At 42.0% G+C, this 144179-nt stretch overlaps 1 protein-coding gene across 1 annotated transcript; it reads left to right on the forward strand.

Annotated features, from left to right (window-relative positions):
• The first annotated feature begins 20853 nt into the window (after positions 1 to 20853).
• On the forward strand, positions 20854 to 89030 carry LOC131225897 (squamosa promoter-binding-like protein 7). The gene is made up of 10 exons (XM_058221501.1): positions 20854 to 21622; positions 41554 to 41726; positions 45000 to 45235; positions 45410 to 45484; positions 45591 to 45698; positions 46524 to 46641; positions 54429 to 54561; positions 72667 to 72847; positions 84132 to 84713; positions 88448 to 89030. The coding sequence occupies exons 1-10, from the start codon at positions 21093 to 21095 to the stop codon at positions 88769 to 88771; spliced, it is 2460 nt and encodes an 819-aa protein (XP_058077484.1). The 5' UTR covers positions 20854 to 21092; the 3' UTR covers positions 88772 to 89030.
• Positions 89031 to 144179: the final 55149 nt, after the last annotated feature.

Raw genomic sequence — 144179 nt, forward strand, 5'->3', positions numbered from 1 at the left:
ATAATATTGATTTACTAGTCTGCAGGATGCCAGTTGATAACAACTGGTGCATGATTCTTTAATCAGATATAACAACTGGTGCATGATTCTTTAATCAGATATAACAACTGGTGCATGATTCTCTAATCAGATATTCTGTGTTATGTAACATATCTTAAAAGTGTGTTTTGTCACTAATTTGACAAAGGGGGAGATTGTAAGTGCCATAGTTTATAGCCCTTTGTGTTGTCAAATTTGTGGTGCTAAAGACACTACTATGAAGCTTGCATATATGAAGAACAAAGCTCTACTCAAGATCAACTTAGTTTGACAAGCACTGTTCACAAGTCAAGACTCGAGAAAGTGAGATTGTTTGACTAGATTCAAGAAGCTTTCAAGTTCAACCTCAAGATCTCAAGAAGCTTTCAAGTTCAACCTCAAGATCTCAAGAAGCTTTCAAGTTCAATCTCAAGATCTCAAAAAGCTCTCAAGTTTAAACGACATCAAGACTTTAAGCTCCATTACTTTCAAAGGTCACTCGTCTCTAAAGTTTCAATGTCCTTACTTCACTATTGAGGTATGACTGACCTTAGGTTGACCTTTAGAGTAGGCCATTTTGGATACATAATTCATATGTTTTATATAAGTGAGTTTGGTCTGTTCTAAGACTAGTCCTGGACTTTGTTCGACTAGTCCTAACACTGCTTCGACCTGTCTAAACATTTCCTTGATCAGTCGTAAGTTTATTACAAAAATTGAAAAAAATTTGTTAGGCTTCGACTAGTCCTAGGGATTGTTCGACCAGTCGTAGGAATAGTGTTAATTGCATCTTCGACCAGTCGGAGACCTACGACTCAAAGAACAACGTTGAAATTCGGCCACCTACAACCAGTCGAAGGGATCCTACGACCAGTCGAAGGAGACTTACGACCAGTTGTGAAACTACCAAATCTTATCGCGCCTGAATTTTCAAATATCTATTGGTTTTATGACCAGTCGAAGACGTGATTTGGTCACCTATAAATAGAGCACAAATCTCAGAATAAATCAAGGAATTCAAGTTAATTTAATTCGGTCTTCTGAGAAATAAGTTGGTGCTCCATATAAGCTAAGTGTGCATATTTAATATTCTCTTTCTTTAGCTTTGTTAATTGATTTTGTTTCTTGCATTCCAATCTAATATGAAAAGAGGAATTGTTGTTTTCCTTTTTCTAGAATCAAAATTAATTAGAGCTAGCCCTTTTGTTTTAATTTAAAATCTATTAGAACCTAGAACCATTATAAAGTGAGTATTGGACATTGAACTTTGACATTCAAATCTCTACTTTGACTTGGTTCTTCTTGGCTGCTACAACGAAGGAGAAAATCAGGTATTTTACAATTTGTGTAATTTACATTGTTTGGTTTTATTTGAGGTTAAGCCAGAAAAATCTCAAAGTTGTTGGTTATCTGAGGAGAGACAGAAAACTCAGAAGTGAGGGTTTTTGAATTGTGTAAGCCCTTTGAAAAAGACACAATTGTAAAGGTTTTGGGTGAACCTGTGAAAACCTATTTGATAGTGAACACTAATATCCCCTGTTTGAAGATATTAGGAGTGGAGTACTGTGTGGCTGTTGTTTAACAGTTGGTGAACACACAGGCGAACCACTATAATTCTTTGTGTTGTAGATGTGTGATTTATATTTCCTATCTTTTATCATTTACAATTGTGGAATGTATGTGTGGATGTGAATGTTGTAAATTTTACATTTCAAGCACAGTGGGGAATGTTGTAATAATTTAGATTTACATTTTAGCATTATATTATTGTTATCTCTTTATTACGTTGAGCTTCAGTTTCACTATTTATTCTAGAAATAAGGTTGTCCTACCATAAACTTTGGTTTTTGGTGTAAGGCTGTCCTTAGAACAATTTTTGTTTCTATTTCTCTATTTTAGGTTGCTTTCCATTCCTATACTGTGATTGGTGTATAGTGCTATCTATTCTTTGTTTTCATATTCTGCAGTATTTAAATTTAATTTGGCATAGTCTTATTCACCCCCCCTCTAGGACATATAGCTTAGCCATTTCAGAATAGTATCGGCTTGCTCTACACCTGCATCAACTATTACGGTTTGATAGCGTCAATGGCTATCGCAGTGAAAAATACCCTCTAAAATTGTACACTCATCATTCATAATCATATATAGATCGCAAGTCATGAAAATGGATATATTAAACAGGGCACTTCATAATCATGAACATATACTTATAACTTAGCAAATCAACAGAATCTTATCATAAGCAGAATATACTAGCAATCGCAATATAAAGGAATACATCCAGAAAGTCAAACACTCAATCCTACGACCTTCTATTGCACCCGAAATCACATTGTACGTGAACTCTGCAAGACGGCTAGAAAATCGATAAGCGAGCTTTTGCTCCACCCGAAAATCATGGTACAAGTGAAAAAGGTGAATAGAAAACCAACCTCTACTTCACCCGAGAAGCCTATCGTACTTGAACTTCGCAAGATGGCTAGAAAATCGACAAGTGAACTTCAGCTCCACCCGAAAATCATGGTACAACTGAACTCCACAAGATGAAGAGACAATCAACATACAAACTCTAGACCACCCGGAAATCATATCGTACGTGAACACCGTAAGATGGCTAGGAAATCGCTAAGCGAATACCTGCTCCACCCAAAAATCATGGTACGACTGAATACCGCACAATGGCTATGTATTTCTAACATTAACAATAGCCGCACTGAGATTGGAGGTGGCTGTTCTCCCTCCTACTGCACCAACTTGAGTCAGGGATGGCTTTGGTCCAGACATCGCTAGACATTCCAGTAGAGAAGAAAGAAAAGAGAAGGAAAGGAGGAGGGGAATAGAGAAGAAGAAGAGATGGTGTGGGACGTCCCCTTTTGGTGTAGCTGCCGAGTTGACTCGGTCCACCTGAGCTGAGTCGAGGCGCTGGCTAAACTGGATGGCATGGCAAGGTGAGTCCACCCTTTCTCTCCATACCGAAATCCTCTTGATTTCAATTAACATCGTTAGTGCTTCTATCATGGTTATGATTGTTAATGTTAGAAATACATAGCCATCGTGCGGTATTCAGTTGTACCATAATTTTCGGGTGGAGCGGATGTTCGCTTAGCGATTTCCTAGCCATCTTGCGGTGTTCACATACGATATGATTTCTGGGTGGTCTAGAGTTTGTATGTTGCTTGTCTCTTCATCTTGTGGTGTTCAGTTGTACCATGATTTTCGGGTGAAGCGAGTGTTCGCTTAGCGATTTCCTAGCCATCTTGCAGTGTTCACGTACGATATGATTTCTGGGTGAAGTAGACGTCAGTATGTTGTTCTCTCTTCATCTTGCGGTGTTCAGTCATACTATGATTTTCGGGTGGAGCGGGTGTTCGCTTAGCGATTTCTTAGCCATCTTGCGGTGTTCACGTACGATTTGATTTCCGGGTGAAGTAGAGGTTTAAAGGGTGATTTTCTATTCACCTTGTGAATTCCACTTGTACCATGATTTTCGAGTGGAGCTAAAGTTCGCTTATCGATTTTCTAGCCATCTTGCAGAGTTCATGTACAATGTGATTTGGGCGAAATAGAAAATCGTATGTTTGATTGTTTGGTTATCTCGACATGTTTCCTTGTATTGCGACTGCCAACATATTTTACTTATGATGAAATTCTGCTGATTGGTTTGACTTTTTTAACATGAGTATAACTATGAAATGCCCTATTTAATGTATCTAATTACATGACTTGTAATCTATATTGGATTATGAATGATGAGTGCATAATCTCAGAGGGTGCTCCTCACTGCGACAGCCATTGACGCTATCAAACTGCAACAGTTGATGCAGGTGTAGAGCAAGCTGATACTGTTCGCAGGGTTGCTACTGGATTTCACATCCCAAGATTGTTGTAATTTACTTTATTTCACATGTAATATTATTTCATTTGTAATTGTAAGAATGGGAGCATTGGTTTGTATAAGTCATTATGGGCAGCTTCTTGTATATTCTAAATGTAAATGAAATTTTCCTTTTTGCTGATTTGTCCACTCTACGCTCATCTGCTTACTCTGAATGAATAAAAAAATGTGTACTCGAATTTGACCATCCTTTAAGGTTAACACTCTAGTTTTCGGGAAACGGGTCATAAACTCAGATCCTAAAAAGTCAGGGCGTTACAGATCTACTCGAAGTTTCAGATCCCAGACTCCATTCAAATAAGGGCCCTAGAGCCTCTTGACACCGCTGGTGCACCTGCTGAGGGAGAAGTCGCCATTTTTCTCTGTGCGCTGCAATGTGGGCTCCGACTCCCTTTGCATCCCTTCGTCCGAGCCATAACAGCCTACCTCAGATTAGCTCCCGGGCAATTCACCCCCAACGCTTGGAGGGTGTAAATTTCTTCCTTCATCATATGGCGTCAAGTCAGAAATTCGGAGCTGACCCTAAAGGAGTTGATAAGCTTGTACGTGGTCAAGCACAATAGCCAAGAACCATGGTACTACTTTGCGACCTGAGGCAACAACGGGTCAGGGTTGGTGATGAATCTTCCGTCTTCCAATAAGGACTGGAAGAATAAGTGGTTCTGGGCTGTGGGCAAATGTGAGGTGCCAGCGGCAGCGCCCCTGATTTTCAAAATCAGATCGAACTTTAAGCATTTTCTTTTCCCTTTCACCCTTTTTTTCAGTCGGACTGAAGCTCTTTTTATCCTTGTAGATTTCCTAAGGGGCTTGCCTCTCCTCGACTCGGACCAGAAGAACTGTATTACCAAGGCTAAGGCGCGATCGGGGGAGCTTCGCTCTTGGTTAGACCTGATCACCGCCACCAACCTTCACTGGTCTGGGCTTTGCAAGTCCCAACCTCTCCCAACATCTTTCAGTAAGCTCCTCTCTTCTGTTCCCCTTTAGAGAGGTCAAACTTATTCATTCGGTTGCTGATTTGTTACTCTCTGTGCAAGCATGGTCGAGGCATCTGGTTCTCGGAGGAGGAAAGCTGCTCTAACGGCAGAGGAGATGCTGAGGGCTGAGACCCGGAAGAAGACCACCATTCGGAGGAGGCCGACCGCCCCTCGCAGGGAGGGCCCCTTTGGTCCAGTTTGTCTTTGCAGCTCCGGTTGCCGCTCCCATTACCGCAGCTCCAGCTGTGGCGCCTGCTGAGGCTGGGGTCCCAGCAATCATTGTTCCGACTCCGGCAATCATTGTTCTAACTCCTTCCCTCCCGCCTACCGTCGTTCCCCCTACTGTGGAGGCTCCTCCTGCAGCCCTCAAGCCTTGCATTGTCGTGCCCTCTTCCTCCGAACTGGAGGAGGCCGTTCGGATGGCCGATGACATGCTTTCTCCTCCTGACACTGGGAATGATCTTGGGGCCGAGGTTCATACCTCAGCTGGCAGTAGAACTGGGGGCCGTAGATGTTGAAGGCTCGGCCCATGTAGGGTGAGCGGAGGGAGGTTTGAGCCAGGCTACCACATGTCCTGCCTGGCTCACTGGGCATCCAAACACGCCCCGAAGGAGGAGATTGCCAGCCTTCTCACCAACTCAGATGATTCTTTTCTGAACAACTTGGCCGCTATCTTCTACAAGGTATTTCCTACTTCCTTTTGTATTTCTCAACTTCTATTTTTTTACATTTATTCTCATTCTCCTGTTTTCATTCAGTCCATTCTAAGACTCCTTTTAGCTTGGGAAAGAGTGCGAGAGTGTCGAAAGATCGACGCCGAGGTGGAAACCCTCAAGACTGAAGCAGGGATCTTGCGGGATGAAGCCACTTTTCTCCGACTTGAGTAGGGTGAGCTGCACTAACAGTATGAGGATGGGAAGGCTAGAGAGCTCCAGCTGTAGGGGTTGTGAATGATCTCGAGGCCTAATGCAGTGCTGCCACATTCGAACTGATCCGGGCTAGGGCCCATGCAGACTCATTGGCCAAGGAGAACGCCTGATTGGGTGAAGTCTTAGAGCGGACTGGCTGCAGAAGAACGGGACCAAGCAGTCTCGCAAGCTGTGGAAGCTCAACAGGCCAAAGATGAGGCCACCATGGCTGTGGCGGTGGCCGCTGCGGTAGAGGCCTTCAAGACTTCAAAGGAGAGGGAGGTCGAAGCCACCAAATTTTACAACTGTGGCTTCGATGCTTGTATTGAGTCGGTCCGGAATTTGTACCCGGACCTTAACCTTGAACCTTTGTTGTCTGACGATGTCAGAGAGAAGCTCGCTGAAGATGTCCCCCCGGACTAAGCCCTCGACTCGTAAGCTCCTCCTCTGACTGCATAGTTTTTAATATTTCTTCCATGGTTGAATTATTTAGTGAATGGTGTGATGGATAATATTTTTTGACCCTTTAGAAAGGGTGCTCAGATGATGATTTTCCCTTTATATATGTTAATCCATAATTAATTTTTGGATGTTGACAGCTAATTGTTGATTGCCGATCTGATTCGTTGACAGGTCGGTTTATTTCAGGGCATGGTCGAGCCGACCCTTTGATGGGTCAGCCCCTTCCAATGCCGTCTCGTAGACCTTTTAAGCTTTTATGGCCTGATCATTACCCTGATCATTGTTGAGTCCATACCACTAGGGGGTCGGCTCGTCCCACGATTGGCGAGAAACCTCCGCTTCATCTGTTAGTCGGGCGATGAGCCGACTCCTTTGTCGGGGAGTCGGGTCACCTTTTGGCTTTTCCCCTGTCTTAGAGGGGATGCCTTGTCGAGTTTTCATGGGATTATGCTCTAACCCCTTCTTTAAGGGATCGGCTCATTCAGTCCGCCTCTGCATATGAGAGGCAACTTTTCCTTAGTAGGTAATCTGATTATGTAGAGAGGAAGCAGTGAATTCCATTGGGAGCCTTAAAGGCTAACCGCTCGGAGGCATACACTTATTGAGAGCCTTAAAAGTTATTTCATCATGGGTAGTAGACCTTTAAGTGCTCGGTATTCCATGGATGGGGGAGTTGGCGGCCCTCGAGGTCTTCTAAGTGATAGGAGCCTGATTTAGTCGATCGGACCACACGGTACGGCCCTTCCCGGTTAGGCCCGAGTGCCCCAGCCCCCGACTCAACGGTGTTCTGGAAGACCCGGTGAAGGACTAAGTCCCCTGGGCGGAACCGCCTGACCTTGACTTTAGAATTGTAGAATCGCGTTACTTGCTGATGTCGAGCCGTGACTCAGAGCTCTGAGATGTCTTTGACTTCTTCAAGCAGATCCATGTTAGCTGCGATCTGCTCAGAGTTTTGGTTCTCTTGGTAATTCTTTACCCAAGCAGTAGGAAGGTCAATTTCAACTGGTACCATTGCTTTCGAGTCGTAGGAGAGCAAGAATGGGGTTTCCCCAGTTGAGGACTGAGCTGTGGTCCTGTAGGACCAGAGGACGAATGGGAGCTCCTCGACCCAACTGCCTTTCGCTTTCTCCAACTTTGTTTTAAGATGGTGTTTGATAACTTTATTGACTGCCTCCACCTGTCCATTGATTGGGGGTGCTGAGGAGAGGAATACGCATTTGTAATGCCGAGCTCTTGACAGATGCCTCGAAACTTATCATTATCAAACTGTCGGCCATTGTCTAACATGATGATGCACGGAATCCCAAACCGACATATGATATTTTTTTAGACGAAGTCAATCACTTTCTGTTCGGTGATCTTCGTAACTGGCTCGGCCTCAGCCCATTTGGTGAAGTAGTCGACTGCGATGATGACAAACTTGACCTGCCCCTTCCCTGTGGGTAAGGGGCCAACGATATCGATCCCCCACTCAGCGAACGGCACTAACCGCTCATGGGAGTCATTTCCTCTGCTGGCTACCTCGGCACGGCTGCATCACGTTGGCATTTATCACATTTTTGAACATAGTCTTTCGAATCCTGCTTGAGGGTCAGCCAAAAGTATCCTTGCTGAAATATCTTCAGGGCCAAGGCTCGGCTACCAGAATGGTTTCCATAGATTCCTTCATGAATCTCCCGAATAACATAGTCCGCTTCGTCGGGTCGGAGGCATCTGAGGTAGGGTTGAGAATGCCCTTTCTTATATAGGATACCGTCGATGACGACATACCGCATAGCTCGGACTCTCAGGCGCCTGGCTTCCAGTTTATCCGAGAGGATCTCGCCAGATGTGAGGTAGTTGAAAACTGGGTCCATCCAGCTCGGAGTAGCTTGTACCGGATTAACCACTTTCTTCTCTGTCTGGTCGATGCTCGGATGTTCTATGAATTCGATAAGAACGATCTGCAAGATCATCCCTTCCATGGCTGAGGCCAGCTTCGCCAAGATGTCGGCCCACGAATTTTCTGCTCTGGAGATTTGGTGGATTGTACAGTTCCAGAATCTTTCAATTAATTTTCTCACCTCATCTAGATAAGCAATCATCCTCGTCTCCTTAGCTTCTTACTTGTGGAATGTGCTTTACTACCAGCTGAGAGTCACATCAGACCTGGAGAGTCTGGACACCCAGACTCGCTGCCAATCTGAGTCCAGCCAGTAAAGCCTCGTACTCCGCCTCATTGTTTAAAGCTTTAAAGCTGAGTCTGATTACGTAGTGGATGGACGTGGAATCAGGTGCGATCAGGATGATCCCGGCTCTGGCTAGCTTATCATTGGATGATCCGTCTACATAGAGGATCCATCCGGTTTCCAATACAATTCTTGGGTTGGACGGAGGCTTGGGTGGAATAGTCTCACCTTCGGCACTGACCTCTCCTACACTCGAAGTGGTGAATTCGGCAATGAAGTCGGCCACAGCTTGGCCCTTAATTGCTATCTTCAGATAATATTGAATGTCGAACTCTCCGAGTTCGATGACCCACCTGGTTAGTTGACCTGAAACTTTGGGCCTTTGGAGAACTTGTTTGAGAGGGGAGCCGGTCAACACAACGACCAAATGGGCTGAAACGACGAGGCTGAGGGCTAGCTTCTCTGAGGGTGGATATCTTGTCTCTACAGGTACCATAGCCTTGCTCACGTAGTATACGGGGTGTTGCTTACCTCCGACCTCTCTGATCAGGGCCGAACTAACGGCCGAGGCTGAGACTGCAAGGTACAGGAACATGAACTCGCCTTCTTCGGGCTTGAACAGCAGGGGGTGAGCCCAGATATTGCTTCAATTGCTGAAAGGCTTGTTCGCATTCTGACATCCATTCTGCCTTCTTATGACCCTTCAATTGTTGGAAGCAGGGGAGGCATTTATCTGTTGCTCTGGATATGAAACGTCCGAGTGTCGCGACTCGCCCCGTGAGACATTATATTTCTTTTACAGTCCGAGGTGAACTCATGTCAAGGAGTACTTTGATTTTGTCAGGATTCACTTCAATGCCTCTTTGGTTGACCTGAAACCCGAGGAATTTTCTTGAGCCGACTCCGAAAGTGCACTTTGTGGGATTCAGCTTCATCTGGTATTCTCGGAGGATAGTGAACGTTTCTCCGAGATCCGTCAGGTGATCGGACGCCTTGACACTTTTCACCAGCATGTCATTGACGTACACTTCCATAGTGTGTCTGATCTGTTTGGAGAATATCTAATTTATCAGTGTTTGATACGTGGCCATAACGTTTTTCAGGCCAAATGGAATGACCCGGTAACAGTAGAGTCCTTTATCCGTGACAAAGGTAATCTTCTGCCAGTCTGGGGGATGCATCGCGATCTGGTTATATCCGGAGTAGGTATCCAGGAAGGAGAGTAATTCATGGCCTGTCGTACTGTCTACCAGCTGGTCAATCCGAGGTAATGGGAAGCTATCTTTTGGGCAGGCCTTGTTCAGATCCGAGTAGTCCACACAGACCCTCCATTTTCCGTTAGCTTTTTTAACGAGTACCACGTTTGCTATCCAGTCAGGATAATATACTTCCTCTATGAAACTAACGTCGAGTAAGATGGAGACCTTGTCGGCAATGGCCTCGTACCACTCGACATCGAATGGTCTTCTCTTTTTTTTTACCGGTTTGTAGTCTGAGTCCACGTTCAGTCTGTGACCTAAGACGTCAGGAGAGATTCCTGGCATGTCCGCATGTGACTATGCAAAGACGCCCCTATATTGCCGTAGGAAGGTTAGAAATTTGGACCGCTACTCGGAACTTAATGATGTTCCGAGCTGGATGGTCTTGCTCGAGTCCGTTTCATTAAGGGGCACCTTCTCTAGGTCTTCCATAGATAAGTTCCCTGCGGGTCCTCGGGGATCCAAGATGTTGATGGCAAGTGTTTGCTTCACGGATCCCTTTTTGACTGCTATTGCGTAACAGCTCCGAGCCTCACGCTGGTCACCTCAGAGATAGCTTATTCCACCCTCAGCTGGGAACTTCATCATTAGGTGATAGGTGGAGACGACCACCCTCATTGCGTTGAGAGAGGGTCTGCCTAGGATGACATTATATACGGATGGTACATTGACAACAAGGAAGTCTACCATAAGGATGACTTGATGTTGCCTTTTTTCCGTAGTTACAGGGAGGGAGACGGCTCCCTCGGAGATCACTCTTTTTCCGGCAAAGCCGTGCAGAGGGGTCTTCACAGGTCGGAGGCGTGACCGTGGAATCCCTATTCTCTCGAAAGCCTTAAAGTAGACCACGTCGGCTGAGCTGCCGGTGGTACACATTGTGGTTAGCTATGGTCATGGTAACCACCAGGGCATCGTCGTGCGAATGCTAGATTCCGCGGGCATCGTCCTCAGTGAAGGTCAGGCTGCATGGGCTGACTCGAAGTTCCTTACTAAGCCGCTCAATCAAGTGGGTGTAATGTTCCAGATCAGGCTTCCGAGAGTGGACTTTCCGAGCCCCGTTCGAATCTCCCCCACCGGATGAGCCCCCAAAAATGGTGCGGATTTCAGCCGGTTCTTCCGTGGGGTTATTTGGTCATTCTTGCCCTCGCTCTTCATTCCGAGTGGTCCTTTCTCTCTTGGTGTATCGGCGCAGGTGTCCCTTACGAATAAGGGACTCGATCTCATCCTTGAGCACCACACAATCATCCATATTATGGCCGTGGTCCAGAGGAAAGAGGCAGAACTTGCGTTTATCTCGATGTTCCGGATCGACCTTCATGTAGACAGGCCAATTCAGAAGTTTCTCTCCTTGGATATCCAGCAGGATCTACTTGGCGGACGTGTTGAGGGGGGTGTAGGAACGGAATTTTCCTTCTGGCTTCCTGTTCGGACAACGATCGCGGGGGGCACGATCGTCCGGTCCTTTACTTTGCGTCTGAAGTTCCTCGTTCCTTAGCCTCTTCCCTTTCCCGGTTGGGTCGGCTACTTGGACATTTTTACGGGCATTGGAGAATTTTTTGGCGTTAGTATACTTCTGAGCTTTAGCAACGAGTTCTGCTAACGTCTTTGGTGGGTTCTTTCTAATGGAGAAGGTGAATTTTCCTTCTTTTAGGCCACTGAACACGACAGCGAGTGCCATCTTCTCGTCGTAATCTTCTATTAATAATGCTTCCCCATTGAAACGAGTAATGTAATCTTTCAATGACTCCTTTGGCTCTTGCTTGATAGCAAACAGGTGAGTATTGGGCTTCCGACCTCTCTTACCACTTATGAATTGGGTAAGGAATAGTCGACTTAACTCTGCGAAGGAACTGATGGAATTAGGTTTGAGTTACTGGTACCAACTCCGAGTAGATCCTGTAAGGGTGATCGAAAATCCTCTACACATCATTGCGTCTATTACCGTCTGGATTTACATCCACGAACGATAAGCCTCCACATGCTTGGATGGGTCACCAGAGCCAGAATATTAAATGACGGGAGGTATCCGAAACCTCTGCGGCGTCACCTCATCCATGATTGCAGAGGTGAAAGGAGGCTCGGTCGCTTCCATCATTGCTTGAACAGCTACAGGAACTGACATCGGCTGTTGTTTCTTTTCCAGTGCCAGGAATTTGTCGTTGAGCTCCACGAACCATTTTTCGCAAGACCTCTTGGGTATTTTCTATTTCTAGAGTCCTCCTTTCCCTCCTCCATTCCAACTGATGACGGAGATCCATAGGTGTTAGGGCTGAGGTAACCGAGGCATTCGTCGGAGCTCGAGTAGCTGTGTCCCGAGTTGGGGCTCGGGTTTGGGTCAGGGGAGGATTTTGAGCTGATGCCCGAGGGGGTTGACGCGGGGGCCCCTCAGGTCTTGTACTCCTCAGCTCGGAATGAGCCTCCATAACCGGACCAACCGGCTCAGGAATAAGGTTTTCCTGAACGAGATGTAGTTGCGGCTCGTGTCGTTGTTGCTTCATCTGATTGATTTCATCACGCGAGGTTGTATTTCACTTTGCATTGCGCGATACTTGCTTGCCTGATTACGCAAACGCTGGGAAGGCCTTGGAGCTGATTCGGCGTGAAGCAAAGAAGAAGAACGAGTCGGCTCTAGTTCCACCGCTACCACCTTCTTCTTCCCTCTCGCCATATTGCTTAAGGATAGGAACCTGACCTTTCGTATCAGTTTTCCATAGACGGCGCCAAAAAATGTTGATGACAAAATCTGGGCGGCTCTCCACTTCGTCTTTTGAACTCCGAACCACTTCAACGTCTTGAACCTGCATACCTGAAACAAGCAATGGAGACCCTGGCTAAGCCGGGGGACCCTCCGATGCCTAAGTCAGGTCAAGGGAATCTGGGTCAAAGTTGAAGAGTAGTGAGAGCTCAAGATGTTGCGTACCTGTAGCAATGAGGTCTCATCATATTTATACCTGACTTTGGATGGTTTGGGTCCGTTAATCTCGGCACGATTCGTTTAATCAGGAGGATTTTCAGATTGTGGAGATATTGTGTGCAATCCAAGGATCGTGTGGTGTGTCATGCATATTTGCAGGCGAAGTATCCGGTCACGTCCGCTTATGGTAGTTCCTAAGTTAAGCAATTGATGTACCCACATTTCGCCACGGCCTCGACTCGGGACACCTCTTCTCTGAAGGAAGATGAGGATGAGGACGAGGACGAGCACTCGGCTCGGGGGTCCTTCTTCAAACGAAGCTGGAGACGAGGACTGGGCCTTGGCTCGGGCTGTCATTCATTGGTGGGACCTCTCCTTACCCAACTTAGGGTTCGGCTCGTGTGGCCTTCTTTAGTGGAAGCTCACCTTACTCAACTTAGGGTTGTTGTCTAAGGGTCCGCTCGAGCCCGACATGAAGTTCTCTTTCTTAGACGCGTCTTCTGTCATGAATCCGAACCGAGTTCCAGACCGAGCGGAGCGTGACTAGGCTTCACTTATCTGTTAAACATTCTGGAGGTCTTCCTCTTCAGTAGTGTTCGCCGTTTTGAATATTCTTGCGGATCCGACCGGACTAGAACGATGTTGGTCCTTGGGAACGTAAGGGGCTCAGATCTTCCCATAACAATGATAATGGGGATGAACAACGTGTAGACAATTGTTATCATTTCTTTCACTTAAGTGTGTGTTGTGCACCATCAAAAGCAGCCAACTTAGCATTGTTGTATTATGTCACTTTGTAGCTCCTTTCTATCAAATGGATTTGGTTGAAACTATCATCGGCCATGGTCACTACTTTCTATCAGCTATGAGGCTAGCCATGTGACTGGTGGACTATGTCACGCGAGCAAAATATATGATAAACATCCCATGACAATATATAACTAACTATACTTAACCTCTTAAAGTGTAACACCCCGTATTTTTCAGTATTCAGGTGTCAACGTGTAACGTAATTTAGTATAACTACAAACCTAGATTTTGTGAAAATTTACCTTCCTTCCAGCCTAAATCTGACCATCAAAGTAATCCCCATCCATAAATCAAAATGTCCATCCTCGTGGTCAAAGTGACCCACACCATATGTGAGATAACCTGAGCGATTATTGCACAAATCTAATCATCTATTCGAAGAATTAGTCATTATGCATTTTTCAATAGTCACAAGGCCCCAAATCAATGGGTTTAGCCATCGGATGGCCATTAGACACGTGAGATTGGGTTGTTAAATGGAAAATTCAAAACATTTGATACTTAAAACCAACCATCAAAATTGTCCAATGTGAACTAGAAATGGTCATGATCTTAGATCCTCTCAACAACCCATAACCTAAAATCACCAGCTCCCCTGTTCTTTTTGCCTGCATTATTTGAAATATGGGAATCAATCATTCACTCATATGGTCAGGTCATTAAATTAAGAGATCAATGGATAAATTCTACCCATGTTAATCTGAGGGCACTCAAAAACATCGATGATTAGTTTTGAGGAAGATTTAACTGCTGGATTGTAGGAAACTATCAAAAAATGCACTAGAACTATTAATTGCGGGGCATCCGAGTTTAGGATCTGCTCCATCCTTAATTAGAGGGTCTTTTTGGAACCTCCAAAGCAAACAGATGGAGTGGATTTACCACAAGCATTACAGTGGACCCCACCCTAGTTGCGTGTACATCGGTGTACGCATGCACTTGTAGCACACCATACCATCTAGCTGGTCAATCGAGTGTTTGACCCAATAATTTGCAATAAAAGGAGAATTCCTCCTCTGCTTCCTGCCAACGGTGGATTTGAAATAGGGCCCATCGATTGAGTCCCGATCAATGATCGGAACCGTCCGTCATGATCAGATCAGTGGGCCGAACAAAACCCAACTCACATTGCACGTTGAAATGCATGTGTACTCGAACGAATCCTGACCCAAAGAGGAGTCGGCGTGCGGTATTTCGTTAAAGCAGAAATCTCGTTTCTACCCCGCCAGGCTGGAGATTCATTCCTCTCTCATCATCTCAGCCTTCCATTTAGATAGATCCCAACCGTCCACTCCAAACCACCTTAGGGTTCTCCCATTCGCGGTAAAGAGAAACCGATGGTCGGTTTTGGGTTTTGTCAGTAGCGTTTGAACGGTGGATGTATAGCTTGTCAATCCCAACCATCCATTCATAGGCTTTTATGCTTAGGAAAACCCTAGCTTCCAGGAGAAAAGCAACAGCCGCAACAGTTCTTCCTGTTTTGTTTCGAAATCAAGCCGGAAGCTTCCACCTTCGAACTCACCACAAAAATGCCAATGGAGCTTCGTTTTCTTGCTCCTACAAGCATCACAAGGAAGGCCTAGACCTTCCAGTAGCCTCGTTTCGAAGAAAGGTGGGTTGTAGTCAAATCTGTCATTAGACCCGACCCTCTCCTCCATCGTTCTTCCACATTGAGTGGGACTGAGTCTGTCTGAACTCGACATCCATTGCTGGACGTTTCCAGCTGGAAGAGAAGAGGAAAAAGAGAGAAAGAAACTGGAAGAAGGAAGAAAAGAGAGAAGAAAGAGGAGAAAGAAGATGAAGAAGGAAGATAGAGAAGGAAGAAAGGGTGCACAGCTGACTGCACTAGCTCGACTCGATCGAGCCGAAGAACTAAGTCCTGATCCAGTCAGGTTCGAGTTGTGGTCTGGGTGTTGTTGGAATTCCAGTATAGAGAGAAGAAAGAGTGCAGCTCGTTGTTGCACTGCTCCAGCTCGACTTGAGTCGAGTCTCTGACTCACTCAGACTCGGTCGAGTTGAGTCTAGAGTTTGTTGGGTTGCTGGTCCCTTCAACAGACACAAAGAGAAGAAAGAAAGGAGAGGGATAAGGAGGAGATGGAATGCTTGGGTCGCTGGTTTAAATCCAGGTGGAGAACGAGTTGTGTAACTCGTCTCTGGATTGACTCAGCAAGTCATGTATCGAGTTTAGCATAACCCTGACTTAAGTTCGGTTATCCTCATCCGTAGTTAGAGATGAGATCAACTTCAGTGATGTTGGCGAAGAGTTGCTACAATCACTGCTCAAACTCAAGTCCATAGTCGTGTTTAAGGGATATTTGGGTAAGATGCCAAGTTGACTCAGTGGGTCCTTCATGGTTTGTATTGATTGAGATCTATTGAAAGCTGGGATCGGATTTAACATCTTTTGGGGAGAATGTTTGGCGAGGCGTCCATTCCACAGGACCAAATGGAATCTGGATCTTCATAAGCAAGAACTAAGTGAGCTGCGTTATGAACTCGAGTTGCTCTCTTACGATTTACATTTACACATCCTGAACCACAAAAGCAGAACCTCTAATCCAAGGTGAGGATCACCCTTCAAGCTTTTCTACATCTAATCTTCAAGCTTTTCTACATCTTGATGAATAGCTCTGTTATTTTTCCTTGTTCATGTATCTCATTAATTGCTTAATGTAGTGGATTGTTCTTACTGATTTTGATTTCTCAAGATAATTGATGAATTGGATTTGATGTGAATTAAATGCCTTTAATATGATTTGAAATGTACACTTTAAATATGCATGTGCTATCTCAATGTTATTATACATGATTTAATTTATCATCCATAATTACTTGATGGAATGCTTGGAGGTCCTCGAACTAGTGGTCATCTGTGTTATGGATTAAATAAATTTATGTTGTGGAATTACCATATTGTGGATCCTTAGTGCCTTTATGGCTTTATGGGGATAATCCCATTTTTAATACATCCTTGGGATGAACCATTTGCCCTGGTGGTTTTGATAGATTATTTGCCTACATGGCTTTGACGGACCACTTTCTTATGACTTTGCAATGGTAAGTTCCACTTGTAGAATTATAATTGGCTACTAGTTACGTAGGTTACCTTTAAACACCCTATTTGTTAGCCTCATGAGCCAAGGATGGTGGAATGAGACACTATGCTTGAGCTGTCTGCCTATGTTGGGTGACAAACCCCCCATAGTAACCTTTGAGCTTTCTTAAAGTGATTGTTTGAAATTGGAATAATAATGATTGGGCTAATCATGCATTTTCATGGCATATATTACGGTATTTTCTGGGTGGTTAGTTCTCCTTAGGCGCACCTTTGTGTATTTTTCCGGGTGAGTAATCCTCATTGGACGATTTATGTATTATTACGGTCTTTTCCATGTGGTTAGTTTTCTTTGGGCGTACCTTTGCGTATTTTTTTCAGGTGACTAATCCTCCTTGGGCGATCTATGTATTATTACGGTCTTTTCTGGGTGGCTAGTTCTCCTTGGGCGTACCTTTGCGTATTTTTCCGGGTGACTAGTCCTCCTTGGGCGATCTATATATCATAGTCTTTTCTGGGTGACTAGTTCTCCTTGGGTGACTTTTTGCCAGCTGGATGTGCATCCCCAGGTCTATGAGCATGTGCATGCATCCATGCATTTAAACAAGATTATCTTGTGTGATTTATTTAATGAATGCGTATCTGATGAACCTTGTCTGATTCCCTTGATAATCATTGTGTAATATTTGTTATATACTGTCTCTGATAAGTATGCTTAATTATCTTGATGTTGTGATAAATCTTGGGGGTTATACCTCACTGGATAGCCATTAACGCTATCAAACAATACTCAGTGTGCAGGAGACGTACATGACGCGCATGCTGGTGTTCATATGGGATGAGAGAAGGTAGATGATCTTACAACTCCTTATTCCTAATTTCATTTGTATTTAATTTGTATTGTCACGTTTGTAAAAGTTAATACATTGATTTGTAAAAGTTTTTGGGTAACCACTTGAAACATTGGTTATGTATATTTGGACTCTCTCTAATATCTGATTTATTTCCATCCCGCTATATTATTAATTCTGATAAAAGAAAAAAAAATGTACGTGGAATTTGGGTGTTTTCAGAGGTTAACGCTCGGATTTTTGGAAAACGAGTAGTATACTCGAGTTCTGAGAACCGAGGTGTTACATAAAGTTACTTATGATTTTTTGAATTTTGATGAATTCAATGGTTGGAACAGGTAAAATGATATCTCCTTTATCCCTTATTGAAATATTGTTGTCACATGGCTTCATTTGTGGCAATATAACTGATGCTATCAAATTAGGCGTAAACATATAGTTGTCCTTAACAATTTGGCTAGGCCACTGCCCCTCCCATCATGGTTAGAAGACTTGGTCCGTCGGTCGACTTGTGATTCACTTGAGTTGGGTCTGATCGGGCCTGCACGCCCGGGTGAGCGTCCCAAGGATCACTCACCATATCCAACCGGCCTGGTTCATACCGAGTCTGAGTCGACTCAGACGAGTCGCTCCAGATCGTCCGAGTCATCAAACGTATGTCTCGTCAAGTTCGGGTCTCAGCCCAAAGCTGATCGGGCTGCACCCATAAATAGTCGGATCGGGCCCCGCGGTGTCCTCGGGTCGATTACATTTTACTCCCATTCAAAAAATGGGTGGCAAGACTGTAATTAATCTAAAAACAAAGGGCTTCAAGTAGGTAGATTCTGTAATCACCTGTTTCATCGGAAGTTTGAAAAAAAAAATGTTAAGACCGGATGCGTAGCGATTTCTGCCGAGGATAGATATGAAGAAGCGAATGGCAGTAAACGTGCAAACTGAACTGGATCCAGTCCGTTCATCAGGTGGAGGTGCATCATTATATCAGGTCCCAAAAGTATAGAAGTTTCGATACTTTATTGGGCCATTTTTATATGCTGAATGTAGATTTTGGTCATTAAATTTTTTTCATATATTCGTGGTCCAGTAGATGAGTGGATCATTGATCTAATATTTCTGATCAACGAAATTTATCGAAGTGCTCCATCTTATGAACGGCTGGGATCTTTCTTATGTTTTCCATGGTTCCATGTATCTCATGAATATCGCCTCTTACAAACTCTCTTCGCGCGAATCGTCCGACATAAGCATTTGTTGTCACGAATGTCCATACTAACTGGGCGAAAGAGTATAATAACCCGCGGGACGTAAAATGACTTGTAGCCCTATATGATTAGCGATCCCAACCGCTCTTAGGCTTGCGTAGGGCCCACTTGTAGCTGATCAACGCATTACTTGTCATCTTCCATAACTGAACGTTGGAAACACACCCGTAATCCACGTTAAGTTGTGGATTTCATTATTTATAGGCAGCCCCTAAATCGAACTGATCAGCCAATCCTGACCATCAGATTAATGGCCATCAATTAGAGGGTTAAGGAGAAAATGATTGATTGCTCGAATTCAGTTAGTGACGTTTGATTGTTAAGAATCTAAAGATGGGGCGATTGGGGAAATAAATGCACGCCATTCTGAATGGGTTGAGAAGAACAAGCATTTTATGGGCCCCACATTTCAGCTATCCAAAACCTTTCATACGGTGGGTTTGTCGTGTAAGTACTCCAAAATCGATCCTAACTGCCTGATCGAGCCCTCACAAAAATGTGGACCATCTGATGTGATTATCTATGTGCAGGCCACCAATTAGATTGATAGAATTCTCACTGTGAAAGCGCATAAGCATGTGGACCATCTGTCCTCGAGAGCTTTGCTAAGCGCAGATGCATGTGCAATGAACCTACTGTGCGTGCCACAATGTGGGAGCATGGTACACACGTCCAAGGTCTAACCTACATATGTGGTTGATCCGACTTTGTATATGTTTCTTCAAAAATAAAATCTAATCTAATCAGCGTGAGGGGCCATTATCAGAAACTAGCGGGTAGGTTAGAAAACTTTGACTAGGCCTTCTTAGAATTGTGCATTTATTTTGTAACCAGTCCACTAGGGCATATGAGATAGTAGTACTGTTATGATGGATGGCCTAGCTCTTGTAACCGGTCCACCATGTTAGAAAACTTTGTAACAAATGAAGTTAGAAATTTTATTGGTAAGTGAGCATCATGGGAAACAATGTTTCCTTGCCATTAAAATCCAAATAGGCCCTAAGGGGTCATTTGGCACCGTGAATTGGAGGGGATTGGAGGGGGGTTTCAACCCGCATAAATTAACTACGGGTTGCAAATCTAAGGGGTTTTCAATACCCTCTTTGAAGGGGTTTGCAATCCATGGTGAGAGCTTGGATTACACCTAAAATCATTTCAATAGTTGCAGGTGTGACATGTGTGTCACTGTAAACTATCATTCTATTGGGCATATGGCCCACTAATGATGATTAGCACCGTCCAAACACTGTCCATGTAAACCAGCATCATCCAAACATTGTCCTTATTAATCAACAATTAAAAATCGTTGGTTAGTCACTCATACGTGATCTTATGCTTGCGGTCCATCTGAGACTTTGTATTTCATCATTTTCAGGCAAAGCATATATTTCAGAGGGCTTATTACAACTATAGTATCAAAAATTATATATCTCCCTAATTAGAGATATTAAAGTTGATTTAATAATTAAATTAAAATCCATGTGAATATACCATGCATAGGTATTTTTGGATTAGAGTCGATTCACACTACAGGGTGCCAAACACACTCTAAGGATTACAAATCCATAGGGTTTCCAATCTCGGGGGTTCCGAATCCAGAGGTTTGAAATACACGCTCCCAGAAAGGCCCTAATCTTTGGAAATCATTGGTGAATGTCATAAGATGTAGAAAAGCAACATTTAATCATTAGCTCAGTTTTATCAACTAATATTCATTATTATCCTAATCAATTCTTTTACCTAGGATTCCTTTCCTTGTATCCAAAGTAGCTCGAGATGTATAGAACCTTGTCATGCACCTCACTCCATTTTGACTTGTAGGCACTCACATCAGCGGTAGGTAGTTCACTTGGTAATGCATGTTCTACTTGAGCCACTGTTGCTTAAAAGTCACAGCAGTCGGGTGATCTTAAATCTATCTTATTCTTAAGCTCATGCCCTAAAATATGAGGAGGATACATAGATGCAACACAGAGATTATGATAGGTCCCATCAGGATCAACACCACTAAGTCACCACCCAAACTGCTTCCAAGTGCAACTATGTGCACAGGAAGGTTCCACGTAGCCCCCACACCTCTCGATGTATGGGTAAAGGGCAAAAGAAAAAAAAAAAACATAGAAGAAAAGAGGCAGATCAGGACCATCCCGGCGTGTTGACACAACTTATCACCGTCAACATAAACCGTCCAAATCTAGGCCCCGCGTGAGTCTGGGGCCGGCGTACGTCCATCAAAATTACTCTTCCAAGGCCGTCTCAAAACGGGGGGTGTGGCAAGGTACAGTTTGAGAAGGTACCGCGAACTACCACACCAACCCCTAAAAGCATTTTTCTACACAAATGTCATCATAATAGCTCCATCGTTCAAACTGTTCTCGGTTACACGATTCCGTTTACCAACCTCCACCCGCTGTCAACGACCGGCAGCGATTGCTTCTGGATTCCGCTCACCTCTCTCTCTCTCTCTCTCTCTCTCTCTCTCTCTCTCCTCTATACCGTTAGGTCTTCTGAAAATGGAGACTACCGAAGCAGAACGCCTCTCCTCCCTCTCCATCAACCCCAGCGCGGGACCGCCCGAAATGGAGAACCCGCAGAGAGCACCCCATGAAGATGAAGCTACCGCCGCGGCGGCAGCCTGGGAATGGGGAACCCTCCTAGATTTCACCATCGACGATGATCCTTCGATCCTGCAGTGGGACCCACCGGCCCCGCTCCCGCCACCTGAACCGTCCAATCTGGTCTCCGACCGTGTGCGGAAGCGCGATCCGAGGCTGATCTGCGAGAACTTCCTGGCGGGGCTGGTCCCGTGCTCGTGCCCAGAACTCGATGAGAAGGAGGAAGAGGAAGGTGGGGTTGGGAAGAAAAGGGCGCGGACAGTGTCCACATCATCAGGGACAGTGAGGTGTCAGGTGCCCGGTTGTGAGGCGGACATTCGGGAGCTGAAAGGGTATCACCGGCGTCACAGGGTCTGCCTTCGGTGTGCGAATGCGACCACTGTGACGATTGACGGGCTGGCGAAGCGGTATTGCCAGCAGTGTGGCAAGTAAGCTGGGTTTTTTTTTTTTAAATTTTTTGTTACTTTTTAGAATTAAGCCATGTTTGGACGTACAATTGTTTTGGATTGTGATATCTATGATGTGAAAGAGTGGACATCACACAGAGTGATCATAATATTTTCCTTTTGCAATTAGATATGTTGAGGTTTTCTAATTCCATCATTTGTGTAGCCCAGCTGATGTAGAGCGGGTCGTGGACACTTTCATGTCCAAGATGGATCAGAGAAGGCCTGATCAGAGGCAGAAGTCATCAAGATTGTCAGAACCTTAAAACAGGCATATCTCGCAAACCGGAATGAGTTACTCGACGTACCATATATGATTTTGGGGTAGGACGAGCTACTTTAGCCAACCAACCCGGCTATGCCAGGTTGCCCGCCAAATTTGCGAGATTCCATCATATTGACGGCCGAATTCCATGTTTATTTCCGTTTTTACTATAAATAGTAAGTTTTAGTTTGATTATTACTCTTCATCCATTGGGCTTTAGGAGTTGCGCCCAACATGAAAAGTGTTTAGAAAAATTAGGAGAATAACGTGGTTAAGCCACATAGGACACTTGCTATAAATAGAAAATTTACTATTTATAGTAAGTTACGAATTTTAGGGAGTTTTAGTTATAGTTTAATTCTTAAACTTTTTCCTAGTCTTAGCATCCCTATTTAAAGGGTTGTAGACTCGTTTATTTGAGCTATCAATCAATCAACAAGTTTCTTTCATTTGTTTTAAAATTATTTATATTTATTTTCCTCGTGGATTTGAGAAGTCTTTGTGAAGAGTCCAGAGAAGCTCCATGGATTCGGAGTAGATATCCTTGAGGAAGACGGTGATCGACCTCATCATGTTCATCCTTGCGTCACCAGCCCATCTATAGGCTAGCACAAGCTCCAACATGGCTTCTGGTGAACATCCACTGCTGTTCGTCAAGTGGGGGGCTTTGTGTAGATTACTTGGCCTAAAAATCAAGTGGGGCACACGTGTGAAACCAAACAAGATTTCTAAGCTATCCATTTGTTTTGCAAATGCACCAACTGGATGAGTGGGCTTACTTGATTTTTGGGCTGGGGAATCCATAGATGGGACTGTTATGATCATAATTAGTTACTTGCATTTAGGTATTTGAATATAGATTTGTTTCCAAAAGAAGCATTCTTTGTCTAGGGATGATGCATGTAGTATGAGATTACTAATATCTTTAGGGAAATCATTTAATACTAATATCTTTAGGGAAATCATTTAGAAATTAAGCATCGATTTTTGTCCCAATCAATGTATAGTTAAAGGTGGCAAGCACACCCAGATGCACCTGCCTCTGTGGCGCCTAAAAGCCTAGCCGTGTCTAGGTACATGCTCGGAGATTCTGATTGCAATTTTTAATTTGATCTAATACACACACACACACACACTTAATTATGTATAATAGAAGTTTATTGTCTAAATAATCAAGATTAATACCTTTTAATTCCTCTTAGCCCAAAACCCCATATCCCCAGTTTTTCCCAAATTCCCTAATTTTAAATCCTAATTTCATAATTTACCCAAATCCTAACTCTAAATTTCCTAATTTTCCTAAATCCACCAAATTCACCAATCCAAAACCACAATTTTGCCAAGGGTTTATTTGGATTTTTGAAAAGCATGGGAAAAGAAATTGTATTTCTCGAGTAACCTTTTTTCCACAAAAGTGTGGAAAAGTAAACATTGTTTATTACGTTTGTTTATTAACAACATTTTCTCGAGAAACTTGAGGTTTGTTTTCAAATCATATGTTTGGCAAAATAAAATTCTTTTTAGGGGCGAGGTTCATCTAATGAGGGGTGAGGGGTGAGGGGCATGCTTATACGTCCATTTATAGTATAGATGTATTCATCTGAGGGGCGAGGGGCATCTAATGAATGGTTTAGATGGAACATACTAGACATAAACTAATGTTCATCTTGCCCCCATAGTTTCTTGCGGTGTGGCCCACCTAAATTGTGGATCGGGCTGATTTTTTATTATTATTATTATTATTTAATCCCAGTGCCTAACATTGGGGGACAATCCTGATGGATGGAGTAGACTTGACAAAGAAAACATGGTGGCTCCATGTGAAACTTAGCCAAAGAAAGTTATCCTGCCTGCCCCCCCCCCCCTCCTTTTTTATTTTTATTTTTATTTTTAATTTTTTAAAGGGATCAATGACTTGTAACATGAGTTATTTCATACTCTCATAGGCTTGATACACAGGAACTTAGGAATTGTGTGCGTTGAATTCATTAACCTAAATAAGCCTAATAGATTGTGGAAGCCATTGTCTCCAAGTTATAGTGCAAAAGTCAGATTTGCTGAAGTCAGATTCACTGAATAATCCTAACCTTTGATTCGTGTACACTTGTCTGTTGAAATAGGACCATTGAATATTTATTATTTTTAGCCGTCCGATAGATTTTCACCAACCATTAGGAAGATGGTTTAATAAGGGTAATACTAGGTTCATGACATGTGTAAACTAGAACCAATAATTTACACAATTTATTTTAAATTATTATATTTCTTGCATGCAAATTCTAAATGCATATGTGTCATCTATATACTCTGCTGGAGTATCAAAGCTTTTTATCAACCAAGTTGGATGTAGATTGCCCATTGACATTGCCTGTAACAACATCTCTACTAGTCGGTGTTGTGGGCCCCATCATACTATGTGTTTTATCCACACAATTCATCCATTTTTCCAGATCATTTCATGGCACGAGTCCAAAAATGATGCATATCCAAATCTCAAATGGACCATACCACACGAAACAATGGTGATTGAACGCTCACCATTAAAAGCTTCTTGGGAGCCATAAAAGTTTTGGGTCAAGCTCATATTTGTGTTTTCCCTTCATCCAGGTTTGTGTGACCTTATCAATAGGTTGGATGGCAAATAAACATTATAGTGGGCCCTAGGAAGTTTTTAATGGTGTGTGTTCAATCACCACTGTTTTCCTATGATGGGGTCCACCTAAGATTTGGATCAACCTAAATTTTTTGTTTTTGGCTCATGCCCTAAAATGATTTGAAAAAAAATAAATGGATGGTTGGCGTGGATAAAATATATAAATAATGGCTAGGCCCACAGAGCACCCACAATAGTTAAAGTGGTTTAATAGGCAATCTGCATCTGGCAAATTTTTCGCAATGAAAAAACGTAGGAAAGGAAACGTCCTTTCTGAAGGGGCTGGGTGAGTAAATAAAACATTGATTTTTAAGAAAAATTAATTGTGTAGGAAATTGATTTTCCTTCCATTTCCTATGGTTCTAGTGTTTACAAACAACTGAAAGAAGATTTCTCGAAAAACCATATTTCCTTTCCCACCATTTCATTGAATCCAAACAGTGCCTGTAAGTTGGATAAGTTGTAAGTCACTTACAGGTGGTGTTTGGGAGGAAAATTTCACCTGTAACTGATTTACAACCTGTAAAACACTTACAAGCAAAACTTCTAGGCAAGTTACATGGGGGAGAGGTGGGATTCTACTTAACTATAAGTTATGGCAAACGGTAAAAGAAATTCGAATTTATTGAGGGGGAGACACACAACAACCAACAAACGACTCTCTCTCTCTCTCTATCTCTCTCTCTCTCTAGTTACTTGATTTGGCCAATGCACCACCCCTTTGCCAGAATCGTCCATATCTACAACCTACTTCTCCTTTCTCCATCTTTCCCCGCTTGTCACATTGTAAGGTACGCTTCTCCTTTCTCCTCTTTTGTTTTGCATTGAGAAAATGGGGAGTGAATGTATTGCTGCTTGAGAAAAGGGAGATGGGATTCGCAGCCTTAAGCTTTGTGGGGCCCACCAGGATGTATGCCTCATATCCACACTTCGTTCATCTGTCTTGCCAACTCATTTTAGCGTATGAGCTCAAACATGAGGCAGATCCAAATCTCAAGTGGACCACACCACATGAAATAGTGGGGAACGCTCGCCATTAAAAACTTTTTGGGTCCACATAAGTTTTGGATCAAGCTGATATTTGTTTTTACCTTCGTCTAGGTTAGTGTAATCGTAGGAATGGGTTGGATGGAAAATAAGCATCATGATGGGCCTTGGGAAAGTTTCAACAGTGGGCAACATTTTCCCCACTGTTTCCTGTGGTGCGGTCCACTTGAGATTTGGATATGCCTCATGTTTGGGTTCATGCCTTAAAGTGGTCTGGTAAAATAGATGGACGACGTAGATATAACCCGTGTTCGAAATATCGGTATTGTGTTACGTATCACTCTTGGGATGTGGATACATATCAGTTGTATCGCATAACGTATTGCTGTTGTTGGAAACATGGGGAAACATTGGGAAATTAGGGAAAATTTTCAATGAAACTTTAGTGAGGCTTGGGTTTTTAATATATCAAATATAATATAATATAATATAATATATTATATATATTTAGTCAAAAGTCAAAACAATGTATTTATTGACTCGGTTTGGCTTGTGTATAGCTCTATACTCAATAAATACATCAAGGTGGGCCCCACCATAAATGTGGCACCGTCTTGGGTTAGGTTAGGGCCGCACTTAATTTGCTCTTCTTATGGCCATGGAACGACGATGTGGTTAGGAGTTTGTAGCCCCACCTCAATGTATGCATTGCAGATCCATGCCGTCCATCTATTTTTACGGCTTATTTTGAGGGCATTGTCCCAAAAAATGGAGCAGATACAATTTATAGGTAGATCACACCACATGAAACAATGGTCATTGAACGCCCACCATTACAGATTAGCTAGGTTCCATAATGTTTATTAGCCATCGAACCTGTAGATAAGTTCATGTAGACTTGGATGGAAGGAAAAAGAAAAAGAAAATAAAAAATCACCTTGATCCAAAATCAAAATTTTTGTGGCCCACAAAAGATTTTTAATGGTCAATAACCACTATTTCGTGTGGTGTGGTCTAGGTCCACTTGAAATTTGTATCTACTTCATTTTGGGACCATCGCCTAAAATAAGTTGGAAAAACATATGGACGGCTTGGATATACCATGCATACATCGAGGTGGGCCCTACGGTCAGGGTCCCACCCACATCTTTGGTTCGCAACAATGAAATTTGTATCTACTTCATTTCGTGTCGCATCAAAGTTGCGCTAATTATGAAAAGGATCTGCATACATCCTATCAGTGGGGCCCACCATGATGTTTGTTACAAATCCATTCCATCCATCAATTTTTTTCAGACCATGTTAGGGCATGAGCCCAAAAATCAGGCAGATCCAAAGCTCTAATGGGCCGCATGACTTGAAACAACGAAGATTAAACATCCACTGTTGAAACATTCGTGGGACCACAGAAGCTTTGGATCGGGTTAATGTTTTTTGTTCTTTTGGCTCATCCCAGTGGTATGACCTTATGAATGGTTGGGACACTTTATGAATGGTTTGGATTGCATATGTACATTACGGTGGAGCCCAAAAAGTTTTGAAGGTGAGCAGCCCATTTCCATCGTTTCCAGTCATGTGGCCTGTTTTAGTTTCAAATCCACCTGATTTTTTGTCTTATATTTTAACATGAGTTGCTAAAGCAGATGGACGTAGATTTCTCGCAAACTTCATAGTGGACCCCACATGGGCAAGTCATGATCATTTAAACGTCACGCCAGCCCCCTTTAATATTGGCCGGCAGTGACAAATAGAGAGGGGAATGGATTAGGTTTAGCATTGCCTCGCCCAACAGGGTGCCACACTCATAGTGGGGCCCACCTTGATGTACATATTTTATATCCACACTGTTCATATGTTGTTTTCAAATAAACTAATGTAGATCTGAATCTCAAGTGGACCAAAACATAGGAAACAATGTCGATTGATCATTAAAAAATTCTTATGGGCCACAAGAATTTGGGATCAAGATGATATTTGTTTTTTCCCTTCATCCAAGTTTGTGTGACCTTATCAACAAGATGGATTGCAAGTAAACATTAAAGTGGCCCATATGGAGTTTTTGATGGTGGATGTTCAATCACCATTATTTACTATGATGTGGTCCACTTGAGATTTGGATCTACATATTTATTTTTGGGTCATGCTCCACAATGAGATGGAAAAAAGGATGGGCTCCAAAAATGTCTGCTTTCTGAGTTCATTTACTTTTACATGTCTTAAATATTTTATGTGAGTTGCATTTGTATTATATAAACTTATTTAGGCTATTATTAAAGTGATTTCTTACGGCAGCGTATGCTTTCAGGCTCCCATTACATGAAAACTTATTATGTATGCATTCTTTTTGCAATTTTTTTATTCTTGAATATGTAAAGATGTGTATTTAGGCATGTCTTGAAGTTTCGCTGAAAAAATCCACCATTTTTCTCATTTTCCCCACATTTCCGGTTATTGGTGATAACGATATTATATCTTTATCTCTGGCCAACGAAACTTGTAGCGATATCGACAACTCGAACACTGGGTGTACTTAAGTGCTGGGCGGTAGGCGCACACTTGAGGTAAACACCTTCCCTGGGGTCTAGGGGAGGTGCAATATGCCTAAAACACCTAGTTATGCACGTGGGTCACCTTTGACTGCAATGGTCTCAATTCTACTTGCATAGATTTCTCAAGATACTTATGAAGTTTTGCTGGCTGTGGCATCTAGAACACCTTTGGCTTAGGTGGTTAGCTTGCCAAATAGACATACACAAGCTTATTGATGGTTAAATCTTTCTACCTGATGATTTGGGAATCAACAAATCCTAGGAGTGAGTTTTTCCACACCTTCTAGTTCTATGGTTCTTGCACTAAGGTTGCAACCTTCTCTTGGTTGGTAGGAAGGAAGCATATTATGACAATAGACGAGATCCAAAAAAGACCTATGATTCTTCCCAATATTTGTCTTCTATGCATGAGTGATGCAGAGTCAATCAATCATTTATTCATCCATTGTTCCCGTGTCATGTGTGGATGGTTTTCCTGAAGATGTTTGAGCCTTCGAGGTCGAATGGGGATGCCTTGTTCAATAGTAGAATTATTTTGGTTGTGGCAGGGTGTTCTGATGGCTAAGGGGAGGCTGGTGGTTGATCTTGCTTGTAGTCTTTTGGGGCATCCGTGGTTAATCACATCAATGTCCTTGATGTTCCATCTATGCTTGGGATGTAATTTTTGTGTGTTTCTCTCTTTTGTGTATTTTTGCTGCTCTGATTTTTTCCAACCAACTTCTTAATGAAATTAACTCATTCTATGTTAACCAAGCTATGCCTTGGTTGGAGGATCTGTTGTTTGGTCTCCACCTTATCGGAGGAATTTGACGGACGATGAATTCAAAGATTTTCTTTGCCTCCTAGATCACTCGAAGCTTGTGTTGCCTCAACTCTTTGAAAAAGATTTCATGGTCTGGAAGGCTCATAGGTCATGCACTTTTTCGGTGCGGTCTTTCTATAGTTTGATCTCTAAACCATCATGTTTGTCATCCCTTCTGTTCCGCTATTGGTCGTACGGGGCTCCTCTGAGGATCTCTGCTTTTGTTTGGCTTGTGGGAGAGAGAGTGCTCACCATAGAGAACCTCCAAAGAAGGTCCCTTATCCTCCGAAACATATGTTTGATGTGCATGGGAGACGTGGAGTCGGTCAATCACCTTTTCATCCATTGTCCCTTTGCTAGGAAAGTTTGGGATCATTTCCTTCTTTTATTCTATATAGCTTGGGTGATGCCGAGGTCGGTTGATCATCTCTTATGCCTTGGCATGGAGGGGTGGAGGGTGGTGCTCGGAAAGTTATTTGGAGGCTCCTTGTGGAAAGCCCGGAACGACCGTTGTTTTCAAAACAAGGAATCTTCAATCGAAGAAGTTATTTACTTGGTGAAAAATGCTGTTTTGGAGTGGATCACCTATGTAAAAGCAACAAAGTCTACTAATTTTTTCTTGGCTTTTGTCCTCATCTCGAGTCGTATTCTTTTCCCTCCTTTGGCGGGCTTTTCTAATAAATTTCTAGTTATATCTCTCTCTCAAAAAAAAAAAAAAAACAAAAAAAAACTCATTACTCTTAAAAAAATAAAAAAGAACTAGTCTATTGACTCTTCAAAGAAGAGTACTATAAGAATCATTATTGAGCATCCCTCTTGTAATAGTAGAAGCACCATAACTATGACAAATTTTGGTTTAGGCATTTTCTTGTATAATCTGACTAAACAAGGGTTATTTTCATTGTTACCGAGGGCAAGGTATCCCGTATCGGTATCGGTTGGCGTAACGGTGCCCTCCGATATTGATACGGATATGGGGGTGTAATGGTGATGCGGGGGCGTAACGGCCGGTAACGGTGTAATTTTTTTCTTTTTGCCAAAAAAATATGAAAAAATATGGATTAAATCCGGAATATTCTAAGCATTCCAAATATGCACTCATTTATAAATTGGAACATGTTTATGGTGGTGTAACGGTCCACTCTTTGGTGAGAAGTATCGGATTGTCTGATGAATTTATGAACCAGACAACTTGGATTTGACTGCAAAACTCATATATTTAATTTTCTAACTATCTACTATCAATGATAGATATATTAGAATGAATGTAATATGAAAATATTTTACATGTGTAATGTATTCGAATTTAAAAAAACAGAGTAAAAAATAGTACGTAAATAGAAAAAATTATAAAAATTATAAAATGACAACAACAATCTGTAAAATGGACATTAACATGTTCTACTATGATTAACACATCATATTCTGCCATTAAAACAACAAAACATTCAATAAAAAATTATTTTTTGAATTTTAAAAAAAGGGCCGAAAATAGTGCGTAAATAGAAAAAATTATTAAAAAATATAAAATGACAACTACAATCTGTAAAATGGACATTAATATCTTCTATTATGATTAACACATCATATTCTACCATTCAAACAACAAAACATTGAATCAAAAATATAAATACCTATTTTTGAGGAATTTTTGAAAAATGGCCCACGGAGCTTCGAATCAAGAAAATCCTTAATACAAGTTGTTTTTATTTGTAATATCAAGCTAAAGAGTGATCGAAAATAGCAATAGAATGATTTAGAAAGAGTTTGGAAAAAAAAAGTTTTAAAAAAAGTAAAAAAATAGACCTTAAAAAGTAAAAAAAAAAAGGCCTTTTTTTACCGTTACGCTCTGACCGTTACGGGGCCATTACGACTACAGAATCGGGGGGTGCCCCGTTACGGCTCCGTATCGCGTAACGACCACTGCTGTTACCGATACGGCTGTATCGTAATGGATACGGGACACCCTGACCGAGGGAGATTGACGCAGGACAACCCTAATTATGATGCATGCTCATGGAGATAATTAAACAGCGGAAATAAAAGGAATAAATGATCTAAAATTCTAACAATAATCATCATAACTGAGAAAATCATAAAGGAAACATGCAATGGAGCGGGCCATCACTACAACCATGGAGTATGGAATTCAATTACTACTTAGGTTGGATCCGGCGAGGGATGAGACCTCCCGATCTTGCATGGTCACACCCAATCGATCAATGAAGATCACTAGTCCGAAGAACCAAGAAGTTTCTCGGATTAGGGATTTGAGAATTTGGGGATTTAGGGTTTAGATCGGTTCTCAAGATTTTGATCGAAGAGGGATTAGCCAAAACAAAAAAAATAGAAGAAAGAAAGTTATTACCTTGAGGAAGTTGGAGGGGCACAAGAAGAAATTAGAAGAAGAAGATCAAGGGGAGAGAAGAAGCACCATTAGAGAGAAGAGAGGAAGGAGGCAACCAAAAGGGTTTGCTTTTCATTCATCAATAGTTGAAATTCGTGTTTAGGGCTTTACCCCACTTAAATAAGCACATAAAGACATAAAATTACTAAAATACCCCTAGGATAAGCAAATAAAGATATAAGATTACTAAAAGACCGCTAACTAAGTCAAAAAAACGTGCAAATAACATAAGTATGGGAAAGTTTGGGCGCTCGGTCCTCTTTCTCCAATCTTCCTTCACATGTGTCTTCCCTAAGTGGGGTCTTCTATATGTCCAATCACATGTGAAAGGTCTTCAGCTCCTCAATATTCGCCTATCCACAAGGACGACACTTGTGGTTGGCGCTTTCTTCGTTGGTACACCTTGAATGCACCCGTGTCCGCATCAATTCCCTCGGGTGAGAAAAACTCGACCCCGACGAGTTGAAACTTTTGTAATGCTCAAGTAGATCTGGATCAATACCCTGCAATGCGTCGCCCGACAGCCACGTAGATTCAGACGATGGTTTGTTCTTCCACTTGACAAGATACCTTTGGAAACCCCCATCTCTCGTGGATACTATCTCGTCATCCAAGATTTCCTCAATTGCTTCTTTATGGGTAATGGGTGGAGGAAGGGGTGGAAGGGGTTGGGTAGCAAACTCAGAAAAAGGCCATGAAAGGGATGATGTATCAACAATGGGAGTATGGGCACGGACTAGATCTTCCACATTAAAAGTTGGATTAATGCTCATTTCAGATGGAAGGTCAACCCGATACGCGTTGGACCCAACCTTTTGTAATATCTTGAATGGTCCAGCACTACGCGCTTGTAATTTCTTTGCAGATCCTTGAGAGAATCGCTCTGGCCTTATTCGCACCATTACATAGTCTCCTTCTTGAAATTCTTGCACTCTACGATGAGAATCAGCTAAAACTTTATAATCATCATTGCTCTTATTTAACCGCTGTCTAATATGTGTATGCAAATTATGAATATGGCGTGCGAATGCATCGGCTGACTCAGAAGACCTTTGGGTAACAGACATAGGTAAGAGATCTATGGGCATTCTAGGTTTATAACCACTTACAATTTCAAAAGGACTCAACCCTGTAGATCTATTAACTGACCCATTATAAGCAAGTTCAATTGGTAAAATTAGGTCCCAAGTCTTAACATGTTCACCCACTAGACAACGTAGAAGATTTCCAAGGCTACGGTTTACCACTTCAGTTTGACCATCTGTTTGTGGGTGGTAAGCAGTAGAAAATTGCAAATGAGTTCCCATAATGTGCCACAGTGTCTTCCAAAAATAGCTAGTAAATCGAACATCACGATCAGACACTATGGTTTTAGGTAACCCATGGAGACGCACCACACCATAAAAAAAGAGACGAGCAACATGAGACGCATCTGACGTCTTCGAACATGGGAGGAAATGCGCCATTTTAGAAAAAGGGTCCACAACGACAAAAACGGAATCGTGCCTTTTTATAGTCTTGGGAAGCCCGAGCACGAAGTCCATACTAATGTCCTGCCACGGAGCATGTGGCACTGGCAATGGCGTGTACAACCCAGTATTTTGCTTTCTTTGCTTTGCCGGTTGATAAGTGACACTGCCCTCAAACTTTGGCTACGTCTCGCTTAAGGCTTGGCCAGAAACGATCTTCCACGAGGGCAATGGTCTTATCACGACCAAAATGGCCCTATCCCTCCCGAATGAAGCTCCCAGATGAGGAATTCACGAAGGGACATACGGTGAATACAAAGTCTGTCTCCCTTGAAAAGAAAGCCATCTTTAAGAACATATCCACCCATAATATGCTGGTCACTAGAGAGCGACGTGTAAGTACCCCCAAAATCAGGACATATGGGGTATTCATCTTTTAATTGCTCAAATCCGACTACCTCTACACTCAAAGAGTTGAGCAACGCCACTCTCCTACTAAGGGCATCCACTGGTTTGTTTTCAACCCCGGCCTTGTGTTTCAAAACAAACGAATATTCCTGAAGAAACGCTACCCACTTGGCATGCCTTGGGTTGAGTTTCTTCTGAGAATGCAAATATCTGAAAGCCTCATGGTCAGAAAACAAAACGAATTCTTATGGTAGGAGGTAGTATCACCAATGTCTCGGGGATTGCACTACCGCATAAAATTCTTTGTCGTAAGTGGAGTATTTTTGTTTTGCCTCATTCAGTTTTTCACCGAAATAGGCCACTGGGTGTCCTTCTTGACTCAACACTCCACCTATACCGACACTAGACGCATCGCACGCTACTACAAAGACTGTAGAAAGTCAGGTAGACGCATGACAGAGCTTCCACCATCTTGCCCTTAATTTCTTTAAAAGCCTTGACGGCGGCTTTAGACCACACGAACTCTCCCTTTTTCATGCACTCGGAATGAGAGCCATGATCGTGCTAAAACCCCTAATGAACCGACGATAAAAAGTTGCTAGGCCGTGAAAACTTCGCACCTCATGAATGTTCCTTGGTTCTGGCCACTCAACTATGGCCCTGACTTTTTCAGGGTCTGCGCGCATCCCTTCAGATGACACTATAAATCCTAAGAACACAACTTGGTTAGACATGAATGCACATTTCTTAAGATTAGCGTACAACTTTTCCTTCCTAAGGACACTACAGACCTTCTTTAAATGTTCAAGGTGTGATTCCTTAGTGGTACTATAAATAAGAATATCGTCAAAGTACACCACTAGGAATTTTTCCATGAACGGCCTCAAAGCTTGGGTCATCACCCGCATGAAAGTATTGGGTGCGTTAGTCAAGCCGAAGGGCATGACCAACCACTCATACAACCCATCTTTCGTCTTAAACGCCGTCTTCCACTCATCTCCGGGGCGTATACGAATTTGGTGATATCCACTCTTGAGGTCTATCTTAGAGAATATAGTGGACCTGGCCATCATGTCAAGCATATCATCAAGTCTAGGTATAGGGAACCTATACTTGACAGTAATTTTGTTTATGGCACGGCTATCCACACACATGCGCCACGTGCCGTCTTTCTTTGGCGTCAACAATGCAGGCACGGCACACGGGCTCATACGCTCTTGGATGAAACCCTTTTGCAGAAGCTCATCAACTTGCTTCTTCAACTCTGCATGCGCTGCAGGGTTCATCCTGTGGTGAGGAAGGTTCGGTAGAGTAGACCCTGGGACAAGATCAATGGCATGCTGTATGTCCCTCATAGGTGGCAACTCATTCGGTAAGTCTTCAGGAAATACATCACTGTATTCCTTCAGGACCGAGGTCACCTCACAGGGCAACTCTGATGGAACCTCAGGTGTAATTTCTCTAGCCACAAGGGCATACACCATAGAATCCTCCTTAGCCTCTTTTTCAAACTCTCTTGCGCTGATTATATGTAAAGACTTAGGTTTGGATTTCCCCATTTCTCTAGGCTCACTTGCCTTCTCATCCTTCTTCTTTCCTAGTGTATTCTCAGGTGGCATGGGATTAAGTTTGATCTTTTTACCATTATACATAAAAGTACACGCATTCGAACGGCCAAAGATCGTGACATCATTATCGAATAGCCACGGTCTACCTAGGATAACATGCCCCACATCCATAGGTAAAACATCACACCACAGGGACTCTTTATATGACCCAAACTCGATGGGGACTAGACATTGCTGGGTGACAGGTAGGGATGTCTTGTCAACCCAAGAAACTTTATACGGGTCTCGATGAGGTGTGGATTTCAGTTTTAAGCGATCTAAGGTGCTAGTGGAAATCACATTCTGACAACTTCCACTGTCCACTATCACCTTACAATTCTTTTCACCACACCTGGCAATAGTGTAGAAGATAGTGCTTCGACGCCAGTCAGCACTACTTCTAGACTGAGCTAACACACGCCTGACTACTGCAAGCGTTGCTTCTCCATCCACTTCTTCATCAGTAAGTCCTCCTTCAGGGTGATACTCTTCAACTTCATAATCACCCTGGTCATCTCCACCCTCGTGGGATTCGCCTATAACTAAGGCTCTCCCACGGCTCTTCGTAGGACACTGATTAGACATGTGGCCAAGGTTGCCACACTCATAGCACCTCACTTGGCTCATGTTACTAGGACCGGCACCAAGAACCCCTTTCCCCTTGTCCTCCCTAGGCCTAGGCGGAATGGTCGCCTGTGCCCTAGGTTGATTACCAATATTAGGTCTAGTTCCTTGGGAACTAGATCTAGCAATGGAGTCTCGAGATTCAAAACGACAAACGACAGGAGCCTTTAGATATTACTCTAACTCCTGCACAACTTGATATGCTTCATCTAAGTTCGTTAAGGGCCGAGTAATAAGCTTGTGCTGAAGATCTGCACAAAGGCCCGTCTTGAAACGAGAGAGCGTTACTAGAGGGTTTTCTCGGATATCACATCGCATCACATACTCTTCAAATTTAGCGATGCAGTCAGCGGCATGCATTGACCCTTGGCGTAAGGATTGTCATTGGTCAAGGAGCTTCTGACGGTATGAGAGAGGAAGGTACTTCTCCTTCAACTTCTCTTTCATCTCATACCAATGTGTGATAGGGGCTCTACCAACTCTCTCTATCCTACGCTCGGTGTTGGTCCAGAAGAGCTTGGCTTGACCCACAAGCTTCATCTTAGCAAACCGCATTTGACGGTTTTTCGACATGCCATACTACTCAAAGTAGTGGTTCATGTCAGCAACCCAGTCAAGGAACGCCTTGGGATCCAAGCGCCGATCAAAACTCGGGGCCTCAACTCTCACACTCTTCATCGCACGCTCATCTGGATCATAACGGTCTTGATGACCACATGTGGTTCGTGCCTCTCGCACCACACCACGACCGTTACCACGATCTCTATCCTCACTACCACTACGTGTGGCAACGTTCTTCAATGATTCCTTCCACTTGGGAGTGCGCATCTTCCCCTACAGCGGGGTTTTCCTTTTGGGACGCCTCTAGTTGCTCCACCTTAGTCATGGTGGTGGTAATTTGGTTCTCAAGGCGGGCAAACTCACGCCTTTGACTCGCTTCTAGGGCGGTTATCTTTTGTATCAATTGAGCAAGTTGCTCAGATAACTGCCCATTATTCATGGTAGGTTGAAGTCCGAAACCTCTACCTCTTCTCGTGGGCATACAATGAAGACTTGAACCAAACTCTACCTAACTAGACTACTAGGTGTTATGACTTTCAAGATGAATGCGATGAATGCAAAACTATTATGAACTGACACAATTAAGTTGAAACAGGAAACAACTCAAATCTGAAAATTTTCCAGAGTTAGAAACTTTCTAAAATTGGAAAGTTTCGAAAATTGAAAACTTTCTAAACTTGAAACTTTCCCAAGTTAAACCTAACAATCAAACCCCTAATTTGATAACTCGATCTAGACAAAAACCATGCAAGCCTAGGCTTTGATACCAAATTTGACGCAGGACAGCCCTAATTATGATGCATGCTCATGGAGATAATTAAACAGTGGAAATAAAAGGAATAAATGATCTAAAATTCTAACAATAATCATCATAACTGAGAAAATCATAAAGGAAACATGCAATGGAGCGGGCCATCACTACAACCATGGAGTATGGAATTCAATTACTACTTAGGTTGGATCCGGCGAGGGATGAGACCTCCCGATCTTGCATGGTCACACCCAATCGATCAATGAAGATCACTAGTCCGAAGAACCAAGAAGTTTCTCGGATTAGGGATTTGAGAATTTGGGGATTTAGGGTTTAGATCGGTTCTCAAGATTTTGATCGAAGAGGGATTAGCCAAAACAAAAAAAATAGAAGAAAGAAAGTTATTACCTTGAGGAAGTTGGAGGGGCACAAGAAGAAATTAGAAGAAGAAGATCAAGGGGAGAGAAGAAGCACCATTAGAGAGAAGAGAGGAAGGAGGCAACCAAAAGGGTTTGCTTTTCATTCATCAATAGTTGAAATTCGTGTTTAGGGCTTTACCCCACTTAAATAAGCACATAAAGACATAAAATTACTAAAATACCCCTAGGATAAGCAAATAAAGATATAAGATTACTAAAAGACCGCTAACTAAGTCAAAAAAACGTGCAAATAACATAAGTATGGGAAAGTTTGGGCGCTCGGTCCTCTTTCTCCAATCTTCCTTCACATGTGTCTTCCCTAAGTGGGGTCTTCTATATGTCCAATCACATGTGAAAGGTCTTCAGCTCCTCAATATTCGCCTATCCACAAGGACGGCACTTGTGGTTGGCGCTTTCTTCGTTGGTACACCTTGAATGCACCCGTGTTCGCATCAGAGATACTATGATTTGGGTTGACCTATCTAAAGCTAGTGTGGATCATTAGGAATTAGAGAAGATTCTATATAAGAGATTTTAAATAAGAGGATTGTCAAGCAGTATGCATCAATCAATCAATGAAATGAAATAACCACCACCCTTGCCCTCCTCTTTCTATGGAAGAACTTCCTATCTTGTTTTTGGATTCTTGCCCCCTCGAAGCTCCAATTTATAAAGTATTACTTTTTTTTTTTGGTTTTGTTTTGGGTCCATATCATCTAGTATCAGTGCTATGACCAAGTCTCGTTATCAACAAAATGTATCCAAAATGAAGCGACAGAAGAATTCCACCAAGGCTGTGAAGGATATTTGAGCAATGATTGCAGCAATGGGAATGCTGCTCAAACAAATTTCGACATCAATTGAAAGGAACAAAGAGTAGAGCTGGTATTCATGGATCAATTGTATAATGATATTGGTTCGTCCATTCAACATACAGATTGAGGAGGCAACTGAACTTGAGCTACACTATTAGATTTATATATATATATATATATATATATATATATATATATATATATATATATATATATTGTGATTTGACGATGTAGATCCACCCAGTTGGATATATTGTGCCAAAAAATTCTTCGAGTGCCACCAAAAGATGGAGGATCAAAGGTTAACTAAAAAAATTCTTTGATTGCCACCAAAAGTTGGAGGATCAAAGGTTAACCAAAAAGATTCTTTGAGTGCCATTAAAAGTTGGAGGATTAAAGGTTAACATTGGCAGTGTTTCGTCTTGAGAAAGGAAGCAATCTAGTGGTACTAAGTGATGTTGTCATAATCGTCATCGTAATTGGGGATAAGTTGTATTGTATCGTGAATCGTGTGAGATTGTTTTCAATTTTCTTTAAAAATACCATAAAAGATTTTTTAAAAATTGTAAATAAATAAGAAAAAAAACACATCAATCATCCGTTTTCTCATGAATATGCACAAAAAACCAAAAAACAGAAAATACTAATCATGGTATTATCATGTGATCAATTCTATATAGTGTCTTTGTAAGTGTATAAACATCAACCCTTTGCTCATGTACATGTATTCATCTCTGTATAATTCAAAAAGAAATATCCTCTGCCCATTTACATGAATTCACTATTCATTTCTAAAATTCAAAAAGAGAACAAAATGTAAGAAAAAGTCCAATAAATCTATTCTGTGCTCTCCCTCTGGCCATCCAAGTCGTTGCCATCATCATCCTCATCATCACTGAGAATAAGGTCAATGTTAGCATCCACTTCTTACAGAATTTGATGTTGAAACAAATTCATCTTCCTCTTCTTGCACTTTTGATTCTCATTTTGATTCTCATACGAGGACTTGCAAGGGGTGAGAAACACCTTAGACCCAATCCTACAGAAGGAATGATCACAAGGGTCCTCTGGACTCTAATAACTTACAGATAAGTAGATGAGTTCCTTTTAACGCATTGTTGAAGATCTCCTCCTTTGATGAAGAACTTCAGCTTTCTTGATCCGCAACTCAGAAGATGTACCAATACATGGCGACAGGTTGGGCCAAGGTTATAATGGAATCCTACTCTATTGAATATTTTCCTATAAGGGAGATAGAGTGATTCCAATCATCTATGCATTCAAGGCATCCCAGCTTAATGATTTGTCATTAAGGTGGTAGCGGGAGGATCCTTGAATGCGGAAGTTCATTCCCCAATCCACTCTATTGAATGTCAATAATGAGGGTGGATTGGAGGATGAACTCCCATGAGAGAAAAAGGCTAAGGGTATATGATCTAGGGTTAAGCACACAAAAGCACTCTATCTTTTTCTCTATCCAACAACCAAGGGCAAGCTCTCATTAAATAGGCAGAAGGTTCCAACGGATATAAAATGGTCACATTTTTGACAGAGTTCGATATCATCGAGCGTATTCTCTCGATAACATCGACTGACCGCTCGATGACACGAACTCAAATGTCAAACGCTTTTGAAACCTTTTGCCAGTTGGTCGAGGAAATCGAATTAGCGTCGATGTCATCGGATTTCGAACTCCGATTTCATCGACACGAGGTTTGATTCCCCAACACTTGAAAAATGAGAGAGACTTGCCTTTGAAAATTTTTCAGGTTAAAAGAATGATCGAGGCACACTCGATATCATCGGATTTTGAATGTCGATGATATCGATGGTCGTGTCGATGCATCGACAAATCCAAAGGATTTTCCATTTAAGCTTGCTGGACAGTTTATGTCCATTCTCGATGCCATCAACCTGGCCTCGATATCATCGATATTTGAATATCGATTCTATCGAGTTACCCTCGATCTAAGAGAGAACAACCTGAAAATATTGCTGAAAAACAGTGTCCAAAACCGATGTCATCGAAGGACTTCCGATATCATCGAAATACGAATTCCGAGGATATCGAGGAGTACTTAGATATATCGAGGATTTGTGATTTGCCTTAGCAGAACTTGGACACATTATATATGATGTCGATTTTATCGAGTCAACTTCGATAGACTCGAGATTCAATTATCGATGATATCGATACATCTATCGATACATCGATAATTCCGTCCAGAAGTATATGCAGTTGCTGGACATCTTTTGTCTTCATTTCGATATTATCGAGTGAGTTTCGAGGACATCGACAGCACGGTTCGATTTCATCGAACCGCCTATCGATAAATCGACAAGGGTAGAAAACTTAGAGATTTTTCTGCATTTAAAAAAAAAAAAGTTTTCTAACCCAAAAACCCTATGATATTCTAATCAATTTTAAGGGTTTTAATTACCTGGTGTTTTGGGACATGGGATGTGAGGCTAAGATTTACCTGTGGCGAGTTCGGGCCCACATCCAGTTGAGGCAGACGGTTGATTGATCTTCCTATGGAGCTTTCTCTGTCTAGCTAACTCAACACTCACGCTAATTGACAAACCAGTGCACTTTCAGTTTGTCGGTGGGTAGACTGGATGGGCATAAATGTGTGGGATCAGCAAACTTCTAGACTTATTATTATTATTATTTTTTTCGGAAAATTAATGAGAAAAGAGATCAAGCTACATCGACAAAGGGTAAAAGAACTCCCATAAAAAGAGAAGATCTACGGGGCCCTTCTTTAGCTAAAACATCCATCATATCAGTGGCATATCTTTTTACATGGTTAAATGAAATGTTTATCCTCAAGGCATTGTCACATATCTCATAAAAAAAATGAAAGGAAGGTCCCATTGCTGGGGGAAACGCTTTGTTGCACATGAAATACCATAACTAAAAGCCCTGCCTATACTCAATGGACTGGAAAACTTACCAGAAAAGCTAACCTCTACAAATTTTAGCTGACCCTAAGGCTGCTTTTGGATGCACTGTTGAATTGAATTGCCAGTATTCAATTTAATCAAGGGGATTCGTAAAGATAATGATGTTTACTTGTATTTGCAATGAGGAAGCAACCCTCAAATTGCAGTTATGTTTCTTTCAAGTCTAACGTAAATGCAACATAATGGCAATTTGGAGCCAGTCCCCCAATGTGAGTGCTAATGACTACAATTTGGACTTTCCATCTTATTAGAGTAATTCATGCATTTAACTTAAATAATGCATCCAAACATGCCCATGCCATTGTGATGTGGTTATTTTGAGTCCAGACAAAGCAAAAGCAATCACAATCTTGGGACTGGTTATTTGCTCCAGATAAAGTGAGTGATGCCCAAAATTTGATTTTACACTTTGTTTTGGACTTAGTTACTGCAATAACTGTATATTGTACATCCAAACACAGTTTGTGTTTTTGGTTCATGCAGCCAGATTGGCTATTCATCTAGTTAGAATCTCAACTGATAGTTTGACAGGTACAATGGATGGTCAAAGTTCTACATGTAGGCAATACATCAGTGTCAATTTTTTGTTCTAAATAAGGTGGGGACTGATTTTGTTGTCCCGATGCCAGGTTTCATATATTGACAGATTTTGATGAAGGTAAACGTAGTTGTAGAAGGAAATTAGAGCGACATAACAACAGGAGGCGAAGAAAATCCACTGATTGCAAAAGCATGGTAGAAAATGAACCTCAGGCGAATCGCCTGGCTGATGAGGCTGTATGTGATGGTGAAGTGGGCAAAGGTATTGTTGACTTGAGTTGTTGAAGCCTCTTTTGTTTATTTGTTCAGTGGGTTTTTTTTTTTTTTATAAAATTAATGCTCCTGAGTTGTATAGGTTGCATTTGAATGGACATGTAAACTGCCTGCAAATATTTTGTTCAATCAAGAACAGTTGGCAAAAATGAATGGTGTTTTCAAGTATTCATAGTAGGGGAGGTGCCACTCAAATTGCCATAGCATTTTGTTCAAGCCCAACTTGAAAGTAGTGTGACTGCAATTCGGAACTAGAACCTTAACATGAACCTTAACATGAATCTTAATGTGGATGCTGCAGAAGGTAACTACAATTTGGTTATTTTCACATTAATAGACTAGAAATTGCAATTCAATTTGGTAGTACTAGTGCATCTGGACACGCCCACAATAAAGACTTGAAACTAGAATGTAGGGATAGTGATTAATAACATGTTATTGGATCTTGTGTCTATATAGCATAGAGTCTATGCTCTCGAAATAAATTTTTGGCGTACATTAGCTGTTCTAGTTTATGTAAAGGAGAATTAGGTGTCACAAAAAGTGAAGTGGGTCCGTTTCATCTCTGTTAGCATTAATGCTGTAAGCTTTTATCTCTGTCTGAAGTTCTTATCCTGTCTTTATAATTTCCAGAAGCTCATACGTCACAAGTATCATTGCCGTCTTATGTTGGAATTTGTTAATTTTAGATTTTATCAGGTGTATAGAAGCATAGGGGGGTGTGGCACGTGCAATGCACATGGAGAGAGGAAAGGAGAGAGCGACACTAGGGGAGAGAGAAGTAGGGAGAGATGGAGAGGAAGGGCGAAGCTACATGCAGGTGCATATACTTACAGAGAGAGAAAGAAGGGTTGAATGGTGGACGAGCAATCCAACTGTTTCCCACTTTGTGGGCCACTAGAGTATTCGAACCTCCTATGTTTTGGGCCGATGTCCTAAATTGAGCTGGCTCAACAATTGTACAGAGTGGATGTAACACAATCATCATGGTAGGCCCCATGGAAGCTCTTTCACATAGGCTCCCTGATACTCACTTCCTTGTGGGCTACAACAAAAGGGAGGAGAGTAGTCTGGGCCACTCGTGGGAAGAAAAGGACAAAAACGCCCTCTAAAAACCATCTCTTCCCAAACTAATTGCATGGGCAAAATCGTCCAAACACTTCTTAGGCTAGAATCTATGCCGTTGTTGGCTTTTTATGGGTGATATCTACACCTTACAACCGACAACAACGGCCACAATATTCAGTTCTCATAATATCCCTACCTTTATTTGAAATGTCTTCCCAAGCCCTTTGAATATCAAAAGTTCTTCACCCTTGGGAAACTAACTGTGGGGGCAAAAATGTCCAAAAGCTACTTGCGTATATATAATAGAGATGATTTAAAATATCAGTATTGGAGCATGTGTTCCCAGCTTCAAAACTGATATGTATCAAAACGTACTGGCTCATGTGAACTACACACTGGCCATAGTCTATGAGCATGTTAGCTGATCTGGCCTAAGTGAGTGAGTGTTAGCATTATTCTTGAAGGCACTAAGGGATGTGTTGAGTTCCATTTTCTTGATGCTTGAATTTCGTTAAGTGTTACATGATTAACCTTCACATGCCTGGGAAAGGCATGAACTACCTGGCCAAGATCAAGATCAGCCAAAAATGAAATGTTAAAGATTCCTAAACCTGTAGAAACAGATTATTTCTCTTAATAAATTTTGAGGTTGTGATTGTGCTGCCAACCAACCCCCCAAAAAAAAATAAAAAAATAAAAAATATATAAAAATACAGCCCAGCTTTTCATATTAAAAGAAAATGATACAAATAAATGCAGCAAACAACGGACAATGCCGACATGGATCAAGCTAATGGAATTCCTTTGAAATAAGCATAAACGCCGATGCCCTTAATTTTGAGATGGATCGTCTATCTAGTTTTTGCGAGCTTATCAACCATCTTACTTGCTTGGCTGTCATTATTTAAGCTGAACCAATTGAAACATCTCCCTTATTTTTTCTACAAATCTCTGTCGGGAGGGGGTCGGGGGTGCAGCATATCTCAAATAGCTCGTCAAGTGGTTTGTTGGTCCTTCCATATTCCATAAAAAATTGTGTTTGAGAGGCAAGGTTGGAAAATCAATGAGAACCGTGTGGGTGGTAGGCATGGGATAATTCAAATTCTATGAAATAATTCAAATTCCCACAATAATTGAGGGGGACTCATCCACCATGATGACCTGAGTTTCATCGTTGAAAGGTTACCCTTGGAGATGAGGGAGGTGGTTGGAGGAAATCGAGGAAATGAGGGAAGCTCTCCCTGTTTCTTCTATACATCTGTATGGGTGGAAATGATGTCGCTGATGGATTGGTAAGGTGAGGAGTCCTTTTTCAACCATTGAAGATTGACAATTCCCTCCCTCCTCCCATTTCAATTTAATAATATTCCCTTTTAATCTTCACACAAAAAAAAAAAAAAAAGAAAGAAAAAAAAAAAAGAAAAAAAAGAAAAAGAAAAGAAAAGTAGGGAACAAGTAAAATTAATTTATGGAGTCATGGTTTGTGGTTTTTAATATATATATATATATATATATATATATATATATATATATGTATGTTTATGTTTATGTGTTTGTCTCTATCATATATTGTACATACTCATTGTTGTATATAGTTTGGTAAGCACAAGTTTAAGATATGCTAATGCATAATGTTGTGCAGCAGATGGCTTCACCTCATTACATTTCTTAAATGTTTGTTTGGCAATCTTGTGCATCTTATTGAATGGAAGTCATACTCTATTTAATAGTTAAATTAGATTGATAGCAGTAAAAACACCCAGAAATTCAATGAAACTTGTGTGCTCTGCCCTTGATCAGACCTTTTCTTCTACAAGTCCATGTTAAAGTTGAACACCTTTCACACTTAATTTGACTTTGATAGTCTCATATAGTCATTGCCAATGTAGCCACGTGGTTATTGCAAATGATACTGTACTTGTCCAATTCTAAAGTTGAACATCTTTCGCACTTTATTTGAATTTGACAAGTCTCATATAGTCCATTGCTTATTAAGTATAAGCAGTCATGTGGTTATTGTAAACGGTGCTGCTTGGAAGTGTTTCATTTAGTTATCTGAGTTTCTACCTAGCATGGTCTTCTTCCAGTCACAAGTTGCTTTACTTTTTGTTCTTCATTTTCTCTGAGTATATCTGTGGACAAAAAATAAAAGCTCCGTAATTGTTTCTGATTACACTTCCAATTGGAATCACAGAGATGTTAAACGGGGTTGCTTCTGTGACCGATAGTTTATGTTTGAGCGACCAGCTAATAGATACTGAAACAATATTGGAGTCTGAGGACGGACATGGCTCGATTCCCAGTTTTCAGAATATCCAGTTCAACAGTGTTACGTCCTCTGGTGAAACCCAGATGGAAGGAGGAAAAGATTATTCTAAACCTTCTCTTTCTTCATCGTTTTGTGACCAGAAGAATGGCTATTCATCTGTGGTAGGTCTATGTTGAAGTTCTTCTTAGCTGCTTTGCTTTTTTCTGCATCTCCCATGTGTTTATCTCATACTATGTTTTGTGTTAAGGAGGCCAATGTGCTCCACTGCTCTTCTTATGCGCTCTTATTATTTTCTTATATCGCCTGAAAGATAATGATTCATTATTTGATTGTAGTGTCCGACAGGTCGCATGTCGTTCAAGCTTTATGATTGGAACCCTGCAGAGTTTCCGAGACGACTTCGGCTCCAAGTATTTCTAAGGGATTTTAATTGCAGTTTAGTATTTGCAGGAGAAGTAATGTTTTTTTCACTGGAAATGTTGAAAGTTGATTAATAGGTGCGATCTCAAATTGCAGATATTTCAGTGGTTGGCCAGCATGCCGGTTGAGTTGGAGGGATACATTCGGCCTGGATGTACCATCTTGACTTTATTCATAGCAATGCCACAATATATGTGGGAGAAGGTAACATATTTGCTTAGCTAGTTATAATATCATTAAAAAAAATGACAGCAGAGGAATACGATTTAAGTCAAATTCTTTTACAATTTGCAGAACATTCTATGTAAACAATGTACTTTAAAAAAAAAAAAAAAAAGGTGGCTGTGTTGGGGAATGGTCAACATGTCTGCGTTGGGTTGAGATTAGTTTCTTATTGTCTCCTTATATAAAGTTTCTGACTTCTTTCAACCACAAATCCAATTTCAAGTTGTGCTTATTGACCCTGTGCACCTAAAAGTTTATAGTTACATTCTGAATTGGATGCTAAATTGGAATTGTTGACCACTGCTGAGTCCAAAACATCATACATCCATTTTGTGCTTGAAACTTGATGCACTTTAGAACCCCTAAAATATCATTCCTGTCCACCCCTTGGTTTTGTACCAACACTGGGAAGAAATCGGGGTAGACCGGTATCTTTCATTTCAACAAGAAAATGAGGATCAAAGTTCTGACTTTTGCTCCTATAGTTGGTCTGTCGAAGTGTTAGTTTTTCTTTTTTGTGTCGCTGTTACATGTATTATGTTTCCATTGTAATTGCAAAGGTCCTTTCGTATTTGTAAGACCTCCTGATTAACAGTTGTTATGATAGAAAGTTCGATGCATTCTAAAACTTTTAATCTTTGGGAGGTTTTTCTTTATTGAAGAATGATTCTGTGAGGAATTCATTAACTTCATATTAATAGAAAAATATATAGGACTGCTTGCTTTTACCATTTGCATGACCATGAATGTGCTCCTCTACTCACAACATTTCAATATCTAAATCTATGTTGTTGTGTCATGCAGTTATTCAAAGATGCACCTTCCTATGTAACTGGCCTTGTTAATGCACCTGAAAGTTTGTTATCAGGAAGAGGCGCGATGCATATTTATTTAAATAATTCCATTTTCAAGGTCCTAAAAGGTAAGCCGGCGTTCTATGACCTGATACATCTCTCTTTTTCTCTCAAATAAAAGAAAAGGTCTGCTGATAGATAATTTGATGATGATGCAGATAATGTTTTATTTGCTTTGTTGAATGTGGCTGGTCCAACTTTCATGATTTTGGGGTTATGGTTTTACTTGTTTTCAGAATGATGGTCTATCATTTACTGTAGAATCCTACTTTAGAAGCGTCAAGCATTAAAATCACGTCTTAATTGATGGGTACACGTGAATATTCTTGTTAGAGTTCACACATTTTTTTTTTTTTTGACGTGGGACATTTATATGCCTCCATTTGTTTGGATCCTTTGAATGGATTATTCTATCACAAACTTAAAGAAATCAATTATTTAACTATGCTCAAATACAAAGCTAAATCGCAATCCGACATTTAGATCTTATAAAATATGATTAGATAGGACTTATGGAAGGTAGGACTTCCACATAGCATAGGTATTGATATAATTTGAAAGGGAATCTCTTGGTTTTGTTAAAGGGTTCAAGAACTAGGGTTATGGGCTTTGGGGATTTTGGAGAAATTATAGTAAGGGTTTTAAAGGGTTTAGATGTGGTGTTTTAGGGTTAGGGTTGGAAGAAGGGGAGTTGGATGGGAGGAAAGGAGGGATGTCCATACGGACAGTCGTATGTATGGCTTTGTCTGTACAATCGTATGGACAGACAGGTGAGTCTGTACAGGGTGTGGTCATAGCTAGGTTGGGTTAAGGCTTAATGATGATGGTTATGATGAATGAGGGGTTGTAGAAAGAAGAAGAATGAAGGTTTAAAAGAAGAAGAAAGAAGAAATAAGAAAAAGAAAGAAGAGTGGGTTGTAGAGATGGAGAAGAAGAACTACCTTGAAGAGGATAAGAAGGAAGATAAGTGGAATCACTCCATGTCATCATATCAAATCACTCCAATCACAGGAGATTTCGCTTCTTCACCTTGAGTTTAGGGAGTTGGGAACAAATTTTATTTTATTGAGCGCCTTTATATGAAACTTTTTATTTGAGAGCGTCTTTTTGTAAAAAGTTTTTCTTGATACTATATAAGGCTTGGACATCTACACCCTAGATGTGGGGTTTTAGGGTTAGGGTTGGAAGAAGGGGAATTGGATGAGAGAAAAAAAAACAAAAGAATGAAAGAGGGAAGGAGGGTTGTCCGTACATAACAATCGTATGGATAAAAAGTGTCTGTACAGTTGTATGGACAGCCAGGTGCGTCCGTATAGGGGTGTGGTCAGGGCTGGGTTAAGGCTTGATGATGATGGTTATGATGGATGAGGGGTTGTAGAAAGAATAAGAATTAAATTTTTAAAGAAGAAGAAAGAAGAGAAAGAAAGAAGAGTGGGTTGTAAAGATGGAGAAGAAGAAACATCTTGATCATGGGCCACGAAATAATTTAGTTTATTTAGTTGTTTATATGTTTGTTATTTTTGGTTTAGCTTATATTTTTGTTGAGTTTAGGGAGTTGGGAACAAATTTTATTTTATTGAGCGTCTTTATGTGAAGCTTTTTATCTAAGAGCGTCTTTTTGTAAAAAGTCTTTCCTAAGACTATATAAGGCTTGGATGTCCACACCTAGCCCATTATTGAGCATAAGTTAAATCCTCTTCCGCTCAAGAGCACCCCGGATAAGAAAGAGGGCGTGGAGAAGGGTGATCCTAAAGATGTGAGGAAGTCCTAGCCTAAGTCTCTCCACATAATAAATGCCAAAGAGTTTGAAAGGGAGACTAAAGCTGATTTGATGGCATATGCCTTCGTGGCAAGAGAGGTCACACTCGAGGTTAGTGTAGAGTTGTCACCTAAAGTGATTCTGGTGTTGAAAGAGTTTAGTGATGTTTTCCCCGAGGACATACCGGGTGAGCTTTCACCCATGCAGGACATTCCCATGTCAGTCCCCCCTAGACCTTCAGAGTCCACAGATGCATTCGCATGCCATATCCATGATTTGCATAATGAGGTTAGAAAATGGATTAATATGAGTAACGAAAAGTACAAGATATTTGTTGGCTCTCATTGTAGGTTTAAAGAATTTCAAGTAGGTGGCTATGTGATGGTTCGTATAAGGCCAGAACTGTTTTCTTAAGAGGGCGTTAGATAATTACAAGCTTGTAGTGCCGGTCCTTATAAGATATCGAGAAAATTGGGCTCTAACACGTATGTTATAGAACTTCCACGTAATATGGGTATTAGTTCTACATTCAATGTGGAAGATCTTGTGTTCTTTAAGGGCCCAACAACTTCTGCCTCTAACCCTTATTCTGACCCTCAAATTGACCCAGATAGCTTTCCCGACTTGTCCCATGAGCCATGGCCTTTGCTAGATCCTTCTTTTGCCTTCTCTATCATCCATGCCCAATAAAAGAGAAAAGATTAAAGATATTTTAAATGAGCAAGTGGTTTCCACTAGACATGGAGGTTTTCTTTAAGTTTGTGATAGAGTAGTATTATTTTGTGCTTTAAATTATTATAGCTAATCCATTTATAATCTCCTTCCATCATTCTAGGTTAGGCCATCCATCTTGCATCACTGAATTTGGATTCCAAAGGGAAAACCCTCTTCACCTCTTGTATAGCTATTACCTTGAAGATAAAGAAAACAAGGTCAAAAGCAATGCCTTCTAGAAAATTGACTCCAACCTAAAACCATGCCGATGGGCCATACATCCAACAGGACCCACTTGTGATATGCACTTACCTTGATTCACTAATGGACTTGCTGACTGTTAGCACATTGCTTGTAGAATGTGATTTTGCAATCTCTTAGCCCATATAGTAACCTGGTATAACTCAGACCTACCAATGACTCGTGATTAGGATCCTTCTATGGGGTCAATAGATAATTGAATTACTGCTTTTAACATATTATTTTGCTTTCCTCATGTCAAGATCATCCTCAACCTTCAGGCATTCCATTATATTTCATGCTCATTCTAGAATTCCAAGCTTGGCGGTTGAGAGGCTAGAAAGATTCCAATTCATGGTGAGTTCCTATTCTATAGTGGAATTGGTTGTGAGTTGTGACTAGACCCAACTAGTTGATATTACTTTGATGTATGACCCTTGTCACAAATTCAAAGGAGTGGGCGGATGGAGATTCCTAGTTATGATTGTGTTTTTACAACCCAACAAAAGCGAGTTTCACATGTTTGCCACTGACTTTGGATCCATATCTCATCTCCATGTGCCATTGTCCAATGGGGTGTCCAGAATGACAACGCTTTCTCATGTAACTGGTAGTATTAATTCATCATCCTTCATCTTTCACGATACCTGCTCTGATACCGCTTTGATGCAGGACAATTAACCACTTGTTCTAAAAGCTCGAATTGATAGAGCGTGGCGAATCAATCCCTTTATCTCATAGCCCAGGTCCCACATTCCATGGGTTAGGTCCTCGGCCGAACCCCTCTCGTGGGCCCACATCACATGGGTGTTGCCTCACATGAGCTACCCGCCTCACACGGGCCGCCCACCTCGAGTGTGTCCCTGCATCTCATAGGCAACCCCACTTGAGCCCGGTGTGAAAATGCCCTTGCATTAATAATACTTGTCATATGTTTGATAAATGATTGTGTATGTTATCCTGCAAAACATGAAATTCTCAGCCTTCTCGTGTATGCCATTCACTTGCGAGGGATAGGCCCTTGTAATATTTGTTGAAAGAAAACTCTGCTCTCTACTTGGGTTGCCCTCCTTTCATCTTAGTTGTGTGCTTCTATTTGATGAGATATAGAAAGGCAATACCTTGAATATCTGGGATGGATTATTCATCTAGCTCCCTGTTTAATTGGTATATTTGGTGCCATAAAACCACGTGGAAGAAACGAGTGTGGAACAAGATACCTTGGAACTTCATGCTACTCTTTTCCGTCAGAGAACCACTCTTCCTCTTATCTAGTTATTCAGTTTTGGACCCATTGCCAGAGGGAATATTTTGATAATGTTGCATTTGAAGACTATCAAAGCAAAAATTTATGTCATGCAAATCTTCCATATTTTTTGGGTGCTTGACGCATTAAGGACCGGCACCTTTAAAAAGATGATTATAAAAAGCATTGTGTAGTAAAAAATGCGAATTCTCTCTTGACTTTATTATTGTTGGTATGTATGAACTATGAAGTAATTCTTATTTAGAGCATCCCAAAACATTTGTGAACAGGAATTCTTTAGCCACGCCAAGGTATGCCAAATCGGGTACACCACGGTAACGACATGACCCATTACGCAATATGGGGGTGAAATGGGCCACCCTGAAAAATGCACTGTAGTGGGCCGTTATGAATGGTTACTATCCATCGTAACGGCGTAACCCAAAACACATTTTTGGAAAAAAAAAAAAAACCATAAAAAAATTAGAGAGACAAATAAAAAAGATCTCTCACTCATTAGATGAGTTGGTAGAGATAGTGTAGTGTGTGTGAGTGTTCTAGGGTTCAATCCCTTGTAATGTTAGATTTAAATAAAAAAGAAGAAAAGAAAAGAAAAATATGTGTCTTTTTGTTGTTGTTGTTCTTCTTCTTCTTCTCCCCTGCACCTCTCTCTCTCTCTCTCTCTCTCTCCGGCTATTTTTCTTCTCAAACTTCTTTGCATACCCAAATCGGGTACACCACAGTAACGGCATGACCCATTACGCGATATGGGGGTGAAATGGGCCACCCTGAAAAATGCACTGGAGTGGGCCATTATGAATCGTTACTATCCATCGTAACGGTGTAACCCAAAACACATTTTTGGAAAAAAAAATCATAAAAAAAATTAGAGAGACAAATAAAAAAGATCTCCTGCTCGTTAGATGAGTTGGTAGAGATAGTGTAGTGTGTGTGTTCTAGGGTTCAATCCCTTGTAATGTTAGATTTAAATATTTAAATAAAAAAGAAGAAAAGAAAAGAAAAATATGTATCTTTTTGTTGTTGTTGTTGTTGTTCTTCTCCTCTACACTTCTCTCTCTCTCTCTCTCTCTCTCTCTCTCTCTCTCTCTCTCTCTCTCCGGCTATTTTTCTTCTCAAACTTCTCTGCATAACCAACCCCCCCCCCCCCCCACACACACACATTTTGAAAAGCAGTGGGTATACATGCCTTTTTTATAACCAAGTTTTTGCAAAGAAACTCAGTCCAACTGGCTGGACTATAAGTTCCGATCTATCAACAAATAACTTCCAACCTTGGTGTGTGAGACATCCGATCCATTCAGTAGGTTGGCCCCATCACAAGGATCACTATTTGCAAAAATCAGATATATCCACCCATCGAGTGGATCACACTTGTATTTTTCATTTTATTAATGGTTAAATTTTATTCTCTATGGTGTGGCCGCATGATGAATTGATATGGATCATTTTTGCCCAAGTTGACCCTCATTTTGGGGCCAATCTATTGGAAGGATTGGATTTCCCATGGACTCAACCATATGGAAATTATGTGCTGGGGCCTAGGTGGACTGCGCCTTGTAGTCCAACTGGTTTGACTTGAAACCATCTCTCTCTCTTTTTTTTTTCCTAGGCAAAAAGGGCGTCAGATCGGGGCCATGACCATGGGGCCCACCTTGATGTATGTATGTGTTGTATATCCATGCTGTCCATCCATTCAGCTCATTTTAGGATGCAGGCCCAAAACTGAAGCAGATCCAAATCTCAGGTCGACCACAACACAGGAAAGAATGGTCCTTGACCATTAGAAACTTCTTGTGGGCCACAAAAGTTTTGGATCAAGCTGATAATTTTGTTTTCCCTTCATCCAGGTATGCGTGACCTTATCGACAAGTTGGATGGCAAATGAACATTATTGTGGACCCTAGGAAGTTTTTAATGGTGGGCGTTCAATGAACACTATTCCCTGTGTTGTGGTCCACCTGAGATTTGGATATGCTTCAGTTTTCGGGCCCTGTCCTAAATTGAGCTGGAAAAAACGGATGGACGGCATGGGTATACAACACATACATCAAGGTGGGCCCCACGGTTGACCTGACTGGATCTGCGCTCAGTCATATAATGCTTGATACACTTGTAGTCAGAAAATTGTACATGTAGCATATTAGCAAGCTATTGTAGCAGGCCCTCCCTAACAAGAAATTAATTTAATAGTATATGAGCCAATAGAATGGCCCACGCATCTAATTGTTGTTTTGTGGGCGCTTGTTTTTTGAAATAGGACCATTGGGTATTTTTTATTCTTCACCGTCCAATAAATGTCTACTAATCTAATAGCCGGATGATGAAATAAGCATACTTTTTGACCAATTTCATTGGTGGGATGAATGCCAATAATTTCATAAATTTGAGGCTGAATTGGGGCATCAAGTGGTCCCCCAAATATTGGAAATGAAATATAGGAGTTTGGCAGCAAATCCAAGTCTGTCAGGTTCATAAAATCAGCAGACCGTCCAAGGCAGCATTCTTACTAAAGAGTGGACCATTACGCCATTGTAAACATGTTCAAAACCAAAAGAGAATACATGTTTGCAATTCTCTAATTAAATAGGATTTTCCCCTTTTTTTTTTTCTTTTTTTTTTTTTTTGAATTTTCCGGACGAAAAAAAAAAATCAACCATTATGGGGGGTGTAATGGCTGTTGTGCCCCTGTAACGATTGTTACCCATAACGAAAATGGTGGTAGCTGTTACGCCCATCATTACTGTTACGGAATATCAAATTCTTAAAAATGCTGTAATTTTTACAGGAAAATCCTAGGCTAAAGCTTATTAAATGCCAAATTACCAAACATGCTTAATATTGTTTGAAATTTATCTTTAGAAACTTGCTATTAGTTCTTAGGGAAATGTCCAAAACAAAGTATCTAGGTTTTAGAATTCTACATTTGGTGCATTAATGGTGATTTGGCCAATGGCTGATAATATGCCCTTCTGTTCTCATTTGAAATGTGCAGTTGACAACTGATTTTCTGTAATATTATGCATAAGATCAGATCTTTGTAGGGTTTATTTATTTATTTATTTAATTGCACAGTAGAAACTCACAAATCTGCATCAGTGCCAATCACTTATTAAAGTATGACAAGATTTTTGTGGCAGTGAATAAAAAAGAAAGAAAGAAAGAAAGAAAGAAAAAAGATTAGTGTGGCGGTTTAATACACTCTTGAGTTAAAATTCTCCTGGAATGGAGGGTGGCACTCTTTTTGTTATGAATATCTTACCTCAATAAAAGCAGGGGAAAAAAAATCTGTGGTAGGAAGTCGTGAATGAAATCAGTGAAAGAAAAACAAAAAAGAACTTTTAATTGGCTTCTTTGGATTGATCTTGGCATGCCTCATGGTAGGCAGGTGGACGGAAATGGCTTACCTGTCGGTTTACTTGGTGTTTAATGTTCAAACGAAAAAAAGAGGTGTCGCTATGGTTCAATGAACACCATTCTTACAGTGTACCTGTCATTTTTCTTTAAAGATTAATGGTATTATGCATCTTCGTTTTGATGCCTGTGACAATATGCATAGAAGTGCATTCATTATGTCTTGTTCTGAGAATGATAGGATTATTATTATTTTTTCCTTTAAAAAAGCCACCTCATGATTGTAACTTGAGAAAACAGATGATTTAACTTGAGAAAACAGTTGAAGCTCAATACCATTTTATTTCCTAAAGTGATAACATGAGAATATGAGAAGATGGCTTGAGAAAACAGTTGACTTGCTTGAGTAAAAAGGCTCTTACAATTTAACATGAGAAGATGGCTGATGCTCACTGTTGTTTTGTTAGAAACTGTGTAAATGTTTTTTTTTTTTTTCGAATTAATCTAACTTGAGATGCATTTAGATGGATCGCTGATGAGTATCAAGATAGGGGTGCGGATGCCAAAGCTTCATTATGTTCACCCAACATGTTTTGAGGCTGGGAAGCCCATGGAGTTTGTCGCCTGTGGAAATAATCTATTCCAGCCTAAATTTAAGTATGATACTGCTGCTCCTTCGCAATGCCCAAATATATTGCAACAGATTCTTTACCTTTTGATATCTGGAATGAATCTTGACCTTACTCTTGTTTCTGAGTATCGATTTTAGTTTATGCAGAGTGTTGTCATTAAAATTCCCTCCTGTAATTCTCTTGGGGTCTTGATTTTCTTAAATATATATTACACACAATTTCATAGTTTCCTACTGCAAGCCTCTTCCATGGCCAGCTCCAAGAGCCCCTGCTAAAGTGGAAGGGTTGATTTCTGTTAGGTTGTCTTACCTTCCATATTTGTTGTCAGTCAATGCTTCACTTTGTCCCACAAGGCCACAACACATTGAAGCATATGCTTTCAGATATTATTGAGGTGCCATTACACCTTGTTTATCATTTTGCATACTTTGTTATTAGGATTTGTGTCAGGCCTTCGATCATAGGAATTACTTGAAGGAGAAGAGATCCAATGCCTCTGGAGAACAGAAATTTGTGCCTCCATATCGTCAACTGTTGTGGGTCATGTGTACAATGAATTGATGATCCAAACCATGCATGCAGGTTCTGGCATTGGTTGGCCAGTAACCAAATTTGCCTTCATGGAACTCTCGTAACTATCTACCCCTGAATTTCTCTAGCTGAAAGTGAGTGGTTGTGATTTTTTTTTTTCTTCGCAATGCTCATTTCTGCACCACTGATTAAAGCGTTAGGATCATCCAAATATTATGTGCCTTCTTTTATGGCCGATTACTATTGGACCTATTGAATGAATGGTCCAGATCTCATCACGAATGCCATGTATGCAGTAGTGACATGGGGGCATGGTATCTTCCATGCCTGCAGAGGCACTGGATCTGTTCTTGCTTAAAGTGTTGATAAGTTAAGCTCCATCACTTGTTATGCATGCAAGTGGTGTGCACATTTGGAGTAGTTTTTGTTGGTATCCAATTCTTTTTGGACAGTTTTGAACCTTTCTGTGCTTTGTTAGCCAAGAAAATGTCACCAAGCAATCAATGTATTAGTCAGTTTGCAATGAATTCTCGAGGAGCAGAATGTCCTCATGCGCACTGGTGCAGTTCATCTCTGCTACCACGTTTTTGCTTCTGTAAAGCAGGTAGGTGGCAATACTTTGGAGTCAATTGAGATGGATTTGGCGGAAGCACCAATTTTGGTGCCCATCAAGAGGAGAACAATGTTTTGTGTATGATACCTTGCCTAGTTTAAGCATCAACTTGACACCCTTCTCGTCATGACATGATGCTTGGACTTCTGACGACTGCTGAAGAATATCTACATGGTTTATTAACTTGCATGTGTTGGGGTCAAGGCAAGTGGAGTCATTGCTCCTGGACCACCACCTCTCAATGCTGGTGGTTCAGCAGAGGGATCTGGTGAGAATGTCAGGGTGGAGATGATTGATGACAGAAGCATGATGATGATCTCTCCCATCTAGTAGATGGCAGTGCAGAAGGCTCTGAAAACAGTCTTGTGGTCACGATTTAAAGAATTGATATCTCCATGCAGTGCTATCAGTGGCTGAAGGTGAGATGGGGTTGAGGAGGGAGAATTCTTGATCAAATGGCTCATTCCATTTGACCTCTGGATCTAAACAGCCAACCCCATAGATCTGCAAATGCTATTATTAGTGGGTGAGTCCTTTGATGGATCAGTCAAGTATCTTTGAAGGTGGCATGATTGGTCTGGTGAGTTCTGAAGATGTATGGCTTTACATCAGGGAATCCTGCTAGAGGTATGGTTGGAGGAAACATAATGATGATTAGTTCTTGCATTGGGGAGGCGGTGTAATTGGCTACAAGATAGTGCAGGTTGGAAATCCACCATGCAAAACTGAATGTGTGGGGAAAGAAGTGGGTTCTCTTAAGTGGAAAAATCGACGCGCTAACTAATGAGTACACCTTACGCTTTGAGATACCGTTGCGTCTTGAGATATTTTGGGAGAAGGGAGGTTGGTGAGGCCATGATGTTGACCTTGTTAGATATAGAAGGGAGGCGGAGGGGGTTGGGGAGCGGCACTCTGCAGTTGATGTCACGCCCCAAACTCGGAAACCGGGCTCACAAAAATCCCGATCGCCAAATCCGGCACTGACAGCCTCCGTAGTACCCCATTCTCGGCTCCTGGCACCCATACACGAGGTTCCAATCCTGGGTTCCTACGATGAGGATTTGTATAACATAAATCTGTTCATAATGAACATAACCAAGATTATAACCCACAGACAATAACCACATGAGCATCATCATAAAATCCACGGCCATGGGAGTGGGCTCCGCCATTATGAGCCCCTGTAAATAATCTAAACCATACATCAATGGGTTCCATGCATGCATGGGCCCTACAATAAAAACTCTGAGGTGGGGATACCATCCCCACCATGGATCTAGGGTCTAGATGACCCACAAACTATAGGGTCCATGGAGAATGGCCCTATCATGGCAATATGCATGCACAAAGTGGGCCATTGGCCACACTCATGGAATCAAGTAGGATCTCCACCATTGATTGGTGGGTCCTATACACTCCCAAGCAAAGGAAAGAAGGATCCATGCAAGAAAAATGAAAGAACTAAACCTAGAAGAGCACCCACCTCTAAGATCTTCCTCCTCCTTCTAGCCTTAGGTTCTTTAGCTCCAATGGAATTGTTTTAATGGTGGAGATGGGTTTTAGAGGGCTAGATTGAGGGGGATTAAGGGAAGAAGGGGTTGAAAATTTTTGAGAAGGGTGAGACGTCCCAAGTTCTCTTGCAGATGGGGGAGAATGAATGAGGGAGAAAGAGAGATGAGGAGTTGTAGCAAAGTAGTCATGGGTTTGTAAGATACTCATGGGTCTTGGGAAGAAAAGCCATCATAACACATGGGATAGGGAGAGAAATGATTATTTTTGAAAAGAAAAATTCATGATTGCTAGGCTAGGTAGGTTGGGCTATAGGCTAGGCTAGGTAGGGTAGGCTATAGGTAATGATGGACTAGGGTGATGTCATCACCTAGGGAAACTTGTACATGCAATAGGTGGGTCCTACAATCACGATCAATGGTCCAAATATTGCGCAGGCTATAACTTTTGATTTACACCTCAGATTGACGCATGAGACGCGGCGTTGGAACTGCGGCGACGATGCGGTCGCAAAGGTATAGGTATCGGGTCGAATCGGTTTGGGTTTATAGGGCGGAACTTAGGGATGATCGCAAATGCTACCTATAGGTTGCGGGTTGCCGGAATTCGCCCGAAAAGACTGCGGGACCTAACGGAGTAGAATGAATACTAGGTTATGGGTCTGACAGCTCTCTCCTCCTAACAAAAAATTTCGTCCTCAAAATTTACCAGGACAAAACAAAGAAAGAAGACAACATCATCACATATATAGTAATCAATACAAAGCAATACATGACATAATATAATCAATCAATCAAACAAATGGGGATAGCGTTCTCTAATCTCAACTTCACGCTCCCAAGACGCCTCTGCCTCAGAATGATGACCCCACTAAACCTTCACTAGAGGAATGACCTTGGTCCGGAGAACCCGCTCCTTCCAATCAAGGATGTGAATCGGCTGCTCAATATAAGAAGCATCCTCACAGACCTCAAGAGGCTGCCAATCAATCATAGGAATAATGTCTAATCCATACTTCCACAACATTGAAACATGGAAAACGTTATGGATACCCTACAACTCAAAAGGTAAGGCAAGCCTGTAGGCTACGACGCTCACGCGCCTAGTGATCTCGAAAGGTCGTATGAATCTCGACGTAAGCTTGTCCTTCGCTTCAAATCGAATCACGCCCTCATGGGTGAGACCTTGAGATACACCCTCTCCCCAACTGTAAACTCCAGGGGATGACGCTGACGATCAGCAAAACTCTTCTTTCGACTCTGAGCTATGCGCATCTTCTGCCTGATGATGTCGATGACATTTGATGACTGCTGCACAAGCTCGAGACCTAGGAGACGTCGCTTTCTAACCTTGGTCCAACAACTAGGAGATCTACATGGTCTACCATATAATGCCTTAAAAGGAGCCATGCCAATGGTTGCCTGATAGCTGGTGTTGTACGCGAACTCGGCCAGGTGCAGATGCTCTTCCCAGCCAGTGTTCAAAATATCGATACTATTGGCCGATATTATCATTATCGCACCACTGCGAGACGATACACTCGCGATAACACCCAGAAGATACCAAAAAATCCAAATTCCAGATATCGGCCGATATATCGTCGATATCGCACCAAAAAACCCAAATATCGGTCGATATATCGTCGATATCGCACTAAAAATCCCAAAAAATTGAATTAAAAAAAAAGAAATCGGAGAGTACCTGGCTGTAGCGGTGATCGGAGGTGGGCCATTCGACATGTAAGTACGATTTTCTTGCCATTTTCTTCTCTTTCTTGGAGATTCCGGCGAGGAATCAGGCTGGATCGACGAACCATTCCTTCCGAAACGAGATTTGAGGGGTTGCGTGCATGAAAGATGGATCGGACTGCGTGGATGGGGGTAAAAATGGATAAGGAAAGTGACAGATGGGCGTGGATGGGGAAATCAGAGAAACAATTAGAGGAATGGACGAGTCCGTACGATGCCTTTTTGATTTTCGCTAGCCGGAAACTTAGTTTTCAAAAAGCGACTTATTAGGGTTCGGAAGCTGCTATTTTGACCAAATTACCCCTTGACTGTTAGGGTAAGCAGCTGTAGGAGGAGGGGTATTTTGGTCTCAGTAAACTCACTTGGGCCCACCTTTAATGTATGTGGTCCATCCACGCCGTCCATCTGTTTTTCCATCTTATTTTAACGGTTGAGCCCAAAATTTAATCATACCCAAAGATCGAGTGGACCATACCATAGGAAATAGTTGGAATAATGATTTCCACCGCTGAAACCTTTTTAGGGCCCATAGTCATGTTTACATGCCATCCATACCGTTAATAACGTCATTCTTACTGGGATGAACTGAAAACACAAATATTAACATGATTTAAAACTTCTGTTGGCCCATGAATATTTCAACTGTGGACATTCAATTATCCCGTTTTCGGCCCACTTGAGTATTGGATACGGTTCATTTTTGGCCTCATATCCTAAAATGCACTCACAAAACGGATGGACGGAGAGGATTTCTCACAAACATCACAGTGGACCCCACCTAGGTTCCCAGCGCAGGAACTTCTTGCGAAAGGCTTTCGCAGGAAATCCGCGTCCGAAACGGATTGGCTACTCCCACGGGCACCAGCCAATGGCTGGTGGTTGGTGTTCTGTGGGCCCCACCATGATGTATGTGTTTCATCCTTTCTGTCCACTTATTTTTATAGATCATTTTATGTTATGAGAGAAAAAATGAGGTATATCGAAATATAATCTGGACCACATTACAGAAACAGTGTTGAATGAACGTTGACCATTAAAAATGTTTTGGGATGGGTTAAGCTGATATTTATTTTTTCCCTTCATCTGGGTCTTTATGATCCAATCAACAGATTGGATGTCAAATAAACAGTGCAGTGGGCTTTAGGAGGATTTAAATGGTGGATATCAAATCATTATTGTTTTCCTGTGGTGTGGTCCACCTGAGATTTATATCCCTATAATTATTTTTATTAAATCTTAAAATGATCCATAAAAATGGATGAACGGAATGGATGAAACAAATACATTATGTTGGGGCTCACATAGCACCGACCGTGGCTGTGTCGGGGGAGTTCTCCCGTGTAGGATGCGGATTAGATACTGACATGTTGCATAGCCAGACTGGCTACTGAATTGATGTCACCAAGTTCTATGGGGCCCACCATGATGTATGTGTTGTATCTACACCGTCCATCCATTTGGCTAGATAATTTTAAGGCATGAGACAAATAATGAGTCCATCCATATCTGGAGTGGACCCCACCACAGAAAATAGTGGGGAGAGGGATGCCCACCGTCCATCTATTTCTCAAATTTTACTTCTTCAGTTCTTCTTTTGCTTTTCAATGAATTGGTTGTGTTTTCAACAGTGTATCAAATAGCGTTCGTAGCGGTAGCGTAGCGTAGCGATTTCGCTACGTAGCGTCAGAAATAGCGTTTTTCCCCTGTAGCGTGCGCTACAGGGGTCGTAGCGTACGCTACGGGTATGTAGCGTGTAGCGCAAGTAGCGTAAGCTACTTGTTTTGTATATATATATTTTTTTGTTTTTCCAGTGCAGGAAACAGTGGTGAACTCACACCACAAGCAAACTTAAGTTAAAAAACCTAATTCTAAAGGGCTTCCACCCCCAAACCGCAGCAGCCGACGCAGCTGCTCTCCCCACCCTTGCATTTGGAGACCCAAAATCTTCTCATAGAGTTGATCCGACGCTGATTCTCTCCCCACCCTTCAATGTTGTGGTCGAAAGTCAGCTGCTAGGCGCAAACCGACGCTGCTGACGTTGCTCCTCCCCACTTTTCAATCGTGAGTTGGAAAAACTACTTCCAGAGGCAAACTGATCGCTGTGGAGCTTCAATATTTACAGTTTTCAGCGATTTAATCTCATCTTGAGACAAAAATAGGTACACTCCTTCCTTTTTTTCTTCTTCTCCTCTTCCTTCTTCTCCTTCTTCCTCTTCTTCTTCTTCCCCTTCTTCTTCTTCTTCTCAAACTGCTGCGGTTGCGGTCACAGCGGTGGATTCTTCTTCTTCTTCTTCTTCTTCTTCTTCTTCTTCTTCTCTCTCTCTCTCTCTCTCTCTCTCTTCTTTCGGTTTCCCCCTCCTATTTCATTTCCGGCATCAAAAATGGAATAGACTGACAGCCACACACTTATTATTATTATTATTATTATTTTTGTCTTCTGCGGTGCACGTTGAACAGTGCACTTGCACTATTTTGTTACATGGTTCCCTATAATGTTTATTTTCCATCTAACCTGTTAATTAGGTCACACTGACATGGATGAAGGGAAAACACACATGTCAGCTTGATCTAATACTTTTGTAGCCCCTAATAAATTTTTAATGGTGGATGTTTAATTATTGTTGTTTCTTATGGCGCGGTCCACCCGAGCTTTGGATTTGCCTCATTTTCGGGCTCATGCCCTAAAATTATTTGGCAAAATGGATGGACGGTGTGGATATAACACATTTATCATGGTGGGGCCCAAAAAACTTTGACACTTGTGTGCTACACTTCACAATCCGAGTCCCGCTTAATTCGGGCCCTTAAAAAATTGTACACGAGACATGTATTAACTTAAAAATAATAAGACCTTATCCATCAACTTCTTACTATTTAATATTTATCATATATATATATAAATTAAAAAATAGAAGTATTGTGTAGCTTGCGCTACACGCTACGCTATTTCGGTACACGCTACGGAGGGTTGAACGCTACGCAACACGCTACCGCTATTTAAAACACTGGTTTTCATACATGACTATGATATATTTATAAATATCATGCATCCAATTTAAATATAGTTGTATTAGTTCAGTTAAGCATTGCATAACTTAGGACCCTATACAAAGGAAACTTATTATGTGCATATATTTTTTTTTGAGATGTTATAATTTAAAAGTGTGTATTAAGGGCTTTTTTAACAATCCCCAAAGATTCATTAAAAAATTCAACCATTTTCTCAATGTTTCCCCATGTTTCCCAAAAAGTGCGATAAACTATGTGATACAAACGATCTATCCCATGCGATAACCGATACGTATCTGTATTCCAAGGGTGCGATACATAGTGCGATACCGATATTTCGAACACTGATCTCAGCTACCCGCGAAGTCAATCACGCAAGCTCTGAGCAGATCCTCAAGAATCCGGTTGACCCTCTTGTTTTGTCCATCGGTTTGTGGATGATATACTGAGCTGCAAAATGGACCCCATAGCTGACTGGAAGCTCCTCCAAAACTGAGACGTGAATCTCGGGCCTCGGTCATAAACGATCGAAACGGGAATGCCGTGCAGTCTCACAATCTCTTTGATGAATATCCTCGCAAGCCGATCTAATGTCCAGGTCGCAGAAGAGCTCGAACCTAACCCCGTAAAGATAGTGCCTCCACACCTTCAGTGTGAAGACAACTGCTGCCAATTCCAGATCATGCGTAGGGTAGTTTAGCTCATGGACCTTGAGCTGGCGTGACACAAGCCATTGGTTTCTCCTGCTGCATCAGGATAGCACCCAATGCAACACGGGTCCTTGAATAGATCAGAATGTCATTGAAGTCGGCACATTTTATTTCGATTCTTGCGACCTGGACATTGGATCGGCTTGCGAGGATATTTATCAAGGAGATTGTAAGACTGCACGGCATTCCTGTTTCGATCGTTTCTGACCGAGACCCGAGATTCACGTCTCAGTTTTAGAGGAGCTTCCAGTCAGTTATGGGGTCCATTTTGCAGCTTAGTACTGTGTAGCAGACCGATGGGCAGACCGAGAGGGTCAATCAGATTCTTGAGGATATGCTCAGAGCTTGCGTGATTGACTTCGCGGGTAGCTGGGATGAGCATCTGCACTTGGTCGAGTTCGCGTACAACAACAGCTATCAGGCGACCATTGGCATGACTCCTTTTGAGGCATTATATGGCAGACCGTGCAGATCTCCTAGTTGTTGGACCGAGGTTGGAGAGCGACGTCTCCTAGGTTCGGAGCTTGTGTAGCAGTCATCAGATGTCATTGACATCATCAAGCAGAGGATGTGCACAACTCAGAGCCGACAGAAGAGTTTTGTTGATCGTCGGCGTCGTCCCCTGGAGTTTGCAGTTGGGGAGAAGGTATATCTCAAGGTCTCGCCTATGAAGGGCGTAGTTCGATTTAGAGTGAAGGGTAAGCTTGCGCCAAAATTCATAGGACCTTTCGAGATCAGTGGGTGCGTGGGCACCTCGGCCTACAGGCTTGCCTTACCTTCTGAGTTGTAGGGTATCCACAACGTTTTCCATGTTTCGATGTTGCGGAAGTGTGGATCAGACATTATTCCTGTGATTGATTGACAGTCTCTTGAGGTCCGTGAGAATGCTTCTTATATTGAGTAGCCGATTCGCATCATTAATTGGAAGGAGCAGGTTCTCCGGACCAAGGTCATTCCTCTAGTGAAGGTTCAGTGGGGTCATCATTCTGTGGCAGGGGTGTCTTGGGAGCGCGAAGCTGAGATTAGAGAGCGTTATCCCCATTTGTTTGATTGATTGATTATATTATGCCATGTATTGCTTTGTATTGATTACTATATATGTGATGATGTTTTGTCTTCTTTCTTTGTTTTGTCCTCGTAAATTTCGAGGATGAAATTTTTTGTTAGGAGGAGAGAGCTGTCAGACCCATAACCTAGTATTCATTCCATTCCGTTAGGTCCCCCAGTCTTTTCGGTCGAATTCCGGCAACCCGCAACCTATAGGTAGCATTTGCGATCATCCCTAAGTTCCGCCCTATAAACCCAAACCGATTCGACCCGATACCTATACCTTTGCGACCGCATCGTCGCCGCAGTTCCAACGCCGCGTCTCATGCGTCAATTTGAGGTGTAAATCAAAAGTTATAGCCTGCGCATTATTTGGACCGTTGATCGTGATTGTAGGACCCACCTATTGCACGTACACATTTCCCTAGGTGAAGACATCACCCTAGTCCATCATTGCCTATAGCCTACCCTACCTAGCCTAGCCTAGCCTATAGCCTAACCTACCTAGCCTAGCAATCATGAATTTTTCTTCTCAAAAATAATCATTTCTCTCCCTATCCCATGTGCCATGATGGCTTTTCTTCCCAAGACCCATGAGTATCTTACAAGCCCATGACTACTTTGCTACAATTCCCGATCTCTCTCTTTATCCCTCATTCATTCTCCCCCATTTGCAAGAGAACTTGGGACGTCTCACCCTTCTCAAAACTTTCTAGCCCCTTCTTCCTTTAATCTCCCTCAATCTAGCCCTCTAAAACTCATCTCCACCATTAAAACAATTCCATTGGAGCTAAAGAACCAAAGGCTAGAAGAAGAAGGAAGATCTTAGAGGTGGGTGCTCTTCTAGGTTTAGTTTTTTCATTTTTCTTGCATGGATCCTTCTTTCCTTTGCTTGGGAGTGTGTAGGACCCACCAATTAATGGTGGAGATCCTACATGACTCCATGAGTGTGGCCAATGGCCCACTTTGTGAATGCATGTTGCCATGATGAGGGCATTCTCCATGGACCCCATCATGAGGTTTTTCTTTTGATCTATAGTTTGTTGGGCCATCTAGACCCTAGATCCATGGTGGGGATGGTATCTCTATCTCATATTTTTGCCCATGCATGCATGAAACCCATTGATGTATGGTTTAGATTGTTTGGAGGGGCTCATAGTGGCGGAGCCTACTCCCATGGCCGTGGATCTCTCTCTCTTCCCTTCTCCCTCTACTCCCCTCTCTTTTTCCCTGGTGGCGTGGCCCATCTGGTGTGGCCAGGATGCCCAGACCGTCCAACAAGGTGGGACGGTCTTGCTGTCCAATTTCTGGACGTCGGACGGCCCACGTTGCTGTCCATTTTGACATGCAAGGTGAAATGCTATTAGCAGCCTGGTCTGGGATCCTCATGGCCCACTCAGGTAGGCCATCTTATGATGAATGTGATGAATATTAACTATCCAGCAAGCTCCATGGGTTGTAATGTGTAGCAACATGCTGCTGCCCAGATTTTTCCAGGCCCATTTGCTGTTTGTTTGTATGGAGTTTAACCCTGTTTATTTGTTGGATTTTTCCCTTGTAGTGGGGTGGTTCCCTGATGTGTGGACCCCACCTTGATGTATGTTGAACCTCCCATCAGCCAGCCCTTGGTGGACACCCTGGGATGGGCCTAAGGTGGGCTGGACAGTCCAAATTTCTGGACCGTCTAGCAGCATTGTTGAAGGGAAAACATAAATGTCAGCCTAATTTTTGGGATGGTGGATTGGTGGGCCACTCATGTGGACCCCACCTTGTAGTACAATTAAGGGTGCAAGCCATACGCCCATTTTCCCTTGATTTAGCCAACCCTGTGCCCACTCCAGGGGAAGAATCCAGCAGGACCAGTAGCATTCTTTTTCAGCACCTTGCTGTCCGGAATTTGTAATTGTTGTTGCAGGTGTTTATGGATCCCCAACTCACCTCCATTGTGGTCCATCTTGCTGGGACCCACCTCAGGTGTGCGTGGACCATCCGGATCGTCCATTTTTGGGGCTACCAAAGCTGGGCCAGCAGCCCACCTATTGGACGTCCCAGCTAGGCTAACGTCCAGCAGGGGCTAGCCGTCCCTAGCTCTACTGGCCCACCTTGATGATGTATTTTATCCACGCCGTCCCCCTTTTGTGTGGCCCACTTGGACGTGGTCCACCTCCCCTGGTGGACTTCCACAAGTGGGGCCCACCTTGGGTGTTTGAAGGGCCAGCCGTCTAGCCCATTGGGACCGTCTAGACCGTCTAGGCCATTTGGGAATACTGCTGGACTTGCAATCTAGCAGCAGGCCCACTTGATTTATGTGTCGTATACACACCTTCCATCTGGTGGGGCCCATTGTGATTACTGCTGGCCATCATATCACTGTTCACTCAGTTTTACCATCTGCTGGACCTCAGCAGGCCCAGGAAGTTGGGTGGGCTGAATATCCAGCAAGGCCTTAAGAAAATTCTGCATGTAGCTGAATATTGTGAAGACGTGAGGCCCATCAGATTGAGAGAATTGTGTACACAAATCATGCTTATATTTTCTGAGATTTTTGGGCTTAATTAGTGCCTTGGGAGGTTCGCTTTTGGGCTAATGGTTGAGGACCATGACAGTCCAGATTTTTGGACGTCCAGCAGGCCCAAATAGCATTGGATGTCTAGTCTTGAGCTCAATTTTGTGAATGGGCTGTTTTCACATTGTGCTGGACTTTTTAGGCTGAAATGTTATATGTAATTGGACCTTTGTTGCCCATTTATCTTGCCTAGTCTTGGGCTGAATTGTAGGGCCCATTTTACCAAATCTTAGATATGCCTTATGCATTTGGGCATATGGGCTGCCCATGAGGCCCATCATAATGCATGAATTCGGTGGCCATTCTACTTGGGCCATGGTGTGTCCCATTGGGCCCATGTTGATGTATATAGGCTTTGGGCCATTTCTTGAGGCCCATCATGTGGTATGAGGTGTTATGGGTTGCTGCCCATTTTCTTTTCATAGTTGTATCCGGGCCTTGGGCCTTGTTTTAGCTAGGTTCCTTGTTGGGCTGCCTTCCAGGGAACAATGGTGGTTAAATGTCCACATTGTGAACCCCCCCTAGGCCCTTTGTTAGGCCCATTCTCATCTATTGGGCCCGTAGTATTGCTTACCTAGACTTTGTGGGCTACTCCAAACCGTTGGGCCCCCACTATTGGTTATACTCCTTCCATACGACGTAGAATTGTCTAAGTACCTAGACCCGACCTTGCTAAGAGGAGAGTACAACATCATCGCATGTCATACTTAGTTTATCTTCATGATCCATGTGCATCATATATATGCTTGGTTGAGGAGTGATTGATTACAGTATGTGCCATTGGGCAGGTTGTTTTTGGGACTCCCTGAGTGATGGAGTTGCCCCACATGAGCGCTCTGCATGTGCAGGATTGATGCATGGTTGATTGGTATGATTTATGCATCTCGCATTTGTATAACACAGTTATTATTCGCCCTAGCATCATCAGGGTCGTTGCCTCCACAGGCATATTGTGGATGGCCAGATTTGAACACCGGAAATGCTTGGTTCTAACAATGTGGGCACATAGGATGTCCTTGAGTGAACGTCACAGAACCTTTTCGGTACCAGGAGATGCTCCAACGTCGAGACCGAGTGGAAACATGAGCGTCGGTGCCGAATACCATTAGGCCGCGTCTCCCACTGTGTCGTGGTCGGTTGGAAGGGCGTGTGGTCTTATCCGCCAGAGTGAGGGGGCTGTAAGTTAGGCTGAGTTTGACTAGCTCGCAAATCGGTCCGCTATCGACGAGCCGAGTAGGTATTGACAAACTACAGGCGGATAGTGAGGTCTTTTCCGCTCGATGGGCTGCCCGGCTAGGGAGGCGGCAATCAGTGTCGATTTTGTGATGATGCTCCTGTGGTTATTATTTTTGGTTATGATCTTGGTTATGCTGATTATGAACAGATTTATGTTATAGAAATCCTCCTCGTAGGATCTCAAGATCGGAACCTGGTGTATGGGTGCCAAGAGTCGAGAATGGGGTACTACGAAGGCTGTCGGCGCCGGATTTGACAATCGAGAATTTTGTGAGCTCGGTTTCCGAGTTTGGAGCGTGACAGGAGTTCTGAGGATGGGGACACTCGTGCCTACGATGTCTCGTCCTACCACAACCAAAGCAAACACCTGTGAATGATCCCGAAGATGAAGCTGGATGCATTGTTGGTGCTCGAAATCTTGGGCGAGCTATACGCCAATGGTGCTGCTACTGACGGGAGCTGCCGGAGGGCGCCTTCCTCTTCCGGTCTCCTCCCTGGTCACAGGTCCTCTGCCAGGTGGCCCAATCATCCTCGTAGATCAGGGCTCTCTGAACAACCTGATCGAATGTCGTAACCAGGTGTCCGACCACATGACTCCTGAGAGCGGGACGCAAGCCGTTCACGAAACGGCGGGCCTTCCGCCTCTCATCATCCACAAGATAGGTCGCAAATCTGGACAATGCGACGAAACGTGCCTCATACTGTGACACGGTCATGTTCCTCTGAACAAGCGTCTCAAACTCCAATGCACTCTGCTACTGAACATGCTCGAGGAAAAACTTCTGGTCGAATCGATCCACGAAGTCCTCCCAAGTCCACACAAAACCTGGCCCGGCCACTCGGGAAACGGATGCCCACCAATGTTGAGCCTCTCCCTGAAGAAGGAATACCGCCAACGGGACTCTTTGCTGAGTCGTGCATCGCATGATGTTGAAAATCTTCTACACCTTGGAGAGCCATAACTCAGCTGCTGCAGGGTCTAGCTCACCCCGGAAACGCGGAGGAGCATACTGACAGAAGTCTCGTAGAAGAGCGCTCGCGCGTATCTGCTGTCTGCTCTGGAGTCTCCACTGAATGTCTGCCTTGTCCCTGGAGGGCAGTTGTGACAGCCTGCAACATCTGCTGCAACTGCTCTGCTCCAACGGGTATGGTAGGGAATGTAGGGGCTGTACTAGCCTCAGGCGGAGGCACAGGATCTGTGGGGGCCTTTGGCATAGGTACAACAGGCTCAGGCAGGGGAACGGGAGCAACTGGGGGTGGAATGAGAACCTCGGGAATAGGATCCTCACGAGGTGGAGCGGGATGTGCTCAGGTCGCTTGGGTACCATGGGTGCCTCTACCTCTCGTGTCTCGTTTAGGCGGCATGGTCTATAAAAAGAACAAAGGCGTTTATCAGCCTTGAGAACAGAACCCCCGAAGGCTCAGACATTAGAGAACCAAATCAAAAGAATACGCACTTGGGACATGTAGTGTCCTAAGCTCAAAGCGGATATGTGATGTTGTTCTAAGTTATTCCCGGGTTATGCTCTGATTTCTCTCTCTCTTCCCTTCTCCCTCTACTCCCCTCTCTTTTTCCTTGGTGGTGTGGCCCGTCTGGTGTGGCCATGATGCCCAGATCGTCCAGCAAGGTGGGACGGTCTTGCTGTCCAATTTCTGGACGTTGGATGGCCCACCTTGCTGTCCATTTTGACATGCAAGGTGAAAGGCTATTAGTAGCCTGGTCTGGGATCCTTATGGCCCACTCAGGTCGGCCATCTTATGATGAATGTGATGAATATTAACTATCCAGCAAGCTCCATGGGCTGTAATGTGCAGCAACATGCTGCTGCCCAGATTTTTCCAGACCCATTTGCTGTTTGTTTGTATGGAGTTTAACCTTGTTTATTTGTTGGATTTTTCCCTTGTAGTGGGGTGGTTCCTGATGTGTGGACCCCACCTTAATGTATGTTGAACCTCCCATTAGCTAGCCCTTGGTGGACGCCCTGGGATGGGCCTAAGGTGGGCTAGACAGTCCAAATTTCTGGACCGTCCAGCAACATTGTTGAAGGGAAAACATAAATGTCAGCCTGATTTTTGGGATGGCTGATGGCACTCATAGCCTTGGTATGATTGTTGGCATTCCTGCCTTGTATTGCATAGCCTTGGTATGGCTGATGGTATTCCTGCCTTGTGTTGCATAGCCTTGTTGCAGCTGGTGGCATTCGTGGTCTTGCCAACATATTCCGCATATTCTGATATTGCATACTCGACACCTGTCCTGCACATACTTATACCACCCTCTAAGCTTTCTATAAGCTTATGCACGATTGATGCGTGTAGGTGACGCTAGGCAGTAGTTGAGCAGGAGCAGGGGCGTGCCGCAGAGCTTTCTTTTGGAATTTTGTTATAGCCAGTGTATCTTTCCCTTTATGCGTTTTGTATTGTAAAGTTTTATTCTTAGCGGATTTTGTGATGATACTCCTGTGGTTATTATTAGTGGGCTATGATCTTGGTTATGCTAATTATGAACAGATTTATGTTATGGAAATCATCCTCGTAGGATCCCAGGATCGGAACCTGGTGTATAGGTGCCAGGAGCCGAGAATGGGGTACTACAGAGGCTGTCGGCGTCGGATTCGGCGATCGGGAATTTGGTGAACCCGGTTTCCGAGTTTGGGGTGTGACAGTTGATGCTCAGGTTGAAGATGATAGTTTGCCATTTTTGGTGAGCCATAGTAATGCAGGGCCATTTTCACACTGTGCTCGAGTGGGGGTGGCCTGTGGGTTGCAGGGGCACACTCGAGGTAGGGTGGCCCGTGTGAGGCAGACCCCACCTGTGTGAGGCGGGTGGCTTGTGTGAAGTAGAACCCATGTGAAGTGGGGCCTACGAGGGGGGTTCAGCCGAGGTCCTAACCCATGGGATGTGGGGCCTGAGCTATATGAGATAAATGGATTGATTCGCCATGCTCTATTAGTTCGAGCTTTTAGAGCTAGTGGTTAATTATCCTGCATCAAAGTGGTATCAGAGTGGGAGGTCTCGTGTTCGAGACTCCTCATTGGGGGTGATTAATGCAGAGACATTTTCACACCCTCGAGTGGGGTGGCCTGTGAGATGCAAGGAGGGCACACTCAGGGTGGGCTGCCCGTGTGAGGCGGGTGGCTCATGTGAAGTGGAACCCATGTGAAGTGGGGCCCACGAGGGGGGTTTGGCCGGGGTCCTAACCCATGGGATGTGGGGCCTAGGCTATATGAGATAAAGGGATTGATTTGGTTCGCCATGCTCTATCATTCGAGCTTTTATTGCAAGTGGTGCACTGGATCTTCAACAGGACGCTTATCATGCATCTCATGGTGGTGGGCCTACATCGGAAAGCTTGATGGATGGAAAGTCCTTCCTATGAGTTGTGCTTAGTTCGAAGCTGTATCCTGACACTTTGGTAAGGGGCACATGTTGAAGGTCATGTGTAAGATGAGTAATGGTCTCTTATCTCAGTGTTTCAGAGGGAGGACATGGGGAGGGTTTGATCGTAGATATTGTTCCTTCTGAATGCTCTTTTGAAATAGTTTGAACCACTGTGTTGTGGACTAAGAGGCCAGCCTTCAGGATGCCAGTTCATCTCCCTCTTGTGCATCTTAGATCCTCCAGCTTTGCTCAAATGGGGCATCATGGAAGGGGCGGACCAGAGTGGCAACCTAATCATCGTTCCTCTTTTTTTTTTTCCAAGGCCCAGCTCTGGAAATAGATTGAGGTATTGTTGGTTGTGCAGGATGGGGTCCTAGACTTCCAATTGACTACTCAGGCCAAGGTTTCAGCTGCTTCAAATCTAAAATTGTAAGTGCGATCTCCGTGACATTCTATGAATTGGCAAATGTATTCAGTGAGCGGGTAGAGCAGTTGGGGTCTTCGTGGATGGTAATAATCAGGATGTTATTGCAATCTTCAAGCAGATGAGAACAGAGGGAGAAGATAAGAAAAATGCATAATGCATTCTAACTGACAACCGACTGTAAATTCGATAGCTATGATTATAGTGCAAGTTGGTTGCTTTGACAAGATATATCTCAATGCCACCTTTCTAACATGGCATCAAAACTTTTTTCTCAAAGTTATTTACACATGTATAGAGCTTTTCTAATTGATTTAGTGACAGTTGATCGTCCATCATTGCTATCAATAGTGTCTGGGGTTTTCTTTTATGCTGCTGCCTCCAGTTTCTGCATAAATTGATAAAGATCCTGCACATGATATTTTGGTCAGATCTTATTCTGGGCTCCATGTTATTTGAACCTGTAGAAAATTACCTATGAACTCAAAGTGTTCACTATCAACATTCGCTCATAAAATACTTGTCAGAGGTGCACCTTGGCATGGCATCTGTGACCGACATTAAGCTGCAGTCCTGCTTGAGCGACAATGGCAAGGAGGCTGGTGCCTCTGGGAAAACATGGATCCCCTTCTTAGAAAGAAAGAACGTTGAACTTAGATTTTGAAAAGTAATACTGGTATTTGGTACAAAAGGAGCTTCAGAGTAGCATAGATTTGACTGGTATTAGCTACCTTGTCAGCGGACTTTTTGACAATTCTGCTGCTGCACATGCTGGACTTAGGTGCAAGGGCTAGGCCTCACAAAATCTGCCTGGGCATTGATGAGCCCTATGCCAGTTGCAGATAGCAGTATCAGATGACTGATATTGGACTTTTTCAGTTGGGCTAGAGTCGGAGTGTTGCAATTTTTTGGAATCCTATCTGTTGTTCAAAAAGTAAAATTCTGGATCTCAAATTCAAAAACTAAGAAGCAAAATACCGAAAACTTCATATTGTATAGCTGTGGATTTGCTTTTGCCAGTGTGCTTGTCATACTCATAGTAATCTTTTCTATAGACTTTATAATCTATGTGATTGCCTTTCAGTATTTGTGCTTTGTACCATTTCTTCATTGATTAGTGTTATTTTAAAGAGGATGCATGTCTTGAAAATCCTGCATGCTTTTTCTGTTGATGTTGTCATTAGCAATATCAAACTACTAAACCGATCCTTTTCTTTTCAGGCCAGATACTTTCTCTTCTCTGTTACCTCTCATCACCATTATCATAGCCTTGCCCAATGATAATCATCATCTTTCAGTTACTAATAGTGAATTTTATACCTAAATGAGTTTTTAATATATGCTTCACATGATAGGTTTCTTGTGTCTTTTGCTGGGAGGTATCTAGCATATGATTCTTGCATTTCCATTCCTCAAGGGAAGACTAGATCATGCCATGATGGCAAAGAGGATTCAACTCACAGTTCTGACCATGAGTTATTCAAAATATATATTCCTAGTACCGAGTCAAACCTTTTTGGTCCCGTATTTATTGAGGTAGGCGTTCTTTACATCATGTTTGCTTATCTTGGTGTAGATTGATTGAAGTATGCATTCATGATCACCTTGCAATATCTGATTAAATGTGACAGAGCTGAATACCACTTGTACTTGACATTTGAATGGTTTTTCTGATATATTTACAATCATCATCATCATCATCTAAACCTTCTTCCAATTAATTGGGGTCAGCAGCCACATAAATCCTGCTCCGCCTTTCTGGTATATTTACAGTAAGTTTTTATTTTTTAACAAATACCTGCATAAATAATAGGGTATTTATAAACACTTACATAAAAGAAAAGTTTGGAAATAACGACATTGTTTTGTCGCTTTTATTGGAAGTACCTACATTCTGTCAGTTTTCGCCAATGGTGTAAACTTTGGGGCATCTTTTCTAAAAATGACGTAGTTAACCTGACTGTAAAACCCCTCTTCCCTCCCATAACAAAAAGAGAACGCATATACACCGTCCTCGAACTTGTCACACTCATTTCGAAGAACTTCTGATAACTTGGTCTGCCTTTTTGTCTGGCATACATGAGTTCTCAATCCTACAAGTTGACCCACTGTAGGTAACCATTGTCTATTGAGTATTACTGTGGATGCAAAATATCCCAAATATCTACCAGAATGGAATTTCCAGCAACTAATATAATGGCCTTTTTCAGTTGAGTGTACACCAGTGTCATATGATTCATATCTCTTCTTAACCTTTTTCAGTTGAATATCCCATGATCATAACTGTCCATGTAAACTTATCCCGAACAGATGATTCTGAGAATCACTATCTGTAGATTGATTTACAAAAAAAGATTTTCAATGGTCACATTGGGCAAGAAAGTGAAGATCAGGATCATCATGTTTCTGATGGGGCCATGGCTTCTTTATATTTTTAATGAGAGAGCAGACAGTTTAAATCATCAGGCCATCTCAACATGTGGACCCAATGTGGGCAATGCATGCTGCGAATCTTGAGCCTCTGTCAAAACTGTCTTAAGAGAACATATGTAGGATGCTGATCATTTCGTCTCAACAAATTTTGCATGCATGCCAACCTTCTGCTGATCTAAACCGCTCACAAAGTGGGCCTTGTTGTGGATATAAGATGCCTCTCCTCCACATGATCCCAATGCAAAGACATCTTCCTATATGTAGTGCTAGCGCTGTACACGAGTCGAGTCGAGTCGAGTCGAGCCGAGTATTGCCCTGCTTGTGCTCGGCTCTCCCTGGCCAAGAGCTGCTCGTACTCGGCTCTACTCGGGCGTCGAGCATGGATGCCCTGCTCGTACTCTACTCGTCCGAGTACGAGTAGAAATCGAGTCAAGTCGAGTCCGAGTTTTCGAGTCAAGTTCGAGTCCGAGTCCAAATTTGAGCCCATTTCGAGCAGGGTTTTCGAGCAACGAGTTCGAGCTTTAAGCCGAGTTCGAGTTATAACTTATAAATTGAGATTCATTTGAATTTCAATTCGATTGTCAAATGGAATTCGAAGTTGAACAAAGCAATAAAATATATAAACTTCGACACTATCAAAAGATGGCAAAATAGATGGATGGTGTGGATAAATCACATGCATAAACGTGATGCCTACAAAGCTTTTCCAGCACCGACTTCATAACCATCTGTTTGCGCCAACATTGGTACAGGGACAATACCTGGGATTTGGGATTATTATTATCATTATTATTATTATTATTATTATTTATTTTTATTTTTTTCTGGTTAGCCCATTAGTACACCCATTGTCAGTTCACACTTCACTGTTAGCCACACTTCACTGTTAGCCACCCCCTCTAGGGAATCCATAGCAAAACGAATATTTAGGGAAAACACAAATATCAGGTTAATCCCAAAACTATATTAAACAATTTCTATATTAACATATATTAAACAATTTCTATATTAACATATATTAAACAATTTCTAAAAATAAAAAATAAAAAATCAAACCCACACATTACCGGGCGAGCTGGGTAGGAACGACCGGCAGCTGCGTGCAGGGCAGGGCGATGACGGAAGAGTGGCAGCCTGGCAGGGACGAGCTGTGGCACCGGACGAGTGGCAGGGACGAGCTCCGTCATTGGACAGGGGCACCGAACAGGCCGCAGGGACGAGCGGCAGGGTCTAGCACCACCGGATGAGTGAGAGAGAGAGAGGGAAGAAGAGGGACGGCCGGACGGGCGCTGGGAAAGGGAGAGAGAGAGAGTTTTTTTTTTTTTCAAACGGCCGTTGGGAGGGAAGAAGGGTTTTGAACGAGCGCTGCTTGAAAATGACGGGTGACTGGGTGAGTAGGGTTTTTTTTTTTTTTTTGGGCGGGCTTATATATACGAGTATGAGTCGAGTACCGAGTCGAGCGCACGAGTCGAGTACCTCTAGACTCATACTCTACTCGTAATCTAAACGAGTCTTAGAAACCCGCTCGTACTCGACTCTAACTCAGACTAGTCGAGTATTCCAAGTTGAGTCGATCGAGTACCCCTGCTTAGCCTGCTCGTGTACAGCTCTATGTAGGGCTAGACTGCCATGCACGTTTTCTCCAAAATGTGGTGATTTGCTCACAATGCAGATGGCTCAATCTAGATCAATTTGGAATGTCCAAAAACTAGGTTTGCAGATCATTTCCAAAAAATCACATCATAGGTTCATCAATCTCCAAATTTGGACAATCCAATTAGCGTAACCAATGCTGTCAAACTGCATATGCGATCGCTTTTTTTTTTTTTTTTTTGAAAAAAATTTTGAAAAAAAGAAAAAGAAAAATAAGGGGATTTTTTTTTTTTTTTTAAATGTAGAAAAATATAAGAACTTGGGGGAAACTTCTTCCCTAAGTTAATAGATAACTAATAGAGTAATTTTACATATATAAAATTAGTTTGTGAGAAATAAAATCAATTAAAAAATGAATGAAGTACATGAAATTCAACATTTAACAATATAGTTAAGTAACAAAACCATCAATAAGCTATTTATTGTACAAATACAATTTTGTAGTCATATCTTAATGTTGATTATTTATATGCTATAACACTAACACTACTTACAAGTTACAACTTACAAGTTTCAAAATAAATAAATAATACTGATAATCTAAAATCTAAATAAATGAATGTTGCTTGAAGCTTGAATCTTGATCTTCCAAGGGAGGGAAACTTCTCTTCTTGAATGATTTCCTTGCTTTAATCTTGTAGAGAAGTAGGAACTAGGAACTTGAATGTTGGAACTTGGTTGGAAGTAGGAAAGTATGTATGAGAGAGATTATAATTGCACTTGAAGTAAGAATGTAAGAGTAAAAGAGAGTTTTGGAGTGATAATGTTGCAAATAGAGGAGGTTTGGATGCATTTTTATAGGCAAAGTTTGATTTTTATTTTTATTTTTTTGCAAAAAAAAAAGAAAGAAGAAAAAAAGAAAAAAGAAAAAGTGCCAACTAGCAGATATGCGATCGCATATCCTCACACCTTTAGCATATGCACTGCGATCGCATATGCCATCATGGCATATGCGATATGCATATGGGAATTCGCATATGTGAATATTCGGTCGCATTTAACAACACTGAGTGTAACTTGCAGTATGTCTTCCATTCAAGGGAGTCGAGTATTTGTATGGTCTGATTGGAAATAGCTCTAGTCATGTGTAACCTATGCTACATGTTGCATAGCCTACGCTACACGCTATGTAGCTTATATTAGAAGGTTTTTTTTTTTTTCTTTTTTTGCACTAAAACATTAAAATCAATTAATGTTTTCAATGGTTGGTTACATTTCTATTTTCAGGAAAAAATTAGATCTTTTCAATGATTTTAATCAAATAATATGAGTAACAGTATTAAATCAGTTTACTTGCTCTTTCTTCGTTTTATAATTACTCTTTGCCCTATTCTTCCTATTATTTTGTGTGTTTGTTGCACCAAATATCATGAAATTTTATCATTAACCAGTCTAATTTGATGCAAAAATATCATGAAATTTTATGATATTTAGTGCAACTAACTGCAACCTTAATTAAAAATCTAGAACTAGCATGTTCCTTATGCTACACACTATGTAGCTTATGCCTCACGCTTTTGAGGGGTGAATGCTATGCTGCACACTATTCGTTATTTAAAACATTCGAGTACAAGCAAGGGTACTCCTGTAATTCACTCTATCCCAAGAGGCTTTTCAATCAGGCCCATTCAATAGAGATATATTTTTAAGCTTCTTGTATGATCATTATTCAGTCCCAACTCCCAAATCCTGGACTTTGATGAAGAAAAAGAGACACCGAGAGAGATCATTGGAGGGAGGGAGCAGGAGGGAGAATGGAGATATGAGATTGAAAGAGATGGAGAAGGGATATTGAGAGAGATGCAATCATGCAGAAAGCAAATAGAGCTAGGGTTTTTAAGAGTTGCAGAGAGGGAGGGAGGGATATTTGCAATAACAGTGAATTAACGATTTGCAAATTCCCTATTATCTAGGTTTTTGCAAAAGAGGATGCTCACATCCTCTAGGTGGTCCGCATGGTGGGGCCAACATATTGGATGGGTTGAATGCTGCACACGCATAACATGTTCGTGTTTATGGGTGAGAGATTGGTAAAAGTATTTTGGGAAAGGAAAAGCTTTTCACTTTTTGTTTCTTTCACATCTCTCATTTCGTTGCAAAATTTTCCTAGAGACTTCCTTTATTCCCCCAGTCTTCCAAGGCTCTGATATTGGCATATTGCCCATACATCTTGCCTGACCTCCTGGGTATGGGTATCATATTTAGGCATCCAAGGCAACTTTCTTAGGGTGCTATACTTTCTATAGACCAGATACGCAGGCAGCACTTATTGTACAATTCAGTAAATGGTATCAATCCTATAACCTGTAGACATGATCGAGCTGGATCATGCAACTGATAGGACGACTCATGGATTGTCTATTCCACCATTTCTGAAATATCATGCTTCTTACCATTCTATGTATAAGCTTTTCCTTTATTGTTGTTCCAGACCTTTTGAACCATCCAAAATGGGCGATTGATTGGATATTATGTACTTCCTTGCTACCATTCTATTTATTAGCTTTTCTCATATTGTTGATCCAAACTTTAAGAACTATACAAAACGGGTGATTGATTTTTGGGCTATGGTTCTTCTATAGGAAATCCATTGATTTTTGGGCAGTGTGGATTGATCATCATATTGACATGCCAAACAGGTTGTCCCATTTACTAAATGGGCACTATTAGTGCAGCAACACACACACACACACACACACACACACTCTCTCTCTCTCTCTCTCTCTCTCTCTCTCTCTCTCTCTCACTATTTAGGGTCTCATCAAGCTGGATATGGAGTGACGTTATCCAACTGTGTTGGGCAGTTGGTGACATGTTTAACTGATATCTCTCCTAAGCGTGCGTGCGCGCACACACACACACTCACCTAGGAACTGGTTCTCATGAGAATTCGTGAGCACTTTTTGATATGTGTATGTAAGCCCAAAATCTGAACGGTCCACGTGATGTGGCACCTCATGAAACCCCTAAGACCCTACTTTCAGCTTGATCCAAAATTCTGGTGGGCCATGGAGAAAGGAAACAGTTACCTTCATTGATTTTCCTCTCTTTGCTATGGCCCATTGGAGTTTTGGATTAGGCTGAAAGGTGGACCCTGGGGGTTTCATGGGATGCCACATCACGTGGACCATTTGGATTTTGGCCCCATGACACATGTGCAAAAGTGCACACGTGTGCTCACCTAAGAAGGTGCACAGGTGAGCATGTGACTCTCTCTCTCTCTCTCTCTCTCTCTCTCTCTCTCTCTCTCTCGCTACACACACACACTGGATGGATTATTTTGTCCATGGTTTCAACATCTAAACGGTCAAAATTCGAATACAACAATCAATGCTCATGATCATCTTTTAAGAGAAATTTCAAGATCATGCCCAATCCACAGGCCTTGCTAGCCAACATAAATGTGTCCATTATACACAGCCAACCATTGGTTTGTTTGTGGGGCCACCATCACATGTATCTTTCATCAAATCCGTTCATCAGGTGTGAATTACTAGGATGAAGCTAAGATCCCTGAAACAAAACTCAGGCAGGCCACATCGCATTACCTTGGAGGTCTTAGGTGCAATTTTACATTGTTACCAATGGTGTAGCCCATGTGAGCTTTGTTATTGTGATGATATTTTGTATGTATGGTAGGGGTGGCAATGGGTTGGGCTGCCTGGCCTGACCAGACCCAACCCGAGTGACCCGGCCCTTAAGGGCTATGGCATGAGGGCTAGGCTAGGGCTTGAAATGTAGGCCCAGTGTTCGGGTAGGGCTACGCTAGTCGAATGATGAATAGCTTGGCTTGATCTGTTTCCAGGGTGTGCTCATATAGTATATAGGTATTAGTAACTTAACATATAGAATCTGTATGCTAGTGTATATAATAATATGAAAAAAATTTAATACTCCGGTAGTGTGATGGATGATATACATGCACTTAAAAACTATCCAAATTGTGGGCCCCAGTTTACACCGTGAACAATGTATTGATACATGTATTTAAGTCCATGCATATGTTTGATACTTAGGTGGGGCATATTCTTGGTTGATGAATAAACCTTATTTGGCAATGGATGTAGGTGTGCCATAAAAAAAAAGCTTTGATTCTCTAGAAGAGCATGATGATTCATAAACACGCATGTACACCAATTATACACATAGCACAAATGTAACATATCTTTAACTTATAGGGCCAGCCCACGACTGGCCTAGCCCTAGCTGGACCTATTGCTCTAGGGTGAGGGCTAGGCGTGGGCCTCTTTAGCCCATTAGGGCATGGGCTGGGCTAGGCCCAGGGCCAACCTCAGCCTGGCCTGACCCCAGCCTAGCCCATTGCCATTCCTAATGTAGGTTGACCATAAGGGTTCTCGCCCAATGGACAGTGGATTCCACATATACAATATGGTGGGCCCCATGGAGCTTGGGTTTTTTAAGCATGTGTAAAAGTAGTGTTGTAGATGGTTTTGGTTTCATATCCAATTGCAACCAAAATCCTCTACAAGGCAGCACGTCAATCACCCAAGCTCTATGAGGCACACCATGTTGTTTATGTAAAATCCATTTTGCCCACAAGGTGCTGTCCTTGATGCTAGGCCACAAGAAAAAGTAGGCTAGGTTTATGGCTTAGGTGGGCCACATCACAGGGAAAAATGGGGATGGGATGCCAGCCATACATTTGTGTGTGGGGCCACGGGTCACCATGTTGTCTATCTTTCATCAAACCCAGATGCATCATTAGTGTAGCACGCCATCCTGAAAGGTGGGACGCCCAAAAAATAGGCCTATCCAACCATAATGTGGACCAAACTATGGTTGGGATCCCATCCTCATTGATCCTTGTGGTGTGACCCACCTAAGTTGTGGATCTGGCTAATTTCTTCAACATTAATTTTGGGGCATCCCATCATTATGTTGGGCCTCTCGTAATACATGGTTTGGATGGCACATTCTCAACATGGTGACCACATGTCGATGGCACATGCACCCACTTCCACGGGATCACTAGTATTGATGCTTGGGTCAACCGAATCTCCTCACTCCTAGTGGATGGTAGTAGAATTGATGTCAAAGGTCAGATTAGTGAAGCCATTGTCAAATTCTATTTGAACCTCCTTTGGGACGAGAAGTGGGTGTGACCGAGTTTAGATAACTTGGTCTTTGATAAAATCTTAGTTGCGGACGCTAATAATCTTGAAGGGCCAGTTCAGGGGGAAGTTAAAGTTGCTATGGTGGCTCTCAGCTGGACAAAGCTCCAGATCTGGATGGGTTGTCCTAGGCCTTCTTCCAAGTTTTTTGGGAGATGATTAGGGTTGATCTTATTAGGTTTGCTGTTGAATTTGGGAAATTCCTTCATATCTCTTTAATCTCAAAATTAAAAGGTGCTGAGAGCTTAAGGACTTCATGCCCATCAGCCTCATAGGTGACTTATAAATCATAACCAATGTTCTGGCCCAAAGATTCAGGATCATCCTCTTGAAGGTAAGCCCTCCTCCCCAAAGCGCGTTCATCTTTGGTAGACAGATCCTGGAAAGTGTGCTGATTGTTAACGAGTCATGAGTGGATCAACTCATGTCATCGGGCTAATAAGAAAGGTCATTTTTGTAAGTTGGACTTGGAGAAGGCTTACGATCATGTTGATTGGTCTTTTCTTTATTATATGCTAGTTCGACTGGGCCGTGGGGTGAAGTGGAGACAATGGATTCAAGCTTGTGCCTCGTCTACCAAATTCTCTATTCTCATCAATGGATTCCTATTCGGCTTCTTCAAGGTTTCGAGGGGTCTTCATCAAGGAGACCCCCTTACCCCCTTCTTGTTTGTGGTTGTCTCTGAAGCTCTCACAAGATGGTGAGCAAGGGTCAGTTAGTGGGCCTCTTCTGGGGGCTTAACGTGGAGAATGCCAACTAGTCTATATCCCACCTCTAGTACACTAATGACACTCTTATCCTTTGTGAGATAGATGAGACAATGGATGACAATTTGAGGAAGATTGTCAGTTGCTTTGAGGTGGTGTCGAGGCTAAGTGTCAACTTAGCCAAGAGTGAAATTCTTAGGATCCATTTGTCTTTAGAGGAAGTCACTAAGTGAGTTGAAGTTTTTGGGTACTAGGCCAGGTATTTCCTTTTGTATCTCGAGTTCCTTCTTTATGTTGGTAAGCTTGCTAAATACTTGTGGGACAAGGTGGCTGAAAGGATGGGTAGCAAACTTTTGCCTTGGAAGAGCAAACTTCTCTTGCTTGGCACTAAAATCATTCTCAACAAGGCTACCCTTTCAAACATCCCCCTATATTTCATGTCGTTGTTCCATTGCCCGAAATTGGTTCTGTCAGGCTTGAAAGGCTGAGGAGAGACTTTCTCTTGCAAGTGGAGTAGCTAAAGGAAAATTCCATTTGCTAGAATGGAGGGAGGTATATAGGCCTTATGAGGGAGGAGTTGTAGGTATTAGAAGGCTGGAGGTTGTTAATTCGACCTTATTGGGGAAATGGGTGTAGAGCTTCGGGGTGGAAGAGAACAATCCCTCTGGAGAGATCATCGTTGGAAAGTATAATATTTCTTTTAAGGGTTTGTGGACCAAGGACTCTTCCTTGCATCACGCGTTGAACCTTTGGAAGGTAGTCACTTGCTTGGCAAGCAAAGTGTTTGAGGGAATTGGGTTTTCTGTTGGGGATGAGGATTGGGTCAAGTTTTGGGATGATGTTTGGATCGGGAGTCCCCGCTTCAATTAGAGTTTCCAAGACTAGCCAGGCTTTTCCCTTTCGCAGATGTCTCGATTGTCCTTTGCTTCTCAAGTCCGAATTCTAGAGGTGTTTGGGTCCTTCCCTTTAGATGTAACCTTGCTGATGTTTAGGTAGAAGATTTGGTGCAACTCCTTTCTCGTCTGTAGAGTATTCGGCCTTCTTTGGGCATGAAGGACTCAGTGATTTAGTTGAAAGATAGATCTAGTGTTTTCTTCGTGCGAACTTTCTATGACTTGATCTTCCAGCCTGAGGTTCGTGATGGTTGTTGCCATAGAGGCCCGTTTTGGTCCTATGGAGGCCCTCCAAAGGTTTTGGCTTTTGCTTGGCTGGTTAGTAGAAATTGGGGGGGGGGGTGTGCGGGGCGTGTCGCTAGAAGGCTTTTGTGGTAGGCATGCTAGACTGTTCCTTCTATGTAGCTTAAGCTTTAAATCAGCTTTACTTTTAAGATCACAACTTAACCTGAGTTGACATATGATGGTTGGAATGAGTGTTATAGCTTGCATCGACATGGCCATGATGCTTCCAAATATCTGCCTCTTATGTAAGAATGATGTGGAATCGGTGACTCACCTTTTCATCCATTGCCCCTTTGCTAGGAGTGTTTGGACTGGTATTCTAGATTCTTTTATTATTTCCTGGGTGATGCCGAACTTTGTTGAGGGGCTCTTCCAAGCTTGGCATGATGGCAACTTTGGGAAAAAAAGGAAGGCTGAGGTGGAGGCTAGCTTTGCTTGTTATTCTTTGGGCCCTTTGGGGGGTAGAGAAATAACCGTTGCTTCCATAATAGAAGTGGTTCTCTCTTGGACGCTTTTAGATGGGCTAAAATGTATACTAGAGAGTGGGCGCCCTGATTTTGGTGGTTGTTTCTTGGCTAGCTTAGCTGCGGTCTCTTGACCTTCTTAATAAGATACCATTACTCGAAAAAAAAGAAAAAAAAGCAAAAAGTTAATGAATTATTTGTGGGCATGTAGAGGGAATATTATCATTTAATAGGGGTATTTTAGTCATGCAAAAGTCTTGAAAAAATAAGCTATATTTGCTTTTATATGGTAGTGTGCACACGCGCACACACACACATCAGGGTTTTAAATAACTTCACCATGCAGCGTGTGGCTTACGCTATATAGTGTAGCTTAGCTTTAACTTCACATAGCTCATGTAAATAGCTTTAGTCACATGTAGCCTACTCTGCACGCTAATTTTACATGTGCAGTATGCTACACGCTACATAGCGTACGGTACGCGCTATGTAGCTTATACTACAAGTTATTTTTCACTAAAATATTAAAATCAATTAATGTTTTAAATGATTTGTTACATTTTTAAATTTTTAATTGAAGGAATTTAGTAAAATAGTACAAGTAATAGTATTAAATAAGTTTGGTTGTATTTTCTTTACTTTTATACTTAATCGTTGCCTATGTTTCCTATTATTTTAGGCTGTGTTTGGTTGCACTAAATGTCATTTAATTACATTAGTAATCGGACTAATTTCATGTAAAATATCATGATATTTGGTGCTACCAAGCACAACCTTAATTAAAAATCTAGAAGTAGTGTGTGGTGTACTATGTAGCTTAAGCCGTACGCTTCAGAGGTACGAACACTACGCTGCATGCTATTTGCTATTTAAAACACTGATGTATCATGTACATATTCTAAACAGACTGATTTAGGTGAGTCAACTCCTGTCAGCAAATTCGTAACACAGTTTGTGACTGAGGTCACTCCTAGATTTTATGTGATGGTCGAAACATGTGGACCTGTAATGTTGGCCATTTGAGAAACTCCAAAGATATGATTAGTCAACTCCTGTCAGCAAATTCCTAACACATTTTGACTGAGGTCACTCCAAGATTTTATGCAACGGTCGAAACATGTGGGCCTGTAATGTTGGCCATTTGAGAAACTCCAAAGATATGATTAGTCGCGTTGTTCTATTTGCTTCCTGTTATACACTGTTTAAGCTGAGGTTATCAAACATGCTATTCTAAAGGTTTGACTTCTGTGTAGGTTGAGAATGAGTCGGGGTTATCCAACTTCATTCCGGTCCTCTTTGCGGACAGCCAAACCTGTTCTGAGCTGCAGATGATACAGGAGAGGTCCAGTGATACTCTCTGTTCAAACAGACTTGGTACTCAATTTGCAGATGTTGGTGTATCACATTCGTGCGAGCTTTTCGTATCAGGACAAACTGCGACTTCTCATCTTCTTTTAGATATTGCATGGTTGCTCAAGGAGCCTCGTTTGGACAAGGATGAAACCATTTTGACTTCTGTCCAAATTCATAGATTGAATGGTTTATTGAGTTTTTTAATACAGGCTGAGTCTATCACTATCTTGGAGAGAATACTACAATCTCTGAAGATCCTGATGGATGCGGAGGAATTATATGACCCTGTAAAGAAGATTCGTGATGCTGATTTGAGGTCGTTTCAGAAATATATGGATCAGGCAAGAAAAATTCTCCACCAGAGACTTCAGAACAGTGTGAGATTGACAACGCATACTGAAAATGCAACTCCTCAACTCATTCTCTTGCCACAAAGTGATGTGGAGGGTGAAGTGCTCTACACTCTGCCAAGTATTAGTCATGTGAGTTTTGTTCTCATGCTCTTAATTTTCTATTTAGTGAGACATTTACCTGTCAATGATTTTGATCGAACTTTCTTTATGGAATCTTTAAGAGTTCAGGAAATAGTATTGTACTCATTAGCAATGTTTTAAAACCATCCAGTTCTGGCATAATAGTCGGCTTGTCGATTCAATTGTGTCAGATTGTGATGTTACCATGAAGTGATAGAAGGTAATTAAAAAGTAATGGGGGAAAGGTTAAAAATAGATAAAAGCAGATGTAAAACGCTCTGAGATTCCAAAGCGACAAATCTTTTTTCGTAGAAGTCAACAGGAGTATCTGATGAATTTTGTGGAAGATGATCCCCTATGGCATTATGTGGAGTTTGTGGCAGGAGAAATAGAAAATCTTTGAAAACAAGCTTAATTCAAAATCAAGAAAGGCATCCACTTTCTTCTAACAGGCCAGGCTCTAGCTAGAACTGAATTTCAGGGCTGCTCCATTGATGAAATCTTGAATGAATGGTATTATAGGGGAACCGAGTAATATCAATGGGGGCTGATTCTCTTTGTATCACATGGACTGTATTTTGTCTGTTTTTGGGTTGTTGTCTTTCCACACCCCTCTCCTGCCAGTATCTTCCCACGGTAGTAATGACTAATGAGAGGGTCACTAGCATCCAGAACGCTTTATTCACGCATCTCCTGCATTTTTATTTCAATAATTTTTTATCACTATTGAAAAATAATTTTTTATCTTTCCTTTGTTGGAATCGATTTTTAGGAAACAAGTCATTCTGTCAATATGGCATTGGGACCCACCTGTTCAGGCAAATCCATCCAGTCATCATGTGAAAATGGTCAACCATTTAACTGGACAGTTCTCGCTTCTCATGAGTTTGAACAGGAAAAATTGCCAATTCTAGTTTACCCCGGTTGCACCATCGAGCCAGATTTGACCTTCATTGTTTTGCTTGTCTGGTGTGCTAATTAGCAGTGGCAGTTATTAATAAAAATCTGAGATTTCTGGGTGCTATTTCTAATCTGAGCCTCGACACATTATTTTCATATTTTCCAACAAACAACTTAAGCTCCAATGTGCATGTGTCTTGTCCTTCAAAACCTGCATACACAGTCAGAGTAAGCTTGCTTATTTCTTTTGTCTTCATATTCCAGTGTTCATTTTAATGAGTTTTGGACACTTGATTCCTTAGCTTTTCTTGTTTCACCATTCCAGCTTGTTGAGTGACATTAGTTAACAGTCTAGCAATTCGTCTGTATATGCTAATAAGTTATGAATTTCGTTACTCATTTCTTCAAACTCTACTAGCATGAGGGATATGGTAACCTAAGCATGTTGGAAAGGAGTATGATCCCTAACTATCATCTCATCATTGTCATCGTCATCGGTTGTGGCATCAGTTGCATCATCCCTGCTTGAAAATACATGCCTTCATATCCCTTACCAGCTCCTCACTCACAGACGGTTCTCTCATCAGCATTTCAGACCAATGTCTAAAATGTCGTCCAAAACCGGTATGTATTGCCCGATATGTACTGGTATTGCCCATGAACAATATGGGTGTATTGGCTCCGGGTTGGCCCAAAACAGCTCTATATGGGTTATATGTAAAGGTATCGGTGGTGAATGATATGTTATGTAGCACGCCCATTTCAAACCTTGTTTTAGACCCTTCAACCCCAATGAAAGTTGCTCGCCATATTGGACCATCTCCACTCTTTACCTTTTGTAGAATGTTCTTGTGAATTATAGCCAATACCAGTTATATAAGCATAAATCTAGAGGTTACTGTGGCAACTTTGCATAAGGTAGGGTTAGTTTTTTTGGGGGTGATATTCAAAAAGTTGATAGATAAGCCACACCCATATTGTCACTCTACAGAACCGTACATGAGATTTTTACCTCACATGGCTCCTTCAATTCTTCCAAAGTAATTGGATCATTTTCCTCATTCGAGAATCTCCTCCCTTCTTCCTCATCCCTAAGAGTAACTAGAACCAATTCAGTCACGTTTTCATGGTCTAATTGAACACTTTCCTCTTTTAGTTATGATTAGGAGAAGATTATTCTTTTTTTTTTTTCCAAAATGTGCGGATCAAATCCAGATCTTATTGTAAGAACAAGAGATCTTTCTCGATCAATCCCTTTGCCCCACATTGTTCGAGAATTAGAAAGATCCTTTTCGAGCAGCATATGTCAAGCCATCTCAATGTCTCCTATTGGGGCAATGCTTAGGCTGCTTCAATGTGCTATGCCAATCATCATCATCATCATCATCTAAGCCTTATCCCAATTAATTGGGTTCGGTTACATGAATCATGATTCAGGATTCCACTCTATCAAGGGCCAGATCTTCACTTTGACCATATAGGTCATGAAGTCTCGTTTCATTCGGATTCATGATGGAAGCTATGGCATAAATTTGATGCTGATTGCCAACCTGACGTAGCCCTCCTTTATGAGTTGGGACCAGCAATGAGAGCACACAACTCCCACAGGCACAATGTAATAGACTGACATAGGTTGATTACAATCAAGAGCTATCCAATATCTCCCAAATTCATGTATTAGATGACTTTGTATGCTTGAGCTCATTTAGGAAGTGTGATGTTTGGCACTGTCTAACAATTGGAGGTTATTCTTCTTGCATCTGTGAGGGATGGGAAGAAAGGATGGGTTTGTTTTATTAATGAATAAGAGGGGTTGCTTCTTTCGGCAGGAAGGTGACTCGGGGTGATATCAAATGAAGGTTAGAAGAGAGATAAGACATAAGAAGAATCAAAGCCTCCCTGTACAAATTAAAATTTTGAGCATACGTGAATGGAAGAGAAGAATACTTCTCAATCCAATTGCACATTATTAACACTATCATCTTAGCCTTTGTCCTAGCAATTCGCGATTGTGTTTTTAGTGGTAGGTTGACGAAAGTTCTATGATTGGGCTGCCCACCAGACATCAATCAATTGGACATAACACGGGAAATGGGAAAAGTATTAAACATTGCTCATCTTCCAGCTGTTTGTATTATAAAGGGTTCGTATATATAAAGATTGAAATTCTAATGCAAACAAAGGGAATACCCCCCAGGAAACTCTCAATCAGCTATAGGTTTACTGGAGGTGAGTGTCACTTGTTTCTCACTTCCCACTCGATGAGTCAACTGTCCTTATTTTTGGACTGAGCATTTTACCCAGTGGGCCCCGACTGATGGACAACTTGCATATTTGATGTTGCAAGGTGGGGTACTGATGGACAGCTTACATATTTGATGTTGCAAGGTGGGGTGCACAACTCAGATATTTGATATTACATGGTGGGGTGCAGACACTTGATGAAGAGCTCAGATTTTTGATGTTACACTTTTGGGTTTACAGTATATATATAAAGCATCTGAATTATACCCTTGCATCATGTGATTGATGCTATATCTGCTTGCGCACAGTTGCTAGGTTTTTCCTATAGTGTAGATCGAGAAGCATCTTACGTTGAATATGCTTCACTTTGCTACGTTTAATTTCTGACAGGAGATCCGCACCAGCTTTTTCTTTTTCCTTTTTTTTTTTTTTTTTATTTGTTTGTTTGTTTTTTTTGTTTTTTTTTTTTTTGTTTTTTTGTTTTTTTGTTTTTTTTTTCCATTTTCTTTTAACCAATCTATACTGGCATTTACATTTGAATCACCTGCCATCTCCTTTGGGTGAAAACTGGTCAACAGCATTATGTTCTTGTTTTGCAGGGTGTTGAGATGAGGAATGAAGATGAGTTGAAGCCAACTGCAACTTCAGCTTCTCAAGAGAGCGACATACATGCGCCTCTTATAAATAAAGAGATCATCATGGACGTAAACCACTGTCCACATGTAGTGAAGGGATTGGAGTGGCCACGAAAAACCTGTGGCCGCATACTATCTGGCACAGTCAAGAGAGCACACCTAACCCTTCTTATAATGGCTACTGCTGCCATGTGCTTCGGGATATGTGTCGCCCTTAGCCATCCGCATGAGGTTGGCAGATTTGCAGTTTCTATTCGGAGGTGTTTGTTCGGGGTCTCCAAGCCATAGAAGACTTGCCAGCAAAACGAGTGGCTTCATTTGTATGTATCCAATGTATATAGTGCAATGTTGTGACCATGCTGTTTTGGGCCCCATTCTACTGCGAAGAATGTTGGTTTCATTGCTTGGAACTCTGAATAGCCTAAAAGCTCCTAACTGTGCGTATCATCACAGTCAGATGTACCATGGACCATATGTAGCAAGTGTTGATGAGCGTAGCAAGCACATCTTATTGGAAGGTTACAATATTAGCATATTGTCTGGTCTACTCAGAATAATTCAGGACTTGGGGTTTAGATTATAGTAGACCCCTTGTTATTTTATTTTATTTTATTTTATTTTTTTGGTTGCCATGCCGTTTGGTCGGCAACCTGTTCTCAGTTTTATTTTCCCTTTTTTTAAAGGAGTTTCCACCCGCATATCTCTGAGAGAATGTAATGACTGCGTTTTCTTGAATTGTTCAACTACTCCCGAGGCTTGCATTTGGTATTTTGTTGTTACTGCATTTGCCTGCTTGTTATTTAGGGTGCGTTTGGCTGTACAAGTAGGTTACATGATTATGTTATTAAGACCCATTGATATGGTGGGATCTATCCAAACAAACCCAATGGAAAAAGTGGATCTAAATAATCAATTGAGAAGTCATTCTAAAAAGTGGTCGCCATCCACTCTTAAATTGAGCATTCATTCCGAAAAGTGGTCTCCATCCACTCATCAATTGAGAATTTATTTTCATACAAATCATTAAAAAAAAAAATTAAAATTAAAAATTCGTTTATTTAAAATTTCTGATTTTTGAGTATCACAAATTCATAAAGAATCCTGATTTTTTAATATATATATATATATATATATATATATATATATATATATATATATTAGAGTAATGCTCACACACAACTAGTTGGACATTACATTTTCATCCAAATAGCTATGTATTTAAAGACAACTTTCTTCTTCTTAATTAATGTAAGTAAATGCTTTCACTCCGTACTAATTTCAATTTAGCATCGAAAAAATGGCCACGGATTGGGTGGGTCCCATCATGGTGTTAATGTAAAATCGACCCCGACCATCACTTATGTCACTCCACCTTAGATCAAGATATCTAAATTTATCCCCATCCGTAGTTCAAGAGGACCACACGATTGGAATTAGTGTACATGGAAAGATTTACCCTCCAAACAGTTTCCCCCAGCATGGCTCATATGAATCATATATGAACCTGATTTTTGAGTCCTAGGCCTTACTTTTGGTGTGACATCTAATGGTTGCAATAGATTTCACAGTTTCATCAAGATGGGCCCTGTAAAACTCAAGGGTTGATGTCTCTGTAAAACTCAAGGGTTGATGTCTCTCCTAATTATTCTCATTGGTGTGGCCTATATGAATCACGGATTGACCTGATTTATTGGCTGTAGGCTTATTACTTGATTACACATCTAATGGTCAGAATGGATCTCACACACATATCAGAGTAGGCCCAAAAAAAATCAGGAGTTGGAGTCATGTCGTTTCCAAAACACCCAAAACACTACCAATCAGGCTTAATTTAAGGTGGTAGTTAATGCTCATGGTGCTGGCGATCGTGGATTAGCTACTGAACCCGACAGTAACTAGCTCATGAAGTGATATCACCACGTTCTGCGGGCCCCACCATGATGTATGTGTTGTATCCACAACGGTCATTCATTTGGAGAGATCATTTTAGGGGATGAGCCAAAGAATGAGTTAGATCCAAAGGTCAAGTGAACCCCACCACAGAAAACAGTGGGACAGTGACGCCCACCGTCGAAATCTTCATGGGGCCTACCGTGATGTCTATTTGAGATCCAACTTGTTTATAAGTTAATAAAAACATGGAATAAGGGAGAACACAAATACAAGCTTAATCGAAAACTTCTAGGCCTCAAGATGTTTTTAAGGGTAGGCGTTCAATCCCCACTTTTTTCTATTGTGGGTCTACCTGAGCTTTGGATACGCCTTATTCTTTGTCCAGTGACATAAAATGATCTCTCAAAATGCAAGCCTAATTTAAGGTCGTAATTAATCCTCGGGCATTATACGCATAAAATCTTGTGGACCACACCACTAGTGATTGACTATTATAAACTTTTTAGGGCCATAAAAGTTTTGGATCAACCTGATATTTGTGTTTTCCCTTTATCCATGTCAGTGTAATCTTATTAACAGGTTGGATAGCTAAAAAACATTACGATAGGCCCTGTGAAAATTTTAATGGTGGGTATTCAATGTCTACTCTTTTCTATGGTGTGGACCACTTAAAATTTGGAAATATTTTATTTTTGGGATCATAGACTTGAATGATGTATAAAAACTGATGGATGGCGTGGATATACAGAAGTATACATTAGGGTGGGATACGCGGTCAGTTAATCACCCTACTGCTTTGTTACCAGGTAACACTGACCCACTCCCCACACCAATCTCCGTAACGTCCGACATTTCTGGGAACCAACCGATGCAAGAGGCCCACCTTTTATGTTTGCACAGATACTACCGTGATGCGTGCCACGGGATCTACTCGGATCATTGGATGAATATAGAAGAGTTTTGGATCATGCTAAACTCTTGGGGCTGCGTGAATATTTCAACTGTGGAAGTTCAATCCTTACCTTTTCTTGTCGTGTGGCTTATTAGAGTTTTGGACCTGGGTCCTTACTCTTGCCCGGGTGGTAGACTCTCAGGAGTTTCAACTCCTGGTCAGGGGTTCGAGTACTCATGGGTGGTGAAATTCCACCAGCGTGAGTGTGTGGGGTGTGTGTGCGTGTGTAAAAAAATAAAAAGTTTGGATCTATACCATTGTTAGCTCCATATCCTAACGAAATAGATTTATCACAAACATCGCGACGCTTTAGGAGAGAGCATTAATAAAGGAGGGAGGGATTAAATGAAGAGAGAGTGAGTGAGAAGGAGACTGAGGAAGTTTGTTTTTTTTTTTAAAAAAAAAAAAAAATGAAATATTTACAGAAGTTGCACACTTATTATTTGTTGGGGGTGATCTATCAAATGTGTAACAAATCTGGTACGTTAACCAGTTAGGGTCCCTTACAAGTATATAATAAGCATGTGAAATATAAAAAAATATATATATTTTTTTATAATTAATACTAAGATATTCTCATACAAGAAAATTGGGTTGTTAAAAATTCATTCCAACATTCCATATTCAACTTGCATTTGTAGCTCAAGTAACTAGAATCATCTATCAATTTTTTGTGGATAAAATTAAATTAGTATGCCTTTATTTGATAAACGGACTGGATATGTGACACTCATTCCCACTATACCTATATAAAACTTGATGCCATGTTCTCTCTCACAAGGAGGCATTACACGGGAATAAAATGCACAGCTAGTCGGACCAATTTGAATAGTCCAACTAGTTGTGTGTGAGCATTTCTCACACACACACACACACACACACACACACACACATATATATATATATATATATATAATTTATAGTAGTTCTTGACTAATTAGAGTAAAAGCTATTTTAGAAATGATTCATGAATTTTGAAGCCCAATTTTGTAAATGCAACCGTGACATCACCTGTTTGTAGAGTTGGGCATCGAGTCGAGTTGGACCGAGTTATGGTTGACTCGACTGGATTCAGTTTTGAAATAGGCCTGATCTGAACTCGATTCGACTTGATACTGAGTCCAGTATGCCTGACTCAATGTGAGTTCAGTCTGGCTTGGACTGATCCAGACCGAGTCCCATCTGGTCAGAAGTATCGAGTCGGGTCGAGTTGGCACTGAGTCAGATTGAGAGATGAGGAAGGGAGGGAGTGGAGAGGAGAGAGGAGGAGGAGGAGGGTGATGGATGTGGGTGGTTGCCGGTCTTGGAAGAGGAAGAGGAGGAGGATGAGGGAGGGAGGGAGGGAGGAAGGGAGTGGAGAGGAGAGAGGAGGAGGGTGATGGTGGTGGGTGGTTGCAGGGTTTGGAAGAGGAGGAGGATGAGGGAGGGAGAGAGAGATGTTGGGATCGGGTCGGGGTAGGGTTAGAGAGTCGGGTCGAGTCGGGTTTCGGATCGAGTCGACTCTTACCGGACGAGTTTCGAGTCGAGTTACTGGGTAACTCGAACTCGACTCGGTTTGAGTTCAGATTGGGCAAAGCTTACTCGGTTCAGATCGACTCACCCATTCGGTTCGGGTCGAGTCGGATCGGACCGAGTTGGACGGGTCGAGTCAGACGAGTCGAGTTGGCCAGATCGGGTTGTCCTGTCCCCACCTCTACCAGTTTGGGATGCCGATGACATGATATTTGATCATTAAAGACTATTGTTATAAGAAAGATGGGAGTATGACGCCATGTGCATGCTCATGCATCAAACCAAACCGTCAGCTCAGTAGGCCATAAGAATGGCCTATGGTTTCAAAGTTACTCCAACATGCAATGCTAGTGGGCCATAAGAATGGCCTATGGACTTTACATAGTAGCCCATGAAGACTAAGCTGGACGGAATGGATAATCTAAGATTGTTTAGGCCATCAAATCCCTTTCTTACCTCAATTACGAAACTTGGGTCTCGCATGTGCATATACATTTCTCGATCGCATCTTGAGTGAGGCCCATTTCTAGAAAGTAATAATAGACTTGGGTCCTAATCCATCGCAGCAAATGCATGATTAGTGGTAAAGAACATCAGATGTACGTTCTTATGATCCAACGATCAAGATTGAAAGATTTCATTTTGCCCATTGTTCAGGATACTTGTGGCTTAAAATCCATTTATCCTATCTCATATCTAAGCCTACATTTTGCAAAGTATACTGTTTAAGGGCATATAGGCCCGTTGATGATGTTATTGAGTAGGCTCAGGCCTGATTAGTAAACAGGATTGCCTTGATTATTGTGTTGGGCTGAAGTCACCCGAACCAGACCCATTGCAACCCTATTGACGAATGTGCAAATGGGTTGGACCGGGTCTGAGGTTACTTCAGCAACATTACAGGTGGCATATAGTTACATCAATCAGATCATTCCAAATTGTTGGAACCACTTTAGATGAGCCACTTTCCCAAAAATCAGATCGACTAGGCAACTCATGCTGAAGGAAATTTGTTTTTAAATTAGAACCGGTGAAATTATCCATTTGAGGCTACCGGTCTAACACTTAGGGTCATTATTCACCATGATGTTTGGGTTGTTATTGATTCAGATTGGATCCCACGGTTTGGACGACTTGGATTGTATGCCAGCGTATCAAATATTCACATCTCAGCTTGCTTTTCCTACGAATGAAAGAGGACAGAAAAGGAGCTGAAAACGACGGACGCAACAAGTTAATGGATTGGAGGATGTCATTTTACACGTGCGAAAGCAGCAAGTGCTGTTTTTGAGATTTGTTTAGTTAGTCCCACTGCATGCTGGTGGTTGGCTGGGTATGCACCGTACAAGTGTGGCTAACCCAATGATCAAAACCGATCATTGAGTGGGCTCCCCTATCTATGGCCCAGATTTGAAATTTGCATCAACAGGAGGCATCCAACGGTTCGATTTTAGGCATTTTCATGTTGAAGCATGAATGCATACTGTTGTCCTTTTTTAGTTTTTAACCACCCATTTGCGCGCCATGGTAGGCCCTACAAGGTCATGCAATGGCGATTGGTATTGGATGGTAACCCCAAGCCCCACCGTGATGTGTTTCATCCACTCTGTCCTACTCAATTCAGGGTATTAGCCCAAAAACCGAGGCAGATTCAAATCTCAAGTAGAGCACACCCCAGGAAACGGTAAGAATGGACTGCTTACCGTTGAAAACTTGTCGCAAGCCACGGAAGTTTTGATCACGTAGATATTTGTGTTTTCCCTTCACCCAGGTTTGTGTGACTTTACAAATAGGTTGGAAGGCAAATAACCTTCATAGTGGCCCTGGGAAGGTTTCAACGGTTGGCCTTATTATCCTTACTGTATCTCGTGGTTAGAGGTAGGTATCGAGTCGAGTCGGACTGAGTTACGGCTGACCCGACTCGATCCGGTTTTGAAAAAAGCCTAACTCGAACTCGACCCGACTCATTACCGAGTCCAACATGCCTGACTTGATCAGAGTTTAGGTCTATGCTAAACTGATCAAAACTGAGTTCAACCCGATCAGAAATACTGAGTCGGATCGAGTTGGCACCGAGTTAGATTGGGTCACTGGGCTGGGTTATTGGGGCAAGGCCGCAAGAGCTTGTGCTCAAACACTTGACCTGAGAGCTGAGCCCAAGCTTAAAAATCTAACATTAGGGATCGAGTTGGCACCGAGTTGGATGAGGTCGTTGGGCTGAGTTACTATGGCAAGGCCGCAAAGGCTTGGGCTCAAACACTTGACCCAATGGCTGAGCCCAAGCTTAAAAATCTAGCCTTGGGGTGTTCAGACTATGTTCAAAATATAGACGTCGCTTAAAAACACTCGGAGGAGTCTTCTTTGTATTACAACATGAAAAAAAAAATGCGATTATGCTCATTTTAATTTTTGCATGACTAATCTCATAACACTAGATGGGAGAGGAAAAGAGAAATGGTAGAAAAATGTACGTTCGTTTCATACACGTGATTTTGAATCTTAGATCATTGAAACATGGTAGATCCACTAGGGTTGAGCATTAAGTCGAGTTGGACTGAGTTAGGGCTGACCCTACCTGATCCAATTTTGAAATTAAAAGTAAATAAACTATGTTCATAAAACGAACAAAGTAAATAAACATTGTCAAAAATCAAAAGTAAATAAACCATGTCCACATACAAACTAATAAACCTTTCATTCATTCAATATCCTTTGTATGATGAATGCCTTTATGGCATTAACCTGAATAACCTTGTCCATAATATTAACCCCCTCCTCCACCTTCTAGGAGAACACTGGGCTGACTCTGAGATGGAAGTGTTCAAAAGATGGTTGTTTATCTAGTTGAATCAGATGATGTAAATGCCTTTCAATCGTTCTCATTCATATATTCAACAAGTTTTTTCAGTATATTTTTATAATCTGATTTTTACGAGATTACCAACCGCCTATATAATACTGCGAGACTTTTAAGAAACTTTGATGATTTATTACTTGGTTTATGTCCCACATTCGTACTTTTTTCGGAATTATGTTGACTCGAAGGGGTTGATGTTGTTGTCTGGTCCTAAATGTTAATTTCAAGCTTTGTTTTATGGCTTTTTTATAATCTTGTTCTTCTTGTTCCCTTAATAGTATGTCTTCTTTTTCTCTACTAATTGTGGAGGCAGTTTCTCCGCTTAACCCTTCTTCAATTATAATAAGTCTACTTTTATATCTTCTGTGATTGGTTGTATTGGTTGTAGGGAAAGGGGTGGAGAAAGTTTTTGTATTTGAGTCGAGAATGGTTCGAAATAAATCACAGACTTTTTGAGGAGCTTTGCTATATAGGGTAGCATTTCCTCCTCAACAAGCTAAATGTAATTTTAACTGACTTGTTTTGTTTACAAATTATTTTCCACACAACTTACATTGCACCTCTTCATCTTCTAGACCTAATTCTTCATTATTCAAGATCATCGCCGATGTGATTAACAAACCACTGGGAGTATTGAAAATTTCCTCAATAGCCATCTAATAATTGAAAGATACTAAATCAGATTAGCACTCTAATGCCTTAAAATTTTATACTAGAAAGGAAGAAATATATCTAGAAAGAAATGGGGAGATGGAGCGCAGATCAGGCATGAGCATTTAAATAGGTTATATGAAATCATACTATCTATCTAACCTTTAATTGTCCAAAATCGAATAATTTAAGTAATTTCTATACTACCAAAAATACACTATATTTATGTTTGGCCACATAGTAATCCTCAGATGGACAACCAATTATCTAACTCACAATAATAAGCTAAGTAATAAGCAATGCAATCCATATATATATATATTAAGCTAACAATGGAGTGTGTATTGACATGGGTGTGTAGTAACAAGCTAACCCATTTTTTTTTTTTTAAAAAAAAACTATCTAGTGCACAATAATAAGATAAATAACAAGCAATGTAATCTATATATATTAAACTAATTATCTAATACACAATAATAACCTAAGTAATAAGCACTATAATCCATAATTCACAAAAATAAACCACTAATTGTTTAATTCAAATAAATAAGATATATTAGCAATTTAGGATTTAAGATTTATAGATTATGATTTAGGGTTTAGGGTTTGGATTTAGATTTTAGGATTTAGAGTTTAGGGGTTAGGTTTTAGGGTTTAGGGATTAGAGTTTGGGTTTAGGGTTTATATTTTAGGGATTAGGGATTAGGGTTAGGGTAGAGAGGATTAAGAAATAGGTTTGTTTATTTATTTATTATATATATACCCGACAACCCAAGTAGAGACGGGTTTTGAATTGGGTCGAGTTTGACCGAATTGAGTTTTGGGTTGAGTTATTGCGTAACTTAAACTCAACTCGGTTTACTTTCGGATCATGCTAAGCCTACTCAGGTTGGACTAACTCAACCACTCAGTTCCGATGGAGTTGAGTCTGACCAAGTTGGACGAGTCCTCCCGCGCCCAGCTCTACCTGTGGTGTGGTCCACTTGAGATTTGATAGCCCTTAATTAAACCGGAAAAATGGATGGAATGAGTGGATAAATCACATACATCAAGTTGGACAGCTAGTTGATCGGTGTTGGGTCACCAACCAAACAGCGTCTGTCCAATGGTTGGATTTTCTCTAAGTGGGCCATCCACATTAAATTCCACTGGATGAATAGCTCTGATCACTAAAGATCGCCCATGGATTTCTCCATGCTACAATTTGGTGTAAACCCATGTGCTACCTGCCTTTCTCCCCCATTAAAGGAGGAAATGACTCCTGGATAGGTGACCCTATGCACACGTGGAAAAATAGATATAAGTAAACCCGGGCTGTCCAGGTCTTTTTTCTGGATGTGGATGGGGCATACACCAACAACCACTCTTTTTCGAACTATCCCAACCGTTGGATCCCAACCGTTGGATTAATGGATATTAAATGGATGGTTAAAAAATAAAATAAACCGTGATCAAAATACAAGAGAGGAATAAGACGGTTAAGATCGTTCGACCATTATGATTTTGAGCAAAAGTTATATCAACGGTGCGGCATACGATTTGGATAGCCCTCGAAGCCATATATTATGCCACGTGTTTAGTGGATGAGGACGGTGGACTATCACCTTACTGGGGTCCACAAAATAATACAACAAAACCACTAAAGCCAAACCATGGGCCATCAAAAGACTATATGGTGCATAACCGAGCTTTGTCTGTATTCGCTAGATGTGTAGCATTTATGGATGGTAGGCCATCCAAGGGAGATTCCGTAGGAAGTGCCAGAATCCCACGCTACCAACGGTAGAGATGTAAAGAGAAGAGAGGGAAATTGGGAGGTGTCTCGGTTGTGGTGTTGTTCCATTTTCCACCGTCCACACTCTCATGATGGTTTTTGCTCTTCACAGGCATCCATCCACACGAACCTCACACGTGCCACCCTGGTACGTTTCGCGGACATCCAACGGTTGTATCTAGTGGGACATATCATGCGGATGATCCGGCCAAAAAACTATCACTTGGGCGGGGAGCGGATTATTTGCGGTCCCTGCCTCGCCCAAGAGGGTGCGGCCCAAACGGTGGGGCCCACCTTGATGTATGTATTCTATATCCACGCCGTCCATCCATTTTTCTAGATCTCTTTAGGGCATGAACCCCAAAATGAAGAAGATTAAAATCTCAGGTAGACCATATCATGGGAAACAGTGTTGATTGACCATTAAAAACTGTTTGCGGGCCACAAAAGTCCTGAATCAAACTGATATTTTTTTTATTTTCCCTTTATTCTTGTTTGTGTGACCTTATCAACAGGTTGGATTGAAAATAAACATTACGAAAACATTACCGTGGCCGCTAGGAAAGTTTTAATGGTGGCCCGTTCAAGCACAATTGTTTCCTATAGTATGGGCCACATGAGATTTTGATCTTCTTCATTTTTGGGTTCATGCCATAAAATGTTCTGAAAAAATGGATGGACGGCATGGATATAGAATACATCCATCAAGATGGGCCCCACGTAAGGGTCCATACATTAAGGTAGGCCCCACATGTAGGCCACACGTGTTTGGAACAAACGAACCATCTGTGGACACGTTTTTCTACCGTCTATTGGTGTCGTGTTTTTCTGGTTTAGCTGATAGCTGACCGCCTTGATCTTCAGGACACATCATCTACACGTGCTTCTAAAGAAACACAGCGTGTACGCACCACATAGGTGGTGAAATGTTATCCGTGTAAGTACGTGCAAGTGCAAGGTGTGCGTGTGAGACCTATCTGATATACAATATCTATTAGGCAGGAATATGGTGCTTTTTTCATGAACTACTAAACTGTGGTAACTCATTCCCCGTTCGCATTCACTTAATCAAATCAGACAGCGCACATTGTGATACCTCCTGTGGATGGACGATAGCCTGTAAATCACAATGATAGGAAAATACTGACCTTTTATTTTAGCCAGTTGGAGTTGCGATTTTGTCACTAACGGTCTCTTTGAAGATAATCAATTGATGGTTAGGCTTGTCAGGCCTATAACAATTTTAGAATAAGATCAATCCAAAATGAGGCCTATGATTTGGGCGGTTAGTTTTCGCATACATGTACGTCACACCTACCTGGATGGGTAGGCACAATTTCAATAAATTGTGACAAACACACATGATAAAATCTTTATTTGGACGATTGACCGGTTGGACAAAAGGATCCAAAATCTTTCTTAGCTGTTGACCTAGCGCTGTAACGTACGAAAGTAAGTGGGGTACACCAAAATAGAAAAAGTAAAAAAGGTATTTGCTGCTGCACAATTACACACGCCGAAACAAGTGCCATACACGTGTGTAATTGCATCCATGTATGAGATCTCTTCCGTTCATCATCCTAACCCTTCGGTGAAATTCTCCAAAAAATATGTACCTTCGGCTCATCAGATTGTTCACATACAAACAGTCCACATTTAAAAGTAATCCTACAACCCAAGTAATAGTGGGGCAGCTAGAATCTTTGGTTAGTACACATCCACCGGTGGGCCGGGCCTGATGAACGTTTTGGACCTTACGTTTCTGAAGAGTGTTGGAGGGTGGAAAAAGATGGCATGGGTGTAGGTGGAAAAAGCAATTGGAGGATAAGTTACATGGTGGTGTGTGGCACATGTGTAGCCACCCGCATATAATGACAAGAGATACGTCCGAAAACAAAGCATAAGAATTCTCACTCTCCCTCTCTCTATAGCTTTATTAAGCCGACACGCGTGTGCAATTAAACTCATGTACACGCCATACATGTGACAGATAGATAGGTCCAAGATCCAATCCATCCGTCAGAAAGGAACCACTATATTGATGTACTTGAGAATGAATCAAGTTGATCCACTTGTCATATGGAGCACACTTCGACATTCTAAACATCCGCCTGTTTCAAATGTTAGGGCCCACATGCTGAGTGAACCATACTTAATATTTTTTTTTTATACAATGTAGAAATTCGGACTAACCTGATGAATGGATTGGATCTCGTACTTATGTGCTATGCTGGCACATGTGTGACGGGTACATCTCTCTCCCTCTCTTTCATTGTCGCGTAGCGGGCAGCTGTCATTGCTGCCCCACGAGAAGAAAAAACGAAAAGCGAGAATCGGAGAAGACGAGAAAACCAAGTACTTTTTTTTTTTAATATCTCAGAAGAAAGTAATTTGTCAGGCGATTTGCGCGACGATATACTGAGTATACTCTGGCAGAGTGTGATGGATGATACGCAGGCAGTAATAAATTACTGACAACCTGCATACGTTGCATACGAGTGGTTCAAACTAAATTGTTCAGAGCATGGGGTACGGGTCTTAGATGTATCATGAATCCGGTATATCTGAGTATCTAGTTAGTAGACGAATGCACCATTCTATGTGCCTGCCTAAGAAGGTTGACGAATCAAAGGTTAGGATTGTTCCAATCTGATTTTTTATTTTTATTATTTATTTTATTTTTTAAAATTTTATTGTAACTTATTGAGACGTTGGTTTCTACAATTTAGTCGGTTTAATTTGAATGAATATATATATATATATATATATATATATATATATATATATATATATATATATATATTACGTGCACCATTCTATGTGCTTGCATATGAAGCGTGGCAGCCACGAGTATCAAATAACTCCCCAGGTGGATAGGTGATTCAAAGGTGCGAGTCATTTCATACGGTGGGGTCCTCTCAGGAACCTGTCTTAGCCCAATTCAGGTTGGCCCACTCAATGAGTGAGTCAAGGGAAGAAATTCGATGATCAGTTGGAAGTCAATCAATCAACTGGCATTTCTGACGTGCGCGTGTCATTCACTTGCCATGCCTTAGATTTTAGATCACGGAATGCTCACGGTGGGCCCCATCTGATGATGGCCACCGACCCTGCACATTTTCGTTTGTGAGGTTCCCGTAAATCATTTGAGGGGGGAGTTTGGGACTGAGATTAATCAATGAAAATCAACTTAAGATTTGCTGGGTTGCCTCTTAAAGCTGGGGTCTCTATATAAACAAATGACAGCTTCTTTTTTTTTTTTCTAAAAATAAATTTAATGGTTTGGCAATGATTTATTTTAGGACCTAGTTGGATCCTCTTCGATAATAATAAATGTTATTTATTATTATTATTTTTTTAATGTGATCGTGAATGTCCCCCATACGCGTATGCGTGGTGGAATGATGCTCTCATTTTCTTAGCTTTTTTTCCATTTGTCGGTTATGATTGCAATTTGATTTGAATAAAGGGTTGATTAAAATGTAAAAGTACGTTTTGCTTGAATTCGCCACTGGCCAAATGAAATTTAGGACCTACGACTAGATATAAAACATAGAATCGCTTTAGGGTCAGGGAATCATAAGATTCTCCAACTCAAGTGACTTCAACGGTTGATCTATGACCGTATATTTTGAGTAATGGCCTCGGTTACAAAAGAGGAAGGGATTAGGCACACTCTCTTGCATGCACTAAGTGTGGTCTCTACTTTAAGGGATGTGTGACTATTACGGTAATTAGGATACCTTCAAATATGTTAATCATGTAGACATGTTTCATGTAACCCCAAAAAGAGGGCCGGGCATGTGAAAAGAAAAATAAAAGAGAGCTTAGCCTTGCTCCGCAATGTCGAGAGACAATGGGCATGCAAATAAAATAAAACAAAGGCAACAATAAATAAATGTAGTAAAAAAAAAAGGGATAAAAAACAAGGTTAGTTGCAAAATGGAATGTGAGGAATGAATCGCGTTCTGAACTTGATTGAGATGTGAAAAAGAGAATGGAAGTTAAACACCATTTTCTTGGGTCAGAAAATGGATAATCAGACGTCCCTAATGTTGACTGTACTCCTGACTCGACTGGCTGGCTTTAATGTGTAGGATTGCTATGGCTGACTGAAGCAAAACCTAGGTATAAGTATGGTAGTTGTAGGGTATCCTAGGTGGCAAAATCTCCTTATTACTATTTTCTTCTGCCCATTATGCCTCCATTGAATAGGAGGCGGCACTGGTTATATAAGCTAGAAAACCATTGGCTCACTAGGAAAGAGTCATGCACAACGCCATGTGACCGTTGGTTGATGATGCCGACGGTTTGTTGGGGTGTCTAAAGTGATGAAAGTTACTTCTCTCTCTCTCTCTCTCTCTCTCTCTTAACATTTTACTTTTCTAGTTATTGTTAGTGCACTAAGTTGTGTACTTTATTTGTCAATTACGTGAGTCCATGTGTTATAAATCGATTGAGCCCTAGGAAGCTGAAGACTGAAGACACATGTGGAGGTAGAGCATCAAGGAGCAAAGAACATATAAATGAGGTACCTTGGTGACCTTAACCCTTGTCCCAAAACAACCGAAACCTGTAGATGATATTAACCCTAATATGTAAACCTTTTATTGATCATCCCTTAAGCTATAAGAGCCTTATTTGATCATCCTTAGATTGACTTTAGAGGTCCCAAATTGCTAGAAAATCTGCATAATTTTAGCAACATTCAGTCCCACTGAACTCACCTTTAGTTCGGTGCAACCAAAGATCACATTCGGTACAAATGAAAGTACGTGAGTCTGTCCAATGACTTATTTGTCTAATTCGGTGTGATCAAACTTCAATTTGGTGCAACGGAAGACTAGAAATTTTTGCCCTTTTTATGACCATTCAAACTCGGTTTCTTTATATAAAAGATTCGATCTTTTGACATTTTAAAGGGTTTTTGGTGCAATTGAAGTTAAGGGATCCCCAATCATATCCCACAACCTAAGTTTCATATTTCATGAAATTTGATTAATCTTCTTGAGCCTTGCCACTCTAATGAGGATTTCAACCTCAATGTTAAAGATGGACTCAATCTCCACCATTTTCTAGAGATTAGACCTAACCTTATTGGTATATCATTTATCTAAACTCTTTAGGAGACCATTCTAAATGAATCCCCTAGGTTTTACAACTTTCCATTAGTTGTAGGAAATTCACTCTACCTCCTATCACATTGGTCATTGCATTGGACCATCGCATGTAAGGCGTTTGACGTGGGAGCTGAAGCATTGGTAATGCAACGACAACTGTAACGCCCTGAAATTCGGGGGCGAGCATAACTCAGCACCCGATTTTCAAACCATCACTTATGCAACATATTTAATGATGGATGTATGTTGTCTGTATGAGTACATAAAACATGGAATAGATTAAGCCAAACTGCAAACATAATTCAGGGATAAGTGAAGGACACAAGCAGAAGACTTAAAGAAACATAAGTGTACATGTATAAGTCCCTGAAATACGTATACATGCCAAGTCATACTTACAAGTGTTGCTATAAAAAATACAAGCATCAAATGACATTATCTATTCCAAAAGAAAACCCAGAATCTTTGCACATCAGGACATGGCTCACATGAACCCGCCTGAGAACTGCATAAAAGAAAATGCGGCCTCATCATCCTCGAACTCCTGCTCTGCCTCAGGGGTCGCGTCAACATCTGCATCTAAGACAGAGTCTGGTTGGTGTTTAAACACCGCCCCAGAATGTGGGAGTGAGTGATCAACTCAGTGGAACAATAAAGCAAAGGTTAACATGTTATCAATTCAATCAAGCAGTAATGATACAGCAGAACAATCAAACATGTCCTAATTACTCTTGTTAGTGCAAAGATATATGTATAAATGATGCATGCCCTCGCCTTACTCCCTCAGCATCTTCATCTTACGTTACACATGACATCCTCCCGCAGTGCCAACGACTTCTACGCATATGCAAATGCGGTGCATGAACATGATTACCAAGTTGTTATTAGTCCTTTTCATACAGCAGGATTGGAAAGCTAAGGTACCTTCCTCATATCAATTTCCACACAGCGATCCATTCTAGGATCGTTAGTCCTAGGCCATCTCATACGATCATATGGTTTTAGGTCGCTACAAAGGGCTCGTCACCAATCAATGCACGCCTATCATATCTTCGTTACTACTCTAAGGCTCGTCGCCCTAATGCAGATCCAGGTATGCTCGAGGTCACTACAAAGGGCTCGTCACCAATCAATGTAGGCCGACAACACGAATATAGTGTCCTATACTACCATAATTGGCTCACGAGTCTGGTGTGCTCACTGGTCACTACGGGGAGGCTCGTCACCCCAGCGTAGGCCAACAGCTCGACCACGGTGTCCCATACCACCATGTCCGGCTCATGAGTCTTAGCGGATCAAGGTACAACGGTTAACGGGATTTCATCGGTAAGTTTGCTACCCTAGATTCAAACAATAGCGTCCATACATGGTGAACATACATCGGACAATCGGGTTACTTGACGAATTCGACTAGCACAAGCGCACGTTGGGTTGAATGACATAGAGTGCGCAAACACTCCGTGTGGCCAAACCACTGCCGACAACTCTAATACGACTCGGGTTCGTCAAATCACGTCCCTCGTGGCGAAAGCAACCTAGCCATAAACTCAAGGCCGATTATTGATTTCCTGGACTATTTCATAGTCCCAAACACATTTCATTATAACAAATATGCATATACAATTTAGAACAGTAATGGAACAACAATTCAAATCATGTCGTATGTGAGCATTTGAAGAATATTAACTTAACATGGATTTACACATAAGTAATACTTGAAGTTAAACAACAAAGAATGTGACCTGCACGTAGGAAATCATACACACCAATAGGAGAGTTGAGAATTGCTTCTCAACGCCCGCAAATAGGATAATATATTGCACTTTAAACCATTTAGACATTTCTACAAACACTTAGACTACATAGTTCACCATACATGACGTATGTTGGAATACACGCATTTGGACAATTCCTTTTGCCAAGGAGTTGACACACATACAACTAGCACAAGTACACGACAAATAATCATGGCAAACACATGTTCATATTTTATACATATACGATACTTCCTACATATACATAGAATACACAAATCTCAATATAACACATACATATCCGGAATGCAAAGTAAATATAGCATTTGGCATGTGAAATTGCACCCACAACAAGAATAAACCATTAACTGACATTGAAAGCCTTGAAAACCATAACCTATACGAATATAGTTCGCACCTTAAACTAGAAAAAGCGCACCGAACTGATTCAGACGATATGTCTTCGTCAACGGCGACTAGATAGCCTAAGGCAAGAATAAAAATGAGCTACATCAACACATTGACTATTCTAAGCTCTAAACAGATTAGGGTTAGATTAACTTACCCAAGATTGAATTTAGAATCGCTGGAATAACAATTCAAAAGTGATGGTTTAAGGATGTAGAGTAACAGGAAAGAATCTTAAGAAGATTTACCAACTTCTCTCTCACTTTCTCTCTCTTTTCCCCTCTCTTTGTTAGGTAGGGTTAGGAAATTCGTATGGAAAAGAGAGTGAGGGTTTTAAAGTCTTTATATAAGCCTAACATTGATGAAAATAGCCCCAGGGCCAAGGTATACTTAGGTTATAACCAAATCAGGCCTCTCTCGATCCAACGGAGCACTTCCGGTGGTCCTTTTTCCACATGCGGTTGGACTTAAGCTCACTGACCATGGATCTAGGTCAGGCTGAGTTTTCGTACTGATCGGATTTACAGATCAGCCGTGGCGGACCACACTCAAATTAACGTCACCGAAACTCGATTAGGTCCACAAGCATTATGACATGCCTGGGCCATCTTCCATGATCTGAGGGTGAAATTGGGTCAGAATCCAACGGTCAGATTGCTTAAAATCGTCGCGCAAGCGACACGACTCAGATTTCATAAAATCATATTTAATTTCTCACCGTTCTCACACTCTTTACTCCGGACTCAATCAAATTGACCCAGGACATCATCTGGACTTGATTTTTGAGGTGATGGTCAAGTCCAACATGGTGACCATAACTGTCTAAGATCATCGCTATCGGACTTTCGACGCACGGTCCAGGTCCGATCCAAAGCTTCTAAAAATTCCCAAGAGCAACTGGATTTAGCATTGAATCCCAGATTTCAGAGTAACATAGTGCTAATGATTCTACAGGTTTTGAGTCCTGCAGATCAAATTTAAAGTGATTGATGCTAATTTCACAAGCAATCGAGTTTAACGCTAATTAACCCACAAATAACTTCTAAGGAAAATAGAGGTAGTACTCGGGTCTTAGCACGAAATTTTTCGGGTCATTACAACAACAAGGTGATTGAAGCATGAGAGAGCATTGATCAAGTAATCTAAAAAGGTATTACAAAATGGGCTTAATTCAACAAGTAAGTTGTCATTTGTAAGAGTCAATGTACACTCATTTCTTGATTAGGATTGAGTGTAGAGTTTGAATTGTCAAACTCAATTAGGTTCTTGTGTATGACCTAAATCAAAGTCCTTGTATAGGCCATCAGATATGGGTGTGTACATGTTAGTCTCCAAGAGAGCCTTCAACGGGAGTAAATGTAGGTCCTTAGATTAAGAGCGAAATTGTTGGTTAGCCAATAGAAAACCAACTCAAGTCTCTTATGGGAGCCTCCGACGGGAGTGTACACTGGGGGTCCTTATGTAGGGTAGTAAAGGTTAGAGGTGTAACTGATTTAAAAGCTTTGATAGTGAAATACAGTACACTCATGGGTTGAGTGCATCCACCAGGAGTGTAGGGAAACAGAACCACTATACATGCTTATGTTTGAGATTGTTATTTGATTACTTGTTTAATTATGCTTATATGATTGTTGAGATAAATTATATATATGCATGATTAGATGAATGCTAGGTGTTGATAGTTAGCACATCCCATATACACATGTATACTATCATGTTTATAGATTAGTTTCTTAATTGCAACATCTTTTTGTAATCTATGTGTTTGAACCCTCTATTGGCTTGGAAGCCATAGAGTTAGTTGATTTACCTGACTTTAATTGAAAATTAGTTAAGTAGGCAATTGTGTTTAAATTGACATAAATTTTATTTGGTCCTAATCACCCCCCTCTAGGACATAACTATCATTTTATAGTTTTGCCAAGCTTCCGCGCATAATCGTGGTAACCTACACCATGTGAAATTTTAGTTATCTCTCTCCCTCTCATCTCTCCATGTGATGGATGGTCCATATCAAAGGAGGCCCCACATGACAGATGGTCTAGATCAATGGTGGGGCCCACATGATGGATAACTCATATTAACATAGCCCACATAATGGATGGGCCATATCAAAGGTCAACCCTTAATGATGAATGGTTCACATCCAAGGTGAGCCCCACATGAAGGATAACCCACATTGAAGGTGGGGCCCACATGATGGACGGTCCACATCAAAGGTGAGACTCCACGTGATGTGCGATGGATATTGAAGGTGGGCCCACATAATAGATGTGCGATGGATATTGAAGGTGGGCTCTATATAATGAATGACTGACATGAAGGTGAGCCCCATATAATGGACAATCCACATTAAAGTTTGACCCCTAATAATGAACAGCTCACATCTTAGGCACGCCCTGCATGATGGATAACCCGCTTCAAAAGTGGGGCCTACATGATGGATGATTCACATCAAAGGTGGGCTCCATGTGATGGGCAACAGATATTGAAGGTGAGCCCTACATGATGGAAAATCCATATTAAGGTGGGCCTCACACGAGGACAATTCCCATTGAGGGTCGACCCTTAATGATGAATGGCCCACATCCAAGGTGAGCCACAGATGAAGTTGGTCCTTAATGATGGACGAACAACCTTCAATGATTGATATGATGAATGATGCACATCTAAGTGCAATTGCACGGGGGTATTGTACTAAACCATGAAAGCTTAGAATTATGGCTAAGTCCTAGATGGGGAGGGGGTGAAAACACCTTTTAAAATTATTTACTAATTAAAACAATTAAAGAAATAGGGTAGAATGAGTCCAAGATCATAGACAATAAAAGATACGACTATATTTACAAAGTAGTCTATGATGTGAGATAGATATATCTAGTGTATGCAATGAATTAAACTCCTAACATACAATCTATTTACGCATCCATATAAAATAAATGAATCAATCACAAGTATAAATAGAATTACATACACATATTAACAATCTCAAACACAATGATATATAATGGTTCAACTAAATCCCTACTCCACTCTTAGATGATGAACTTAAACTCGAGTTTTTTTAGATTTTATTATCTCATATGGTTTTATATAGGTTTACTATTAACATGTATAATCATACACTAGGATCCACTTACACACCCACTGGTGGCTCACACAAAGACTAACACGTACATACCCGTCAGTGGCTCACATAAAGACTAACATGTACACACCCGTCGATAGCTCACATAGAGACTTATTGTACACACTCGTCGGTAGCTCACATAGAGACTTATTGTAGACACACAGAGACTTATTGTAGACACCCTACCCCACGAGTTTGATTTCCCTTAGGTTTCAATACTAGAATCGTAAATTTCATTATTTTCATGGTTCCTTAGTCCTAATAACTTACAATCCTCCTGGTGGGATTTCTTCCCCACTCAAATTTGATTTCCCATACAACCATGTTAGGCTATTGTAGGTTCAAACTAGATAATGTTGTCCTTTCTTTGTATCTCACTTGAATTAAGTTTGTATTATTGAATTCACTATGCACACATGAAATCTTTTGTGTTCTTGCATCCTAATTGTAATGTAACATATATACCCCATGCTACATTGTTAACTCTTGCCTACATGTAGTATTTTAAATATAGATGATATCAACCGATATATCTTGTATCCTGCCTGTGTGATATGAAACACACAAGTAGTGCCGATATATTCCACATATTCGATGTAGTGAGCATTTTCAATTTTCAATCCATGTTTTTGTTATAAATCATGTTAAACCAATTTCAAATGGTGACAAATATATGATTCTTCATGTTTTTCATGAAAAATTATGGATTTAGAACTTTGATTTTGAGATTTGGGGGAGATGGGTCAAGTTGCGAAAAATTGAGAAAAATTAAAATTTCTCAATTTCTTACAAATCAGTTGCAATCATTGTATCCAAACAAAAAATTAAACATGTATGTAACCTGATCTAGTGATTCCTCTCTTGCTTTTGAATGTATTTCTTGTGTTTCCATACATGTCTTCTTACATTTATAAATTATAAGAATAGACTTTGAATATACTTGCATCAGTTCAGTTGGAAAGCACATATATTAGGACCCCATACAAAGGAAACCCCTATGATGTGCCTTTTTTTTGTAATGTTTTGATTTCTAAGTGTCTATTGATGTCTTTTTCAACAATCCTTAAGTTTCATTGAAAAATTTGGCCAATTTTTTCAATGTCCCCATGTTTCCCAACAATAACGATACATTACGCGATACAAACAATATATCCCATGTGATAACCGATATTTATCTGTATCCCAAGGGTGCGATACATTACGTGATAATGATATTTAAAACATTGCCTACATGTATCATGATTTTGTGTGTTTGAACATATGTGACTAGATTGCATGACTTGCATTGAAAAATAGAGTGCTTAATAATTGATTTGCTTGGGTTATCATGGAACACAATGAAATTATATTGATGATGTTGTTATGATGTTTGATTGGGGGATCTTTGAGTGAGGGTTACCCTTTGCCTATATGACAAGGATAGTGTTGTTATGATGTTTGATTTGGGGGAATTTCGAGAGGGAGTTTCCCTTGACCCATATGGCAAGGATAATGTTATTTTGATTTTTGATTTAGGGGACAAGTTGGGGTTCCCTTGGCTCGTGTGGCAAGGATAATGTTGATATTTGATTGGAGGGATCATCGAGCGGGGGTTTCTTGGGAGATCAAACCCAGGATGACTTGCTTTATATGCATTGGACATCTCATGCACCATGATATCTTTCCCATCCTATTTTGTTGTATCATGACACTACATTCCGTTATTTGATAACCCTATCTCTACCATGTCCATTTTAAATCCTTGACATCCTTAATCCTTGTCTTAAGTTGTACTCCCATTATCTATAATTTATCTTGATGATTATTTTGTTAGGCCATGTTTTTCTTTCCATTCTCATGTCTATATCAAGATCGTGGTGGAAATGATCTCATTGATCTTTTAGCTCACCAAACAAATAGTCAATACGAGTTTTTAGGATGAAGAAGGCCTAGGGGAGGAAGAGTACTAGATGGTTATTTTCTTTATAAATTTGTTATCAGATGTAATTTTATTTCAAAGCAATGTAACAAACTTTTAATAAAAGTCTAGAATGAGAAGTAGAAGTAGTGAATGTTAGGATATAGTTTTACGAATTTGAATTTTAAAGTTTAAATTTGAATTATCATGGTTTAAATATTTTAATCATGATATGGTTTGATTTTGAAATGGTTCCAATGTTTAATATATAAATTAGAATGTGTAAAACTTAGTTTACACCCTAGAACTCGGGATTAGAGTCACCGTACTCGAGTTTCAAAATTCGGGGAGTGACAAACCCCCACTAGAATTCCACTTGAATTACATGATTGAGGATGATTTGCCATTAATGGCACATTTATTGTCACGCCCCAAACTCGAAAACCGGGCTCACAAAATTTTCGATCGCCTAATCTGGCGCCGACAGCCTTCATAGTACCCCATTCTCGGCTCCCGGCACCCATACACCAGGTTCCAATCCTGGGATCCTACAAGGAGGAATTTCAACATGAATTTGATTTGCAGTAAGCATAACCATAAGCCTAACCCACAAACAACAACTAACAATATAATCACAAATCTACTTTGATCAAAAACTTTGAGTACAATGTGCATAAAGGGAAATACAATAATAGAATCAGACGCTCCCGAAGTCTGCAGCACGCCCCAATCTCAATGCTGCTGCAGCGTCCTAGCGTCACCTGCACGCGTCAATTGTGCATAAGCTTATAGAAAGCTTAGAGGGTGATGTAAGTGTGCTCGCAATATGAGTGTGCTCAGAATGTAATATCAGAGTAATGTGGAATCATACTGATGAGTACATGAATGCAATCAGCCGTACCAAGGCTATGCGGTGTAAGACATGAATGCTATCGGCCATATTAAGACCATGTGATGCAAGATGCAACTCAAGCATACCAATCCTCATCCGAATCCACATATCAATGCAGCTCATAACCAGAGCATCAAATATCAGTACAGTTCTCACTCTGGATAATCACCGGGGTTTAGTACACTCCAAATGACACTTCCCCTTTCCCAGGCGCGCAGTCCAAGTGAGTGTAAGAAACCTCACTATCTGCCTAGCCAATAGCTTATCAATACCTATCTAGCACGTCAATAGTGGACCCATTTACGAGCTGATTATATTCATCCTAGCAATGCCCCCTACCCTCGAGCGGGTAATGCCACACCCCCTTCCAACCGACCACGATACAGTGGGAGACGTGGCCTCCTGGTATTCCGCCCTCATGCACTCATGTATCCACTCGGTCTCGATGTCGGAGTCATCCTCTGGTACCATCGGGTTTAGGGATTTTCACTCAGGGACATCTATGGCGCCCCGATGCTAGTAACAGTATTTTCGATATCCAATTCCGGCTCTCCATGATGTGCCTATGGAGGCCACAGCCTTGATGTCGCTGGGGCATATAGTAATTATATCACACAAATGCAAGATGCATGAATCATACTATCCAATCATGCAGCAATCTTGCATGTACCACGCACCTATGTGGACAACTCCTCCTATCAGGGAGTCCTATAAACAATCTGCCCAAAGGCATATGCTATGATCAGTCACTCCTCATATCAAACATACATATGATGCGTATGACTATGAATCATGGAGCTATACTAAGCATGTTATATAGTGATGAACTTTATTCATAACGAAGATGAGTCTAGACGACTTACACACTACAAGTATGGGCCTAACAATGGGCCCTAGAGAGAGTTACAATGCAGATATTTAACCATCATTGCTCTTACAATGTGGACGTCAAACCATCATTACTCCCAAGGCATGGACTATTATGTCACAACCCAGACTCGGTAACCGGAATCATAAGAAATCTAATAGTTGGTTCTGGCCACAACAGCCTCCGTAGTACCCCATTCTCGGCTGTTGAGGCAGGTTCTGATCCTGGGATCCCACAAGGAGGATTTCCATAATTGTATAACCATTTCCAATACGAGCATACCTGAGATCATAGCAAGTAAATCTTGAAAATAATAAAGGGACACATTACAAAATCCACTATAAATTTGAACTTTTACAAGTACATAGCAGAAAGGAAATACATCTGATAACAAAAGAAAAAGGAAGAAGATCTACAACAATGGGGGTCCTTGGCTCAACTCTAATCCAAGCTCTGCTATTACGATGCTGACTTAGGATCTCCTGCATGCATCAATCATACATAAGCTTATAGAAGCTTAGAGGGTGGTGAAAGTGTGTGATAATGGTGCATAAAAGAATAATAGGAGATACAAGAAGGGAAACATGATCAATATCGCTAGCCTTACCGAGGCTTGTCATGAATACAATGCAATGAGTATTGGGCACCATACCAAGGCAATGCATAAAGGGGACTTATACAGCCGATGCGAGTGCAATGTGAAGTGATGCCAGTGCTCATATCCAAATTCACATATCAAGTATATTTCTAATCATAAGGAAATCACTGGGGTCCAGTACACTGCTGAATAATTGCCGCTCTCCAGACCCACACAGTCAAACGAGCGTAAGAGACCTCACTACTGTGGACAACCAATCACCAAAAAGGCTCTACGGTAGCAGACCCATTTACGAGTTGGTCAGACTCAGCCTAGCAATGCCTTCTTACACCAGGCGGGTAAGGCCACACCCCAACCCAACCAACTACATGACAGTGGGAGTCGCGGCCTAACGGTGTAAGGCCCTCGTGAGCTTATAGTTTCCACTTGGTCATGGCGTTGGGGCAAATCCTTGGTACCATGTAAGTTTTAAAAATTTCACCCATGGGCATCCTATGCACCCTATATGCTCAATTAACATTTTCGGTGTCCACAAATACGGCCATCCACGAATGTCCCTGTGGAGGTAAGGCCCTGATGAAGCAAGGGCGTATCATCATGAAATGTGATGCCAATGCATGAGTCACGTATACAGATCATGCACTAGATTCAAGCACTCGATTGGCACAAGGGGAGAAACTCCATCCCTCTATCATATCAACCCAATGACCACACAGAATGCAATCCATTCACGCAGATGATGTATATGGGTCATAATGGTGTAAGTGCGCTACTCGACGATGACGACGTGGAAAATACTATACTCCTTCCCAAGGAGGGACAAGGTCTAGATACATAGACATATACTTCTAAGGAGAAGTCCTCTAGTGGGGCCCAATACTTTGGGGTAACCCACAGCTAAGAGGGCATAAAAGCCCAAGGAAGAAGTGGACCTAACAAGGGCCCAAGGTGGGCCTTCAACCACCTATAAGAACCCTATGGGCCTACCTTAGGGCCACTAAGGAGGACATCCAACCTCAACTGGGTCCCAAAAGGTAGCCTGCTACCTACACGCATATAAAGCAAGGCCCAAGGCCTAAGTAATCCATGACCTAGTGGGCTATGCACTAAGCCCAACACTTAGGCAACATGGTGGGCCCTCAAGCAAGGTTTGGGCCCAACCATGATGATCATGAGTCCACTCATTGTAATGGGCCTAATGGGCAGCCCGTTATTCCAACCATATGAGCAATTCTTATGTTTGAAATAAGTGAGTTGGGCCTCACATCTTGGCCCAAGTATGGGATTGATTTAATGGGCAACTAAGGGCCCAACTACTTAAGTATTTTAGCCCATGAAACCCATCACAATAGAGTTTTAAATATATGCCCAAAGGTCAGGGCCTATCAAGAAAGTTCCAGGACAATGGGCCTAGGAAACCCAACAAATAACTACACATATTGGTCCAATAAAATCCAATAGAAGTGGGCCTTAAGAGTGCACTAATTAAGCCCAAACGACTGGACTTAAGGATGACCGCAAACACTATCTAAGGGTCACGGGTCGCCGGGATTCGATCGGTAAGACCGCAGGACCAAGAGAAATGAAATGCGTACCTACACATACATGCACACACAAGACCTCGAGTTGGGTCTTACAATCCTCCCCACCAACAAAGAAATTTCATCCTCGAAATTGTCAAAACCAAAACAATGAAAATGCATAATCATCATATATATATATATATATATCTCAATCATCAATCATAAGAGATGGCGATACATGCAATGCAAGTAATCAATTATCGAACAAATGTGGATAACGCTCTCGAATCTCAGCCTCCCGTTCCCAAGATGCCTCAGCCTCCGAATGATGACCCCATTGCACATTCACTAAGGGAATGACCTTGGTCCTGAGGACTTGCTTCTTCTGATTAAGAATACGAATCGACTGCTCAATGTATGAAGCATCCTCATGGACCTCGAGTGGCTGCCAATCAATTACAGGAATAGTGTCTGACCCATACTTCTGCAACATAGAAACATAAAACATGTCGTGAATTGTGGACAACTCAGGAGGTAAGGCAAGCCTATATGTCATAATGCCCACACGCTCGGTAATCTCAAAAGGTCCAATGAATCTTGGGGCAAGCTTGCCCTTCACACCAAAATGAATCACGCCTTTCATAGGCGAGACCTTGAGATATACCATGTCCCCAACTACAAACTCGAGGGGTCGACGCTGGCAATCAGCAAAATTCTTCTGAGCTGTGCGCATCCTCTGCCTGATAACATCAATAGCCTCTGACGTCTGCTGCACAAGCTCAGGACCTAAGAGCCGACGCTCTCCAACCTTAGTCCAACAGCTAGGAGATCTGCACGGTCTACCATAAAGTGCCTCAAAAGGAGCCATACCGATAGTTGCCTGATAGTTATTATTGTACGGAAACTTGGTGAGGCGTAAATGCTCATTTCAACTACCCGCAAAGTCAATCACACAAGCTCTAAGCATATCCTCAAGGACCTGGTTGACCCTTTCAGTCTGCCCATCCGTTTGCGGATGATAAGCGGTGCTGAGATGCAAAGTGGTCCCCATCGCCTGCTAGAACTCCTCCAAAACTGAGACGTAAATATGGAGTCTTAGTCAGAAATAAACGAAATTAGAATGCCGTGCAGTCTCACTATCTCCTCAATGAACACCTTTGCAAGCAGGTCCATAGACCAAGAAGCATGCACCGAAATGAAATGAGCCGACTTCATCAGACGATCGACGATAATCCAGAAGGAATCATGACTGCGGTGAGTCCTCGGCAAACCTGCGATGAAATCTATCGACACATGCTCCCACTTCTACATTGGAACGCTCAACGGCTGCAAGCGTGTAAGTGGTATGTTCTCTAGCTCCTATGATTGTCAAATTTAGTAGTGCCAAAACCTCTTGGAATTTGTATCTTGTTTAGTTCATCTTCAAGTTCAAGATGATCCATTACAAGGTGTTTCATTTCAAGATTCAAGCATCACAAGTATAAGAGTTCAAGTACAACATCAATTGATGGTTCATGTTTTCAAAGCTTCATCTAAGTCAAAGACAATATTCTCTCTTTGGTACTTAAAGCTCAAGGTGAAATACAACTCAAGTACCTCAAGCTCAAGCTTCAAGATATTTCAAGTTCAAGCTTCAAAATGTTCAAATTCAAGCTTCAAAGTACGTCAAGTTATCAAGCTTTATGTACTTCAAGATCAACAATCAACCGAAGCGAAAGATGTTTCAATGTTCAAACATCGCTTATAAGGTATGAAAGACCCTAGATTGTCCATAGGTTAGATTATTGTTGATTGCATACTTTAATTGGGTCACTTTATAAGTGTATAAACTTTTTCTCGATTAGTCTTAGACAATGTACGACTAGTCCGTGTATTGGCTCGACCAGTCCAAGAAATTCCTCGACCAGTCCTAAGTTTGTTACTAATTTTCAGGATTTTCTATTACTGCCTCGACCAGTTTTGGAGACTGCTCGACCAGTCGAGTGAACAGTTCTCGACCAGTTAAGTAGGTTCGACTCAAAGTCTAGCAACTAAATTGGGTCCCACATGACTAGTCGAGGATAGGACTCAACTGGTCGTGGAGGCTACTCGACCGGTCAAGCAGGCCCTTCGACCAGTCGTAAAACGGCCTGATCTTATTGCGCCCAAAATTTTAAAAGTTTGTTGGTCCTTTGACCAGTTGACCTGACCTCTGGGCCAGTCGAATGAGCAATTTCTGCACTTATAAATAAAGCACGATTTTTGGAGTTTGATATTCAATTTAAGCAAAATCAAGACACCACTCTGAGAGATAAGTTAGTCATATTCTTAAGCTATTTAGTGCTCATTTAATATTCTTTTTAATTTAGCTTTTTAACATTTGATTTTATATTCTACATTCCAATTTTATTTGAAGAAGGGATTAAAGTTTTCCCATTTCTTAGAATCAAAATCAAATCAAGCTAGCCGAAAGTGATTTAATCTAAAAATCATTTAGAACTTAGAACCTTTTCATAAGTGAGTGTGAACATTGAACTTCTACTCCGAATTGGTTCTACTGGGCTGCATTAAAGGAGAATATCCAGATAAGTGTTTTATTATTTTGTAAATCAATTATTCCTTTAGTTTCTTTGAGATTATGCTAGAAAAATATTTTTCTTTTGGTTTGTCTGAGGTGATCCAGTAAGCTCAGAGTGTGGGGTTTTTGAATTGTGTAAGCTCACTTGAAAGACACAATTGTGAGGGTTTTAGGTGAACCTTGAAAAATCATTTCATAGTGAACGCCAATATCCACTGTGTGAGGATATTGGGAGTGGAGTAGTTATGTGGCTGTTTTTCTAAACAGTGGGTATACACACAAGCGAACCACTATAATTTCTATCCTTGTGGTGAATGATTTGATTGTGGCTTTGTGTGGATGTTGTAATTTTCCTTTATGCATATGTGGAGAATGTTGTAATCCTTTTTATGCAAGTGTGGGAATGTTGTAATATCTTAGTTTCTTTCTTTGTTATTTTATTCATTATTCCTTTGTATCGGTTTGAGATTTTGATAAACAAACTGTTTTAGGAATCAGGTTGTCCTACCATAAACCATTGGTTTTTAGTGTAAGGTTGTCCTTAGAACAACATCTGCATCAACCTCTTAATACTTGTACATTTGAGGTTATTATTCATTTCTGCTTTGTGAGATTGTTTAATTGCTATATTTATTTATATTTATTTAATTTTGCATTTAATTTTTTAATTTGGCATAGTCCTATTCACCCCCGCTCTAGGACTCTTAGCTCGGCCTTTTCAAAGGGACCAGGGGGTCTCTGGTGATCGGCCTTGACACGCTAGCATGTGTCACACTTGGCCACAAAACTCGTAATCTGGCGCTTCATCCCCTACCAAAAATACTGCCTCCTCATATCATGATACATCTTCGTGGAGCCCGGGTAATAGTAAGTCTCGATCGGTGTGCCTCGGTCATCAGATCATGACGCAACTCTGGCACGTCCGGGACACACAATCGGCCTCTGAAGCGTAATCCACCATCAGAACCAATCTCCTAGTATGACTGCTCCACGGATGCAGCCTCTGCTCGGTACTTCTGAAATGACTCGTTCGTCTGTTAAGCCTCGATCACCTAGCCACCAAAGAGGGTTGAATCGACAAGCTCGAAAGATGAACAATAGAAGTATGAAGACCGAACTCAAAGTTAAACTCTGAAACATCCTCGAGCATCTGCCACTCTCACACCATCATTTGTGCCACCAGGCCTTGTAGCTGATGGCTGAGCATGTCTACCACCACATTCGCCTTACCCGGGTGGTACTGAACATCAAAATCATAGTTCTTCAACAGCTCCATCCATCACCTCTGATGCAGATTCAATTTATACTATGGAAATAGATACTTTAAGCTCTTATGATTCGAGAAGATTTCGAACCTGACCCCATATAGATAATGCCTCCACACCTTCAGTGCAAAGACAACCACTGCAAGCTCCAAATCGTGGGTGGGGTAGTTCAGCTCATAGACCTTGAGCTGGCGCGAGACATACGCCACTGGCTTCCCGTGCTGCATCAGAACAACACCCAAGCCAACTCTAGAGGCATCGGTGAAAACAACAAAACCCTTACTCCCATTAGGAAGAGTGAGAACAGGAGCGGATGTGAGGCGGTCCTTTAACTTTGTGAATACCTCCTCATAGGCGTCACTCTAGATGAACTCGATGCCCTTTCGCGTCAACCGGGTTAGCGGTGCAGTAATATGGGAGAAACCCTAGATAAATCGACAATAATATCCCATTAGACCAAGGAAGCTACGGATCTTGGACGCGTTAGTGGGCTGATCCCACTAACGCACTGCATCAACCTTCGAGGGGTCCACAGCGACACTCCCCCTCATCACCACATGACCGAGGAACTTCACCTACTCCTACCAATACACACACTTCTCCAGCTTCGCTTATAGCTGGTGGGCACGGAGGGTCTCCAGCACAATCTGCAAGTGCTCAACTTGGTCCTCCCGGGTCCTCGAATATACAAGAATATCATCAATGAATACCACCAAAAAATGATCGAGGAATGGCCAGAAGACCTCGTTCATCAGCTGCATGAATACAGCGGGTGCATTGGTCAGTTCGAACGACATGACCAGAAACTCGAAGTGACCATAACGTGTCCAGAAAGCCATCTTCAGAATGTCCTCCTCTCGAACCCGAATCTGATGGTAACTGGAGCGCAAGTCTATCTAGGAAAAAATTGTGCACCCTGTAACTAGTCAAACAGATCATCAATATGGGGAAAGCAGATATTAGTTCTTGATGGTGACTCTGTTGAGCTCACGATAGTCCATACAGAGCCGCAGCAAGCCATCCTTCTTCTTTACGAACAATATTGGGGCTCCCCAAGGTGAACTGTTGGGACGAATGAAACCTAACTCCCGGAGCTCATCTAACTGCTCCTGCAGTTCCCTCAACTCCAATGGTGCCCTTCAGTAGGGGGCCTTTGAGATAGGCGTGGTATCGGGTATCAAATCAATTTGAAACTCTACCTGCTGATGCAGCGACAAACCCGGGATCTCCTGGAACACATCCGGGTACTCACAAACAACTGGTAGCTACTCAATACACTCTGTCACAGAATCTTCGATGACAGAAGCCAAGAAACTAGATAATGGCTCTCCTTTGGGATCGGCGATGAACTGGAATACTGGTAAGTTGGGAATGTGAAATGTAACTGTCCTCGCGACACAGTCCAAGACGACACAATACTCCGCAAGCCAGTCCATACCCAAAATAACGTCAAAGCCTATCATTGGCATCACGAACAGATCAGCGGGAAGGAACATATTACCCACTAACACTGGGCAAGAAGGGCAACGACGAGTTAACACAACAGACTTCCCCATGACAATCGAAACTGCCAAGGCCTCAGCCATGGACTCCGACGGAATACTGGTCGATCGGCAAAACTGCTCGGCCACGAAAGAATGCGAGGCACCAGAATTAAATAAAATATGGGCAACACAAGTAGAAACAAGAATAATACCCTCAATAACTCCGCTGATCGATAACTGCGAGTCCTGGCCTGGCGCTTGCTGCGCGGAATAAAATCGGCCCTGAGCTGGTAAGGGAAGCATACCGGAAGACTTTGGATCCTGAGTTTGAGCATTCTGGGATGTAATACATACTCGACCCAGGGACTGAACATACGGATATCTCCTCTGCTGCTGTTGCTGTCTCTGCTGGGGAGGTCTACTTGGCTGCCTCGCTGTTGTTGTTGTTGAGGAGGACGAGGAGGAGGCAACTGCGGTGGCCTCTACTACTGTATGGGGAGAGGGCAATCATGCCTCTGATGCCCAGCCTATCCACAACCGAAAGAGGCCAGAAGATGAAGTGGCTGGCTGCCGAAACTCTGATCTGTCCCTCCGTCTCTGCTGACGGTGTTGCCTGGAACTGCCGGCTGGTGCTCTCCTCTTTCAGTCTCTACTGGAATCTGCTCTCATGATCTCTGGGTTATAGCCTAGTCCTCCTCATAAACCATTGCCTGATGGACAACCTAATCGAACGTTTATAAACAATGTCCCACCACACAGCTATGAAGGGCATGACGCAAGCCAGTCACAAAATGACGAGCCCTCATCTTCTCATCACAGGTGAGATTAGGAGCAAATTTAGGCAAGGCCAAGAAGCGGGCCTCATACCATGACACCGATAAATCACCTTGAACTAGGGTCTCAAACTCAATCGCCCTCTGAATCTGAACATGCTCGGGGAAGAATTTCTAGTCGAAACGAATTACAAATTCCTCCTAAGTCCAAACAAAATCTGGCCTGGCCATCCTGGATACAGACGACCACCAATGATGGGCCTCACCCTGAAGAAGAAAGGTCACAAGGGAAACTCTCTGATTAGCTGGACACTGCATAGTCGAAAATCCTCACAATCTCAGTGCACCATGCCTTAGCGACAGATGGGTCAAGCTCACCCCTGAATCTCAGAGGGTCATGTTGCCTAAACTCTCTGAAAATAGCGCTAGCATGCGAAAAATCACTTTGCTCAGAAACTGGAGTGGCTGCAGGCTGACGAGTCTATAACGCAGTAGCAACAAGTTGCATCAGTTGCTGAAAATGCTTGGCACCTACAGGCACTTTGGGAAAGCAGGAGAGGCACTCACCTTGGGCGGAGGCACGGGTGCGACTGACGGAGCGGGAGCCTTTGTAATCGGAATAGTAGGCTGAGAAGGGGAAATCAGTGGGGGAACTGGAGCAACTGAAGGAACAGGTGCTACATGCTCAACAGAAGGCTGAATTGGGACCTTGAGAATCGGATTGTCTAAGACGGGAGCGGGATGCACTCAAGTAGAACAGGTATCATGAGTGCCTCTACCACGGGCACCACAGCTATGGGCACCACAAACATGGGTGTCACGTCTAGGCGGCATCGTCTACAAAATAACGACGACACAAGAAATTAAGACAATTATAGGCTCAATACGGAGCGAAAAGAAGGGTCTCGGAACACTACTAGTCCTATGCTCTTAGCAGACATGAAATGTTATCCCGAGTTATTCTAGAATTACTTGTTATGCTCTGATACTAACTCCTGTCATGCCCTAGACTTGGTAACCAGACTCATAAGAAACCCAATAGCCGGTTTTGGCCGTAACAGCCTCCGTAGTACCCTATTCTCGGCTCCTAAGGCAAGTTCCGATCCTTAGATCCCACAAGGAGGATTTTCATAACCGTATAACCATTTTTAATATGAGCATACCCAAGATCACAACAAGTAAATCTCAAAAATAACCAAGGGACGCATTACAAAATCCACTATAAATTTGAACTTTTATAAGTACATAACAGAAAGAAAATACATCTGATAGCAAAAGAAGGAAGAAGATCTATAACACTGGGGTTCCTCGGCTTAACTCTAATCCAAGGTTTGTCGCTACAATGCTGGCCTAGGATCTTCTACATGCATCAATCATGCATAAGCTTATAGAAGCTTAGAGGGTGATGAAAGTATGTGATAATGGTGCGCAGAAGAATAATAGGAGATACAGGAAGGAAAACATGATCAATATCGCTAGCCTCACTGAGGCTTGTCATGAATACAATGCAATGAATACTGGGCGCCATACCAAGGTGATGCATAAAGGGGGCATATATAACCGATGTGAGTGTAATGCAAAGTGATGTCAGTGCTCATATCCAAATCCACATATCAAGTACATTTCTAATCATAAGAAAATCATCGGGGTCCAGTACACTGCTAGATGACTGCCACTCTCCAGACCCGCACTGTCAAATGAGTGTAAGAGACCTCACTACCCGCCTGTGAACAACTAATCACCAACAAGGCTCTATGGCAGCGGACCCTATTTACGAGCTGGTCAGACTCAGCCTAGCAATGCCTTCTTACACCAGGCAGGTAAGGCCACACCCCTACCCAACTGACTCCACGACAGTGGGAGTTGTGGCCTAACGGTGTAAGGCCCTCTTGTGTTCAAAGTTTTCACTCGGTCACAACGTTGGAGCAAATCCTTGGTGCCATGAAAGTTTTGAAAATTTCACCTAGGGGCATCCTATGCACCTTGTATGCTCAAGTAATATTTTCGGTGTCCACACATATGGCCATCCACGAATGTCCCTGTGGAGGTATCATCATGAAATGCAATGCCAATGCATGAGTCATGCATACAGATCATGCACTAGCTTCAAGCACTCGATGTGCACAAGGGGAGAAACTCCATCCCTCTATCATATCAACTTAATGACCACACACAATACAATCTATTCACGCAGATGATGCATATAGGTCATAATGGTGTAAGTGCGCTACTCGGCAATGATGACGTGGATCATACTATACTCCTTCCCAAGGAGGGACAAGGTCTAGATACATAGACATGTACTTCTAAGGAGAAGTCCTCTAGCGGGGGCCCAATACTTTGGGGTAGCCCACAAGTTGAGAGGGTCATAAAAGCCCAAGGAAGAAGCGGACCTAATAAGGGCCCAAGGTGGGCCTTCAACCACCTATAAGAACCTTATGGGCCTACCTTAGGGCCACCAAGGAGGACACCCAACCTCAACTGGGTCCCAAAAGGTAGCCCGCTACCTACACATATATAAAGTAAGGCTCAAGGCCTAAGCAATCCATGGCCTAGTGGGCTAGGCATTAAGCCCAACACTTAGGCAACTTGGTGGGCCCTCAAGTAAGGTTTGGGCCCAACCATAATGATCACGAGTCCACTCATTGTGGTGAGCTTAATGGGCAACCCGTTATTCCAACCATATGGGCAATTCTTATGTTTGAAATAAGGGAGTTGGGCCTCACATCTTGGCCCAAGTATGGGGTTTATTTAATGGGCAACCAAGGGCCCAACTCTTAAGTATTTTGGCCTATGAAACCCATCACAATAGAGTGTTAAATATAGGCACAAAGGTCAGGGGCTTATCAAGAAAGTTCCAGGACAATGGGTCCAGGAAACCCAACAAATAACTACACATATTGGTCCAATAAAGCCCAATTGAAGTGGGTCTTAAGAGTGCACTAATTAAGCCTAAAATCTAATTAAAAAATAGGGCAAGATATGTGTAGTAATATCCCCCAAATCTGGTGGGCCATGCTACCCCAAAATATACATTTATGGGCAGCAACTTTGGGCCTAGTGCTGAAATTTCAGCCCACCCACTATCTGGGCTTGCCGAAAATTCAATAATAATTAATTTTTATTTTTATTTCAATCCCTGGTGACTCACACAGGTCATAGAGGGTCCACCAGATGAAAGGAGTAGATAAAACACATAAACCAGGTGGGCCATGCTGCTGGACGGGACGTTTAGCAGCAACCCAATAGGTTGGGCATCCCAAGTGTAGATTGTCCTATGGACCTGGGTAATTGGCCCAAAACTCCTCCAAATAGGTCTAAAAATGGAAGCTATTGAGGGAGATGGCCATGTCCCACATGGACCAAGAGTGGATAGATGGTGGGACAAAAAAATACATCAAGGTGGGCCCACAAACTGGCATGGATGCCTAGCCATGGGTGGATGCCCTAGCCTGGTGCGCCTGTCTAGCCTACACCACGGGTGGTATAGGGTTCCATTGACCCCAAAAACTTACAGGTAGATCCTATCATGGGTGGGCCACTCCTCTACAAAATTTTAAAATTTTTGGATAATCAGAAATATTTTAATTAAATTAAGGAATATAATTTGTCTAAAAAATCTACTAAGTGTAGAATTCTGGATAGACCCTGTAATGTCTCGAAAAAATTCATACAAAGACCCGAGTGCCACCTCAGGCAGAAATCATTAAGGAACGAATTCTTTAGAATTTAGATGAAGTTTAATTAAGTACTAAACTGATTTAAATCAGAGAATTAGCTCGAACCACTTTCTATACGAACTGCAAGACCCAAAACCATTAGAATTACTAGTTTAACATTACCTAAAAACCTAGGAGCAATCTTAAAACCCAGTTAATCGCGGGAGCACATTGAAACTCCATATCAGACTTGGACCATGCGTCAAAAGTTCGATTACCACAAAACTATAAAGTTATGACCGCCATACTGGGCTTGACAACCATTGTAGGAATCGAATCCAAATAGTATCCAAAAACGTACAACTTGAGCCTGGAGCGAAGTGTGTGAAAAAAGTGAATATCTTCAGAAAATGAACTCAAACTTAAGTGAATTGGGCCATTCGCTTGTAGGCTAAATTTAAGTTTTCAGACTGTCAGATTCTGACCCAACTACACCCTTGGATCTTGAAAATTTTCCTGCACCCATTGATATACTTGTGGCCTTGATCAAGTGATGATGACCGTTGAATTGAAACGGGTCCTCCACGATCGATCCACTAATCCGATCAGACTGAAATCTTAACCTGGCATAGATCCATTGTTAGGGAACTTTCTCTAGACCAAATGCGAGTAATGGACCTCCAGATGAGCTCCGTTGTCCCGAAACAGCCGCCTTTTGGCTATAACCTAAGTATACCAGGGCCTTGGGGCCATTGACATCAGTTCTAGGCCTATATAATGCCCTTAACCCACCCCTCTTTCATTCCATACGATTTTCTCTAACCTTAGGAGAGAGAGAGAGAAAAGAGGAGGAAAGAGTGAGGAGAAGAGAGTGAGATAGGGAGATTGTTGCTGGGATCCTTTCCCACGACTCCACACGCCGAATCGCCACCCCACCATAGCTACACCATCGATTCTGACTTCGATTTGGGTAAGAAATCCTAACCCTAATCTCATTTTAGAAATTCAAATAGAGGAAACGATGAAATAACTAACCTATTTCGTGATTTAGTTAGCCATTGTACTGTAGATGAAAGCGTAGTATACGAACCGAGCTCGTAACGAGTAAACCGATGAAAGGTGCGGACTATAAATGTTTAGGTTATGGTTTTCAAGGCTTTTATTGTCAGCAATGATTTATGTTTGACTTGATTGCTGCCATATGATCTTAGTTACGACGTTTTCGATATATCAAGTATGTGTAAACTAGGTTGTATACTAAAATGTATTCCATGTGTTTGTTGAAATGTTTGAATGAATAGGAAATTATGATTTATGCTTCCCATGACTATTAATCTATAATTCATGTTTGTTGTACATATGACAACTCCTTTATGAAAGGATTTGCCATAATATATGTTATAACTAATTTATTACATGTATGTAGAAATGTGTAGTCTAAGTGTTTGATAAAATGTTTGAATGAGAAATTGCTTGTTGAAATGTATTTTATGAGGGTGCTGAGATAAGATTCTCAATTACCTTATCTATAGTTACAGTTTCCTTAATGTAACCTATCTTGCTACTACGTGATTTATGGATGAAATGCCTATATATGATAACATGTGCATATGGTTGTTTAAATGCCCGAGTGAGAATTGTATTTGAATTGGTTGTTAAATGCTATTTTGACTATCACATATGAATGCCTATTGTATTTGAGTACGATTGGGACTAATACGTAGTCCAGGCAATCGGTAACAGTTTCCAATCAAGTGACTGAATTAGTTTCGCCATAACAGATACGTTCGATGAATCTGAGTTGTACGGTGATTATCGGCAGTGGTTAGGCCACGAGGAGTGCGTATGCGCTCCATGTTAGTTAATTTAGCATGCGCTCGTACTAATTGAACTTGTCAAGTAACTCAATTGGCGTAATGTGTGTTTATCATGTATGGACGCTACTGCTTGAATCTAAGGTACCACTTACCAATGTAAAGCCCAGTTAACCTTGGTACCACTATTCGCTAAGACTCATGAGCCAGACATGATGGTATGGGATACCATAGTCGAGATGTTGGCCTACATTAGGGTGACAAAGTCTCCCCGTAATGACCAGTGAGCAACCCAAACTCGTGAGTCGAATACAGTGGTATGAGACACTGTATTCGAGTTGTCGGCCTACGATTAGGTGACGAGCCTCTTGTAGTGACCTCGAGTATAAAATAGGCCTACGCAGATGGTGACGAGCCTCCCGTAGTGACCTCGAGTGTAAGCTCGTGAACATGACTATCCACTGCTTTCAAATTAAGGGTGATGTTGCCCTATAACTTACCTATCATATGTGATTAACTAGGGTTGATGACCCTAGATGGATCATTGTTTGGGTAAATGATATAAAGGGAGGTACCTTAGCTTCCCGAATCTGCTGTATGAATAAACCTAATTAAGAACTTGGCTAACACGTGCATGCACCGCACTGCATGTGCTTTGGCAATGAAGGCACAGTGGGAGTAGCATGTGCGACCATGAGATGGTGTTGCTGAGGGAGTGTAGGCGAGGGCATGCATTATTACCACATATCATCCTTGCATTAACTAGAGTAGTTAGGAAATGTTTGTTGTATTGCTTTACAATTACTGCTTGAATGAATTGATAACATGTTAACCTTTGCCTTTAGTACCACTGAGTTGATCACTCACTCCCACTCTAGGATGATGTTTTAAAATACCAAGCAGACTCTGTTGTAGATGCAGGTGACGACGATGTCTACGCTTCTGATTAGGATTTCATAGACGAGGAGGAAGAATTCTCTTACGTTCAGCTATCAGGCGGGTTTATGTAGACCATGTACTGATCGATGGGAGTACAGGGACTATAAGGATTAGTTGGACATTTACATTTTTATATTTTATAAATTTTGGAACAACACATGTATATATTCAGCCTGGAAACATACTCATACTCTAGGAATTGAGAAACACTTCTATACATTATATACCTATCTCAGTCTTCCACTTGCTTAACTGAATTATCTTTGGAGTATGATATGTTGTTTTAGTATAATTTCACTCATGTCTAATGTACTAATATGGACAACATTTAAACATTATTATCTATGTTGCATAAATGATGCGTTGGAACTTGGGAGTTGAGCTTCTACTCGACCCCCGATTTTCGGGACGTTATAGACCCTGATTGAGCACCCAATAGGGTGGGCCCAGGGTGTCCAAAAATCGGGGAAAATTGATTTCTACATCCACACATATGTATAGTACAAGGTAGGTCCACCCAAGTGGCCCACCTAATCAGAAATTATTTTATATTTTTAAGTTTTCAGACTGTAATGTTGATGGAATTACAATAGAAAATCTAGCAAGGTACCCATATTGGCCCACTCTTTTGGAGATGTAAATGAGGTCAGTTGAGGCTGAAATTTGGCATGCTTATAGGTAAGACGTGTACCTTTAAAAATCGTATATCACTTGGTACAAAAATCCCCACCAAAACCCCCAAATTCTGGCCTCAATTTAGCCCAAAAATCTGTCCAGACAGATTTGGACAACAACATTTAATTGAAAGAAATTAAATATAAACATCACTTAAGATGGGATTTAACCCCCAAAAATCATATTGTGGACCACCCCAGTGGGCTCCCCTAAATATCTAGACCTTCCCCATCATCAAAAATCCCTTGAATGTGCCCCATTTAGGTGGATTTTGGGGCCACATGTCTAAGGATGGACCACCATGGATGTCTAACCTCCATGGATGGTCAGGATTTTTGTTGGTCCACAAGGTGGGCCACACATGCATGATCAAAATGCTAACATTAAAAAAAATAAAGGATCGACCACAAGAGGAGGGGATCCACCACATTGAGGCCCTCCCCTTCATCAATCACACCACATATTTCATTGATTTACATGATACAACATAGATCAAACACATGTATGTCCTAGAATCAAGATCAATGGTTAGGATACCATCCCAACTATGATTCTAAGGTTTAAATGACCTTGGAATGGTGTAGTTCATGAGATACATCATGATAGGGTCCATGGATAATGCCCCATCAAGGAACATTGCGTGCATGAAGGATGGGCCAAGGGCCACATCTATGGGATCAAATGGGATCCCCACCATGGATTGGTGGGTCCCATATGTTCAATTGATGAAGAATTAAGAAGATTAAGAGATAGAAAAGAAATCAGTAAATGATAAACACCCACATGCAAACCAAGCTCTCAAACTTCCACACCATGTAGATCTTGGACCAATGAAGAGGTTTTAATGGTTAAGATGTGTTTTCAAGGGTGGGATTAGAGGAATTTTTGAGCTTTGAGGGTTGGAGAAATGGGAGATTTTGGGAGAGGGACTTGCTAGCAATGGAGAGGAAATGAGGAGGGAGAGAGATAAAGAGAGAGAGTGTAATGATTTCTTTGTAAGAGAAAGTGATGATTGCCTATGGGAGGAGAAACCAAAGTGATAGGCTTAGGGTAGGCTTTGGTGGTGTGTGGGGTGGGTAGTGTGAGCTATGGAATTTTTATGTGGTGTGTGTAGTGTGTTTTAGAACTTGTGCCAAGAGAAGTGGTGGTCCACATGCACAACACCTAAGTGGGCCACATGATTAAGGGTCATACAATGAAATGTGCATAAATTTTAATCTATATATCAGATGGACGCACAAGATGCGTCATTGGAATCGCAACGACGATGCGAACAAGATGACATAGGTCTCAGGCTGATCCGAGTTGGCTCAATATGACCAGACTTAAGGATGACCGCAAATACTATCCGAGGGTCGTGGGTCACCGAGATTAGACCGGTAAGACCATGGGACCAAGAGAAATGAAATGCATACCTACACACGCAAATGCACACACAAGAACTCGGGTCAGGTCTTATAATCCTCCCCACCAACAAAGAAAATTTATCCTTGAAATTGTCAAAACCAAAACAACAAAAATGCATAATCATCATCATATATATATATATCTCAATCATCAATCATAAGAGACAACAATACAAGCAATGCAAGCAATCAATCATCGAACAAATGGGGATAACACTATCTAAACTTGGCCTCGCGTTCCTAAGACGCCTCAGCCTCCAAAAGATGACCCCATTGCACCTTCACTAAGGGAATGACCTTGGTCCTGAGGACCTGCTCCTTCCGATCAAAAATATGAATCGGCTGCTTAATGTAGGAAGCATCCTCATGGACCTCGAGTGGTTGCCAATCAATTACAGGAATAGTGTCGGTCCCACACTTCTGCAATATTGAAACATGAAATACGTCGTGGATCGTGGACAACTCAGGAAGTAAGGCAAGTCTATAGGCCACAGCGCCCACATGCTCGCTAACCTTAAAAGCTCCAATGAATCTCGGGGCAAGCTTGTCCTTCACACCAAAATGAATTATGCCTTTCATAGGTGAGACCTTGAGATATACAACGTCCTCAACTGCAAACTCGAGGGGTCGACGCCGACGATTAGCAAAACTCTTCCGAGCTGTGCGCATTCTCTGCTTGATAACATCAATAGGCTCAAATGTCTGCTGCACAAGCTCGGGACCTAAGAGCCAATGCTCTCCAACCTCAGTCCAATAGCTAGGAGATCTGCACGGTCTGCCATAAAGTGCCTCAAAAAGAGTCATACCGATAGTCGCCTGATAGCTATTGCTGTACGCGAACTCAGCGAGGCATAAATGCTTATCCCAACTAGCCGTAAACTCAATCACACAAGCTTGAGCATATCCTCAAGGATCTGGTTGACCCTTTTAGTCTGCCCATCCATTTACAGATAATAAGCGGTGCTGAGATACAAATTGGTCCCCATCGCTTGATGGAAACTCCTCCAAAACTGAGATGTAAATCTAGAGTCTCGGTCAGAAACGATCGAAACTGGAATGTCGTACAGTCTCACTATCTCCTCAATGAACACCTTTGCAAGCTGGTCCATAGAACAGGAAGCATGCACCGGAATGAAATGAGCTGACTTCGTTAGACGATCGATGATAACCCAGATGGTATCGTGTCCGTGCTGAGTCCTTAGCAAACCTGTGATGAAATCCGTCAACACATGCTCTCCCACTTCCACATTGGAACACTCAACGGCTGCAAGGGTATAAGTGCTATGCTCTTTAGCTCCTATGATTGTCAAATTTAGTAGTGCCAAAACCTCTTGGAATTTGCATCTTGTTTAGTTCTTCTTCAAGTTCAAGATGATCCGTTACAAGGTGTTTCATTTCAAGATTCAAGCATCACAAGTATAAGAGTTCAAGTACAACATCAACTGATGGTTCATGTTTTTAAAGCTTCATCTAACTCAAAGATAATATACTCTCTTTGGTACTTAAAGCTCAATGTGAATTACAACTCAAGTACCTCAAGCTCAAGCTTCAAGATATTTCAAGTTCAAGCTTCAAAATGTTACAAATTCAAGCTTCAAAGTACATCAAGTTATCAAGCTTCGTGTACTTCAAGATCAATAATCAACCAAAGCAAAAGATGTTTCAATGTTCAAACATCGCTTATAAGGTATGAAAGACCCTAGATTGTCCATAGGTTAGATCATCGTTGATTGCATACTTTAATTGGGTCACTTTATAAGTGTATAAGCTTTTTCTCGACTAGTCTTAGACTATGTTCGAGTAGTCTTAGTACTGACTTGACCAGTCCAAGAAATTCATCGACCAATCCTAAGTTTGTTACTAATTTTTAGGATTTTCTGTTATTACCTCAACCAGTCCTGGAGACTACTCGACTAGTCGAGTGAATAGTGCTCGACCAGTCGAGCAGGCTCGACTCAAAGTCCATTAACTAAATTGGGTCCCACACGACTAGTCGTGGACAGGACTCGACCGGTCATGGAGGCCACTCGACCGGTCAAGGAAGCGCTTCGACCAGTCGTGAAACAGCTTGATCTTATCATGCCTAAAATCTCAAAAGTTTGTTGGTCCTTCGACCAGTCGAGTTGACCTCTGGGCCAGTCGAATGAGCAATTTTTACACTTATAAATAGTGCACAATTTTTAGAGTTTAATATTCAATTCAAGCAAAATCAAGACACCACTCTGAGAGATAAGTTTGTGATATTCTTAAGCTATTTAGTGCTCATTTAATATTCTTTTTAATTTTTCTTTTTATATTTGATTTTGTATTCTACATTCCAATCTTATTTGAAGAAGGGATTGAAGTTTTCCCATTTCTTAGAATCAAAATCAAATCAAGCTAGCCCAAAGTGATTTAATCTAAAAATCATTTAGAACTTAGAACCTTTTCATAAGTGAGTGTGAACATTGAACTTCTACGTTGAACTTTTACTCCGAATTGGTTCTACCAGGCTCCATCGAAGGAGAATATCCAGATAAGTATTTTCTTGTTTTATAAATCAATTATTCCTTTGGTTTCTTTGAGATTGTGCCAAAAAATTCTCTTTCTTTTGGTTTGTCTGAGGTGATCCACAAAACTAAGAGTGTGGGGTTTTTGAATTGTGTAAGCCCACTTGAAAGACACAATTGTGAGGGTTTTAGGTGAGCCCTGAAAAACCTATTTTATAGTGAACGCAAATATCCACTGTGTGAGGATATTGGGAGTGGAGTAGTTGTGTGGTTGTTTTTCTAAACAATTGGTGTACACACAAGCGAACCACTATAATTTCTGGCCTTGTGGTGAATGATTTGATTGTGGCTTTATGTGGATGTTATGATTTTCCTTTATGCATATGTGGAGAATGTTGTAATCCTTTTTATGCAAGTGTTGAAATGTTGTAATAACTTAGTTTCTTTTTTTGCTATTTTTTTCTTTATTCCTTTGTATCGGTTTGAGATTTTGATAAACAAATCATTTTAGGAATCAGATTGTCTTATCATAAACCATTGGTTTTTGGTGTAAGGTTGTCCTTAGAACATCTGTATCAACCTCTTAATACTTGTACATTTGAGGTTGTTATTCATTTCTGCTTTGTGAGATTGTTTAATTGCTCTCTTTATTTATATTTATTAAATTTCGCATTTAATTTTTTAATTTGGCATAGTTCTATTCACCCCCCTTCTAGGACTCTTAGCTTGTCCTTTTCAAAGGGACCAGGGGGTCTCTGGTGATCTGCCTTGACACGCTGGTATGTGTCACACTCGACCACAAAACTCGCAATCTAGTGCTTTATCCCTTGCCAAAAATACTGCCTCCTCATATCACGATACATCTTTGTGGAGCCCAGGTGAATAGTAAGTCTCGATTAGTGTGCCTTGGTCATCAGATCACGATTCAACTCTGGAATGTCCGGGACACAGAATCGGCCTCTGAAGCGTAATCCACCTTCGGAACCAATCTGCCAGTTTGACTGCTCCATGGTTGTGGCCTCTGCTCGGTACTTCTGAAGTGACTCGTCCGTCTACTGAGCCTCGATCACCCTAGCCACCAAAGAGGGTTGAATCGACAAGCTTGAAAGCTGAGCAATAGAAGAATGCAAATCGAACTCAAAGTCAAACTCTTAAACATCCTCAAGCATCTGCCACTCTCGCACCATCATCTGTACCACTAAGCCTTGTGGCTGACGGCTGAGCGCGTCTGCCACCACATTCGCCTTACCCGGGTCATACTGAAGATCAAAATCATAGTCCTTCAACAGCTCCCTCCATCACCTCTGACGCAGATTCTACTCGAATTGCGAAAATAAATACTTCAAGCTCTTATGATCCGAGAAGAGTTCGAACTTGACCCCATATAGATAATGCCTCCACACCTTCAGTGCGAAGACAACCGCTGCAAGCTCCAAATCGTGGGTGGGGTAGTTCAGCTCATGGAACTTGAGCTAGCGCGAGACATACGCCACCGACTTCCTGTGCTGCATTAGAACAACGCCCAAGCCAACTCTAGGGGCATTAGTGAAAACAACAAAACCCTCACTCTCATCATGAAGAGTGAGAACAGGAGTGGACGTGAGGTGGTCCTTCAACTCCGTGAATGCCTCCTCGCATGCCTCACTCTAGATGAATTCGACGCCCTTCCGCGTCAATCGGGTCAGCAGTGCAGTAATACGAGAGAAACCCTTGATAAACCAATGATAATATCCGACTAGACTAAGGAAACTACGGATCTTAGACGCGTTCGTGGGTTGATCCCACTGACGCACTACATCAACCTTTGAGGGGTCCATAACGACACTCTTCCTTGTCACCACGTGACTGAGGAACTTCACCTCCTCCTACTAAAATATGCACTTCTCCAGCTTCGCATACAGCTGGTGGGCACGGAGGGTCTCTAGCACAATCTACAAGTGCTCAACATGGTCCTCCCAGGTTCTCCAATATAAAAGAATATCATCAATGAATACCACCACAAAATGATCAAGTTATGGCCAGAAGACCTCGTTCATTAGTTACATGAATATGGCGGGTGCATTGGTCAGTCCGAACGACATGACCAGAAACTCAAAGTGACCATAGCGTGTCTGAAAAGCCATCTTCAGATTGTCCTCCTCTCGGACCTGAATTTGATGGTAACTGGAGCGCAGGTCTATCTTGGAAAAATACTGTGCACCCTACAAATGGTCGAATAGATCATCAATACGGGGAAGCAAATATCAGTTCTTGATGGTGACTCTGTTGAGCTCACGATAGTCCACACAGAGCTGCAACGAGCCATCCTTCTTCACGAACAGTACTAGGGCTCTCCAAGGCGAACTGCTGGGATGAATGAAACCTAACTCCTGGAGCTCATCCAACTGCTCTTGCAGTTTCCTCAACTCCAACGGTGCCATCCGGTAGGGGACCTTCAAGATAGGCACGGTATCGGGCACCAAATCAATCTGAAACTTCACCTACTGACACGACGGTAAACCCGGGATCTCCTGGAACACATCCGGGTACTCACAAACAACTGGTAGCTACTCAATACACCCTATCATAGAATCCTCGATGACAGAAGCCAAGAAACTAGATAATGGCTCTCCTCTAGGCTCGGCGACGAATTGGAATACTGGTAAGCCGGGAATGTGAAACGTAACTGTCCTCGCGGCACAGTCCAGGATGACACAATACTCCGCAAGCCAGTCCATACCCAGAATAACGATAAAGCCTGTCATCGGCATTATGAATAGATCAGCGGGAAGGAACATATTACCCACTAACATCAGGCAAGAAGGGTAGCAACGGATCAACACAATAGACTTCCCCATGGGAGTCGAAATTACCAAGGCCTTAGACACGGACTCCAATGGAATACCGGTCGATTAGCAAAACTGCTTGGCCATGAAAGAATGTGAGGCACATAATCAAACAAAAAATGGGCAACGTAAGCAGAAATAAGAAGAATACCCTCAACAACTTTGCTGGTCGATGATTGCAGGTCCTGGCCTGGCGCCTGCTACGCGGAATAAAATCAGCCCTGAGCTAGAAAGGGAAGTAAATCGGAAGACTGCGGATCTTGAGTTTGAGCATGCTGGGCTGCAATACATACTCAACCCAGGGACTAAATATACGGATATTCCCTCTGTTGCTGCTGCTGTCTCTGTTGGGGAGGTCTACTTGGCTGCCTCTGCTACTGAGGAGGAGCCCTAGGAGCAGGGACTGGAAGCTGCACTCGTTGCTGCTGTTGTTGAGGAGGATGAGGAGGAGGCAACTACGGTGGCCTCTGCTGCTGTATGGGGAGAGGGCAATCATGACTCCGATGCCCGGCCTGTCCATAATTGAAGCAAGCACCGAAAAAGGGACCAGAAGATAAAGCAACTGGCTATACTGAGGATGACGATGAAGCTGCTGACTGAGTCACAGGCTGTTGAAACTCTGATATGCCCCTCCATCTCTACTAACAGTGCTGCTTGGAACTGCCGGCTGGTGCTCTCCTCTTTCGGTCTCCACCGGAACTCTGCTCTCATGATCTCTGGGTCAAAGCCCAGTCCTCCTCATAAATCAATGCCCGATGGACAACCTAATCAAACGTCTCCAAACAATGTCCCACCACACGGCTACGAAGGGGAGGACACAAGCCAGTCACAAAATGACGAGCCCTCATCTTCTCATCACAGGTGAGATGAGGAGAAAATTTAGACAAGGCCAAGAAGCGGGCCTCATACTGTGACACCAAAAAATCACCCTGACCTAAGGTCTTAAACTCAATCGCCCTTTGAATTTGAACATGCTCGGGGAAGAATTTCTGGTCAAAATGAACCATAAATTCTTCCCAAGTACAAACAAAATTTAGCCCGGCCATCCTGGATAAGGACGACCACTAATGGTAGGCCTCACCCTGAAGAAGAAAGGTCATAAGTGAAACTCTCTGATCAGCTGGACACTGCATAGTGTCGAAAATCCTCATGATCTCAGTGCGCCATGCCTCAGCGACAGATGGGTCAGGTTCACCCTTGAATCTCGGAGGGTCATGTTGCCTAAACTCTCTAAAAATAGCGCTAGCACGTGACAAAACACTCTGCTTAGAAATTGGAGTGGCTGCAGGCCGACGAGTCTGTAATGCGGTAGCAATTAGCTCCATCAGCTGCTGAAAATGCTTGGCACTTATAGGCACTGTCGGGAAAGCAAGGCCGGCACTAACCTCGAGCGAAGGTACGGGTGCGACTAACGGAGCGGGAGCCTCTTTAACCGGAACAACAGGTTGAGAAGGGGGAATTAGTTGGGGAACTAGAAGAACAGGCGCTACAGGCTCAATAGGAGGCTGAATCCGGACATCGAAAATTAGATCCTCTAAGACGGGAGTGGGATGCGCTCGAGTAGAACGGGTATCATGAGTGCCTCTACCACGGGCACCACGACCACGGGCACCATGACCACGAGTGCTACGTCTAGGCGGCATCATCTACAAAATAACGATGATGCAAGAAATTAAGACAATTACGGGCTCAATATGGAGCAAAAAGAAGGGTTTTGGAACACTACTTGTCCTATGCTCTCATTAGACATGCAATGTTATTCCGAGTTATTCTAAAATTACTTGTTATGCTCTGATACCAACTGTCACGCCTCAAAATCAAAAAATGGGCCCACAAAATTTTAGATCACCGAATCCGTCGTCGACAGCCTCCGTAGTATCCTATTCTCGGCTCCCGGCATGCATATGCCAGATTTTTGATCCAAGGATCCTATAAGGAGGATTTTCAGTATGAATTTTTCTTATAATGGAGCATAAGCACAAGCATAACCAAGTCACAAAACAACATCACCACATATCCACTATATCAAAAACTTTAAGTACAATGTGGAAAGGGAAATACAGGGTGATCAAAAGGCTCCAAAATAGACTGATACGCACTCCTGCCTCAGCGCTGCTGCGATCCAATGACACCTGCACACAACGGTCGTGCAAAAGCTTACAAAAGCTTAAAGGGTGATGTATGTGTGTGCGCAAGGAGAGTGCCAAGTATACAATATCAGAATAATGTGAAAATATGCAGGTAAGTCCATGAATACAATCGGCTGTACCAAAGCTTGTGATGCAAGGCATGAATGCTATCGGCCATACCAAGACCATGCAATCCGAGGCCTATGTAGGCAAATGTCATATGCAAGATGTAATACAAGCACGCCAGTCCTCATCAAGTACATATATCAGTACGATTCCTCTCTGGGATACCACCGGGGTCTAGTACACTTCACACTGACTGCCACCTCCCTAGCCGCACAACCCATCGAGTGGAATAGACCACACTATCCGCCTGACCAGTAGTCTGCCAATACCTACCCGGCTCGTCGATAGCGGACCCATTTGTGAGCTAGTCAAACTCAACCTAGCTTACAATCCCCTCACTCGGGCGGATAAGGCCACACCCCCTTCCAATCGACCACGACACAGTGGGAGACGCGGCCTACTGGTATTCGGTATTCAGGCGCTAGTGTATCCACTTAGTCTGGACGTTGGAGCATCTCCTGGTACCAAAAAGGTTATGAGATTTTTACCCAAGAACATCCTAAGAGCCCACAATGCTAGAGCTAATATTTACAGTATCCAATCTGGCCATCCACAATGTGCCTATGGAGACCAGGGCCCTAATGTCGCTAGGGCGTACAATGATCATGTCACACATATATGAGATGCATGAGTCACACCGTCAAATCATGCAGCAATCCTGTATGTACAGCACGCTCATGTGGGACAGTCTGTCTCATAAGGAGTTCCATAAATGTCTCAGCCCAACAACTTATGCTATAATCAAACATTCCTCATATCAAGCATACATATGATGTGTATAGGCATGACTTATGGAGTTATACTAAGCATGTTATATGGTGATGAACTATCCTTCCAATGAGGATGGGCCTAGATGGCCTACACACAACAAGTATGGGCCTATCGATGGGCCCTAGAGAGAATTATAATGTGGACATTTAACCAACATTATTCTTACAATGTGGACGTCAAACCATCATTGCTCCTAAGGCACGGCCTGCCATAAATATTATTACACAAACCATGGTGGAATCACACATTGCAATGGACCTTAAGGACATCCCGTTGGGCCTCGACCCATGGGCCTTAGATACATCAAATGGGCCTTATAACATGGGCCTCGTATATATCAAAGTGGGCCTTAACAACAGGCCACAAATACATCAAGATGGGCCTAATCACATGGGCCTCATGTATATATCAAGGTGGGTCTCAACGGACAGCCATAAGTACATCAATATGTATAATATATATATGTATATATATATATATATATATATATATATATATATATATATATATATATATATATATATATATGAATCATATCAAAAGTTCAACTGGACCGCACTCTAAATAACAGTGGCGACAATGATTTTTACCATTAAAAATCCTACAGGGCCCACCGTTATGTATTTGTTTTTGGATCCAACCTATTTATAAGTTAACATGGAGATAGATGAAGTGAAAGCAAAAACATCAGCTTGATCGGAACTACCGTGGCCCTTAAGAAGTTTTAAATGGTGAATGTCACTGTCCCCACTATTTTAAATGGTGGGGTCTACTTGAACTATAGATCTGTCTTATTTTTAGTCTCAAGCCTTAAGACGAGCTTTCAAAATGGTTGGAAGGCTTGGATGCAACACATGCATCATGGTGGGCCCCATAGATGGACAGTGTGGATGATATAGGTGGGACCCATAGAACTTGGTGATGCCACTCCAGCAGCTATGTAGCTGGAGTGAGGTACACTAGCCATCCCACCCCCAAGGGGAGGTGTGGGATACAATACATACATCAATGGGTCCCACGTGGGGCCCACCATAACATTTATCTTCCATCTAATATGTTAATAAGGTCATGCAGACCTAATGAAAAGGAAAAATAAATTTCGCAATGATCCAAAACTTCTGTGACACAAGGGTTTCAATGGCAGATGCTCAGTCCTCACTGTTCCTGCCGTGTGGGCCACTTGAGCTTCATGTACGGCTGATTTTGGGGGGCCCATTGCTTAAAAAGGGGGGCCACCAAATGCATGGTGTTAATGTTCCCACACATCACAGTGGGGCCCACGGCTGGGACCCGTGGTCCCTGCCCGTCCGTCAAACACAGCAGGTCGTTGCTGCATGCCAGCAGTAGCAGCGCCTGCTGCTTGCATCTTTTTTTTTGAAAAAATATATTTTTTCACAGTTTTTAATGTGGGGCCCGCATCAGGTGAATCCACTCTAGCCATTGCATTTCATGGCTCAAGACCGACTAAACAAGCCCAATATTCAGTATGTTTTGGCTCAAGGTGGGTCCTAGTCAATTTTAATGGTAAAAAACCAATATTTTCTATGCTGTCGCCTGCTAGAAAATCGAATTGGGTTCATTTTTCAGTTTAACGTCTAAAATGAGCTGGAGAATGGAATGGATGGCATGGATTGGTTTCATATATCAAGGTGGGGCCTACACAAGTGGCCCTCCCTAAAGCTTGTTGAACCAAGCTAATATTTTTGTTTCCAGTTCACATCCAGCATCCCTGGACGCTGGACGGTTTGGGCACAACACATACATTTAAGGTGGGCCCCACCTATAGACGTGGGTCACCAAAAAGGGTTGGATGGCGTGGGTAGTACATACATCAAGATGGGGGTTCATCTGGGTGGGCCACATGGCCACATCATCACACCAAAAAAAATATGAAAGAGAGAGGGAGAGAGAGAAATAGACACGTGTGATGGAGGGCTTTGCCACTATGAGCCCTCCCTTGCAATCAATCATACATCAAGTGGGTCCCAATACATGTGGGCCCACCAAAACAAAAATCAATGGTGAGGTTCCTTCTCCACCAAAATGGAAGGTCTAGATGACTCTAACCATGTAAAGAAAATAAACATCATGATGGGGTCCATGGAGAATGGCCCCATCATGGAATGATCATGTGAATTAAGGTAGGCCATTGGCCACACCTACGGTCCAAAGTGAGATCCATACCATCAATCGGTAGGCCTCACTTGGCCCTTCATAAAAAAAAATGAAATCTAGGCCTATAGAAGCACCCACCGTCTTCTCCTTGCTCCCTTAGCTTCCTTTGCTCCTTAGCTTCGATCTCAATGGAAGATGGAGTTTTTGATGGTTGAGATGGGAGATGAGAGGGTTAGGAAGTGGGCCACACATAAAATCTTCTCATGGAGGTTGGGAGAGCTTGGACGTTGAAAAATTTGGTGTTTTTGGGTTGCTTGGAAAAGAAAGGAGAAATAAGAGAGAGAGTAGCTTAGGTAGGCAATGATGACTTGTAAGAGAGGTATGGGTGGCTATCAATAAGTGCTTGTAAGAAGGGCTAAGGGTAGGGTGGCTATAGCTAGGGTAATGTCATCACCCTCATGATTACCTAGGGATTGGTGCCACATGGGATAGGTGGGTCTCACAATATGCGATCCACGACCATTATAATGCACAGTCCACATCTTATGATCTAAGCGATGGATTGGTGCACAAGACACAGCATTAGAACCGCGGCGATGGTGCAGTCGGTAAGATACAAGTTTCGGGTCAAGCCGACTTTAGTATGCAGGACTCGGCTTAAGATCGTGCGCAAACGTCAATTATAGGTCATGGATTGCCAGAATTCGATAGGAAGGATCGCAGAAGATGACGGAACAGTACAGACTAGGATACAGGCCTTGCACCAACTCTTGTCACGCCCCAGACTCGGTAATCGGACTCACAAGGAACTCGATAGCCAGTTCTGGCTGCAACAGCCTTCATAGTACCCCATTCTCAGCTCTTGAGGCAAGTTCCGATCCTGGGATCCCACAAGGAAGATTTTTATAACCATATAACCATTTCCAATATGAGCATACCCAAGATCACAACAAGTAAATTTCAAAAATAACAAAGGGACACATTATAAAATCCACTATAAATTTGAACTTTTATAAGTACATAACATAAAGGAAATACATCTAATAGCAAAAGAAGAAGGAAGAAGATCTGCAACAATAGGGGTCCTCGGCTTAACTCTAATCTAAGCTCTGCCGCTACGATGCTGGCCTAGGATCTCCTGCATGCATCAATTGTGCATAAGCTTATAGAAGCTTAGAGAGTGGTGAAAGTGTGTTATAATGGTGTGTAGAAGAATAATAGGAGATACAGGAAGGGAAACATGATCAATATCGCTAGCCTTACCAAGGCTTGTCATGAATACAATACAATGAATACTAGGCACCATACTAAGGCGATGCATAAAGGGGGCCTATATAGCCGATGTGAGTGCAATGCGATGTGATGCCAATGCTCATATCCAAATCCATATATCAAGTACATTTCTAATCATAAGAAAATCACTAGAGTCCAGTACACTGCTAGTTGACTACAGCTCTCTAGACTCGTACATTGAAACGAGTGTAAGAGACCTCACTACCCACCTGTGGACAACCAATCATCAACAAGACTCTATGGCAGCAGACTCCATTTATGAGCTGGTCAGAGTCAGCCTAGCAATGCCTTCTTACACCAGGCGGATAAGGCCACACTCCTACCCAACCGACTATACGACAGTGGGAGTTGCGGCCTAATGGTATAAGGCCCTCGTGCGCTCATAGTTTTCACTCGGTCACGACGTTGGGGCAAATCCTTGGTACCATGGAAGTTTTGAAAATTTCACCATGGGCACCGTATGCACCCTATATGCTCAAGTAACATTTTCGATGTCCACTCATATAGCCATCCATGAATGTCCCTGTGGTGGCAAGGCTCTGATGAAGAAAGGGCAGTATCATTATGAAATGTGATGCCAATGCATGAGTCACGCATACAGATCATGCACTAGCTTCAAGCACTCGATGTACACAAGGGGAGAAATTCCATCCCTCTATCATATCAACCTAATGACCACACACAATGCAATCTATTCATGTAGATGATGCATATGAGTCATAATGGTGTAAGTGCGCTACTCGGTGATGACGACGTGGAACATACTATACTCCTCCTTCCTAAGGAGGGACAAGGTCTAGATACATAGACATGTACTTCTAAGGAGAAGTCCTCTAGTGGGGGCCTAATACTTTGGGGTAGCCCACAAGTTAAGAGGGTCATAAAAGCCCATGGAAGAAGTGGACCTAACAAGGGCCCAAGGTGGGCCTTCAACCACATATAAGAACCCTATGGGCCTACCTTAGGGCCACCAATGAGGACACCCAAACTCAACTGGGTCCCAAAAAGTAGCCTGCTACCTACACGCATATAAAGCAAGGCCCAAGGCTTAAGCAATCCATGACCTAGTGGGCTATGCACTAAGCCCAACACTTAGGTAACAAGGTTTGGGCCCAACCATAATGATCATGAGTCCACTCATTGTGGTGGGCCAAATGGGCAGCCCGTTATTCCAAACATATGGGCAATTCTTATGTTTGAAATAAGTGAGTTGGGCCTCAAATCTTGGCCCAAGTATGGGGTTGATTTAATGGGCAATGAAGGGCCCAACTACTTAAGTATTTTGGCCCATGAAACCCATCATAATAGAGTATTAAATATAGGCCCAAAGGTCAGGGGCTTATCAAGAAAGTTCCAGGACAATGGGCCTAGGAAACCCAATAAATAACTACATATATTGGTCTAATAAAACCCAATAGAAGTGGGCTTTAAGAGTGCACTAATTAAGGCTAAAATCTAATTAAAAAATAGGGTAAGATATGTGTAATAATATCCCCAAATATGGTGGGCCATGCTGCCCCAAAACATACATTTATGGGTAACAACTTTGGGCCTAGTGCTAAAATTCCAGCCCACCCACTATCTGGGCTTGCTGAAAATTCAATAATAATTAATTTATATTTTTATTTTAATCCCTGGTGACTCACACAGGTCATAGAGGGTCCACTATATGAAAGGAGTAGATAAAACATATAAACCAGGTGGGCCATGCTGCTGGACTGGACGTCCAGCAGTAACCCAATAGGCTGTGCGTCCTAAGGGTAGATGGTCCTATGGGCCTGGGCAATTGGACCAAAACTCCTCCAAATGGGTTTAAAAAATGGAAGCTATTCCGGGATATGGCCATGTCCCACATGGACCAAAAGTGGATGGATGGTGGGACAACAAAATACATTAATGTGGGCCCACAAACTGGCATGGACGGCCAGCCATGGCTGGATGCCCAAGCCTGGTGCACCGGTCCAGCCTGCACCACGGGCGGTACAGGGGTCCGTTGACCCCAAAAACTTATAGGTAGATCATACCATGGGTGGGCCACTCCTCTAGAAAATTTTAGAATTTTTGGATAATCAAAAATATTTTAATTAAATTAAGGAATACAATCTGTCCAGAAAATCTGCTAAGTGCAGAATTCTGGATAGACCCTGATTGAGCACCCAATAGGGTGGGCCCAGGGTGTCCAAAAATTGGGAAAAATTGATTTTTACATCCCCACATATGCATAGTATAAGGTAGGTCCACCAAAGTGGCCCACCTGATCAGAAATTATTTTATATTTGTAAGTTTTCAAACTGCAATGTTGCTGGAATTACAGCAGAAAATCCAGCAAGGTACCCATATTGGCCCACTCTTTTGGAGACCTAAATGAGGTTAGTTGAGGCTAAAATTTGGCATGCTTATAGGTGGAACATGTACCTTCAAAAATTATATATCACTTGGTACAAAACTCCCCACCAAAAGCTCAAAATTCTGGCCTTAATTTATCCTAAAAATCTGTTCAGACAGATTTGGACAACAACATGTAATTGAAATAAATTAAATATAAACATCACTTAAGATGGGATTTAACCTCCAAAAATCATGTTGTGGACCGCCCTAGTAGGCCCCCTAAATATCCAGACTTTCCCCATCATCAAAAATCCCTTGCATGTGCCCCATTTAGGTGGATTTTGGGGCCACATGTCTAAGGATGGACCGCCATGGATGTCCAACCTCCATGGATGGTCAGGATTTTTGTTAGTCCACAAGGTGGGCCACATATGCATGATCAGAATGCTAACATTAAAAAAATAAAGGATCGACCACAAGAGGATGGGCTCCGCCACATTGAGGCCCTCCCCTTTATCAATCACACCACACATTTCATTGATTTACATGATATAAAATAGATCAAACACATGCATGACCTTAGAATGGTGTAGTTCATGAGATACATCATGATGGGGTCCATGGATAATGGCCCCATCAAGGAACATTGGATGCTTGAAGGATGGGCCAAGGGCCACATCCATAGGATCAAATGGGATCCCCACCATGGATTGGTGGGTCCCATATGTTCCATTGATGAAGAATTAAGAAGATTAAGAGATAGAAAAGAAATCAGCAAATGATAATCACCCACATGCAAACCAAGCTCTCAAACTTCCACACCATGTAGATCTTGGACCAATGAAGAGGTTTTAATGGTTAAGATGTGTTTTTAAGGGTGGGTGTAAGACCCGTATCCTATCCCGTACTGTTCCATAGGCTTTCGTGGTCCTCCCGGTCGAATTCTGGTGACCCGCGACGCGTAGACTGCATTTGCGTGCAACCCTGAGTCGTATCCCGTATTCTAGAGTCAGCTTGATCCGAGACTTATATCTGTGCAACCACGCTGTCACCACGGTTCTGATGCCCGTCTCACGCGTTGAGGCGATACCCAGGCCAGGAGATGTGGGCCTGTGTTCAGTTTGAGGAAAACACTACGCGTTTGCAATCCGAAGAGAATCTTTACAACATGTCCCATTAATCAATCACTTAATCAATCAATCAATCACTCAATCAATTA

Source organism: Magnolia sinica, chromosome 14, assembly GCF_029962835.1.
Source record: "Magnolia sinica isolate HGM2019 chromosome 14, MsV1, whole genome shotgun sequence".
In the NCBI taxonomy this organism is placed as follows: Eukaryota; Viridiplantae; Streptophyta; class Magnoliopsida; order Magnoliales; family Magnoliaceae; genus Magnolia; species Magnolia sinica.

Excerpts from the sequence above, each read along its gene's own strand:
- LOC131225897 (XM_058221501.1), top strand. The coding sequence starts at position 21,093 with ATGGAGACTACCGAAGCAGAACGCCTCTCCTCCCTCTCCATCAACCCC. Across the intron at positions 45,699-46,523 it reads CACAATATATGTGGGAGAAG|TTATTCAAAGATGCACCTTC; the intron begins GTAACATATTTG and ends TGTGTCATGCAG. Across the intron at positions 84,714-88,447 it reads CTCTGCCAAGTATTAGTCAT|GGTGTTGAGATGAGGAATGA; the intron begins GTGAGTTTTGTT and ends CTTGTTTTGCAG.